General features: G+C 49.0%; 1 protein-coding gene across 4 annotated transcripts; it reads left to right on the top strand.

Annotated features, from left to right (window-relative positions):
- Positions 1 to 57,420: 57,420 nt before the first annotated feature.
- On the top strand, positions 57,421 to 130,818 carry NETO1 (neuropilin and tolloid like 1). 4 transcript variants are annotated; one of them, XM_045850057.1, is made up of 11 exons: positions 57,421 to 57,730; positions 59,912 to 59,965; positions 60,198 to 60,335; positions 66,850 to 67,098; positions 104,841 to 104,882; positions 104,999 to 105,126; positions 112,565 to 112,793; positions 125,003 to 125,116; positions 126,887 to 127,445; positions 128,434 to 128,508; positions 129,747 to 130,818. In XM_045850057.1, exons 1-10 carry the CDS (start codon positions 57,703 to 57,705, stop codon positions 128,492 to 128,494), a joined length of 1,602 nt encoding a protein of 533 aa, XP_045706013.1. In that variant the 5' UTR covers positions 57,421 to 57,702; the 3' UTR covers positions 128,495 to 128,508; positions 129,747 to 130,818. The 4 variants fall into 4 exon arrangements, with proteins under 4 accessions (XP_045706013.1, XP_045706014.1, XP_045706015.1 ...); XM_045850058.1 differs by having other exon boundaries at positions 129,327 to 130,818; XM_045850059.1 differs by lacking the exons at positions 128,434 to 128,508; positions 129,747 to 130,818 and having other exon boundaries at positions 126,997 to 127,149.
- Positions 130,819 to 143,873: the final 13,055 nt, after the last annotated feature.

Genomic DNA, 143,873 nt, shown 5'->3' with positions numbered 1-143,873 from the left:
TGTGTTGTCACACCTGCGCAGAGGTTAAAAGCTGCGTCCCGGTGGTTCCTCGCTGTCCTCCTACCTGTTACTCATTCTCCTCTTTCCCGGGGGCTCAGGCGTCAGCGGCACCCCAAAGCGGGGAGTGCTCTCAGGGACCTTACAGCCCATCACCCGATTCCGCACAGAGAAAACCTTGGGCCAGGCCATGAGTGTTTCACTCTTCAACCAGTGGTTCGGAGTCACGTTCGCACAGAGTGTTTGCCGCTTGGTTAAGCGCCGTCTGGGACCAGTGGCCGGGCGCTCCAGAACGTTGTTTTCGTGAGTGGGTTTCCCTGGCTGACACCCTCCTGTTCTCCGGGGGAGAAGGAATTACTCATCCACCAGCTCCTTCGCTGAGTCCCGGGACATAGTGTCACCCCTGTTCCTGCCATCGATCTGGACAATTTGTATTTATCACCTGTGCGGGTCAAGGCACAGCTCTGCGTGATGTGGGGGTCAAGTGCGGGTCAAGGCACAGCTCTGCGTGATGTGAGGGTCAAGTCGGCGCTTGAGTTACTTTCTGTAAATGAGACTCACTAAGCGTGGAGACCTAAGGACACTTTCAACTGAAGCTGCTGCCGGGGGAAGAGGGCCCTTGAGGGAATTCTGCCGCCACCGCTGTGGCCTCAGCTTCCCTTGGCTGCCTACGCACGGCGATCAGCTCAGGGCTCTCCACCGCTGGAAGGGGAGCTCGGCCACCTTCTCCCCCCTCCGCCCGTCTTGTTCGCGAAAACTGGAGACTCGATGTTGACGTGAAGCGCAAGACGGAGGAAATCACCAAGCAATTTGATTGTGATGTTCGGAGGAACCTTGCAGAAAGCCCACAGAAACGGACTCCCCTTGTTCCAAAACTCCAGACGGGCCATTCTCGGGAACAGTTCAGGAAAACATCTCAGTGACCCGCTTCTGAAACAGAAACCATTCATTTTAAATGTTTTGTAGAATTAATATAATTCAATGTTTTAAGAGCCTGTATAGTACTCTTCTTCCAAAACACTCAACTTACCCCATATAAACCATGCAATGTTATTAGATTAAAAGATGTATTTTAAGAGCAGAGTAATGGTACAAATTCTTTATCGAAGACAAGAATAAGACATCTTCCTGTTTATAAACCCTGTCAACACGGATGGCTTTTTTTGTGAATTATAGTAACATGCACCTACCAGGAAACTGAAATTGATCTGGAAGCCAAAATGCCCGAGACTGACTCCAAGGACGCTAACCGTGAAAACCGAACTCACACCCACACCCTTTCGTATCTGCCACTGATGTTTCTAATCTTCTTCTGAGAATAACAGCTCTCCCAGGTGCGAACCCTACAGACAGGGAAAACACAAGTGTGCCTGTTGCGGGTTTTTTTTTCTAACGCCAGGACCAAGTTTACAGCAGTGCAAGGCTGCTTGTCCCCCAGCTGCCATCTGTGTGAGGGTCAGAGGACGGCTCTGGCGTCTGTGCGCAGGCATCCTGATGCAGCTTCATCTGCTGCCCCTGAGCACGGGCTGTGACCGCGCCGCACACCAGCTGCGAATGCGTCACGCCGTCCTGGAGTTTCGGGTGCAGCTCCCGGCACGGCCGGAGGGAGGGGGGTTGTTGCCTAGACGGTGGTGAGGTTCTTCCCTGGAGGGGTCTGCGGCGGCCAGCCTTGAGGAAGGGCAGGAATGCCTGCCGGAAGTCAGCATGCTCAGAGGGACGTGAAGGAGAAGATGTGGATGGCACGTGACATGTCTTGAGAGACACTACCTGCTCCAGATCACAAACACATGTGACAGCCCCAGTCGGAGAGCCTCTCCTGGGACTAAGTCATTGTCCCCGGTCCCTGGGGAGGTCAGAGGCTCATCCGAGAGGCACTGCCAGACTCCCTATCATGTGCTAAGTGTCTGCTAGGTGCCAGGGTGCCCCCCGCATCTGGCCCCGCCTTCCCTGGTTTGCAGTCTGGAGCCGGAGACAGAACGGAGGCACAGGAAGTAATCAGAGGACAATTGCGCCGTACGCAGTGGGGAACTCCCAGTGTAAAGATACACAATGTCCCGCTCCCCCCAGAGTGGCCCGGGGGATGGCTTTCTTAAGCGGTAGGTGGGATTTACACAATCCGAAGAGGCTAAGGGTGGAATTCCAGGAAGAAATAACATGTGCAGAGGAAAAGAATGAAATAAACGCAGATTATACTCGAGAAAGTGAGCAGGTCTGTGTGCTCAGTTTGGTGGCTGAAAACACTGTTTGGAAAACCAGGAGAGAGCAGCCCCGTTCCAAGGGGGGTGCTGGCGCACTCCTCCCAACGCCCGGGCTGAGTTCAGGTCTCCACGCCGGCGTGTTTCGGCGAGTTTGTCCAGCAGGAGCTGGAGGGAGGAATCATCCAGTCCAGGTGAGAAGTTAGACACCTCACGGCGATGCAGGGACACAGATCCGTGTTTTCATCGGAAATCAGAACGATTTGTGCTTCATGATAAGTTCTTAGTAACCTTGACTTTCTTTTGAATTAATGTTGAATGCACGTGCCCTTTCTGACTCTGTGGGCACTTGAAAGAAGCAAACTGAAGATGCTGGCAGACCATAAAGCACCATCCAAATGTGAGGCGCGACCCAATGACTGGCAATGGGGGGGCCAGGCGAGACAGACAAGGGGAAAGGCATCGCCGAGATTCCAGAACTGGGTACAGGAAAAGCAAAAGCCACCTGGTGGGAAGATGAATTATTTTCAGGAGAAGAGTGAGGAGCATATTCAGGAATTTTCTAAATATCCCGTGAAACAAAAACATATCTCAGTGGAGATGCTTTACGGGGCGCGTGAGATCAGAATGCACATGCAGATATCAATAATAACCAGTCATCATTGTCTGAGGTGTGCCCGGCAGCTAGCCCAGTGGATGGTATTACGTTAGTTACCCCATGGAGCTCCACACACACACACACACACGAGCCTCCATGCGGAACAGGTGATGGTGAAAGGTGTGTGTGCATGGGGGGGGGTTCAGCTACCTGAGTCTGTTTGGTGCGGAGCTGCACTCACCCACTATTTCTGTTCCTAGGAGGCAGAAAATCACAAGTTAGAGCAGTGAGCTCAGCCGAGAGGAAGGAAAACAAGAGTCAGGCAATGCCTTGCAAGCCAAAACGTGCTCGTGACCACTAGAGTCTGCCTGTGTGTGAGCTCACTGGCTGATCTGTGGAGCAGCCTGGGGTGGAAAGCAAGGATGGACTGAGGGAACTGGGAGGCCGGACCAGTGGGTGGGTTGTACAGACCAGTGGTTCTCCGTGAGGGCCATCTGGGTATGCAGGAGTATTTGGCGATGCATGGAGATTCACAGCTGAGTCCAGGGAGCTACCTGCAGCTAGCGGATGGAGGCCGGGGATGCTGCTGAGCATCTCACAGGGCCCGGGAGAGCCCCCAGGGTAAAGAGCAATCTGGTCCACTGTCGGGTGCGAAGCCCAATGTGGCTGCATCTGACGCCAGGTCACGGAGCACACGGACAGAGCAGAAGTGGGACAGAGCGCCCCACGTCCCTAGACGCCGAGGAACAGGATGCGGAGCACGAGGATCAGGAATCGCCAAACCTAACGTGGTGTCTTGGGTACCTCCGGAGTGTCCCTTGGCCACAGCTTCTCCCTGGCCCGCGGCCACCTTGCTCAGTCTTGCCGATGCTGAGGGTCACTAACTTGTCCAGCCCCATGTGGCTCCACCGCCTGCAGGTGGCCGGCCTCCATGCCCGGTCCCCAGTCCCCTTCCCCCATCCCGGTCAGAGGAAGGCCCCCCTCACAGGGCGCCGTCTCCCTCCTCAAGGTGCTCCTGACGGTGGTGCAGGTGTGCTTGCTGGGGACACAGCAGGGTGCTCTGTGGCATCTCCTGGTGCTGGGACCAGCCTAGTGACCAAGGACCCTGCGTTGGCTGCCCACCCGCCCTGCCTCATGCCTCTCCGTCTTGCTACCCCGGGGGTTTTGCCCCCCAGTAAAGTCTAGCAGAAAGCCTTGTCTCAAGCTCTACTTTCTAGGGATCCCGGCTAAGAAAACGGTCTTCAAGTTTGCCGAGGAATTTGCGGGCTGTAGAGGATGTTCTGTGTCACAGGGTGTGGCTACGCTGGCGACCGTGAAGTGCATGCTGACCCAGTCTTCCTAGTTCAGTGGTCTGCGAAGGAGAAGAACATAGAACATCCCCAAAATTAATAATTTGAGATTCTACAAAGCCCAGAGATTATATAGACTTGTTGTTTTAGAATTCTTGAAAGGAGTGTTTGGAAGAATGCAGAATAACAGCTGAGCTTATCTATTCCAATGACCGATTAAAGCAGACTCAGAATGTAGTTTGCAGAATAGAGACTTACCCCAAACCCTAGGTATGACTTTTTTAAATATATGTTTGAAACCTCCCAAAGAAAAGTATTTTGCTAACGCTCCTAACTAACTTCCAGGATGGTTACCTGAAATAATAGGACAGTTCTACCATGTAGACTGGCTACAAAAAGGTCTTACTGGAAATACAGAAAACAGCTACATGAAATACTTGTATTTTTTTCTTACACATGAACAGGGATCTCCCAGAGTCCTCAGATGTTATCGATTCATCCGCAGGACCGGCGTCTTTGGCCTTGTTGTCCCTTTTCACACCTCATTTTGCTTCTGCACAAGGGCAGCCACCTCTTAACCTCCAGACGTGGTTATTTTATCCAACTCCACTTGGAGAAGATGTACATAAATCAATTTAGCTCTGACATGAAAGCATACTTCCTGAAATCATCAAAGGAGAACCTATTTCTCAACCATACAAAAATATATACGTATTTTTTCCAAAATTCCGACAAAGACCAGTCTTGCACTGCAAGACTATCTGTTGCTATGAGAAATGTCCTATGCAAATGATTCTGTGTTGAATACTGAATCTTTATTCAAGTCATAGGAGAAAGCGCGCATTTTCCTGAGACATCTATTATTTATCTTAATTGTTTCATCTCACGAAAACAAGACACAGCCACTGAAGTGAGAACAGAAAGAGTGGCTGAGGATGCAACTTCCAAGACAGGTGCGCACATGCAGAAAAAGTGGCTGCTTTCAATGGATTTGGGCCAGTCACTCTGCAGAATTTTAAGTGAAATCTGTATGATACTCCTACCTTGAGAATATCACTGGGTTTCTATACAGAAACATGCAGTGCTACATGAAATATTCTGTTTGACTTCTTTTGTTATCATTTTATTGCCAAGAATATTAGATGACATTGGGTCCCAGAAATGCTTCCTTTCACCCTGGTTGGACTACTGAAAACTCCTAACATGAACTTTTTGTTTGCATTTTAACATTCTCTGCTAATTCAGCTGGAGAGAGCAGCAAGTTCTTAGTGTGAGAGTGGGAAGTGCTTTTCCTCCTATTTGATGGTATGATGTGGATCCATGAACTAATCCAGTTCATCCTTGACCTGAATCCTGACAGATGATGGGAATTAACTTATTCAAACTTTCATGCATTCTGCCCCCAAAGTGTAGTTGCAATAGTAGTATTAATGATAAGAAGAAGAAGAATGCATGCCACTTCTAACATATTGATGAGGATATGACATTTCTCGAAACTTCAGAGCATAAAACAGGACAAACAGAAAATATTACTATTAGGAATTTTTCTTAATGGAATATTTCAGAAGTAGATAGTAGCTTAAGATACTGTTTATTAGATCATTCTCTTATTGTAGGTCTTATGAGGATAAACTGAGAAACAAATGACAGTTATGTATTTTGTTATTTTTTTCCACCCAAATTATCATTAGTCAATGTGGCTTTTGGCCTGCTAGAATTATTCTAAATACTATTTTTAATTTTCTACACTATTTCTAAAATTGATGATGCTCTTATGTGGTTCTTTTCCATCGTAAACAGGTTGAGACATTTGATACAAATTATACAGTTTATTTTTTTCTTTTGATTTTCTATTATTAATAATGATGCTTTAAAATGAGTTAGGAAATACAAACAGCCGTTGGTTTATGAATATATTCCTTTTATTCTGTGTGCAGACTTGTACCCTGTTCCCTGGGACTAATTTCTTTTGTGTAAGCCTCGCCCAGTTCTCTATATTTGCTTTGTACGACTTCCCCTCAAACACGCAGGCGCCGTTCTGCACTTCACATCACATTTGCAGCCCCATTATTTCTCAGAACTCAATCTCCTTTTCCTGGAATAATGCAAAGCAAAAATCTCCCGAGAAAAGAAAAGTTTAACCACATTCTACTCAAGTAATCAAAAGCCAGACTCCAGACTCGCAGGAAGGACCGCACGCAGAGCGGCATCTGTCACTGGGCCCCGAGTTCCCACGGCCGCCTCCTGTATCTCCAGTGACGAGGCCGAAATGTTTGGGACTCGACCCGTTCCTCCCCGCGCACAACTCTGTTCTGACATAGTCACAACCCTCTGGTCTCGCTCTTTCCGCGACCCGCCCTTACAATACGACACAGTGATCCGTGCTACCTGCGTGCGAGGGCCGGCGTCACCCACACCACCGTCTTACGTTCAGGAAAACTTTCCGAAATCGCATGGAAAGAGGAACTATTTGCCTTGTCATGGTTGTTTTCTTATGTTGTTGAATTACAGCTCTCCCGGTTTTTCGAGGCAATCAGATAAACGGACCCTGAATCAATATAAGACTTCATCTGGAGGATTACCTACCTAATTTAAAACAATAATAGTGATTAATCCTGAAAAGTTAAAAAAAATGCAATAAACATGTTCTAGTGTGAGGTATTTAACCAAAAGCAGAAAACCAAAAAAAAATAATAAAATGCAAACCAGCAACAATTCTAATCCATTGGAATACATTTATCTCTAGTTTTCAGTTTTTCTCTCAGGGTTATCTTCCAAGCATGGATTTTCTATTTGTTCAAACAAATAAAACTTTGGGTAGAAAAACAATCTTATAAATGTCTTAAATAAAGTTTAAATGAACCTATTTTTTTAAAAAAAATAAGTACATAATCCACCGTCATTCTTTGCTCTGGAAGCATCATTAAACGTGTGCCAATCGTATTAGGATGACTTATTATTTCAAAAATGAATGCAGAAACCCATATGCATGGGCTCGGAGGGCTGGGCACGTCTGGTCTTCATTGCAGCTGTGTCCCTCTCGACCTCACACGAATTCTACCTCGGTCTCCCGGCTTACGTAGGAAAGCAGCAATATTTTAAAGAGATAGGACAAACATTTACTTTTTGAACGAGACGATTTCGATCGAGCTGGGTTTGCTCGCCATAAAGCTCAGCGTCTGTTTGGCTCTGAAGACAACAACCTGGACAGAGAAAGGGAACGTGTTTTAGTGCGACAAACGATTACTTGTGTTTAAATATCATTCTCACAGGATTCCCGTGGCTATAGATTGAATCTTCTCCCTTACCCCCTTCATATGCTAAACACCAAGTCACCACTGAGTTCTCAGCTGGGGCCCTTGAGAAGGGACAAACACAGGGGATCTCCTGAAAGGGACCCACCCCACCCCTCCTCCATGGCCAGTAAGACCACTGTCTGGGACCCAGAGAGGGGTCTCCCCAGAACTCGACCACGCTGGCCCCCTTCCTGCTCGTGGCCTTGCAGCCTCCAGAGCTGGGGCACATGAATGCCTGTGGTCTGGAAGGCACCAGCTAGTTGATGGCATTTTGTCTGAGCAGCTGGAACAAGATGAGACATCGCTCTTGCTTGAAATTATGCCGTGTCTCTTTGGATTGGGAAAGTCCCAGTTTCCTGGACAAGTTAGTGCAGTGGCTAGAAAGGACTTTGAGGAAGAAAGTGTGTACTTCCTGCTTGCCCTGGGCATACAGAGACTGAACCATCCATTTGAACATGATTGAAAAGAGATATGAATTCACCTGCATCCCATTCTAAAGCATTAGGGCATTCCATCCATATTTATAATTAACTCCAAATAATTGACACTTGAAATGTGCATATTCACCTAAACGCTCTGTCTCTCAGCCACTAAAGGAAGAGTAAGAGCTATGCGCTTCTGCTGAGTCCCCATTTTTTTCCCCACGCCTCGGTGCACTGACACTTTCTTCAATAAGGCGATCATTTATTATGGTACACGGTGTGTAGTAAATACCACGTACAGTACACAGTGTATACGCTGGCGGTCGGAATCAGCTAATGGGTTACAGCAGCTCACGCTGCCTTTTGTCACAGGCACCACTTGAGAGCAGGGCAGAGTGGCGGCCCGCTCCTGGCGATGGTCACGTGGCATTATTGCCATTGGGTAATAGACGGCCATCGGTACTGCTGTCACTGATGATGACAGAACACTTGTCGCCCACCTCGTGTGCTCACGGTGCCGCCGTGGAGCAGCGTGCTCTCGGAGGACGTTGTCGGAGATGCGGGCGGCGGGGGGGTGGGGGGCTTGAAGTATGTGTGTAAGATAGGAGGAGTTAGGCTGGGCTGGGGTTGAGGAGGCTGCGAATTTGTCATTAGAATGAGCCTCAGCAGATGATAATGTTCCTAATAGCACATTTTGGCTCAGTGTTATTTAATCGGTGCCACGGGTGTTAACTCCTGCCCAGCCGCTCACGCGTGCACACCTGTTCCATTTAGTTGCACACGGGCTGCTCCGGGGAAACCAGCCAAGCTGGACATTACTCTCATTTTTTAAAAAACCACGCAAGGGGGACTCCGAAAGCATTTGTCAACACTTCACACGTCCGTTGAATCTGACCATGTGTCTGTTCGTTTGGCTTCCAGACGATTACTTTTCAAATTCTCTTGATCTTATCTGCATTGTTCAAGGTTCACATACTTAAAATGATAACAGTTTCTTGCAATAACCCACTCTGAGCAGAGGGAGGGGTGACTTGGGAAAGACATTGTGAAACCCCTTGCAAGGGAAGAAGGTGCAGCGACCGAAAGTGGTGGAGGTCTTTTGTGCCCTGAACCGACGTGAGGGTCGGGACGTGCGGTGTGTGCAGGTGGTTCGTACGCGTGCCGGGAGAGGCCAGCGTCCGGGCGGCGTCTGCTCGCAAGTCTTTCAGGAGTCCTTTGCATGAGAGGTGAGTGTTTGTGGTAAGCTTCCCACCGAGGCAGGGCGGCCCCGATCTCTCGTTCTTTTGGGGACGTGAGTTAGAGTTTTTCAGAGTGCTCTGGCCTCTGCATTTATTCACGAGTCGGGAACAGACTTTGTTGGAGATTTCGGCAACTTTATAAGGTCGCGTGTATTGAACTTTTGTGTGCGTTGGTGCTTCCGTGACGGAGGTTCCCGAACGAAAACATACCCCTGAAGGCGAGCCCCGTTTGTTCGATAGCGTCCTCCTCTCCCCTCCCTGGCTTACAGCAGACACCTCTCTGCGTATTTGCACTGGGATCCAGAAGCATTTAGGGCTGTCCCCACGTGCACTCTAGCTCAGTGTCTGAACCAGTGTTGACTTAGTAAAAGGTCACCGTCGCCCTGTGTGCTTGCTCATGTGTGTATTTTCTCAAGTCAGGATTATGTCCAAAGTCAGCGGAGCGCGTGGATGAGGCACCGGGGAGCACAGGTGACGGCTGGGTCCTGGTCGGAAGTGCCCGGACGGCCGTGGACAAGGGACAGCTGGGCGTGGTGGCCACTGAGGCTGACCAGTCAGAGGTCCAATGGCACATGGTCCCCAGGGAAGGAGACAGCTGGGTGTTGGCAAGGTCAGATAGATGTGCTGGCCATTTAAACTGATGTTACAAAGCATGTAAGCATGGATGGTGTTTCATAACCTTTAACAGAAATCGTTCTAGAATGACTTTACCACAAGTATGAAGATACAGTTTAATCTTAAAAAAAAGATTCCAATTACAACTTAACTTGGTAGAAATTGAGTTTCTAAAATATCTGGATTGTCATTCTAATTCTGTCTGCCACCATATTTATAGCTAAATATTGAGCTATATTTATATTTACATATGATACTAACATATTTATATTTACATATTATATTTACATATTTATGATCAACATGGACATATTGCTAAAATTTACTTATGAAAAGGGATTATGCTGAATAAAGAACTGTGTTCTTCTTATTATAGGTATAGAGTATTTAAAACCAATTAATATCCCCAAATTAATTAGAAGGCATTTGATAGCTGAGGAATCTCACGAATAAGGTCCTGATGAAAAGAAAGACATAAAGGCATTTTGATGACAAGATAATGAGAGCATGCTGTGTTTGCTTAGCATTTGGTAGCAGGATAACACTTTCATAGCTCAGGAAAGGGTATTTGGGGGTAGGCTTTTCTCACGGAAACCCAAAGGAGAGGCGCTGCTCTGTGGGCGGTACAATGACTGCCCTGCTTTGCTGCGAGTCAGAGCCCTTCGGAGGGAAGTGTATTTTGGGCTCTGAAGGAAACGAGAGGGTCCTTTAGACTGTGACACATGCCTCAGGGGGGAAACTGTACTTCCTCAGAAGGGATTGCGTGGGAAACTGTGGTTCTCAGGTTCTCTGGGGTAGACGGTCTTAAATCATGGCCGGAGATGCCTCCTCTCTGCGTGTGCTGACCCTGGGACTCCGTGGACAAGCACATTACAGCAGAAGTGGCTTTCAGCCCTGACCAGTGTGGCTCAGTGGGTTGGGTGTTGTCCGGCAAAGCGAAGGGTCCCAGGTTCAATTCCCAGTCAGGGCACATGTCGAGGTTGTGGGTTGGGTCCCGGTTGGGACATGCATAAGAAGCAACTGATTGATGCTTCTCTTTCACATTGATGTTTCTCTCCTTCTCTTTCTCCCTCCCTTCCCCTCTCTCTAAAAATAAATAAATCTTAAAAAAAGAAGAAATGGCTTTCAAACATCCCTGACTCCTAGGCTAATGGTGATTGGCAGAAGGTACATCCCTACTCTCAGAAATCCCCTTCTTAGAACGCAGCTCCGTGCTGTGGGGATGTCCCTGCGGAACTCCCACCGGAGACCAGCGCCACCTTGCCGGCGTCTGCAGAGGCGACCCCGGCCCCTGAGCTGTCCCCCGTCAGGGGGCAGGAGGGGGCCTGGCCAGTCCTCACAACTGAGACTCAGTCCGCTGTTGGTCTTCAAAGATGTGCATGTTGGGGGCATTTTTACACATCTGTTGGCAACGAAACAGCTTGTATTGTAAATCATGCTCAGTTTGGGGACAATTATTGCAAATTTTAGTGGTTTTGGTTTGGGGAGGATGTTTGTTTCTTTGCTGTCACTGTTCATTTCTATCCTCTCCGTTGTCAGTGACTGTGCGCTGTGTTGGGGAGTTTGAGAACCTGCACTTGCCTGTGCTCTGAGGAAGAAAGGGTCGCCCAGGTAAGGAGCGAGCTCTCAGAGCCACAGGCTCCCCGAGACAGTGTGTCCTGGGAGTGACGCTGGGGGAGGCCCGTTCAGAGGACAGACAGGCCCGTGGGCGGGTTCGGACCCAGGTCTGGAGTCGGTGGGCCGAGAAGTCCCCGCGTGCTGGGGCGCTGTTTGATAGCTGACTGTCGGGGGCAGGATGCGGACTTGTGAGGCCCAGTCTGGGCGGGACGGAAGAGAGGAGCGGGGCTCGTGGGCCAGGCTGTCTCCCGGGGGGTTCGCTGTGATGTCCCGGCTGCAGCCGATGGACTCGTGGATCCTGTGACCTGCGTGGAAACGTGTCTGGGGTGGGGCAGGACGTGGGGGGCCGCCGCCCAGGCCGCTATCTGCACGTCGCCGGGGCAGGTGCTGCGTCCAGGGGAGGACGCACCGCCCCGTCTGGCCCGGTGATGCGCCCGTGCTGTTTGCAGCGGCATCTGAAAATAAACACTCCAGTACGCGTGTTAAGTTACATTTCTGGGGTTTTCCATTCACGTTAAACGTAAGAAACCCACCATTATTTATCTCATCTTTTTGTTCATATGTTATGCTGAAAAACTTTAAAGAAATTCATTATTTTCTCCTAAAATGAATGAATCACTCTTATAAGTACATAATAGGTGTAGTTTTCAGCACATTTTATATTGGAGAAAAAACTCAATGGTTTGGCCTCTTCACGGTGTGCTTTATTCGCCCTGTGTCGTTATGGGGGCGGAATGGCGTTCTGTCCGGATGAGGTTCATTTACAGCCAAAATACACTGAACTAGAGAGCGCGTTATGTGTCCGTGCTTTTGATTGTGCGCTTGACTCCCTGGGGCACGTAAAATGTTCTCCTTCAATGAAATTTCATAAGACAGTTATTCAGGTCCATGGAGGGCATAAAGGTAAATTTGTAAGAATGAAATAGATACATGGTGACCACACAGTATTTTAGAATGAGTAATTGTCTGAGTTTGGGCATTGTTTCCCAAACAGACATGGCACATTGTCACAGAGGGGTGTGGTGTGCAGTAGAGAGTCACTGAGTGCCTTGAGCAGAATGAGCGCTTCTGTGCTCGCCCTTGACCCGGGACAGCCAGGAACTCGGCCCGAGCGAGGGCTGCAGTGCTCTCGGCCGGCCCCATCCGCCCCCCGGTCGGAACACACGCTCGACGAGGACGTTACTGGCTGAGTCTACGACGGTGTCAGGGCTTCATGACGCAGCTTACCTGCACTCAGCGGCTACAGAGCAAAGAGGAAGAAACAACCGCGGAGCGTGGGCCAGAAAGGTGACATTCAAGAACAAGACTGTTGTCACCGTAAACCACTCATCAGTTCCCACGGCCAACGCACTGCAGATTAGACTACTGTCCTTTCTCAAGGAGTTTATTTTAAGTCAACAAGCTGGACATTATGAAAATATTTAGCTCTACGTATCTGTACGCTTTTTCCATTGTATGTTTTTCTTAATAGAAGCTAAGGACATTTTCAAAGATGTTTTTGATGTTACATCTAAAGACAAGTATTTTGCCTGGAAGAAAAACCTTTTGTTGAGTATGTGAGCAAATAAAACACATTCATTTTAACATCAGATGACAAGCCTGCCTGCATGCCCAGGTGTGAAATGATGAGGTGTTCCTGGTGCTAGGACATACAGACGGTCAGAGGGTACTCCCCGCCTACCAGGAAGACGCCGGCCACCATCTAGGAAGAAAATCAATTACTCTGAATTTTTTTAAATGAAACGATGATAGGAAAGAGAGGATGCAGACGGAGCTGAGAGCCCTTAGGAAGGATGACAGTTCTTTACCGAACTCACACGTCTCCAGGAGGAAGGGCGCAGGGGCCGCACACCTGCCACCAGCACCGCCTGAGGGTGGGAGGCATGGTTTCCCGCGCCCTCACTGAAAAGGAGGGCGCCACCCAAGCTGGGGGGGGGGGTCGGACTGACGGTCTCTGCTCACTTTCAGGACAAAACCTTGACTACACTAGTCAGGTCCTTCGCACTCGTGTCAGGCATCAGTCCGAACCCCGAAAGGAGCTGTTTAAAGGGGCACCTCATGAACATGACCAGAGGAGGTGTAAGAACGAGTGAGCCCCGCTTTATAAAGGGTTTGGTAAGGACTCCGGAGGGAGGGTGAGGTCAGTTCACCTGGTAGCTGTACCTGGATCACTGTGCCCCGCTGCCTTGGAAGCAGCGATGGAGACAAGGTCACGATCAACATCGGTAGGCGTGGCGGAGCGGGAAGGGCCAGAGCTTCGCACTTGGCTTCTCCGAGGTTGGGGATTCTTCAGGTGCTGGGCCTTCCCGTGCTCCATCTCAGTGCCGCATCTGCCACACTCACTGGACAGCGACTCTGAGGACATGTCATCGTGTCTGTGCCGGGAGATCCGGGGCAATGACTGGGTGTGAATCTGAGAGACACTGAAAGACCGGTCCCTTCCAAAGGCTGGGTCAGGAAACCGACGCTCTCCGAGATCCGTGAGGACAGAGTTTCCCGTGGTGAAAGTCACGTGAGGGATCTTGCGTCCGTGCAGACGGGCTGGAGAATCACGGCCTACACACGTGATTTATCAAAATGGAAGAAATTCTGTTAAGAAACATTCCCTTCTAATTCTGTGTGGTTGGCCCCAGAACACTTTTCTCCTAAACAGCTGATAACAAAGAAGCTGTGAATTTTACAAAGCACAGCTGGCAGAGTTGCAAAGGGGAGAGAATTTGGGTCAGACGAATAACAATTTGTGTATATCCATGCATGGATCAAGAGGAACGCTTGGTTGGTTGCTTGGTCAGTTGTGTTTTTAGGCTGGTTCTGAGTGATTTCCACCTTTTGTTCCAATGATCTTTCCTTTGATTATCCCAACCATGTTTAAATCTAACTTTCCTCGCACACTCCAGCCACCGGGGCCAGCGAGAATGACCACCATGCTAAACAGCCCCCCCTCACATTCCCAGACCCCAGCCTCAAGCAGAACCTTGTGGCTGCCTGGCAACCTCCCAACACGCCTCTCCTCCCCACTAAACTGGACAAACAGTTCACATCTCCCTGCACACCTCGGACAGTCCTGCCCCCTGCAACTCCTCTTCACTCTCAACCGAGAAAGAAGGAGGAGTCAAAGGAGAATTTCCAATATGCCCTCCGGCCGTCCCGCCACCCTCCCTGCCGCCGGACCTGTCTGTCCCCCTCCGCCAGCTCCCACCGGGCGCCCTCTCTCCCACCACTGCGGACTGCCAGGTGACTTTGACCCTGACATCATCCTGTCTCTCAGCAGCACCCACGCGCTTTCTCCTTTATGTCATTTTCATTAACGTGAAATCGTGACAGGGATCTCACACCATTAAAACGAAAATCTCCTTGACCTCTTCTTCTTCTTCTGCAGTTGCCACTCAGCTGACTCCTGTTTGCATGAGACCCGTGAAAGGGTTGACTATTCTCGCTGCTTCCTAGAAGGGCGCACCTTGACCTGACACCTTGTGAGATGCTAAGCAGGGCACCCGGCTGAGTCCGCCTGGGCGTCTGACCTACAGACCTGTGAGATCATACACGGGTGTTGTCTTAAGCCGCTACATGTAGGATAACGTGTGACACAGCATCAAAAACCAGCACAGATGGGGATGGGTTACAGTTTTCACAGGTGTGGCCGGGGCAGGGCTTATTAAGAAGGCGGTGTTGGAACAAGGATGTACACAGGTGAAGGGATCGGGCGCGTGGACACTGGGGGTGAGAGTGTTGCAGGCAAAGGCGCAGCCCATGCGAGGGCACAAGGCAAGGCCCTGGAGCCAGGGGGCGGGGCTCGGAGGCCCAGGAGGCTGGAGCGCAGGGAGAGAGGAGGAACGTGGGAGGGGAGAGAGCGAGCACGGAGCAGGTCGCACAGGCTCTGCGGGGTCCTGGTGAGGGCTGGGCGTTTTCCCTGACGTGGGAAACCAACGCAGGAGTCTTAAGCAGAGCGACTTCATGTTTAATGTTGCATTTCTACCGTATTGAGAGAAGACCACACAGGAGCAATAGTAGAAGCAGGAAGCAGAGGTTTATGCTTCCTGCAGGTGGAGAGAAGAGGTTAGATTTTGGAGAATCTATCATTGCTCTTTGAAAGTCAACCCCGAAACAAGTGTCTCGGTACAGTCAAGGTCTGAGTGGCGATGCTTTGACCCTTGGGGCCATGGCTGCAGTCTTGTCATGGTTAATATTAGAGGTCAAGTGGGCTAGGTCATCCTACCCAGATATTTTGTCAAACATTATTCTAGATGTTTCTGTGAAGGCATTTGTTTTAAACGATTAACATTTAATCAGTAAGCTTTGAGAAAAGCTGACAACCCTCTAGAACATGGTGGGCCTCACTGAGTGAGCTGACAGAAGTAGGACAGACCCGTCAGGAAGCAGGTGCTGGCAGGTGGCCTTTGGTTGTGCACAGCGGCTGCTCCCTGGGTCTCCAGGCTGCTGGCAGACCCTGCGGATGTGGGACTTCCCATCGCCCACAACCGCGTGCACCCATTCCTCAGCATGACTCTCTCGCTGTGTGTGTGTGTGTGTGTGTGTGTGTGTGTGTGTGGTCCAGTCACTCTGTTTCTCTGGGCAACCCGGACTAACAGAAGGGGCACCTGGACAGGTGAGTGCAGAAAGCTGACCCTCAATCTCGTTCCTCTATTGCTGAGCGGCTACCACGGGCAGACCCCGGTGAGGCTTCCCGGGGGGCACGACACGGGGGGGAGGGAGGAAGACGGGCCCCTGCCCAACTTTGCCAGGGCTCCGAACTCGGGAAAACACTGCTTAGCAATGCTAGGTTTCAGGCTCTTCACTTCCACGTGGGCACAGGAAGACAGAGAAGACAATCACTGTATGATTTTACATATATGTGGGATGTAAGAAAAAAAACAAAAACGAATGAATAAACAGAACAAAACAGTAACCGACCCCATAGCTACAGAGAACAAGCTGATGTTTGCCAAAGGGGACAAGGGGTGGGAGACGGGGACACAGAAGAAAGGGAAAAGGGGCAGCCTCACCCTGCTGCACAATGGACATCCGACAAACCTCACGCAATTGCTGAGAATATTAACTGCCGTTCTGCACCTACAGTGTTCAGAGTAAACCAGGCTCTAAGTGGGCCCCTAATAAAGGACAGTGCCGTTATTACTGCCTCCCATTCACGCGGCATTTTGTGCCCGTAATTACTGTTAACAGTATAAGTGGTAATAACAGAAGCGATAATAATGCCTTGCACAGATCTGACTCATGTAACATTTTAAAGAACTTGCGTATATGATTTCATTATCATCCCACTGATGATGTGTGCATCACTGTGTTTTTAACTTCTAGGGGACTTGGGAGGATGTTTCATGGGTGTGTCCCCAGTCAGGGACAGGGAGGAGGCCCGCGGACGCAAAGAGGCCGTTCCGCAGACCACAGACGGCCGTGTGGGCCACTGCGGGGAGTGACCCCGGAGGGAATACGGCACCCCGGGTCAGCGAGGTGGAGATGGAGCATATTCAGGAGGCACACAAACTTCCTACAAGACTACGTGAAGGAACACCTGCACAATTTTTTGAAAATTTGTTTAAAAGTAAACTTCGTGGACAGAAGTTTTGCGCATCTCACCGGCCAGTGGTGCCCGTGTGGCATCTTTCACGGAGGGTCACAGAATCGCATTAGAAACACCATCAGCTGATACTGAGTGATTTCCGAAGAGTGTCGCACTGGGCGTTATTTCATTATATTTTCATGGTTTGCTCAGAGAATGAACTGACTTTCTTTAGCGTTTACTTCAATCGTAAATGCCACCAAAAGAGGGTTCAGAGTAACGGCTGCATTTGTTGAGCATGCGCTAGGTAGCAGGCAACACGGCCAAGGCTCCCCAGGCCCCACGCACGCAAACATCGCCGAGGCGCTGGGCGAGAGGGGCCCTCTCCCCTGTTCCCAGTCGGCACACTGGGCCCCAGGGAGGTCAGGGGTTTTTCCTGAGCTTCCGCAGGGAGCGTGGCAGAGCCGGTATCTGTGTTTTGTTGTTGAATCCACGCGTGAAGACGGCAAAGCGAGGTCAGTACTTCTGCAATCTCCTGCACGAAAGGTAGGACCAGTGTTGCTGTTGTGATGCAGGTGGCTCCTGGGTCAGACCTCAGCGGGCGGGGCTCAGGGACCTGCGTCTCTCACAGGCGACTTGGGTGACACCCAGAAGACAGGAGGCCTGGTGGAGATCTGGGATCTGACAAACAGGGCAGGGCTGTGTAAGGAGTTCTTAAGACGTCGTTGAGTGTCATTCTCTGTTGTAGAGGTTTTTATGTTAAATCTTGGCAGCGAGTGTGTCTGAATTTCCGTCCCCGCTAAGGACTTAAATGTGTGTTACTGTTAATTGAGGAAAGGAAACACTGAGCTCACGTGGAAGTGTCTCTCCGTGGCTTCAGCCGAGGTTCATGCTCACTGTTGCGCCGGGCTCTCTCTCCTCAGTTCACCTTGCAGCACCTCGCGGGTGAGCGGGGCCGGCCGACCCCTTCTCTAGAGAGTCAGCGAGACTTGGAGGAGTCCCTCCCAGGACCATTCCTGGGTCCTCGCATTCCAGGCCACCTGCGTCTGAAATGCCACGAACACTTCCAAACATATTTGTGTTGCGTGTGCAGGCATTAGCAGACTTAATACATTACAGCCATGGTTTAAAAAAAAAGAGAATGACGTCAGAGGAAGGACAGAGTGTGGGCTGTTTGAGGGTGAGGCGAGAGGAGTCGGCTGTTTTAACAGTGTGCGAAGGGCTGTGATTGTTCGTGAATCCATTTAAAAATATGCATTTTATCTAAGTGGTTTACTTATCCCCTATCAGTATTACGCCAACGGACGCATTTCACCTGATGGGTCCCTGCTGTAGGAATGACCCGATTACGCTGTCTGACTCTGAGAAATGCATTTGTGTTGCGTCTCTAGCTAGCAATGCCATTGGTGCAAACGGTTGTTTCCCGAGAGCCTGAAGACATTTTTGTTTTGAATACATACATCGTCATACATTTTGTTTTAAATATATTTTCATCCTGATGAACAATTGGTGAAATTAGTAGGGAAAGTGATTTTTTTTTGAAACAAAGAAATTGATGTTCAGAGGACCTAACGTATCCAAGGTCATGGGAGCAAGAGGTGGGACCTGGAGACATGCAGGTCTGGGGACCTCTTAGGTAAGGGGACGTCCTAATTTGGTCCAACTGTCCTGCTTCGGGGAGGCTGAGCGAGGTGCGCTGAAGGCCACCTCCCTGGCGTATGTTGGAAGGCACTGCGACATTGGCCCACTTGAATCCTTTCTCCGAGGAGTGGGTCTAAAATTCACGCAGCCGTCTCACTGCCGTGTCCTGCTCTCACCGAACAGTCCCTGTGTCTGAGGGAATCCATCTTTGGGGCACAGTTGAGTAGGGGCTTTGCCAGCAGGGGGGTGGATCGGGGTGACTGCGTGTGGGTAGCTCCCAGGCACCAGGAGGACACTAGAACCCTGAGGGGTGAGCACGGGAAGGACACGGGCGGGTGGAGGGCACTCTGCCTCCTGGGCACCGCGGACCAGGGCCACTCTGGCCCCGTGGACCCCAGACTGCTCCGGCCCCGTTCGTCCTCGCAGGATTGTCCAGACGGGCCCTTGTCCTTAAATTACTGAAATTAACTGATGAGTTAATGGTTGCTGTTCATAGCATTCCCTAAGTTTAAATCCCGTGAATGTGTAGATTAACACTCCATTTCTGTTATGTTCAACCTAAAGCTGAAATGTCAATCTGAGGGAGAAAACAAACAGGAGAGCCAATCCTCAAATGACGAGAGAGAGGGAGGGAGAGAGAGAGGGGGGAGAAAGAAAGAAAGAAAGAAAGACAGAAAGAAAGAAAGAAAGAAAGAAAGAAAACAGCTATCTACAGAAGATGATTGTCGGTTCTTTAGTGAGGAGTGCACCTTATGCCCTGAGACAGGGAAACAAGGACGCACAGTTTCCTGGAGAGAGCCAGTCGGTGGCCTTTTCAGTTATAAGGAAAACAACAACAACAACAACAACAACAACACATCGGCTGTTTTGGTAGTAAAGCCTCCTGAGTAAGATTCTCCAACCACTTTCAACTCTGCTACTTTACACGTCTTTGTCAACCTAAGTTATGTTGTCAATAAAGTCACCAAAGCATTACAACTCTAAGCCCTCTGTCACTACTCGTGCTGCTTATGACTTTTTACAACGTCAGAGCTATCCTTGAAAATGATCCAGGCGACGTCTGCATTCTCCCCTGGATCTGCGGAAATCAGGGAGGTTGAAACCTGGGGGTCATGGCCGGACCCCTGTGCCTTGCTTTCCCCACTGTGGGATGGAGGTCATTGTGATAGGGGCCACGTTGGTTTGTTGGGAGGGATCAACGATAATAAAAGTAAGACCCTTGGAACAGCCTTTGCAAACGGTAACCACCACAGAAGGCTCCCCCAGGAAACGGGAGGTGGCGTTTGGGAACAGCGCACGCCTGCGGGGAGGGACACAGGAAGTGACACCCCCGGCGAGCACAGGCCACTCCCCCCCCCCCTTGTTTGCAGGAAGGATGTTCGGAAGGTCCTGGGTTCCGCCGCAACGCCAAGCCCGGGATTGATGCTCTCTGAGCTGCAGACTCCGTCGCCATGCATAATAGAGACGTATTCCCGTAAATAATTTAGCAGCCACTTGATCTCCTGTAAAGAATGTAAAACTGTGTGAAACACTAGGAAACCCGTATAGCCGTTCTGCCTGGAAGTTTAAGATCAGAGACGTGAGCAACGTTCGCTCCCGTTTCCTCTTCCGAGCCTCTGCCTCCAGCTACGTGAGCGCTGTGTCATTTTCAATTCTGTTTTCGTTAGGGAACAAAAGGGCCAGCACACCTCGTAAATACAGAGAGGCACCAGGACCGCCTGTGTGGAATTAGATGCTGGCTCCCTGCAAGAGAGTCTCCCCGGAGGGCAATGAGCTATTATCTGGGTATTAGGTTAAATAATTTGAAATACTTATTCCTGAGAAGGATGTGGGCAGTGAACAGGCTGTGGGGTGAACCTGAGCAGAACAAAACAGAAAATAGTCAAGGCTCTCGGCCCGCCCCACTCCTTACTGCCGTGGGCCAGCCTCCGCCCCACGGGGCCTGGCCCCTCCCTCCAAACTCCTCCCAGACCGCGCATGGGGGGCGGGGGGCTCCGTCCACCCCAGGCCCGAGGCCCCCACCCAAAGCTTCCTTTCCATTTGGTTTCGTGTCTTGGGAACGCGCCAGTCTCGCGGGAACCTCAGCGTCTTTTTACTCGCTCATCTCTCCTTTGGGAAAGTTTTCCTCCTGGACCTTCCCAAGCATTTATTTATTTTTCTTACTGCGTTCAGGTCTTCGGTGAGATTCCCACCAAAGCGCCCGAGCTCTAGCGAGGCACGTGTCTCACTGTCTAGTGAGTCCGGAGAGCCACGCACGCGACGCCGTGAGACGGTGCGCGCAGGCTGCAGCTCGCAGAAGTCCTCCCACCGGGGCCGCGGGTCTCAGAGTCACCACCCTTCTGCAGCGACCTAATACCAGGGCCTTCTCTTAAGTGCTTTGTCTTCAAAACGGCCTAATTGATCACAATTTACTAATAAGCATCCAGCCCTTCATTGATATGAGGTATATAATTCATGTTAGGATTTATTTACAAAGTGATTCTTAATTTTAATTTGCATTTCAAAATCAGTGCAGGGGTGTTGGTATTTTTATCATTGGCCGTGACTAAATACAGTTCCTCTGCTACAGACTTACACGCAGCCTGGACTTATGCATAACACCACCACGAAAATGTATTCAAAGGCCAGGCTCTGTTAGGAGGGTTTTACCTTTGTCTTAAATCCAGACGGCCGGCCTCATCCTCACACCATTCCTGTGCCCTTCACCCACATGCATCTTTTTATATATCGTGCTATTTATAATGCGCCTTGGCAGGGTAGCCTTTCACACGTACAGGAGCCTGTTCAGTAAAGTGAGGAATCGTTCTTGTCCGGAGCACAGAGACCTCAGCAGACGGCGGCTCTGAACTGCACCCCACGCTCCTCCGGGCGCATGACGGACCCTAGAGAGCCGCTCAGCCCGCCCCGAACTCACACCTGTCTGGGAGATCCATCACGCGGGCGCGAAAACTGCATTACTCACAGTGTCTCATTACAGCCAAATATATGCTATAATCTATAAGGGCTATAAAAATGGAAAGGAAAGAAATCCCCTAAGCGACTCCGTGAAGCTTTGGAGAATGAAGCAGAATCTGAGCTTGACCTTGAAGAGTCATTGCAGTCTGCTCTCATTCACCACCTACGCCGAGCTCCGTGCGAGCTGGCACTTACCCCACCCTCAAGGTGCGTTGGCGGTTTCTCCCATCCGTCTCCGAGTTCCTCAAGGGCATGGGTTTTGCCTCGCGTGTCCCCGACTGTCTAGTTTGCTTTCACAAGCATTACCCAAAACTTACACGGTAAGGCACTGGGTCCAGTGTGAGTGTGGGCAGGTCAGGAGCCCCCACCCTTGCTCAGACTCTCACCAGGAAGACAGGCAGGTCGACACAAGGGACAGAGGACTGCTCTCCACGGCAAACCGTCTGCCTGGGCCCCGGAGAGCTGGAACCGCAGGCAGCTGGAACTCTGGAACAGCCAGGCAGGTAGTGGCCGTTACAGACTTGTGCACGGGGTTTCCAGAGTCGTTTCCCCCGAACACCCACCCCTGCAAGGAAAACACTAAACATTCCCATCGCCCCCCGAAGATGCCTCCCGGCTCTTCGCAGTCCGTCCCCCTCTCTGCCCCGGCCCCAGGCAACCACTGTTTGCTCTTCGTGTTTTTACAGCTCAGGCTGCAGTTCGCACCAGTGGACTCACACGGCGTGCACGGTGCGTGTACCTGCACACTCTCGGCGCGCTGTTGGCGACGGCTCCAGCGTGCGGCGGCGTGATGTCGAGTGTTGTCGCGTGTACTCCTAACCAGCTTAGTGCTTGTCGCTCATGCTTCACTCTTGTGAATATTTAGAGTCTCGTTTGGGGCCAAAAGAACGTTTGCTCAGATGTAATATTGCTGGAGAAACCATTGAATTTTTAAGTGCCACCTCAATGTCAACTGCCTGAAAAGAATAATTATAATCAAAGACATCCTGAGTGTGAAGGTCAAGGTATTGTCTCAGAGCAGCCTCTTCTAGTCATTGTTCCAAACGTGTGAGCCCTGGGGAGCAGTGGGGTGCTCAGGGAAGAGGGGGATGGGAAGGCAGATCGCCGAGCACGCGGCAGCAGGCGGGCACGGGGGAGCGAGGTGGTCTTGGCGGCAGTGAGGGGCCGGCTGGCGGGCAGCTGTGGCTGTGAGCTGCAGCTTTGACCCTGAGCCTCCTGGGCTTCATGCCCCCCGCCCCGTACAAGGAGGGTGATGCCACTTCCTCCTCAGGCTGACTGTGAGAATTAAAAGAGGTCAGTCAGCGTGACTGCTGTTGTGTGAAATAATCTGGCCCGGAATCCCTTCGGGAACCAGTCCACGTGAAGCAGAACGCTTTCACTCAGCACTGGGGTTCAGACAGCCTGGCTTGGCAGGTGGAGCCTGTGGCACAGCCGTGCGGTTTTAAGGAAGCACCTCTAAAGGTCACGATCTCTTTCTACAGATCTGTGTTTTTGGAAATAAGGACTGAAATATGCACACCGAGTGCTTACCACAGAACTGACGCGCTATTGGCCAGCGGTGGGGAGTTGTTATCTAATTTGCTTTATACAATGGTCTGTAAAAGGTTTCCAGAGCAACATATATGATATGATTCAGGAACCCATCACTTTTTCCCCCAAAAGGCCATAAAACACACTCAGAATTATGTTATAACAATGGCCCTATTCAACTAGTCTTGACACCAAAAAAAAAAACGTAGTGAGGCGAATGCTAAGAAGAAATCAACTAAGGCCAAGAGCAGGTGGTTTTAGCAGACCACATATTACATAAATACGCATGAAATACTTTGTATGGAAGGTCTCCTCCCTGTGGGGAGAGGGGAAGGAGGCACAAGTTTTCAAGACAAAGTTCCTACGAAGGAGAATAATTTTTAATTATACCATTACAAAACTCATCCATATTCTAAGTTGGAGAATTCAGGCTGGGGAAGACATAAATAAGAGATTGCTTCCTAAGGAAAATCAACCTTGAGCGGAATATTAATGAAGGGCGGCAATTAGCCAAGTGGCAGATGTAGAGGCTGCAGTCAGGTGAGGCTGTGCTAGAAGTCCCGCAATAGCGTTAGTCATACCAACAGCTGAAACCGGCGTGCCTAACCTATAATGTACACCAGGCATTTTAAAAGTTCTTTCCTTAAATTAACTCATATAGCACTCATAACAACCTTATGACCAAAGTACTGCTGTTGTTCCCAAATTGTAGCTAAGGAAGCTAAAGCACAGAGATGTTAATTAACTTGCCTAAAATCGCACAGCTAACAAATGGTGCAGCCAGGTCATCTGTCTCCTGAATCTTAGTATGGCCATTGTCTCCTGGAGGAAACATCTCCGGAGTGCCAGAAAATTTTTAAAAAATGAGTTTAATTTAGATACATGTATATTTCTCCTATCTCATTAGAAGATGTATTTCAAATATATACATCATACATTTGTACCATTTTGATTATCTGTATACCAATAATAATTACATTAATGTGCCAGTTGGGGCTAAAAAAACCAACAGCAATTTAGATTACACTATTTGAAATTTTATTATATAAGATGATATATTATCTACAAGTATATATAAGTATATGTACTGCTAAGAAGTACTATGGGTGTCCAGTTGAATATGTTCAAAAATACAAGTGTATTATACGAGGATGGGAAACTTTGGGAGGGTCAGATGAAAGTAGGAACTCAAAGTCAGAAATGCAACGATGTAAACCCCACGACTGTGAGAGAGGAGACTTTCCTTCTGCAGTTTACACGGACGACGGTGGGTGGTGAATGACGCCGGTGTGTATAGTCCATGGCACGTATCTGAGGGAGAGGCCGTAGTTTCCGTGCATAATGCCAATATGGACAATAGCGCAACTTACATCCTTTCTCTTTTAACTCGTGATAAAAAGCCCAATATGTCCATTTAAATGTGAGAGGAAATACGTAAGTTTCCAAAGAAATTAAGAAAAGATACTTGGAAATAATTGTTCTAGAAAATTAAGAAGTTCAAAGCTTTCTGTGCATCTTAGGAACCTGGGCCGCAGCCTCGGGAAGATGCTGAAGTATTCAGTGCCAGGGCCCGTTTCCCCGCCCAAACCTGGATGGCCATTCTTCCTGCCTCCTTCCCGCCACACTGCAGACAAGGAGAGGACCTCCAGTTTGGCCCCACCCAAGGGCAGGTCACAAATAAGCACCCAGAGGGATTCAGGAAAAGCAGATTGTTCAGGAGCTGCTAAGGAAGTTCTTAAGCTACAAGGTATAATGAACTAACTCATAATGGATAAGTCACAACACGTGGCACATGCCTGTTTCTTTGCTGGACATGAGAGGAGGAGCCTTGCAGACTCTTAGGAATGATGCCGATCCGCTGATGAGACATTCCAGCAAACAATGCTTTAGACAAAAAAAAAAAAAAGACCCAAGAGATCATTCTTTTCATTTTCCCTTGAGTTCAACCGTTGTAAGTCACTCATAAAAAGGATTTGGCAATGTGTCTTCTGAGATGGTGAAGAGCTGTATAATGCCGTGGCCTGGCCAGCTGCCAGGGCGGTATTTCAAGTTCAGATTCAAATAGGTTACATGGAAAGAGCTAACCAAGAGCGACTCTGCGGTGCTAATTATCTGAGACCATTTGCTCATGAGAGTTCAGTGGTCTGCACAAGCCACTGTCGGAGACAGAGCTGCTTCCCTCCCTCAGTGTCGTGACTCTAGAAGCCACTGTTGCTCCCCAACCTTTGTCTTTGCGCCAGGCCAGCCCCCCTCGGGAAGACAGCGCATCTCCAGGGAGTGAAGCTGGTCCCCGAACCCTCTGCCTTGTTTTCCTTTTAGCGCGCTAGGTAGCCCGAGGTAAAGACAAAACCGAAGATGGAAACTTCCATGTTCAAATTGCATGTTAAAAGCAGCCTTGAGCCTCCAGACCAGCACGGAACCAACCCCCTCAAACTAGAGTCCCCACGCTGGCAGCATCAGCCTCATCTGGAACTTGCCAGAAATATGTGAATTCTTGGGCCTCGACCCAAACCTACTGAGCCAGGATCTGGGGTTAGCCAACCCCCAAGGGACGGCCGCACACATTAAATGTGGGGAGCCGCCCTCTTGGAAGGATGTCCGCATACTTGGGAGCGGCCGAGCCCTGAGCTCTGACACTTACAGCCGCTACGACATCTGCTCATTTACTTACGTTGTCTCACTGAGTCGGTCACTTGTAAATCTACACACCAGGACAGTGTTGACCGAGCAGATGTCCTCGCACAGATGATGAGGGTACACCCCTCTGGGAAAGCAGGAGTGCTTCTGAGTCACCCCACCTGGAAGGGCTGTGGGGGGGGATGAGGAGAAGGACGGCACGTCGAGGCTAGGGCAGAAGACACGCTGTCAGCCCAGCCAGAGGCGTGAGTGCCCACGTGCGCTGAGACGGGCAGCTCCTCCTGGTGGCTGCTTTCCACAGAGTTCTGCCAGCCCGCCCACCCACGCTGAAGGGGAGACACGCTTCCTAAAGCTGATTGTGGTGAGCCTTCCCCACCGTGTCAGGTGTGTTCTCTGAAAACAGCCCGGGGTGCCCGTACAAGGTCCCGAGAGTGAAAGGGGGTCTATCCCCTCGGGGGCGGGAGAAGGGCCACTCGGTTTCACTGCTGTCCTCATCCCATCGGGAGCGTGACTTGTGTTCCTGTTTTGGCGTGAGATGGCTGTCGAGTCCGCTTGAACTGGGCTGACCCTTCCCAGGTGATGGCTGTATAAGGCATTAAGAATAAGTGATATTCACAGCGCTTCCCATGGGATCCTTGTAAAGAGCACCAACGCAGCGACGTCAGTGACAGTTTACAGTTTGTGAGTTAGTGCGGGAGCCTAGTGGTCACTTGCACTGCTAATTTTAAGACAAAATGTGCCCTCTGTCTGGAGAGAGCAGGTGACCTTCTCAGACACAAGACTTCCAGAGGTCGGGTCTCCCTTGGCCTGCAGGGAGGGAGTGCTCCCTGAATCAGGCCGCCATCCTGCAGGAGCTGGAGCGGAGGGTCACGTCGGAGAAGCTTGCCCTGTGACTCTGGCTAGCATTTAACCTCCTGCTCCTTCCGTCCCTGTGTCCTTTGCTTGCTTGCTAGTGCCGATCAACACCTGACCTCGTAACCGTCACTGTTGGACACCCATCCTCATTTCTCATTGTTTTTCCTTTACAGTTGGCCCAATTCTCCCCCCTGTGCCCTTCTCCACCTGCCCTGCCCACCCCCTGCTCCCACAGTCCATGCCCAGCCTGCTGTCCACACCCGTGGGTCGTTCATGCATGTTCTTTGACTAGTCCCTTCCCCTTCTTTCCCTTCCTATCCCCCTCCTGCTCCCCCTCTGCTCACTGTCAGTCTGCCCCATGTTTCCATGCCTGTGGTTCTGTTTTATTCGTTACTTTATTTTGTTTATTGGATTCCTCTTATAGGTGAGATCATAGGGTATTTGTCTTTCACTGCCTGGCTTGTTTCACTTAGCATAATGCTCTCCAGCTCCATCCATGCTGTCGCAAAGGGCAGGAGCTCCTTTCTTTCTTTCTGCTGTGTAGTATCCCATTGTGTAAATGTACCATATATTTTTGATCCACTCATTTACTGATGGGCACTAGGCTGTCTCCAACACTTGGCTGCTGTAAATAGTGCTGCTATGAACACAGGGGTGCACAGGTCCTTTTGCATCGGTGTTTTGGCATTCTTAGGGTATATTCCCAGCAGCGGAATCGCTAGGTCAAAAGGCAGTCTCATTTTCAGGTTTCTGAGGGCCTTCCATACTGTTTTCCAAGCGGCCGCGCCAGTCTGCATTCCCACCAACGGCGCACTAGGGCTCCCCTTTCTCCACACCCACGCCAGCACGTGGGGTTGTTCGTGGGTTTCTCGGTGGCGACCACTCTGACAGGCGTGAGGTGCTGTCTCGCTGTGGTTTCGGGGTGCGCCTCTGCCGGCCACTCACCAGCGCACCCCTCTTCCTTCGTACTTGAGGCGGCACTGTCCAGCGTAGCCTAAAGCAGACGCCTCGGCTTCTCCGTCAGCCTTTCCCTTCGCTGTTCCACGCTTTATTCCTTTACTGTTTATTTTTCAATTACAGTTGACATTCCACACTATTTTATAGTAGTTTCAGGTGTACAATTTAAAAATAGAAAATAAAAGTATATGACACTCCATGAAAATACAGGACAGGGCAGTTGTTTAGCTTTTTTGTAATACATCTCTATTTGGGATTTTTTTTGAATGTCCGCAGTCCACAGATCTCACGGAGAAAAGAACGACCACGAGAAACCGCGTGGAGAAGAGAGAGGCACCGCTGCGCTCTCACAGGCTCCCCGAGCATCAGGGAGGAGCCCGACTCCAGGGCGGGAGGGCGGGAGGGCGCTGCGGGCAGCTCCCGGGGACAGGACCCCGCAGGAGGGCCGCGCGCAGCCTGCCGCACCGAGACCCTGGGGGGGGCTTACTCATACGCCGCTTCCTGAAAGATGAGCAAAGCCGGCCTCTGCGCTCAAGCAGTTCGAGGAAGAAGAAAATATAAAGGATTCGATTCCTGGCTCTGCAGGCTAAGAAAAAGTTACAACTATTGCAAAGGGGAAAATTAGAAGAAAAGAAAGGCATGAGCTTTCTGATTTTAGGTCAAGGAAAGGAACAAAAGAAGATTGATCCTCATTTCTTTTTCACATGCATTATGTAGAATTTGGCATTTAAGCAGCCTTATTCTTGGCTTTTATCGTTTTTACAAAAATGTCCTTTGTGTCCGTGACCTCGAGATGATCCACATGCGGAGTCGCAGGCGGAGGGAGGCACGTCCGGGGCCGTGGCCCGCGGACGCCCATGGCAGCGAGAATCCTTCCGCGGAACCTGCAGGGCAGGCGCCCGGGGCAGGGGTCGGGGGAGGGGCCCCCCGGGGTGGAAAGCCAGCCCACTGGCTGCGACGCCAGTTTCACAGATAAGACTCTGTAGTATATGCTGTTGTCTCATATTGTCCTTAGGGAGCCCCGCCGCGTCACTTTGCTGGGACAAAACCTTGTGTTTGATCACAACGGGGCTACATCACCCTATATGGTCCCCTCGCTCCGGAAACCCAATCTGGTCTCCACGGTGTGACCTCTGACCTTCACGGACTACTCCCTTGCCCACAAAAGCCCTGAAGTACACACTCCCCTGCACGGATCGCGTTTTCTTATGGAACGTTTGCACGCCGGTCCCACGGGTGGGTCCCTCCGCTGAATCCGAAGTGTTCTGACTGGCAGGTGCCAGACATGTGGCAAGCTTCATCAGCGATACTATTTATGCTCGGCTCCATCGGGTTTGAGAATCCTTATGTGCCAGGAAGAGAATAATCTGAATGTGATATCACAGCCTTTCGTTCCTGAGCAAATAGCAATCACACTTCATTGATGGGCTGAGCAAAGCACATCCGCACAAGACAAGTTCGCACCGCTCCCGCACACCTGGGGAGGCCCTTCCGGCGGGTGACCGGGGGTGGGCCACCATCTAGGGGCCTCTGGGGGGAACCAGGGCAAACCACCACGTAAACTCCCGCCCATGAGTTTATTTACATCTGAATTTTTGAAATCTGTACCATAGCAGTAGCACATATTTTACATGAAAACTAGTGTTGCATGTACGATGATTTGCATGTGTGTAGTGTTGCAGGCTGGTGTTTCACCGTGAATTCACACTGTGTGATTAATAAACACCGAAGATATAATAATTTTATGTCCTTGTTCACAAAGCAGACATTCAAGGAAACTTTTACGTGTTTGGGAAATATTTACCACAAACGAGGAGAAAAACCAGCGAGACATCAGTCTGCTGCTAACGAGATGCGCTAATGGTTTGGAAGACAGAAACACGCAAGAAACACGAGCAAAGGAGGACACGATCGGAAGCCTTTGCTCACGTCTCCAGGGTCTGTCGCTTCACCGTGACAGTCCCTTGGGTCTGGCAGAACCCGAGAGGTGCCCCCGCGGGTTGTGAAGTTCACGTTGCCTACGTGGAAGAGAGTCATTTGGTCATGACAACACTTTACACTCCGAGTAACTGCCGTGAGTTGATGGGATGGTCTCCAAGGAGCCGTGCTTCCCCAGCCCTCGGAGTGCCGCTTTGCTTATTGTAAGGAATCCGGGACAGGCGCGTACGTCCCGCTCCAGCGTGCTATTGATAAGAAGCCTTGCTAGTAAAAACTGTCACCTTCTTTCCGGAGTATCTGGAGATGGATGTTTGCAAGGAGGTCGGCCTGTTGGCCTCCTGCTGGTCGGGGGAGGCTGAATCGCAGCGTGTCTGCCTGCTTGGTCCTTCCTGTTCCCGTGGTTCACATTCAGATGTTCCCAATTGTCTAAAAAACGCCCTACCGTATTCTTCAATTCGTGACTCAGACGTGGCGCCGGGTTCTCAGGTCTCTTTCTTTTACCCAACTCTCGAGAAGTCCTCTGCATTTTTGTCTTCTATGAGAATAGCATTTTTTGGAGTCCAGGTTACTTGTCTTGCAGAACTCCCCGCATTCGGTATTTCTCTGCTTTGTTTTTGCCCCTAATTTTTAGAACATAAGGGAAACACAGTTGGCAAGAAAACTACATAGGGCTACCTATATTGCTATATACATTTTTATTTTTGCATTCCCAAATTATGTATTATTCTTTGCTATTAATAGAACGCACAGCAAACGCTGCCGGCTGACTGCCGAGCCTACTCACCGAGGCCGTGAAACTGTGCCCCGGTGGGTTATCCCTTAGAACAAAAGGATCTGAGATCCACGGCTTGCATTGGCATCTAAGCACCTCCTCACAAGCACGGTGACTCAGAAGTACAGCTTTTCTCAGAACAAGATTTCTTCTTGCTTCTGCAACTCTGAGCAGGTTGTAGGCTGACTAAACAATGGGAGAGCGGCCTGCTGAGTGCGGGGGTAGCAGGCGCCATTCAAACTTTGACTGGCATCTCTTATCTGTTTCCAAGAAGATCAACAAAGGACTGTTTGCTTATTTTTTATCTATAGAGTTCTTCGGCTCTAAAGTCTATATCAAGGTTCCCGTAACCTTTGCCCAACCATTGTACTGGTTCTGCTTGTTAGCTCCCTTGGCAGTGTCGTGAACTGCTACTTCACCATCTTGTCATTTCGCCAAGCTCCTAGATAATTCCCTTCACGATATCTATATCTTCACCGTTCCTCTAGATGTCAAAGTCATTCCTTTGCCTTTTCATGGGGGTCCCACTGTACACCCCCGAGGCGAGCTGGCTGATTTCCGCCCTTTCCCTCGGGGACGTTGGAGAGAGCTGAAATGTCTTCCTCTGACTGTAGTTCCTGTCTGCTCTGTTGTCTCTGTACATAACACCGGTTGGCATTAACTTAATGTCGAGTGGTTACGTAAATTTGACAATCTCTTTCTACTGAACATTTTTAGCATCTCACACTTGTACTTGAGGAGGGTTCTTATTCTCACTTCCATGAGCCTCCCTAGCTTCACGGGAGCACGTCTCACGTGGCCTTGCAACACCCCATGCTTCTCAATATGAGGCTGACATCGCAAACCATCGTGATACGACGTCAGATCATTTGCAGAGAGTTAAGGACGAGTGAAAAATAGTGTGTACTCTGACGGCATTGCTCATGTTTCATACACATGAGTGACACAGACATTTAATGACAACTAATTCCAGCAATAGTAATTGTTTGTAACCAAGAGCTAGTTTGTGTAGTTGGGATAACGACTGGGTATCTTTCTGTGGAAATGCAGTCTTTAGGAAGAATATATTTCTTTTTTAAGTTATAGAAAATGAAAGGCTACAATATCCTATTCCAATAGTTTTAGGTAGGATGATCTTTATTAGTAGAAGCGACTGTCTTAAAGACAAGTTTTCCTATGATCTTTAAAGAAATTACAATAGAAAGTGATAGGCTGCAAAAACATTTTTAGAAATAAGGGACATTTTTATTATTTGCATGTTAGTATCCACTGGAAAGGACTTCCTTCTTCATTAGTTTATTTTGTTATATTTTTCCATTACCATTTATCTCCCCATACCCTCCTCCACCTCGGCCCCGCCCCCTCCCCCAGAGCTGCCGCCTGCGCTCCATCTACGAGTCTGTCTCTGTCCTGCTCGTTCACGCAGTTTGTTCATTAGATCATATGGTGCTTGTCTTTCTCTGACTGGCTTACCTCACTCGGCACACCGTCCTCCGGGTGTGCACGCAGCTTCCAAGCAGGGTCTACCCAAAGGGGGCGGTTATGAGAGAGTGGGGATGGGACAGCATCAGAGGGATGCGGGTATCACTCGTAACTTCAGAATAATCCACAGAACGAAGAATGACTCTGGCCTCAGAGGTGGAGGGCTTTGGGACCTGAAACCAGAGGGAAAATGCTGACTTGAATCTCACTGTTCCTGACGTAGCCATCATTGCGGGGACCGTCGCAGCCAAATCTGCTAAGCCGACGCGCTCAGGACCACGTCTCAGCACAGACACTCTTCTGGGACCGAGTGACATCCTGCTGCTGACGTATGGCTGCGAGAAAACCACTGACATTTATTCTAGCCCATTTTTTCTTTTCTAAGACTTATTCATCAACACACATTTTGGAGTCTATAATCCAGGTGCTAACAGGAAACTTTATGAGAGAAAGACTATCACAGAAACAGCTTTTTCGGTTTGGTTAGTGTTCAGTTCCATCCCATGTGTCCTTCTCTCGGGATGCGGTCGTGCCAGAGCGAGCCCGTCGAAACAGGTGAAACTCGTTCCGTGCTTTATCTTCCCAATATTCCACAAACTGAGTTTGATTTAATTTCTGCTTTTCGAAATGAAGTAGTTTATGAGAAAGTATGGCTCCAAAGTCCATTCCAGACTTAAAACCATGTGATCTGAGACAAATGCATTAATTTATCACATTAATAGCCTCTTAAATGACACAAGGTTATAATAGCCGATAGAGAGGAGTTAAGTGGCACATTTCAACACAGTATAAATGATGACATCAAAAGGCTGATAAATTAGCGGATTTTGGCAGGTTCAATGAATTTTACTGATAGCTTTCCTTGGGAAGTTAATGCATAAAACAAATAAGTGAAGTCGGTTGGTGAAGTAGGTTGAGAATTCACACCACGTCCTTGTGTGTGATTGAAGTAAAACACCATGTTCAAGTTAGGAGAGAAACATTTCCCCTAAATAACCTGTTATGATTTTCTCCCTATAACTGAATTATGGAGTATCTTTTTTGTGCCCTGGTTGCTAGGAAACCTTAATTTTATGTACTAGCTTTACATATATGTATAATTTTACTAATGTAGCTGACTTATTATGTAACTTTTTAAAAGATTTATTTACTTACATATTTCTCATCCCAACCAAAGATATAAAACAAAGATAGCCAAAGATACAAAGCCTATTAAATCTTGTGCCAGCAAACAAATTGAATAAAAGGCCCATACTACACTCTGAGTCAGATCGATAGTCAAATCCAAGGTCCTGTTTAATTCATTGTTCAGGATAACATGTCATTCCTCGCTCCTAAAATAATCTCAGCCATTTTACCATTATAATTTAGTGATTAAATATCTATAGAATATATAACAGGGAGCCATGGTTTATGAACAAAGGACCATCTTTCAACTCCAGCTCCTTTTAAATGATTCCTAATGAAACAACCTCAAACTTCAAGGTGGTTGGCTTGTTCGGGTGCCGCCTCATTATCACATTGGTCTCTGCTTCTCTGCCAGAGCCACTATTAAAGAGATTACAAGGAGCTCTGACAGTTGTATTTTCCTTTAGACTGCTTTGTCAAAAGTACAGAATGTATGCATTAATATTAAAAATTGGGGACTTGAGTGTGTGTGTGTGTGTGTGTGTGTGTGGAGGGGGGGAGAGAGAGACATGTTGATTTTCCCACAATGTTTTCGGATCGCCAGCATTACTCCGATTTCAGGCGTGAGAGGGAGTCAGCCCTCCCAGTTTCCAAACACTGTGGCTGGAATGAAACCACTGGAAGAGAGCTCAAGGGAAAAGCATCTGAAGAGCTTGAAATGTGGAGGCACCATTCAATGAATGATACATTGGCAAGAGCTATCGTGTATGTTAAACGTTTAATTTCTCATCTGATATCACATTGAGTAGTGATGCCCTAGTCATCTAAAAAGACAATTCTAAAATAGCCCTCTGGGCCCAAGAGCTCTGGTACTGGCTGGGTGTCCACGTCTCGGTAGGGTCGTGCGAGCGCTAGACTACTCCCCACACACGGCCACCAGGTGTGACGGGGTGGTGGCCCCGGGAAACGGAAGAAGTCAGGAAAGGGAGACGTGTTCAGTTTGAAATGGCATCTTTCAATTCTGGATTACCCTGTGGCTCTGGGACAATGTGGCATTGAAGAGAAAATAACTACACCTGAAATACGACATCATAACTTCCCACTGACCAAAGGAGGTTGGTACTTCATTTTGTTTTGGCTGTTTTGTTTTCCATTTTTGCTACAAGGCTGGAGACAAACCGGCAGTCTTTTCTGGGCCCCTGGAGTTCATTATTCTGGAGTCTGGTGAATCACTGAGACGTGTCTCAGCTTTATCTGGTTGCTTCAAGCTTGAAAAGAGTTGCGTCAAAGAATGGCTGGTGCATGCCCAAGGGGACCGGAGGCTGAGAGCTCCCCTGTGAACCCAGGTTTGTGCCGGAATGCCTCCTGGGACTCCGTGAAGGCGGGGATGGTCCTGGACCCACATGCTAGCGGCATTAATGCAGAAAGGCTCAGGGGCGGACTGCTAATAGCTAGTTTAGAGGAAACACATAAAAAAGAAACAGTGGAGCCTTCCAGGACCTGCCCGAGGTGAAAACAGAAAGTCTCCTGCATTCCCTCTCCTTTGAAGTGTAAAGACAACTTAGGTAAGCCTTCCTTTCAAATAGTGTGCCTTTTAGACAATTCTGGAGGGACAGGATAAATGAGGTGACAGACGTGAGCCCTGGAGATAATGTTAACTCCTTCCGTTTTCCACACTTTAAAGGAACGAATGAATAGCAGCAACAGATTGAGGATGTCCTGTGTTTTCTTTGAGGGGAATAAATACAGTTCCTTTCAGATCAATGTAACTCGCCCTTAAATATGCTGTTATGTGCAGAGCGAGGAGTCACTACATAGATCTTAAAAACACACCTATACATACCTCTACCTTTCTGATTTTCTGACAGCTTGACATGGTCCCGCTTTGCAGCAACATTCGTTCTATTCTAAGACCTTAATTTGCACTTGGCTGGCGCTCAGCGAACTGGAGGGTGGGCGTGCAGCAGCGAGGAGAACGCGGTGCCCGCCCACAGGCGACTGCCCCGCCCGCCCCTGGCGGAGGGCCGGCGCCTTTGCACACGCGAACAGGTGCTGCACTCCCGCCTCGGCACCGAACACTCACGCGCTCGTCCAAGACCACGCCGGTCGACTTTGTGCTTCTGTCTTTGGTTGGCCCTTCCCATCCCCCTGGGGAACTAAGAGAACCTCTTAGTTCTAAATTGAGGTGCAATTGTGCACTCGGATTGAATGACGGAGACAAAATGTCTCCTTTTGTATAACATCTTAGTCTGATTTTCTGAAATACAGTCTCCCTACCAGCTTTTTAAAAGTAGAGACAGAGTTTCTATGAAGGTTTTTTAGAACTAAAAAAATAATGCTTAGCTTCAAATACACGCCATGTTTGGAATGTATAACATGAAGAGCAGGGTTTGGGGCTGACCGTCGGCTCTCTGTGAGTATTGTAGCCACAATTAGTGCTTTTCAGCAATAGGCAATGCTTTGTATTAAAGCAATTATATATATTTTCAAAAATAGTTTTTATTTTGTAGATTAAACCACTGAATTTCCCCTGAGTTTCACAGATTTTTCCAAAAATCACTTAGATTGTATATCAAAACACTTAAATATAGTTAAGAAAAAACTACTAAAAAGAAATGTCAAGCACATAAAGGTGATAAAACCTATTCAAAGAAATTTTAAAAATTATTAGAAATTATTGGAAGAATCTTATCCGTTACTATTTTAAACTCAGGCAGCCTAATAGTTCCCTTTCTGTGCTGTTTTATTTAAATTTCTATATAATGCCATCATGTTTTTAGTCGATTTTTATGAAAGCGTATGTGCTTTAAACTTGCTTATGAGAATGTATCCACCAAAACGTCACGCTGTTCTGAGCGCAGTGTGGAGCCCCGGCCTGACTCCTGGGGAGAAGAGAAGAGACTGTCACGGGGGCGGGGCTGAACAGGAGCTACAGTGTGGCCTTGAGTGGCTGAGAGGGACCGATGGGGGTTTCCTAATGGTGATACCTGTGTCATGGCAACGCACGGTGTTACACTAGGGGACCTCGGGTGACAAGCATACAGTGAGTCTCTGGGTTGTCCTTGCAAATTTTCTGTGACTCTAAAACTATTTCAAAGTCAAAATTGTATTTTAAGGATCCTACTCTGTCTGACACATATTTCTCTGTCTCTATAATGGAGATTGCAGCTATTCATGATAATAACATACCCTAAGTTTTAAGAATACATAAGAGACAAAATATTAACTGTAATTGAAATTAGTTTGTAATATTCCTCCTGAAAGTGAGTGTTAATAATTAGAGTTAATTTTTTTCTGGTAAATTGTGCCATCCTGGTGATGAAAATGAAGATGAGTTCATAATTATTTGGAGTCATTCTTATATTTTCATTTGTTTAGCAAATTGCCCTTTTTATTTAATGCATTTTAGAATATTTTGGGGGTCCCTAAGACAGTGTTCCATTGGAAGTCAGAAAATGAGAAAATATTATTCTGCATGAAACTAGACTATCTCATGCCTCAGATTCTAGAACTAGGACCATCAATTTTGACACTTCAGGGCTCTATAAAGTGTCACAGTGACTTTTCCTGAGATCAGATATTCCTACCACAGGGTGGGCTGTTTCTACTTCCATACACCAGACAAAGAAAAGATTAGCAATATTTGTCACAAATAATACACTTTATTTGTCCGATGTTAAAGAGATACCCCCCCGCCCAACTATACAGATTCTAAATTGTTAATGACCATCATGCATTAAACTCACTTGTCGCACCAGAAATAATGGAGAAAGATTCCAAGTTCAGGGACTCGCAGCCCAAACACCTCAGGGCACGTTCACTGTTACTGACTGACCTTACTGTCCGAATTCAAGGGCAACGACCAGACATTGACTTAAGACCAGGACCGCGGGGTAATCAGACATGGGCCGAACACGTGAGGGACGGGAATCTGAATGTTTAAACCTGCCCTGAGCCAAGGAAGAGTGACGTCACTCGCAGAAGGAGAAACAGGTGTGGGATGGAGAGACAGATGGAGTTCAGTTAACATGAGGCTGGCCAGACGCAGTAAGAGCAGAAGAAATGCCAAGAACCCGTGCCCCACCCCATCCTCCCAAGGAAACCAGGCTGTGCAGGGAGGATTCGCATGCAGGGGGCGTGGCGAATGGACGAGGGCGTGGCGAATGGACGAGGGCGTGGCGAATGGACGGGGGCGTGGCGAATGGTGAAGGCGTGGGCATGCGCCGTGGCAGGCCCCTGAGGGCTCGCTGGAGAGTGCCGTCTGGGGGACACTCTGTGTGTCGTTCACAACAGCCATGGTTTGGAAGCCACCCAGGGGCCCATCGGCAGATGGGTGATGCGGTATATCCATGCAGTGGAATATCGTCCAGCTTTTTGGAAAGGGCATTCTGCCGTTTGCGACCCTATGGATGAGCCCAGAGGACGTGAGGCTAAAGCGAAATTAGCCAGACATGGAAAGGCAAACACTGTATGGTCTCTCTTATATGAGGAATGAAAAAAAAAAGAGGCTAACTCATAGAAACAGGGAGCAGAATGGCGGTGGCCAAGAGCTGGGGGTCCAGGGGAAGTGGGGAGGTCAAAGGGCTGCTCAGCTTTATCATGGATAAGCCCTAGGGCTCTGATGCGCAGGGTGGTGACTATAATTAACAGCACTGGACTGTATGCTGGCAACTTAGTAATGTAAATCTTGTGTTCTCCCAGCACACACACACACACACACACACACACGCACACAGGAAGGGAACCGTGAGGTGATGGATATGCTGATTAGTCTGACTGCCATCGACGATTGCAACACATATTTCGCTCAATATGCATTCCTTATTGAGTGATAAATCTTGGTAATTTCTTTTGTTTCTTGAATAATATCCTGCACTTTCATAATCCCCCTAGACTAGTGTTTTATATCCTCTGGGTTTATTAGGTCAATTAATTTACAACAATGATATGCTTTTTAAAATGACTTTCTCACGACCAGGGGAACTCTTACTTAGTAAGTGCACAGCAGTGAACAGCAGTCCATTAATATTCATAATTGTTTTAATTAAAACAGCATTTTATTCTGAATCTCAGATGTAATATGTGTTGCACTGCCCCTCAGTTTCACTAGCATAATGTTTGCTGTGTAAGCAAAGAATAGATAAAACTTAATTTTAGGCACTTTAGATAACTTCAGAATATATTGAGTAAGTCGAATTCTAATTGCTCTGTACAAGAGTATATGCACTTCAACAGAAAAGTCTGAGCCGGAGAATGCTGTACACTTGAGTCTAGAGCAAAGGTGGCTCAGCGAGAATGGGTAGAAAGGTATCTGGCCTCACTTCACATTAATGGTTTCTTGTTGCTAAATTTTACACTGACCAGGGCTTAAAGTATCATCGATTCTTTATTGCCAGTTTGCTTCTCTGGCACTAAGGGTGTTTCATCTTCCAACAAGTGTCCTCTGTGTTGCAAAGAATTTATAGTTCAGAGCCAAATAAATGCCTTCTAGTCTACCTTAAGAAAAATGTGGTTTCCTCACCTTTGCAAGTCCGTATCATAAATATTGTATACACACTCTTCGTTACATTTTGCTGAGTCAGCTGGAAAATAATCCATGCTAACCAAACATTCGGAATGTTTCGTCGAAACTCTGTTCTTTGAAATGTTCAAACCCATCCTGAACAATGTAGACAGAAGTAACTGAATTAGAAGTCTGCCCTACAGAAGACTCCTAGTAGAAGTCTTACCAGCAGGCAGAGTAAACGTACCTAGAACTAAATTTAAGGGAGACGCTATTACATATTCTTGATACATTGTAAAATATTTAAAACAACTCTGTCAATTTCCAGAATTTGCTTCCTGTCAAAACTTGCATTATAATCTTCACGAATGCATGTCAATGTCCCGTGTGCCACATGGCAGAATTCCAGCAACCCGAGGACACTATTGAATGTGATTATCAATATTAATATAGTGGAGTTTTGACAAATGCTCAGAGTTGTGAAGTGGTATTTGTTTAGAGATTGAGAGCATGAGACAGATTCACTTCATATTCTTGCTATTGTTTTTAAGACTATATTGTTTCCATAGTTACAGCATGAAGCTCGAAAATCCTCTTTTCTTTGTAATATGCTAAAGGATAACTGTATAATATTCGAATAGAGCGTAACATTCACTGACTCATGTAAATACAGTTTTTGTTTCACCATCAGACTCCCTCCAGCAAACCTGAAGTTCTGAGCGGGAATGTTCAGTGTTGGGTGTGAATAATAATGCTTACCTTCCTAGCGGCTCTTAGCAGAACAGACTGGAGGAAGAGGAGAGAAATAAAATACTTTGAGCTCCGTTGAGCTTGTTACATTATTCTAATTAGGTTGCTTCATTTCCATTCACGCGGCTCTAAGACACCATTTGTTTACCCAAACCGATGCGGGGGAAGATTAGGATACAATTCATCATTCCTGACACCCTGGGGAGTTACAGTGACTTTGAAACTGTGACCATCGGATGGAAGGCCTGTGAAGGGCAGTTCTCTCCCCGCGGTACCACTCACGTCTCAAACCACCGATTCTCTCCGTCACCATTAAGTCGCTTGTCTTCTCGGCCCTGACTCCCTGCACGGAGAAAGCAGGGGCGGCGGCGGGGAAGGACCTGGGAGCTCCCGCAGCAAAGCGGTGGGCCTGGGTAAGGCCGAGGGGAAGGAGAGGGCCCCTGCAGGGGTGGGGGGTGTTGGAGTTTTTCTAAACACAGTGCAGGTCCTCTGTTTCTTTTCATTGCTTCTTCAGTTGGAGGCGAAGGTAAGAGAGAGAAAAAAGACTGTAGCCCCAAGGCCGATTGGATTGCTAAGGATGCGGTCTTGCAGGTTTGGATTTCCAGGGGGCACGAGCAGGTGAGCGCGTCCGCAGCCGCGGAGGGTTTTGTAGAGCAGCCGTGTCACAGCCACATCACAGCCACCTCCGCACAGACCCCCTACTGCCCCTGGCGCCGGCCGTGGCCTCCCTGCGCGGGGCGGGGGCGGGGGCTGACCCGCGGGGCAGCTGGGCGCTGGGCGTCCTGGGGCAGACTCCGCACCATTGTTCTTCAGTGAGCGGCAGTTTCAGCCTTCGTTCACTCCTTTTGTGCTCTTGACGGTGCCGTCATTTTGTTCTCAGATTAATACCAAGTATCATCATCAATATCCCGTGGAAGTGCTACTTAACGAAAGTGCTCTGGTCGTGACATCGGCCACATAAAACCTTGGTTAGGTTTTCCAATCAACTGCATTTCAAATGCAGAATCATAGAATACGGAGTTCGTCCGCGTGTGTACCGTATCCTAATCGAAGAGGTTCTGGTCTGGTTGAAATAAAGAGAACCTCTTAAAAGTGATGGAGAGCAATAGGACCAAATGCTCCTCTTCCCAAACTTGAGTCCCCGTCTGGCTGACACAGCAAAGCCTCGGGCTCTGCTTTCGTGGGCAGTCAGGAGGACACGCGGGGGTCCACGCGACTGACGGGTCCTGCAGCCACGTGGCTGCGGCTCGAACTGCAGGGCGCAGACCGGTGTTACCAGGTCATTCTCATGGCACTGCCTTCAGAAAGCAAAGATGAAGGAAAAAAACTGGCATGTGAGTCCCATGACTTCTGAATTTAATTTTCTTCAGTTCCAAACTGTAAGAGAACCAGCTCCCACTGGGAGATGCACAGGACCCACGCCCACGGATAGGTTCTCCCGTGGGGAATCAGGACTGCAATGTGCCTAGGCCGCTTTGAGTCTTGCTCTTGCTAAAAAAACTCCCTCACCCTGAATTGAGGACATTTACTGCAAAGGAACTTCCTAAAATCCATGCTAAACCTTCCAAGGATGAATGTAACCATTTCAACCACTTTTGCCTTTTCATTTGCAAACATCCTTCTTCTGTGATGTGATTAGCGGCATGGGCTCCTTTGTTTTCTGTAAAAGGGAACCACCTACAGCGAACCTGTGCAGAATAAGTGCGGACCCTCATGGAATGTGCCCAGAGAGAGAAATAAAGGCCTGTTGTGGCGGAGGCCGAGGCTTTTTGCTCCCCTGGAGAGCGAAGCCGCCAGCCCTTTTCCTCCGCTGGACTGGGCAGTCCGTGTGAGTGTCTCTCCCCATCCACGACGTCGAGGTCCCCACGAGCTGGGGTCGTGAAAGAAAAGGTGCGCCCTTAGGGAAACGCCGTGAGCCAGGCCTGTAGTCTGTGCTGCTTCTTGAGGTCATGGTCACTGCTTGCCAGGGTGTTGACCACAGCGACACGGGAACAGCACCCACGTTGGCAGCGTGCTTTCCGTACACACCCATCGGAGACGAAGCACCTGGGAATGAGGGGTGCGCAGTCAGCGCGGACACCCCACGTCTACAGCCACAGATTAACATTCATCAAGTGGCAGCAGGAAGCTTCATGCTCATGAAATCTTGACTTTCAGGGCAAAGAGCTTTGCTGTTCAAACTAAAATGGGAAGGGTAGGAGCGTGCATTTTAGATTTGGAGGCAGGCTGCTGAATCGGGAGGTTTTCCAAGGAAAAGGGTCGCTCAGCTCTACCGAGGTCAGGGTCGGACCTCCGTCAAGGAGAGAGAGCACAGGCGAGGTAACCCACCCCTGAGGAGTGTTTGCCCCTGGGCCTCCCCTGGTGCTTGCCTTTCACTTATTGCTGGTTCTTCTTCCACGGAAGGACTGTGTTTTGAGCCATCGTAGTAATGCGGTGCTAACTGCTGGGCCACAACAGTCGGAATAGAGGTTCCATCACCGCTCACGACTGTCATACGCTGTCTTTTCTGTAAGCACAAGCTGAATAGTCGGGTGTGGCCGGAGGGATGTTATTTGAGATCAGCGACTGCAGGTACCGGAGAGGAAGCAGCGAGACCGTCAGAGGGAAAGGCATGTTGCAGGGCAGGGCCAGCACACCCTCAGCCAACCCCGCAGGGGGACCCGGAGCAGGAGCCGAAATGGCCCTGCCTCTGTCACCTGGCTCTGTTTTTACTGGCTGTGGGCTCCGCAGGTGAGGCAGCCAGGGAGGACCGAGGCCAACTCCGGAGGAGCTGACATCTGCGTGCTGTCAGCTAACAGCATCCTCCTTTCTGGTAAGACGGAAACCAGCATATTCAGCACATCGGTGGTTGTATGGCACGTGACCGAGGCCGTGTTTGTCTGCCCTAGCGCATGGGGTTACCACTGCCCTAGTTCAAGGTCACCCTCCAGGACCCGTCCTCTTTCTACAGGGGCCAGAATGGCCAATGGTCGTTAAAGAGAAGTACCCGGGGGCCGGAGTCATTCAGGTCAGGGCGGCAGTTTCTCCGTGAAGGTTACTTAGCCCCTCCCGTCGGCTCTGTCAGCCGCCTTGGTCTCTGAGGTGTGTTCTTGTTGCTTGTTTCCTTTCAGGATCCCTTTAAAAATACAAAAACATTCTTCAATCCTGGGATCTATAAGAACAGGCCACCATCTGGATGTGACTGATGGGCTGCAGTGTGCTCGTCCCTGAGTTGGATTCCGGAGGGTGGCCCTGAGTTCTGTCACCGCTGCCAGCCCAGTGCCCCCTTGCCGTGCGTCGGCACCTTGGCCCAGGGTGGGGGGGCTGGCGCTTAGCCATCCCCCCGCAGGAGGAGGGGTTTGCTCCCTGGCTCCCGCGTGTTCCTGTCCTAACGGGGGATGCGATCATGCTTCAGATCTTCAGATGATAATGTCACCGTGAACCCTGTGTCCAGTGGCCCTCAAGATACTTTGACTTCGCCCTTTCTTCAGTGTTACGGAGTGAGTTCCGTCCTCCCAGAACTGCTGTGATGAAATCCCAACCGTCAGCACCTCCACTGTAACCTTATTTGTGAAATGCAGCCATTGCGGATGTGATTTGTTAGCACAGGGTCACACCGCAAAGGGTGGGAGGCCGCCAGGACCGGTGCTTTTATAGGAGAGATGAACGGAGCCGGCTCTGAATACACACACACACACACACACACACACACACACACACACAGGATGACCATCATGAGGAGGTGGAGGCAGAGGCTGGCCTTCGTCGTTTGAGGGTCTTGTGGTCCCTGTTGCCATGATTGTGCCCAATTCTGTAACGACCTCTCTTTCCATAAAGTGTGGCATAAACAGTGGGCCACCGACAAGCACTCAGAGGTCCTAGTGCTCCTGACACTCTTCCTTCCCCACGGTGACAGTTAGCAGTATGTTCTTGGGACTTCCTCGGGGAGTGTCGCCGTCTGCAGGCGTCCCGGCCACACACACGTGCCCACCCACCCCAGCATGCTCACGTGCGAGGCCTTTCCCTCTCTTCTTCCTGCACCTGCTCTGCGGTCCTGGCATTTCAACCTCACTCCGTTCTGGAGGTGCAGGGAAAGGAGGGAGGACGGTCCCCGGGGCAGGACAGAGGATAACTGACTGGAAGTCTGCATGTACAGTTGCGCCCTGTCCGACCCATCGTCCAGCACGGAATTCACCTGCTCGGCATCCACTGTGCCCAGGGGCGAGGTCTCAGTTTGCATCCCTCAGGAAATGGAGCTTTCTTCATGGGAGAAAAATCCATACTCTGGAATTTGGTTGTCTCCCGGAACAATTTCACCTAGCTTACTTTTCATTATTCTTAAGTGCATCTGACAAGGGATACATCTTACGAATGTACCACCCAATTGCTCATCATGTTTTCATCACATCATTCTTAGAAACATAAAACAAAGGATGGAGAAACGCACGGGGAGTCTCTCACCTGAAGCACGCACTGAGGTTCCCAGCGAGGTGAACAAGATGAAACCAGCTAAACTCCTCGAGGTGAAAGCTCATAGCATTTCCACAAATCAGGGATAACGAGCATATTCCGAGTGCCCCCCAAAATAAAGACACAGATAAGTGACACAGGAAACAGTCTCATACTTTCTTTTTCACTTCTCATTCTCAGTACCAGACTTCAAATGCTTTCAAAACATGGAGGTAAAACTATATTCAACTGAAAATTTTATACCTCACAAAACTATCAATTAGATAAAAGTTCAGTAGAAGGCTTCCAGTTATGGGGGGCTTCTGAGAACTTTTGCTTCCCTGTGCAAGCCTTTCTTAGATTGCATGACAGTGTGTTATAGCCAAACAGAGAATCAAGCCCCCAGAAGTGTTAGATCTGATGTATGAACCTGATTACTTTTAGCTCTAAATGACTGAAAGCCAATAACAAGTAATATATGATAATAATAATAATAATAACAACAACAACAACAACAATGTGGTGATCTTTACTCCTCTGCGTCATAGTTCAGGGGCATAGCTGGCTGTAGCCTCAATGCCATCCACAGTCGATTCTTTCTGTCTTTTAGGCCAGGCTTCCCCTCGTCGTCTCAGGTCTGTCTCCCTTCTGTCGACTGCAAGTGGACGCGACAGACCCAGACGCAGCATCTTCTTATCCTTGTGTGCGCGGGGGGGGGGCGGGGAAAATAAACAATATTGTCAGGCCTGGCTGCTCTTCTTGGCCGAAACTAGTTCCTGGAGCAAAACCGGGATGTAAGGAGCAAGCTGGAGGAAGTGTTGTAAACTACTCAGGACCCAGCTCCTGCCACAGAAGTCCATCCCAAGAAAATCACGTCATCTAGGGGAGGGGTGGGTGATTCCCCCAGATATATATCCGGGGCACAGTGGCGGGGGCGCGGTGAGCCTGGACACTCAGAGAGCAACGGATGCCAATGTGCACCGCACGTAAGGAACCAGGAAGAGTTGGTCCATTTGAAAAACGAATGGGAGAATGAAAATCTCAGGATTCATAAGATTCAGGTTAGAGATCACTGGCAGGGGAGGTAGGGGTGGGAGGTAGTTCCAGTAGAATTCCTGCTGGACCAACAGTTTTTAGAAAGCATTTCATTATGGAGAGAAAAATAAGAAAATAAAGTCAGAACCTCCACTGAAAATCAAAACTTCTAAGTGAAAGAAATATAATCAGGGTACCCTTTTTGATTTGCAGTGAACACTATGTGGTTACATTGCTGTAAACACTAAATATCCACTTTCATTTACGTACATGTACTATGCAGCTCATCAAATGATGACGCCGGGTGGCATGAAAGGTAGCTAAATCTTTGGATCTCATAACAGAAAGTGAATGACTGTCTAACTTTGAGAACTCAGGATGTACCACTCTAAGTAACTTCAGCTTTTTATTTGGGCAGCTACAGCCATCCCTGTAGAGGGTGGGCAACCTGTACCCTTGGAGGGGAAGGGGCAAAGAAACGAGAAGATGAGGCGTTTGTTTTCCATGAATAATCTCTCAGGATTACTTTACTTTTACCCACATGTATGTATTCTTGGACAAAGCTAGCTTCATTTTTAAAAGGTAAGGTCAAGGCCACACTGTTGGCCCCGTGTCAGCGTCAGTCCACACCGTATTTCCGGTTAGGAATGATCAGGTTGTCAGTAATGAGTGAACCTCTGTTTTCCTTGGATTGGCTTTTTCTGAACAAATGATGGCCAAGAAGTATTTGAAAAGAAAACCATCCTTTTCCTTCTTGCATCCCACTAACGCTAAGTTCTTGTCAATGCGTTGGTATTCCCTCTGGCCCAGAGTTGGTGCGGTCCAGGTTGTGGTGTCGTGGGTCACCAGTCGGAGGGAGGAAAAGGAATGGGTGGGCGGGGGTCCTTCCGCCGCTTCTTCTATCATCTGGGAAATTAATAAATAAATGTCTTAGGATTCACCTTCCCACCCGATATTATAAATTGCCTTTAGATAAATAACAGTGACAGAGAAAGAAAATACAGCAAAATTAGTTTATCTGCTCCCCTTCACTTTTCCACAGTTTAAATACATCTTTGCTGGACAAATCCGACAACCTTGAAGGGGGATACAGGGACGCATTACGTCACAAAAGGAGCACACAGCTCGAGAGTGACTGTGAAATCACAGGAGAGGGAGGGAGCGCCTTGCAGCCTGCTCCCGCCCCACCCGCGTTCCTCGGGAACATGCGTGCACGGGTATTTTGGGCCTGTTCTGGTCTGGACTGGTGGGCTCCACCCCCTTCTCCTCCACCTGCTCCGTTTCTCCAGGCACCTGGTTCCTCCCCCAGAAAGTCCCTGGAGCACACAACCCGAGAGAACAGCTTGACGCAGAACAATAGCTCTGCATTTGAGAATTCTTGAAACTGCTTCGGGCGAGGGGGGTGCAATGAAGGATGCTCTGGTGTTACTAGCTGCAGATCACACACTGGATGTTCCGTCTCTCTAACACCTAATCCTTTTCTCTGTGCGTGTCGTGCGGCACTTCTTCAGGGCACTCGTAGTCCTAAAGTGTCTTTTCATCGTGGAGGTTGGGTGTCACTACAGACAAATCTAAACACAATTTTAAGAGCTGTTTACTCAGAGTGTAAATTTTAGTGTGTACTGGAGAAAACTAGTTTTGCATTTTATTGAAAATAAAGTGACTTAAATGATAGCGGCCTAGCTTATTCACCTACTGAAAGTTCTGAAGGTCAAGTCAACGGCCCGATGACACCACCAACTAGTCTCCTTCGGTCTTGCCATCCCGCCACCTTCCGCGTGGTAGCACTCTCAGCCTGAGCGTGTCCCCCTGTGGTCAGAGTGGCTGTGGACCCGCCCCTTTACACCTCCCCAGGAGGTAAGTCTTCGTGAAGATTTATATGAAAGCACTTACAATGGCTGTGGGTTTGTCCTTAGGCTGATGCAATAAGAAAAAGAATGGATCATATTATTGCTCAATATTGGGTTTTCCTAAAAAAAAAAACACAGCAAATTTTTATTAATAACCAACTAAGACTAAAGAAGATGTTTTATCTCTTAAAATAAGCACATAATAGAACTTCTTTCTTATTTATCTAAGGGGCATTTTGGTTACTTCGATTTTCCAAAGTTACGTCTTCCTCATGAAATACTTCTAAATGGCAACTGTAGTCATTGATTATTTTAAAAGATGAACATCATCTCTCGGTTTTATATTTTATTGTCATGTCAATACTTTTTATTTCTTTAACCATTGATTCATTCACCCAGTAAGACAGCCATTTACTTAATTACGTAAGCAATAACATAGTGGAGGGGCAACGTCGTCTCATGTTGAAACACATGGATTTTGACACAAAATCGTCTGTGTTTGAACCCGCTCCTTGGGATATCATTCGATCTCACTGGGCCCAAGTTTTCCGTCTGAAAAAAGGGATAAAATGCACATGTCTCACAGGGTTATCATTTTTGTGTGAGTTCACATATGCAAATTGCTTAGAAGACTCCATGTCTCCCAATAAGTACTAAATAAATGTTAAATGGAAATAAAGAAATACATATACACTATGGGAGGCAAAGACGGACCATTTTTGTAAGTGCCACCGTGAACTGTTTTTGTCTGATAGAAAAGCACGGGCAGGAGAAGCAAAAACAGAGAAGTGAGCTGACATCACACAGAAAGCTCCCGCGCAGCAAGGAAGCCGTTGACGGGTGGGAAGACCAAGCCGTGGACCGGGAGAAAGTGGTCCTCCAACCCCTGGAGGACCCTGTCATTTCAAAGTCTGAAACCTGTGACTCTGATAAGGATGTGATGTCCAAGACATACAAGGAACTCCTACGACTCAATAGCAAAAAACTTAAATAAATGAATAAATAAATAATCGGATTTTAAACGTGCAAAGAACTCGAATAGACATTTCTTCAAAGAACACAAGCAGGTGGCCAACAGATGTACGAACAAATGCTCGACGCCACTGGTCACCGGGGAAACGTAAACCCAACCCCGACGAGGTGTCACTGCCGCACGCCCGTCGGGGTGGCCGTCGTGGGGAGCGAGGGCAGAGGAGAACCGGTGCTGACGGAGGTGTGGAGGGACCGCAACCCTTACACACGGTCGGTGGGCATACGTCATTGCATAGCCTTTGCGGGGAGCGGTGTGGGGTTTCCCAAAGACTGAACCAAAAATATGTTTAAAAGATGAACACTATTAAGAAGGCAACCTGAAAATAAATAAATAAAAATGTCAAAACAACCGAACTCCCGAAGGGTCCAACAACCCCAGGTTTCAGCGTGTATCCCCCCAAACCGAAATCAAGCTCTTGAGGAAGCACCTGCACTCACGCGGCCGGCGGGCACCCCCGCACCAGCGCAGGGGCTGGAGCAGACGCCACGCCCCTCAGTGGACGAAGAAGGTGTGGTCTGGGCATTCGGGGGACACGAGCTGTGAAGGAGAAGTGAGTCCCACCGTGTGACACCTTACGTGGGCCTCCAGTTTCCCGAGGGTTTCTTTTTTTTTTAATTTTAATCATTGTGCAAGTGCAGTTTTCTTCCTTTTACTCCCATTCCAGCCCACCCTTCCCCACTTCCCGAGGGATTTGCTTATGCGACATGAAATGGACCAGTCCGAGGGGAGCAGACGCTGCACACGTCCACTCGTAGGAGGGAGCGAAATCAGCCAGTCTTGCGGAAGCCGGTGGGATCGTGGTCGCCGGGGGGCCGGGGAGGCGAGAGGTGGGGGTGGGAAGGCGCTGGGCAGTGGGTGTAGCGTCTCGGTCACTCAAGATCAAGGCCAGAGAGACCCGCTCTGCAACAACGTGCACATGCGCGGCAGCCCTGCCCTGCGCACTTTCAACTCAGCGAGGGTGGGTTTCACGCTACGCCTTCATCACCGTCATTAAAAAAGAAACAGTTCAATGAATTCAAACCCAGGAAAACTGGGTGTGCTCTGGGTGCTCCCGCCACGGAATGCAACGGTCGACCGATGACCTGCATTTTCCATTCCCAACTCCTCCTCCTGATGAGACGAACCCCAAAGTCTGGGCCATGTCCCGCTGTGCCTGATCTCCAACCTGACTGGGCAGCATTTCATTAGACAACGTTACTTTGAATTGGGTTACCTCAGTTAGGACTCCTTTTCCGTGCAAACGACAACACATCAGTGCCGACTGACTTTTGCAAAAACTGGACTTATTGACTCATGAAATGGAAAAACCCAGAAACAGTACTTTAGGCACAGTTTGATCCAGAAGCTCACATTATGTGGGGTCACTTGCCTCTGTTCTCTCCTTCTCCCCACTGGCTTTCTCTCTGAGGCTCCCCCCTCCCCCCCCCCACCCCCACCCCTTCGTGTCCGGCAGCGGTCCCACGCTGAAAGTGTGCCCACTTCTCTCCCAGCGTGCCTGTGCTGTCTGTGATACGGACACGTAGTCTATCAGCGTAAACTTGGCCTTCCTGAGTCGTCCAGTGGGTTCAGTAACACTGAACAGACCACTTGGCCGTGTTCGTAAAGCCCTAAAGCAAACCTCCCCTCGCCTCCTGTTCCGTGCGGATACCCGGATTAATGGACTCTACCTGGGTTTTGACAGAAACCATGCCATTTTTTTTTCAGTTGCTTCATTTGGTCACGTATTTACCCCTGCCCGGTTATTTCGGCCTTAGGACTTGGAGTTCGACGTGGCTGACCTTGAATCACCCTGTCACCTGGAAGCAGAAGTGGAGCAATGTAGTTTTATATTTTATGTGATTTAAGCAAAGTGCAGCCTTGTCAGACTTGAATCATCCCTCTAAACCCTGAGGTCCATCTTTCGTTTCCCGTCTCCAAATTCTGCTCGCCATGGTGGGCTTTAATTGTGCGCTCGGTATTCCGGAAACGCGGATCTCCCATTCTCGCACCTCTCTCCATATGTGTGTATGTAGTTACGCATCCTGAGCTGTGTGCCTGAAATAAGAGAATATGAGTCAAAGGTATAGACCGAGAATAAATGACAAAAAATTCTCATTGCTAAGGGTAACAAGAATAATGTGTTCCATCTTTGGAATAATATATAGATTTTTTAAGGAGAGGCACATCCTTTATTTCACAATGATGGATGGGGTGGTGCTTGAAAGTAAGCAATAGAAAGATAAAAATAAGGTATAGAAGTCCAAAATATGAATATTCATTTTTCCGTATGTATCCATCATCTATCTATAAGATCTATTTTAATGGATTGAATGTTTTTCCTCTTGGGGGGGGGGATCAACATTTAACTTTCGTCTCTAAAGTAGTCTTTACCACCGGTGTGGCTGCGTAGTCGCGTTGGCCTCGGTCGTACAAAATGCACCCCGCGGGGCCCGAGAAGCGTTGTTCGAGTTCAGCGCCCGGGACCACCGTGAATCCATCCGACCTTCTTTCACGCCCTGGATCCTCCACTCTGTGTCCATCCCGCGCAGAACCTTCTTGGGAAGGAGAACAAGACCTGGAAGAGAAGAGGCTTCATGCGACAGCTTCGCCCTTCCCCGGAGGACCCTGTCATTTCAAAACTCACTTGGGAGAAACTCCCAGACCGAGCAAACGAAAAAAAGATAAATGTCTCCCCACCACGGTAATTGTCACGACCGCACATTTGCACAAATAATACATTGGGCGTGCACTTGACTGCACCTCCTGGATTCTCTGGGGTGGCCGTCAAAGGAATATTTTCTCATTTTTAGAGTAGCGCCATGAGAAAGGCCCCATTCACATTCGGAAATAACTCTGAGGAGCCGATGGGGCCAGCTGGGCACTCAGCTGAGAGGCTGCACGTCCCCGGGGCGCGCAGGCGGGCCTGGCTCCTCCTCCCTGCGTCCGTCTGTCTGTCCGGACTCCGTCTGTCCCTCCAGCTCGCACACTGGCTCAACGACAGGGAAACGGCTGTCGTCTACACTGAAGAAGGGATCGTGACTGATGATGGAGAACTCAGTCCCCGCCCTCCTTCGCTGACCTTAGACCAATGTCTGGGTCCGGGCTCAGCCTGGCCCAAAGCAGGAGGCCCAGGTGATGTTATGGCGGGGGGGGGGGCATGGAATTGTCGGCAGGACCCGGAGACCCACGAGCAGGAGCCAGCCAGGCTGAGGACAAGACAGGAGCTATCAGTAGGACGACGGTGACATGGGGGAACTTCCCTGTGACTCGGGGTGCGATGGTCTGACAAGAACATCTGAAGCAAGCACTAAAAGTAAACTAACTGTTGAGGTGCCTCCTCGAAGTCTCGAGAAAACAGCGGCTCACAGCAACTCGCGTGGAGACGCTGCTGCGGAGGGCACCTGACAACCTCGACGCCCGGGCTCAGGTCCTGCCCACGATCTCCTTTGTTTCCAGACAGAGACGGGACTTCCCCCGCTGGGCCACGTGGGGACGGGAATCAGTGACGAGGGAGAGGTCAGACCTGAGAGAGCAGGGGTCCTCCCGGGTGGCATCTGCCTCGGGGTGGGGGGCGCAGCGGTGGGCCAGGGGGGCTGCTCCTCTCCAGCAGGTGTGAGGAGACTCTCCCGCTAGCCCCAGGGGGCGAGGGCCATCTGAGGGTTCCGTCAGCCCAGCCCTTGGGGTCTCTCTGCCCAGGTCTCTGGGTCCCCCTGGGTCTTCCCTGCACAGCCTGGCTTCGGTGCAGAGACAGAAGGACGGCGGCATATCCCAGGGCACCCTGCGCTGACTCTCCTCTCTCCCAGCTTTTCCCGGGCAAGCCTTGGTGGCTGGGGCTTTATAACAATCTGGGGCATCGTGGGTCCACTTCTCCCCACCCGTGGAGTACTTGCTGCCCCGGGGCCGGTGCGCAGCAAAGACCCAGACCCCCTGCCACCCTGGGGACTGTGTCCTGGGAGCACCGTGGGACCGCCCCGCTGGTTTCCTTTGCCTTCCCTCAGAAAACAACACGAAACGACCCTTAGGATGAGAATGTGACCCTAAGTAGCTATTGGATAGGCCTTTCCAGGAAATGCTGGTGGGGCGCTGGGAACTGAGACTAGGAAGGAAAGACAGCCAGGCAAGCAAGTGTGCTACCCACAAGCCACCCATGTGGTGGGCGACTGGCCCTCTGCCCTGCTGGGAGGTCTGGGAGCCTGGGGACGGCACCCACTTTGGAGGGACCGACTTGCGGCAGTCACAGCGGGAAGGTGACTTGCACGGTTGCGGGTGTGGGCCTGCTCGGAGCCGCCCCCCCAGCTAGAGGCAGCCCCTGGAGGCACGGTGTGGGCGCCGGCCTCGGAGAGAAGGCGGGTGCTCACTACCCAGGTCGGGCCTGAGGGCTCACCGCTGGGACGCCAGCGCCGGAGCGCGGCGTGTCTGCTTTGGGGACCAAATTTCTGGGAGCTTCATGACATGAGATGTGCACCTTTTCCTCTCCCATAATTTTCTGCAACACCTTGTATAAAACATGGGCTCTCGTGTCCTGAGGGGATCTGGGATTCCCTCCGTTATTATGTGATGGGGAAGGGGACACTAGGGATGTCACCACACTTCTTTCGGTCTGACGTCCCCATCATGACAACGAGAAGGTGGGGTCTGTAAGGGCTGGTTGGTCGTGGGCACAGAGAGTTGAGGCAAATAAGGACCGAGGGTGAGGGGCTGGGGCTGTGACCAGACTCATTCATTATAAGTAGCCCGGGGATAACGGAAATAAACCCTTTGATTTCCCAGAGAAATGTATGGAAACACTAACTACATATGTCAGTTAGAAAACTAGTTTTGAAGACTATTATTTGAAAGGAGGCATTTTGTTAAATGCATTGATGACATTTCCCCTCGATTTTAAAAATACCATCACAACCTCACTGGCAAACATGGCTACTGAGCGAACGTTCTGCTGCAGTACCGCTTCTTTCCGAAGCTCACTGTTTGCGACTGGTCTTCCCTAAAACTGGGGCGGGGGGGGCGGGGGGGGCCGCTTCATGTTCATCTTCTCGTGTTGCAAAAGGAAGTGAAAGCATTTGGGACAGTTCCTTATACACGTCGAGTGTAAGGAAGAACCGACAAAGGAAGAAGAATCGAGAAATGACTTTGCTGTTTTTTAAAAAGCAGTACTTGCATTCAACATGTATGTCTGTGAGCTAAAGTGAGTTTGTCTCTTCAGAAGTATTTCATGAGTCAGATACAAGCCCTGTCCTGTCTTACCATTCAGGGTTGTTTACAAAGAGAAAATCTTGGTTTTTGTTACCTTCTAAATCATCCACAAACCTCCCAGTAAATCATAATAATGTTATAATATGCCCTAACAAGAGAAAGCAAGTAAAATTAGGTAATGGTATTAAGTTATGTAATTAAGGATAAAAATCTGAATCTAACTCATAGGTGACATTCACGTGTCTGATTTAGCAGTTCTAAGTTCAGTTTTATTTGTATTGATGAATGGATGTTTGGAAATGGAATATATAGATTCATCCTTCAGTTTAACTTATATTTTCCGAATATGGTGAAATCTGTTGTTCACCTGGGGCTAGAAACTTGTTTTCTCCCCAGAATGACAGTGAGTAAACATCGTGGCATGGTGCTTAGCACTCAGTACTTGGTACTCTTCACAGAGCAACCCCCTTTCTATCCCAGGATGCACCTTTATTGGTATTCCTTTATGACAGTTTATAGAGTACTAGCTACTAATTAGGCTGGTGGTTATAAAAATATCTTGATTTTTTTAGAAGCCATTGTCAATTATATATTAATCGGAAGTAAAATACAGTCTTTCTAAAAGCTTAGCATAGATTGGTGGATCCTGGAACTATTTTTACGCCCCTCCCATTTCTCTGAGCAAGGCCAGACTACGCTGCCTCTGGGGCACAGACGTCACTCAGCGACAAAGACGGCGCCCGTGGTGGGTGCGTGAGTCCCGGTGGACACAGGTCGAAGAGAGAGGCGCTGGGGTGGCTCATGCCCGCGAGACGCTGATGTTTTTGGAAGAGCGAACGGAACAGAGGCGTCTCTGTCCTTCTCAGAAAACCGTGTTTTATTTCCCCACGCACGTTCACAAACTACTGCATCTGGTTTAACGACAGGACGTCAAAGATGTGAACTCTTCTATGTCAGGAAGACGTTCATTCTACTCTGTCGTAACACATGCGCAGGTTTCGGGAGGGAGATAAATGGCCGCACAAATGTCGCGTAGAGCCGGCGGCGTGTGACAGGGTTGCAGGTCATTTTTAAAGCCATCCCGGTGTTTGCCAGCGAGTGATTCATGCGCACGTTTTTGGTAAACTAATACTGTGACTTGTACATGGTCGAGTTCATAAAACACAGAACAGAGCTTCATGCCTCCCAACTAGGTAAGTACATTAAAACATATTTAGAAATCTTCAAGAAACAAATGCAACGTAGAGTCCATCGGAAGCACTATTTTATTTCAGTCATTCTTTTGGTAGCACCCCGTCTTACAGCCACAGGAAAACGACCTGGAGGAAGCAGCCAGCTCTGGCAGCAGCGTAATGAAAGACCCCCCGGGCACCTGGAGCCGCATCACCTTCTTCAGCGATGCGCGCGTGCAGACAAACACCACGCACCTTTGCATCGGGAGAACGGGCTCCGCCCATTCTTGCTGAGATTTTGGAAATCCTCCTTACCCTTCCCCGTCACGAGGTGCACGCTTAAAGGAAACCAGCGTCCCTTTGACCGGGTTCAAGGAGCGAGTGTTCCGCCCCAGCTTTGGTGAGCAGTCCCCGTGTCCGAGCCGGCCTGGGAGCGCCGTGGCCAAGCGCCTCCTCCTGGACGGTGCACTGAGCTTATGCAAGCTGTTGGCTTACACACTCCCCGTCTCGAAATAATCAGGTCTTGAAATTGGACCGCGTGTGTGCTTAACCTTCCTTTGGACAAGCTGGGCTTTTCCCATATGTTGATTTTTCTCAGGAAGAAAATAAAATACGTGCCCCCCATTCCCGCCCTCCAGGGAGCTAGCAATACTCAGCAAAGCGGTGGTCCCAGCCCCAGAGTTCGAAGGAGGCAGTTTGCAGGGCGAGCAGGACGCGGCGGACGGTCCAAAGTGCCGGCGCGTGTCTGAGAGGGAACACGAGGGGCTTTCGGGGAACAGGCCGCGGCACTAGCCTGGTGGGGCAGCCCCAGCTCCTGCCGGTTCCCGTCCCCTGGTGAGCGGCCGCGGTGCTTGAGAGGGACCCTGGGACGGGCCGGTGGGAGGTCTGCCCACTCGCAACCTCGGCCCTGAGCTTTGAGTGGCGGTATGACCCGCAGGCCGCAGGCACTGCCCGGGATTTGACCTGGGATCTTGGTTTCCGAGGTCAGAGACGCAGTGTGCATGGGACTTGGATTCAACCGCGGGTCTGCTGGCCCCCCGGTTATGGGGGGGACGAGGGCATGAGCAAAAGATGTGGACCCCTGCCCCCTCTTTCCTTCCTCTGGGACTCCCTTTCCGGGCTTCCTGGGTCCCCCCACCCCCTTCACTATTCAGGGGCCCCTTGTCCGGCGCAACTTCCTCCAGCCTGCCGCTCACTTGGCCGGATAAGAACACCTGTGTCCTTGGGCCGCTGACCTGGCCACAGAGGAGGGGAAAGGTCGGACACACGTGAGTGGATGGATTTAGCAGACACCAAATTTCCATCCTGTCGCCAAATTGCACTTGAGAAATGCAGTGATTTTCCTTCAGATAAATGTTAACCTCATCGCTGTTTCATGGAAAGATTTTATCATTTTCGTAAAGCTGTATTTGGGAGGTAAAAATAATCGCCAAGCAATTCTACAGATCTCAGCATTTCACTACTGTCTTGCGGCGTCACTGGCCACCGCTCGTGGACTCTGCGGCACCGATTCGCCCATCTGTCCGGGGTCCCACGTCTTCGGTGCTTTTGCTCCTGTGCGGCTGGGGCATTTCATCAACTCTTCTCCCCCCACGCTCCCCCCGACCGACCCCCGCGCTGCCCCGACCAGCGCACGGGGGTCGCACGACTCCGCGGGACCTTCCGCCTGTTTCCCGTCTGGCAAGTGCGTACGTGGGCAGACACGCGCAGCGTCGGAGGCGCGGCTCCCGGCCCGCGTGGGTCCGCCGCGCACCCCGGCGCCGCTCCCCAGCCTGTGGCTCCTCTCGCTGGCGCCGGGCCCTGGCGGAGCCGGCTCTGCGGGCGGGCGCTCGGCCTCCGTCCCGCTGCCGTTCTTTCGCTCCAGTTCTCCCTTCGCTCCTCTGGACATACCCAGCTTCCCTTAAACGGATGAACACACACACACACACACACACATTCACACACACACACACACACACACGCGCGCGCGCGCGCTCCCGAACGCGCCCCTCTCCACTCGGCGACTTCGCTGCACCGTAGGGGACTTGCAGCTGCTTGGAATCAAGGAACCCAAACCTGGGTAGGGGTCTGGGAGGCTGCGCCTGGGGTTCGTGACCCCTCCGGAACCGGGGTCACCTCATGACCCCTCGCCTCCAGTGATTAGCAGGAGACCCGCACGCTCTCCCGGCGGCGTTGCGGGGGGGCGGGGAAATGAGGGCCCCTGACGCCGCCGCAGCAGCAGCAGGTGCCAGGCTGAGAGGCACGGGCCTGGCTTTGAGTGCCCTCCGGCTCCTTCCGGCGGCCCCTTCCCCGATCCTGGGGCTCTTTGAGGCGACCCCAGTCTTAGCAGCACCGCGTCTCTCGGCTTCCCACCTTGGTCCATCCTCCCCTGTCCCCGCTCCGGCTGAGCCGGAGGCGCGGGGTCTTCGCCTGAGCGCCCATGAGGCCCGGGGTTCCGGGGCCTAAGCGCGGCCCAGGGTCCGGCTGGCGGTGGGTCTGCGCGGCCCCGCTGCAGCGGCGGGGGAGCCGGGCCGCCGGGCCCGGAGGGACGCTCCGCACGAGCCCTCGCTCTCCGGCCCTCTGCGCAGTCCAGCCACGGTTCCTTCCTAGTCGTTTATTCTCATGTATGACCCGGGGCTTTTCCAGGGCCGTTTCCCCGGCAACTCCCCCTCCCCACCCCCCGCCGCTCCGCGTGGCAACTCCCCGCGCGAGCCCGACCCTGTTGGGGTGGGCAGGCGGCGCCTGTGTGTGTCCTGGGGGTGTGAAGTTCCGCGGAAGGTGGAGAGGGTTGCGAGAACCCCGAGTCTCGGCTGGAGCAGTTTGGTGGGGGCGACCCCGGCCTCAGGCCGGGAGATAAACTGCGAAAGCGCGAAACTTTTCCAGCCGCCGCGGCCTCCTGCGGGCGCGCCCCTGCTCGGTTTCCCCGCGCGAGACCCGAGTTCCCCGCAAAGCCGCCACCCCCGAGGACGCGGCGAAACCGCTCGCTCTCCAGATGGAGTGAAGGGGGTGGGGGAGAGGCCGGCGGCAACTTCTCGTCCTTCCAAAGTGAGAAATCAGCCCCCGGAGGGGTTTCACATGATGGCCCCTCCCCCTCGCCCGTCCTCCCCCCGGCGCGCGGATCCGGCTCAGGCCCCCCTCCGGCCCCTGGGCCCCGCGGCGGCCCGGCCTCACTCCTCCCCCTTCCCCCCCCCCCGGGATCCGGCGGGTGTGCTGCCCTTGCCGGCCGCGCCCCACTCCGCCATGCACCAGCCCCGGGGGCGCCGGCCCCGCGCAGCCGCTCCTGCCCACCCCGGCCCCGGGCGTCCCGGAGGGTCGCGCAGCCCCGGGCTATGACTCAGGCGCCCACCTGGCAACTCTGCCATCTTCCCGCTCCCTCCCCGCCCCGCTTCCCCGCCTTCCACGCCGCCCCCGCGCCCCTCCGCCACCCTCAGCCCTCCTCCCTGACGCCCACCGCCCTCTCCTCTCCGCGCGAGATCGCAGAGGTGGCGCGCAGCCCGGCCGGCCGCTGACGGACCCTTCCCTCCTGTCTCCAATGCCTCAGCGGAGGACCCCCCAGCGCCGGACGGAGGAGGGCTGCTGCTGGACATCCTCCGGGAGAGGCTGCCCCGACCTGCTGCTCCCGGTGGATGAGCCCGGGGACTGAGCGCCCCCGCTGCCTCCGGCGCCGCGCCGCCACCGCCGCCGCCGTCGGTCCCCGGTCCCCGGTCCCCGGCTCGGGGCGCCCCGGGGCTCTCCGCCCGCGCCCACGGCCCGCGCCCTCCTGACAGCTGCGGCGGCGGCGGTGATGCAAAGGAGGAGGGCGCTGCCGCCGGCGGCGCGGAGGGTGGCGAGAGGCGCCCGGGTGTGATGCCAGCGTCATGGTGGGGATGCTGGCTTCCCGGCGGTGACGGCGAGGGAGCGCCGGGGCGGAGGACGCGCGGACTCGGGTCCTCTGCGGTGTGGGCTCGGGTCTCGTCCCGCCCCTCTCTCGCTCCCCCTGCGTTTTGGTCTGGGTCTGCCTGTTCCACGTCTCTCGACTCCGTCCTCTCCCCGCCACTGGACGCCTTCCCGTCTCTAAATGGAATTAGTGGAGCTCGGAGCCTCTGGTGTAACGCACAGACATGATCTATGGACGCAGCGTGTTCCACAGTGAGTACGGCTCCCGCCACGCCGGGCTGCTCCCCGGCGGCCGCCGCGCTCCCGCGACCCCGCAGTCCCGGCGAGTCTGGGGCAGGTGTAAACTTTCTGTTTTGCAGCAGAATAGGCACGGGGCGTGGGGGGCGGCGGGGTGGGGTGGGGGGCGCAGCCAGTCCTCCCTGGGTCTCGGCATCCGCCGGGGGGAGCAACCCTTCGGTGCGCAGGATAATCCCGGGGCCGAGGACAGAGAGGAGTTCCAGGATGCGCACGTGTGGCGGCCGCTGGGGAGTGGGCCGGAGGGAGGGCGCGGGCGGAGCGGGGACCGTGGGGCCGTCAGTTTGCGGGCTGCTGGGGAACAGTCCTCCTTCGGGGGCTGCAGGAGCTCAGCGGGCCCACGTCTCCCCAGAGGGTAGTTGAGGGTGCACCTGAACGCAGCGCCGGAGAAGAGGGTGGGGGGCCGGCCCCTCAACTCTGTGGCACAACAGACCACACGCCTCTGGCTTTGGGGAGTGTGAGGTTTGCGTGCGGCGATGGGGGAGGAACCGGAGGAAAACAGCATCGAAAGTCACCGAGTAGAAAGCAACAGAAGGCAGGTGTGGTGGAGATTTCACGCGAGGAAGCAGGGATCGGAGAGTGGATCCTGGGCCACGCAGTTGAAAGGCCAGCTCTGCTGATGTGTTGGCCGTAGTAACCATAGTGCGCGCTCCACAGTGCGAGGCCGTGGACACGGTGGGGGGGGGGTGGTGGTGGAACTGGAGGGAGCAAAACCCCAACATCTGTCCTGACGCCGGTGGCCGTGCACCTGGGTGCCTGTGTGTGTGTGTGTGTGTGTGTGTGTGCACAGTCACAGCAAGTTAAAACAAGGCTTTGTTCTGTGTAAACACACACAACAACAGTAACTAATGTTTCCTTCTTAAAGCGGATGAGCAGGCTGGAGGACAGACTCTTGTACCTGGTGCGGTTCTCAAACACGAAAACCAAGGCCCACATACTTGCCCCTGGAAGAGTCGGTCAGCATACAGTTATAAGCTCCCGGGGTCAGCCTGGCTTAGGGCATCGTTGTGAATTCCGTCCCCAGCTCCCCAAAGGCATTTTAAATAGAAACATGAGTACACATGCCATGGAACTCTGAGATTTGAGGGGACTGGGCAAACAAAATGAAAATAAAGCAGAAGAGGAAAACTCCGAAATGGTAAAGACCACGTTACTCTCACACGTTTCTAGTGTCAGGTTTTGCAAAGGTGTGGGGTGGGTCCGGGCTGTTGGGAGACACAGGGAAGTTCAGGTTGCGGTGGTCTTTGTCAAGGACAGACCAGGGCCTCTTTGAGACTGGAACACTGACTCTGTGACATGCTTGTGGCAATCACCTTTTTCGAATTAGTCATCTGTTTCTGGAAAACACTACATCCGAAGTCAAAGTCCAGGTTCGGAGAGATGGGTTTGGTAGCTCAGAAACTGCTGAGGGTGGCGCTTACCTGGTAGTGCAGTACAGTCTTACAAGGAGCATTCCTATGATCCTGCTGAATGCCTCCAATCCACAGTCATTTGTCTCCCTCCGCTCCCCTCCCCCTCCCACCCCAGAATCTGCCTGAGTGTTTGTTTTCTAAAGTACAAGGCACTGGCAGTGCCTCAGGGTCAGGCCCGGAGTCTGGTCCTTGCTCCCTGTTTGCTTCTCCTTTGTACCCTCTCACCTGCGGCCACGCTCCCTCCCTCCTCCCCGTGGAGAGGCTCACGAGCACAGCTACTCACAGAGGGCAGCTCAGGGACAGCGTGGGCCCCGGAGTCCCGCTGTAATGAGACGTCAGTAGGTCATCAGTACTAGTGCCTCGCATTGTTGAAGCCGTCCCTGGCCGGAGGCGTTGGGTCCTCATTGGTGCCTCGCTGGCATTACTTCCAGAAGGGATTCCTAAGTTTCCCTGATGCATGCATTTTGAGTCAGTTTGCGCAAGTTCTGCGTCAACTTGGAACCATGAACAATAATAATATTCGTCTGCCTTGATCTTTGGTTGCTGTAGACACTTATTACTGCATATTGATGCTATCTGGTCAGTCTGTGCACGTTCTGAGTCAATTTGGAACAGTGAACAATTGTAAAATTAATCTGCTTTGGTGCTTTATCATTAAGTTAGGCTATAGATTTTGGTCATTTTGGTGGATATGAATACTGTCTCTAATGCTTCTTTCCTGTTTCAGTTGTAGCAAGTTTAATCATCCTCCATTCGTCTGGGGCAACCAAGAAAGGGACAGGTACGTTTCTCGAGAGGACTGTGGGTGGGAGACCCCATGTTCTTTACATTTCCCCATTTTCCTCTTGTTCTTAATATTTTGGAACATCTGGCCACTTAGTCAAAACCAACAGATTGGTTTTGACTAAGACAACACGTAGACATTAATTTACTAATGGATATTATAAGAATGTCCTCTCTATTTTTAGTTCTGTAGAAAATTGGATGACGGCTCTCTTAAACATTTCTTGCAGAAAAGCAAACCACCTCAGAAACCCAGAAGTCGGTGCAGTGTGGAACTTGGACAAAACATGCGGAGGGAGGTGTGTTCACCTCTCCCAACTACCCCAGCAAGTACCCCCCCGACCGGGAGTGCATCTACATCATAGAAGGTGAGGCGCGGGGTGGACAGGCCCCTCGGGGCTGCGGGCAGGCGGGCGGGAGTGAGCGCACGTCACATCACCGTGACATCTGGGATTAAACTCATTATTGACATGAGCAGGGGTGAATTAGAAACAAGTACACTCCGGGAATTAAAAACACACGAACAACTTAGTTTACCTGGTGGTTGATTTACTTAATTCGGAATTCTAAATTAATAGGACGGACGCATTGTTGGCCTAATATTACCTAACATGTCACTAGTACTTTACTAGTTTAACACTTAGGAGAATAACCTGGACAGTTGTTACTTTTCTCTTTAATGCTACGAAGCACAAAACACATATGACTGTCAGAAGTAAATCTCTAATCACATTTTCCAGACGTCAGTCTGAATGACAGTCGCCTTCGTTCATGCTAATAGGTGACATTATCATAACTTTACACCAGAGTCAGATTCCAAATCATGATGGCTATTTCCATCATTTTTTTTTTCCCAGCTGGAAAGATAAATAGTGGTGAAAAAGAGGCTAGTTTCTCTCTGAACATTTTATTGCCATCAGTCTTATAGACACATCCCTTTTAAGGAAGATTTTAAAAAATGTAGACGAGCATTTTATCTAGCTGTAGTTTTCAATATAAGGGTTAGTAACTCATAACCCCAAACTGGCAGCCTCATCCCCTTCCTGGTACAGACAGCCGGCAGACATGGGCAGGGCGGCCTTGATGAAAATATGTGTATGCTCAGCATTTACTTATAAATAGGAACACATTTATTGGATTGATCTTTTATTTTTTAAGAGTTTATTTTATTTACTTTTAGAGAGGGAAGGGAGGGAGAAAGAGAGAGAGAGAGAGAAACATCAATGTGCAGTTGCTGGGGGCTGTGACCTGCAACCCAGGCATGTGCCCTGACTGGGAATCGAACCTGCGATGCTTTGGTTTGCAGCCCGTGCTCAATCCACCTAGCTACGCCAGCCAGGGCTATTGGATTGATCTTTTAAAGAAAACGTCTTTATGTTTGGCTAATTTTGAGAATTTCTATTTAGGAGTGATTCTTTTTCTTTTTGTCATTTCTGGGCCAGAATCTTTCCTCTCTCCTTGTTGTACTTGAGGTTGAACTTTCAGCAAAGAGGCACCCTCTACAAGAGGAAAGAGGAAGGCTTAGCTGAGAGCACTCTTATGAGGGATTGAAAAGGGGGTTGAATTGTGGAAATTCTGGGTTAAAATTGGTGGTTCTTTTCATTAAGTCAATAGTACAAATCTATTCAATAGATGCGTGTTAGGAACTTGCAAATAATGTAGATTAAAACATTTAGTCATAGGAAATAGGTATGTTTGTCATGCCTATTTCACAGATAAGGAAGCTGAGGCTTAAATTCACATAATTCGTGTATTGAAACGACAGTCTCAAACTTCAAAGTATTAAAAATATAATGAACTCATTCTCTCATTTAAAGAATTCATTCAGAAGCAAATTCGTACAAGTCAATGAGCTTTTGTGTCTATTGTTATTTAGAATTAGAAAGCAATGCTCACATGGGGTTTTAATATCACTCACATATTTGCATTCATTCCTAGCGACGGGAAGGACAAAGGTTACAGCTGGGAACTAGAACCTCCTGTTACTATTAGTCATACTTCTTCTGTAGCCTTTTTGACATACTTAACACTAGTCATTTTTCTTCATACATTAATCTAACAAATATTTATTGAAATGACTACTAAGAAGCAACCTCTGTTCTAGGTAGAGTCTAGAGAGTGCTGAGCAGAACAGACATGACGCATGCCTCGTGGAACTTTCCGGACGGCCTGGGGACTACGCCCCTCCCAGGGGACAGTCCGAAGTCCCCATGTTAGTACAGTGTGTGGAAGAGGGGGAAAAGAGAAGGCTCTAAGGAGGGGAAGATGCTCACAAGTCACTTTTGAAGAACATGTAGGAGATGGTCATTCTCTCTACAGGACAGCACGCGCATCCGTTGAGATGCGGTGTGCTCAGGACCCAGGTGTAGCGTCACGAGGCTGCTGCAGCAGGTGAGGACAGGAGCCAGGGTGGGGGCTGAAGAGGCAGGCTGTCTCAGGCAGCGCAGAACAGGGCATTCGCTCTGTTCTCCCAGGAGGGTTTGAACTGCAGACAATGGGTTGCCACGGAACTGATTTAGAGACATAAAAGGGCGAGATTTTGATGACGTGACTAAAGGAAAAGAACATAAGTTGAAACTTACTGTGAGAGACCAAGTAAATGCTGAGTTGGCCAAAAAGTTTTGTTTTTCCTGTAAGATGTCTCTAGTGCACTTAGTGGTCTTGAACATCACTTGAAACAATTCTGTCTGATTGCATCCCGACAGCTGCACCATCAGAGTGCATTTAAAAAAACTTATCAAAATTGGCGTATTTTTTGTGTAGCCATTTTAATATTGAAGAAGGAAGACAATAAGCAAAAAATTTGGTACATTGGGCTTTATTATTTCAAGAAAGGTATAAATGCACTGAAATACAAAAAAAAAAGATTTGTGCAGTGTATGGAAAAAGTGCTATGACTGATCAAATGTGTCAAAAGTGGTTTGCGAAGTTTTGTGCTTGGAGATTTCTCACTGGATGATGTTCCTTAGTCGGGTAGACCAGTTGATGCTGTAGTGATCTAATTGAGACATTAATTAAGAACAATCAACATTATACCATGCGGGAGACAACCAACCTAATCAAAATATCCAAATCAGTAAAGTTATTGGTGAAAATGAAAAAAGAAGTGTCTTTTGTTTTGTGGAAAAAAACTAACTGGACTTTTTGGCCAACCCAATATGAGTCACAGTAAAAGCTTGGACCATGGAAGTAACGATGATGATGGATCAGAGGAAGAAATGAGTGGTGTTCAGGAAGCGGAACCCTGAGTGGCCGGATATAGGAATGGGGGAAGAGGAACCCCCGGGAATACCCTCACGTTTTTGGCTCGGTGACTTGTTGGACGGAATTGTTGGGCCAGGCGAGGAAGAGGTAGAGAGAAAGAGGGTTTGAAGGAAAAACAATGTGTTCAATTTGGGTGTTTATACGGACATCTGGTAAAGAAACTGGATAGATGAATCTTTAACTCAGTGGAGGGTTCTGGGCTGAAGATATATATTTGTAGGTTGTAAATACAGAGATGGTTGTTGAGGATATTAGTATGCGGAATATTATCCGGAGAGAGTTTTTGGAGCACTGTTTTGAAACTCTTTCAAAAGATAGACACCTGGGTCCCTCCCCAGAGCTTTTGATTTCATTGGTCTCAGAGCTGCGGGCATCCTTGTATTACAATAGCTCTGCGTGGGGACGGCAGTGGCACTCAGGGCTTGGTCCCCAGAGGGAGGAAAGAAGACATGGGACAGCTAGAAAACAGCGGGGAAGGGCTGGGCATTGTAAGAGAAGGAAAAGCCGGAGAGGGGGCCTAGAGAGGCAGCCAGAAGGCCACGAGCAGCCGGAGTGGACGAAGTTTCCGGAAGCAGGGAAGGGCCCGGGAAGCACCTGCTGCAGCACGGAGACGCAGTCTCAGCGCGCCCGTTCTCACCGAGAGTGGGGGCGGGAGCCCGCTGGCGTGGGCGGGACGCTTGGGACTGCCGATGCGCCCGCCGTGGAAATGCAGTTTCTGTTTTCCTTTGCCGTCTCTTCTTTTAATGGAGCAAATTGTCATGCTTCATTCTGAAAAGGATTGCCTGTTCCATAGAGAAAGGCGAATTTAAAAGACAAGACAGCCCCGGCTGGTGTGGCTCAGGGGACTGAGGGCCGTCCTGCGAACAAGAGGCGGCTGGCTCGATCCCCGGTCAGGGCCCGTGCCTGGGCCGTGGGCCCGGTCCCCAGTTGGGGGCGAGCGAGAGGCAACAGATCCATGTCTCTTTCGCACACTACTGTCTCTCTCCCTTTCTTTCTCCCTACTCTCCCCTTTCTCTAAAAGTAAATACATAAAATCTTTTTTTAAAAAAGAAAATAAAATACATGACAAAGAAGGATAAAGACTCGGTCAGGTTTCTCAAGGTAAGAAGATGAGCTGTGTCGGGCACGGGCGGAGCCCCAGTCACCAGGGACGGGATGTCCTCCGACTCCCTCCAGCAGGGGGCAGTGTGGCTGTGACTGCGCGGCGCTTAGGCGGAAGCGCTCAGAGTTCTCAGCGTGTCTGAGGATGGTCCCAGGGGTCAGGAGCCCTTGAAAAGGGGGCTGTGAGGTGGTGGACAGAAAGCGTTCCAGAGAGAGGCAGCTGTGAGGGAGAGATCTGAAGGGGGAGGAAACGGAAGTTTAGGGAGTTGGCTCTAGAGAGCTCCCAATGGTTGACACGCACCGTCGTCACTTTTGCGTCTGGGACAAAAACTACACGACACGCTTATGCACTACTTTCTCAACTTCAGTTGGCGTTTCAGGTGCAGGTGGGCGCAGTTAATGTCACCACTCTGGATCAAATGAGCCGCCCACGTGCAACGTGGCCCGCCCAGAGCCACGGTGACGGCTCGTGTCCTGGAGGAACCATGATGCACGGGTGCATCATCCACCTTGGGCAGCACTTAGGTGACGATGAAAACGAAGGTGCAAATACATGAATCCGTGTTAGGTGGCCATGTATTTTCCTAACATCTCCGTGATGCTTCAGAGGTAGCTGTGTGTTGATCGATAGAGTTTTAGCTAAATTAGCTTTACCTTTCCCTAAATATACACTATGTACTTCTAAAAAATCCTCTATTCTGACAATTTGCTTCCTCATGAAACTTATAGTGGCTTATCAAGGAGAGATAAAATCAGGTCCAGGATAATAATACATGCAAATGATACTTTGATGCTAATACATAAATAGATCTAGTTTCTTAAACATTTGCCTTTTTGTTATTATACTTTGTGGGGGGGCAGGCTTTTCTAGATAATTTCTTAAGATATTTTCCAATTTGCAGATTTAAAGACAATCATTGATACCTTCTCAAGTCGATGATTATGGTATTGACCTTCATGAGACACGTTAGTGGTAGACAGAACTCTTCCGGGTTTCACTTGTAAGGGTAATAAATGTCTCTTTTCAATGTCCAAAGAGTCAGACATGCATTGACCTTTAACCCACTGAGCTTCAGTTTTATCTTCCGAAAGCATCAGGATTACATTCTTATTCTGTAAGCCTCTAATTTCAAAGTCATCATCTACCTCAATTCCACATACATTGTCGACACCCACACCGGCAAAGCTTTCCTTGTAAAGCCACCGAGGGTGATATTCGGCGCGGAGCTCAGGCGCCGTGCGGTGCGGACAGCAGTCGGGCGGCACGATTACCGACCACGTGTGGGGGGCGGGGCAGGCCCGGCTGCCCCAGGACTTCCCTCTCGGGGGTCTGCAGGGGTGGCCCCTGGAGGGGGCCAGGTGGCTGAGAAGCACGCAGAGGGCTCAAGTCAACAGCTGTTTGCAAACTGAGAGAAATGTGTGTGGCCATGTCAACAACTATTCTGCCTGTTCCGGGATATCCTGCCCGGGGGTCCTTCCAGAGTGCCTGCATTTTGAACTGTGTAGACAGACGTCACGAGGGCAGAATAAGGGGGCGCTAGCAAACGGACCCACGCGGAGCTTTCTGGAGCTGCCCCAGACGGCTCCTCCGCGATGCTTCAGAGAGCTGTGGAGACATTTAGGGAGGCAGCAAGCTACAATTCCCTCAACAGAGGCCGTTTTGACAGGTCCTTACTAACAAGCACCGTGCTGAGCGCTGGGAAAAGGTGAACAGATCCAGTCCCGTCTTCACTGAGTAGATTTAGGGAGGTCCCTCTTAAGCGAGATTCGCCTGTACAAACGGGAGTTAGCAGAGTCGGAGGTATTTAGATGCTCAGGAGAGCGGGACAACGCGGGAAGGCCCCAAAGAGCGTGTTAGCTCAGAAAAGACAGTCTCTCTGCAGTGACTTGAGCTTGGGCTGCGGGCAGAGCTAGGGGGGCCTGGCAGTAGGGGTGGAGGGGCCCTGAAGGGTCTCAGGTGTCGAGGGCTTGGATCAGCCTCCCGGAACTGATAAGAGGGGTGCTGAGGAGGTTTGCACCTGCGAGGGACGTGATAAGATTTGTGTTCGAAGAAACATTGCTCTCAATGACCTGTACGGGCAGTTTCCCCTTATCGGGGCCATCTGGATGGGATTATTCGAATGGTTGTTTAACTTCCGCCACCCGGTTCTCGGGGGGTACCTGACCTTTCCACTAGGTAGCCCAGGAAAGGCGGAAAACACAATAGAGAGATGCCTCCTACTTCCTCAGCCTGAGCGGGCAGTCTTTCATGAAAATACTGTGATTTTTCAGTTCCGTGTTAGACATTGAAATGGCCACTTTGTATCGGAAGAATAGCTTTTCCCAAGCCTGAGGCTCGGCCCTTAGACAGCTTCATGGAAGCATTAATCCTCAAAGAGCTAATAACGGCGCACTTGCTTTGTGTGTCCGACAGCTCGCGCTCCGAGTGTGATGGGTGTGCAGGTAAAATGTGCAGGGGAATCAGAAAACTTAAAGACTTCCGAAGGACCTTCTAGACATGCTTTCTCTATTTTTCAGCGGCCCCGAGACAGTGCATTGAACTTCACTTTGACGAAAAGTACTCGATTGAACCATCTTGGGAATGTAAATTTGATCATATTGAAGTTCGCGATGGACCTTTTGGGTTTTCGCCAATAATTGGACGTTTTTGTGGACAACAAAACCCACCTACAATAAAATCCAGTGGAAGATTTCTATGGATTAAATTTTTTGCCGATGGAGAGCTGGAATCGATGGGATTTTCAGCTCGATACAACTTCACACCCGGTAAGTAAGATCTTGTTTTTTCCTTTCATTTTGTTCTTTGTTGGTTGAATATCTTTCTAGTATAAGAACTTTTGTCAGACAGCTTTATCATTTTTCAAAGAATTTCCCAGCTCTATCAGAAAGCAAACCTGTCGTGCCGTCTTGTTCACCTCACCAGTTCTGAAGGGGAAGTAAGTTTCCATGCAGCCCGCAGGAGAGGTTAAGTGCAGTGACTCGGGGCCTGGCCGGCCAAGAGAAGGACAGTTAATTACACGGACTTCCATTGTTCTGCAATGTGTCATTTCGGAGACCGTCTGCAATAAAGAAACTAATTACACATGAAATCCCAATAAACTGGAAAAGGCCATTGCAGCTTTGTAAAATGTATCCATCAAAATGATCTTTGGGGATGTTGAATGAAAAGTCCGTTTGTTCTGAAAAATCATAATTTTTAAAGCGAATGGATCTTAGGACAAAGCAGTCTAATCTCTTTATAGAAATGCAGATCACTGGGGGGTTGGGATGAAAGGAGAGCCGAGACCCAGAGCAGTCAAATGTTCATTTGCGAGGCCTGGCGGTGATTATCTGCAATTATATAATTGCACATTCCATGTCAGCTCTCCTTTTAACCTGCGGATGTTGAAAAGGGTCTGTGATGTGGACGGGCTCACTTGATGATGAGTTATCATCGAACACAAGAAAAATCGGTTATCACGGTTTTGAACTGCGAGAATGTCAGGCTAGAGCGATTTGACACTTGATGAAGAGAAGTCCTTTTTTTTAATGGAAAAATAAATCCGATTACATAAAGCACATCATTTATATACAATTGCATGTTTTTTTTTCCAGTTTGTACATCCTGTTTTACTTATTACAGGTGATGGATGAAGTTAGAAGGTTTGTAAGGTTTGTCGAAGTTTCCATTCTATGTTAGAGAGGCAAGCTCAGAGCGGGGCTAGGGTGCTCAGTTCCAGCACTGAGATTGTGAAAATGATACAAAATTAATGATGACATTCACTATGAGAGTATGCTTTATGTTGACTAAGTTAGAAGGTAACTGTATCATGCATACTCAACTGGAACGTTAGGGACATTTTTATAATACCACTGGGAGATTGTGGCTTTAATTGTGCTTTGCTAATACTGTGTAGTTTACAGAAATCATGGGTATCGAACCCATGGCGCTTGAGCTCACTGGATGTATTCCCAAAAGGTGCGGAGATTCGGGTGACTTTATTGGCGCCAGAGCTGCAAACGGAAGTAGATGTATTTTTTACTTAACTGATCATTTTGAGTAGAACCAGGGCCTAACGAGAAGTCTAAGCTTTTGGAAGTTACATTTTCATCCTGGAGTTGGGGACGGAGGGATTCGTGTCCAGGATTAAAAACCGTGGTTTTATAAAGGAGCGAGGGTCAACTAGCCCCATGTATCAGCATACGCATGGGGGGGGCAGGGGGGAGGAGCCCTTGGGGCTCTGCCTGAGACCCCCGAAGGGTACAGGGCCCCGCCCCCCCAGTTGGGAATGGCCACGCCGGCCCCTGACCGGGGCTCCTCACCCCCCCTTCCTTTGCAGGGTGTCCATCCCATGGCCCAGGATGGCTGCGAATGCAGCCCAACACAAAATCATGCATTTAACTTAAAATCTTTTTTTTTTTTTGCTCATCAGCCTTTGTGAGGGTTTGTGTATGTAACGGGTGGCCCAAGACAACTCTTCTTCTTCCCGTGTGGCCAGAAGGCTGGACGCCCCTGCTTTAGGGGCACCTCGGGTTGTCTAGAGAAGGAGGCGTCCTTACCAGGCGCGGCTGAGTCGGGGGGCGGGGGAAACACGAGGAGACGATTCCGTGAAACTGAGGACGCGTGGGGGATTGACCGAGGCTTCCACGTTGACCCCCACAGAGGGGAGTGGACTCCGGGCCCAGGAGGCAACAGCGGGGCCCTCGGGAGGAGATTTGCAAACCTCCGTGGCAGCGGAGGTCGGTGCTCCGCGGCCCCAGGCCGCTGCCCGGGGGCCCCGCCGTCTGCACCGGGTTCTGTCCAGAAGGCCGCGGGGCCCAGGGAGCCCAGTAGGCAGTGCGTGGGAGTGGGGGGGGTGGGGGAGGTGTGGGGGTGAGGGGGCAGGGGGTGGTGACGGAGGCCGCAGCTGGGGAACAAGGAGTCGGGCAGGGCCGGTTCCCCCTGGCTACGTTTTTACTGGGTAGGAGGCTCCGGGCAGGAGTTTGGGGAAGCTCCCCGGGGAGGACACTCTGGAGTCAACGTCACGACGTAAGTTATAGGAACGTCGTGACGTAAGTTACAGGGCGTGGCCGAAGTCACGGGGGTTGGGGGGCAGCTGCGTGGCCTGGCCTGGCCTGGCTGGGAGGCGTGGACCCAGATGCGGCTGCCAGTCCTTGACTTTCTTGTTTCTCCCTCGCTGCAGAGTTTGCACATAATCCTTAACACTCTCTGCCTCAGTATTTTACTCGCAAAATTTTTACTTGTGCAATCGGGATAATATTGACCGTCGCAGGAGGGTGCGTTGATTGCCAACCAATGCATAATGATGAGTTTATTCACGTCCTCTGTGATCTGAACTGTGGGTCACCGTTACTTTCACTCATTGGACCACCGGCCCTTTAAAAGCAGAGGAGGCCTGGTCCGTACAGGTTATTAGGTGGACCAGTGCCCCTGATTTCTGCAGTTACAGCAGCTCTTGCCCTGATAGGCAAAACTCCTGTGGCCACGATGCCACCCTTTCTCGGTAGGTTTGTCTAAGTGGATCTAGGACTCTGCGTGGGGGTTCCAGTGGCTTCCGACGGCAGTCACAAGATGTGTCAGCTCAGACACGGCCGTGGGAAGGCCAGGTGGTCTTCATTATCTTTGTGAATTAATCACAGGCTGCAATCCGGATCTTCATCCCCCGGTCTCGGAAAATGCACCTATCCGTAGGAGTGATTCACACCAGTTATCCAAGCTAAAAAGACTGAGTATACGTGTGTGCATGTATACACTGATACGTATACATACATGCACACACATAAACAAGTACACGTTTCAGTGAGGATTCTTAGAATTGCGTAGCTCCATTCTTCTTACGAGCAGCCACACGTAGGTGTGCAGAGGATAACCAGGAGGTCGATGGCAGGGGTGGAACGCAGTCACCGAAGCTCAGATGACGAAGCTTAGGTGACGGCAGGCAGCCACGGTGCCCGGGGCTCCTCCAGGGCGTGGGTCCGTTTGTCAGTGGCGCCCTGGGCCTCGGCCTGGGAGGTCAGCCCCTTCCCAGGCTCCAGCTTCTTCCTGGCCTGACCAGGACGCACATTCGTTCGTGTCAGCTCTTACCGTAAAACATGTTTCGGATTCTTGGTATTTTAGTGACATCAGAGAATGTCTCTTTGACTTTCTTTTCTACTCAACTTAAAAACAAAACAAAACTAATGCCCGTCCCTCCCTGGCTCCTGGGTCGCCAGTAGCTCTGCTTCCCAGCGGCTGGCCAGGGGAGCCAGCCAGCTGGGCCTGGACGGAGGAGGGCGGAGCCAGGGAAGGTGTTGCGGAAACACGGGGCTTTTCCTGCATCTCCTGACTCACCCCGATGATGCCTCGCTGAGCGCAGGAATTGCGCTGGGTTTTGGATACCATGTGATCACCCAGGTCCACCGGGCAGTGATGAATCACCAGACGACAGAAGCAGAGTGAGGCTGAGCAGTAGGCAGCAGCCAGCTGGTCAGTCCTGGGGTCTGAAGAGCTGAAGGGTCGGGTGAGGCTTAGAGGAGGGTGGGGGGCCCAGAGCCCCGGTGGGGAGGAACCTCTCTTCTTTCCTTGTGAACAGAGTCGTGCGGAGACGACTACTCAACAGTACGCTCTCCCAGTCTTGAGAGGAGACGTGATTTCAGGATCACTGGCAATGTTAGAAGTTAGATGACGGAAAATTTGATAACCCACAGGTAATTTAATGAGAAAATGTCTAAAAGGGCTCAGAGTAGCAGAATGATATTGTTTTTTTTTCCTCTTAGGACAATTTTGTTTTCTTAAAAAAGATTTAAACCAAATTTATTATATAAAAAGGAATAATGAGAAAATATTTGTGCCCTGGCTGGTGTGGTTCAGTGGATTGATCGCTGGCCTGCGAGGCCTGTGAACCAAAGGGTCGCCAGTTCAATTCCTAGTCAGGGCACATGCCTGGCTTGCAGGCTAGGTCCCCGGTAGGGGGCGCACGAGAGACATCCACACATTGATGTTTCTCTCCCTCTCTTTCTCTTCCCCTTTCCCTCTCTCTAAAAGTAAATAAATAAAATCTTAAAAAATAGAAAATATTTGTGATGAAAGTATTTCAGTAATACTAGAAGAACAGTCACCAAATATGAGTGCCCAGGCAGCAGCCATGAAGGAATGAGGAGGACCTGCAGGGACCGAGACCGAGAAACACTGAACATCTATCGGCATCATCAGCGATGCCTTCATGTTTGAGAAATGACACCATGGTACTTGTGTCAGTAAAGTTACTTAGGATAAAATATCTAAAAAGCAAAAATACTAGAATAGGTACTTTTTAAAGGAATTTTTAGAAGGGAGAATACCATTTCTCCATATTCTGCCGTTTTTTTTAATACTCGAAGAACAACTTTTGAGTAGAAAATAACTTCCCTTGCCAGCCAGCAGCCTCCATGCCTCACCGTTCTCCGCCAGGGGAAAATACAAAGTGGAGAAAAAACGTGTGGCAGTGTCTGTCCCTCTCCATCCCAGTGACACAACCAGGGACTTGGTTCCATATGAAGAAAGAGAAACACCCAGGACACTGCCCGCTCTGGGGGAGAGTAACCTGTTCAGCGTCTTTAGGGACAAACGTCATTTGTTCACCCCATCTCCTACTCCCTAATGGACAGACTTTCTGCTGTGCGCGGGCAGACACAGCATGAGGTGCCCCGGGACCTTCCTCTGTGGACGATACGTTTTCTGAACGCGTTTTGTGAAACAAAGTTATGCATAGCCTGTTGGGGAGCTGTGATGTAAAGCACCAAGTAGGTGAGGTGGAGTTAGATGCGGCGTGGAAGTGAATGAAGCTGTTAAATAAGTTGAATTTCTGATGTTACTTTGTACTTAAATAGCACCTTTCATCTGAGGAGCTCAAAGTGTGTTAGGGGCATTCTCCCCGGTTCCTCGCCTCTCCGACTCGGTTCTGACCAACTTCAAAGCGATGGAAATACACTGCAGTGCAGTGATTTCAACTGAGAGTCTTAAAGAGGTTTCTATGCATGTTAAATCAAATATATTATTTAGTAAAATATTGTCATGGGTTCGACGCAGGTTTAATTATTCAGGGCAATACTTTTCCTTTCTTTAAAAAAAATCCAAAATGTAAATGCATGTGTGAGTGTTAACTGTGCTGAAAGTGCCTACATTTTCTTGTCAAGAAATCAGACTTCTGATCTATGTCCTGGTAAAGAGGAAAAAAAAATAGACATACGTCTGCATCATTTTTTAACAACTGGAGTTTCATTTGGGTTTTGCTCTAAAAAAAGGAAAGACTAAAAGTTTGAGAGGCTAAGGTTAACAGAAGGCCTTTATTCGGTGACTTTGTTTTTCACAGAGAAATACAGTATCGACTACATTTGGGTCAGGTAGTTGGTATTGTCTTTCTATCAGACATTTGCTGTAGACCCAACATGTTTTCATTTCAGCTCCAGCAAAGGATGACAAAAGGGAAATGTATGGTGCAAAGTCACATGTCTTCTTGAGGCAGATGTTTCAGGAAACGCAGTTAAAAATTTCAGAGTCCCTGGCTGGCGTAGCTCAGTGGATTGAGCGCGGGCTGCGAACCAAAGCATCACAGGTTCAATTCCCAGTCGGGGCACATGCCTGAGTTGCAGGCCACAGCCCCCAGCAACTGCACATTGATGTTTCTCTCTGTCTCTCTTTCTCCCTCCCTTCCCTCTCTAAAAATAAATAAATAAAATCTTAAGAAAATTTCAGAGTGACAGAGGGACAAATTTATCAACATCTGATTGGTACCACACGAGGACAGCTTCATCCAGCCAGCCCCCGACTTGGTGGATCTGATGTATCCAATATAGGATGCAGGCAGAGGGATGAGAGAGAGAGAGAGAGAGAGAGAGGGGGAGAGGGAGGGGGAGAGACAGAGAGAGGGAGAGAGAGAGGGAGAGAGAGAGATGCTTTGGTCTAGGTGGGTGTTCAGGAGAGAAGTTGAGAGTGGGAGAGAAAATTTCCCGGATTAGCTTCCATCTGTGCAGAGAATGTTGAAAGCAGCCACGAAGGAGAAGGACGGTGTTTAAGAAGTTCCCTGCACAGAGCGCGTGCCTTCCCCGTCCCGTCGTGCCCTGCGGAGGTGGAGGAACGTGTCGTGCGTGCTCCTGTTGATTTAGCGGCTCGTGGCTGGACGGCGTGTGTCTGAGAATGGTGCCCCCGGGACCAGACCGCACAGGGTCTCGGGTCTATTTGTCTTGTAGACGTGCATTTTCCTTAGAGCCAAAACAGACCTTGAAGTTCATCTCCTCTGACCTTTCCATCGTAAAGGTGAAGCCACCAAGGTCTAGAGAAGAAGTGTCGGCCAGGTGCGTCAACCCCGTGTAGTAGAAGTTCAGCTCCTGCTTGTACCTCGGTGGTTATGCAACCCCGGGCTGACACACTTTCCATACAGGGGAGAGATCAGGACTCTAATTACACCACAGATTGCAAGTACTGTTAGTACAGTTATATTGGGAAGTTTAATTAAGGGGTAGTACTAGCTCACTCACATCTCACCGTTAACTGGTGTATGCATTGAGAAACTCACCTCTTCCGTGTTGTCTGCGACGCCTCTCAGGTCACGGTGGCCAATCCGCCCGCCCGCTCCCTCTAACACAGAATTGTGCCTCTGCGGCCCGTGGGGGCCTTCAGGAAGCCCAGGGTCCACTGCCCGTGCTCCTCGAGCATCCGTGCCGCCGACTCGGTCAGCTGCGGGTCCTGGTCCCGTGACCTGAAACCTGTAGCTTGCATGGCGAAGTACTCGAGGGGAAACTCTCATTTCTTTCTCCTAGACGTCTCACAGTGTTTCCTCCTTCGTCACACACGTCTCTGACTTTTTCTTGTGAGGCCAGTTGCTTCCAGTGGCCAGCACCCTCCCTCCCTCCGGGGCTGCTGCACAACAGCACAGCATTGGGGTGCTCTGGGGAGGGGGAGAGAAGGGCCGATCCCGCTCCCCTCGGGAACCCCGGGAGCAGACCACATCCATGCCTGCTGCTGGGGCTGGGCACTGCTTACCAACATGCGTGAAGGGGATGGACGGAAGGGCGTGCCGAGGCCATGACTCAGCCAGAATGTCACCTCTGCACTCGGTCACGTAGTAGCCCCAATGTCAAAGGACCAGAATCCACCACTCTTCACTTACATGGTCCTAAGGAGAAATCACATCATTTGAGCAAGGACAATATCCAAGAAACAAAACAGAGAAATACTGCATGTGCTCTCTCTCCATTTTGCCCGCACTTGCTTTTTTCTGAGTGTCAATAGTTACTGGGCTTCTCAGTCATCTTCCTTTAGAGAACTCTAGCATTTAACTTACTGTATATGCAAGACGAATGCTTTTCAAATTATAAACATTCTCTATATTTTGCTTAATAAAATAGTCTAGCCTCTTCATTTTTAAAAAACATTTTCTTTCAGAACAATTTACAGATAATTGGAGGCTTATTGTTATTTTGTGTATGGGCAAAATAAATCAAGGGATTATCAGGAAAACTACTCACATTGTTTGGTTCTTGACCAAAAGCATTTTCTTATTTTAGAATTTGCATTCCATTGTAGCGATGTGAGTACAGCTCACGTTGCTATTCTTAAAGTGAATGCACAGAGCAACTTAATTTCCATGAGGGTATATTTGAGGCTTACATTTGTTCAACAAATATTTATTGATCTGCTATGCTAGCACAGTAGAAATACAGTACACACAAGACCCATCTTGCCCACGCAGACTTCATAAAGTATAAGAAAGAAGAAACCAGATGTAGAAGACACCCCCCCCAAAAAAATGTTTATGTCCTATGTCCTGGAATTTGAGCAGATTCGGTTACATGGCCGTGGAAAATTAAGATCGTAGGTTGGATTAAGGCTGCCAACCAGCTGACTCTCACACGGGAGGATTAGCTTGGGTTGCCTGGGAGGGCCCCATGGAACCACACAGCCCTCCGGTCTGGAGAAGCGAGGCAGAAGGTCCTCGTCAGATCCTGTGATGGAAGGAAGACTCCAGCGGCTATTTCTGGCTCTGAAGGTGGGGGGAGGACCCGCAAGCCAAGGAATGTGAGAACCCTCTAGACGCCGGAAGAGGCGAGGAGTGGATTCTCTCCGAGAGCCTGCAGGAAAAAACACAACCCTGACAAGTCTGGGTCTGAACTCGGACCCAGCTCAGACTTGACATCCAGAACCGAGAACACCTGTGTTCCAAATGCAGGACAGGCACTTTGCTTAGCTGGATTTTCCCACGCAGAAATGGATTCTGTATTTATATCTATATCTATATCTGTATCTATATCTATATCTGGTTTTGTGTGAGCATCTTTATGTATACAGACGTCCACACACACCACAAAATAACCACGTGCCGTTCTGCCCGGAGGTGCGCGTGGATCGGTGGTGCTTTTGTTTGTGGCGGTGGCAGCTGTTTGTGGAACCTGGCACCCTTGAAGCCTCCGTCTCCTCACGGCACGGCTGCCTGGTGTCCCGGCTTCAGAACAGCTGAGCTGTGTGTCCTTGCTTGCTCAGTCGGCTGGCTTCCCACCCGCCCGCAGCGAAGCCGACTTGCTTGAAATTCTGCTTCCGTCCGCCCCTTTGCAACAGCTTGCAGACGCCCCCCCTCGCCCGGACGGCCGGGAGAATCAGGGTGAGGACGAGATCTCCGAGCTCTTCGCCGTCAGCGGGGCAGTTACCCGCAAAACTTGGACTTGACTTGTTTAAGCAGGAGTGCATGTTAGTCATAAATATGCCACTTCTGTTTTGTTCCCCATCAATCATGCGCCAGATCAGAAGGCTTCCATTCCCTGGAAACGTTTCTTCTGGAATTTGCACTTCAAAGCCCCGAGGAGTTTCTCCAAGAGACTCCGGGAGAAATCAGGGCCACTTGAAAGCGTCCCAGGCTCGAGGACTCGCGCCAGCGCTGTCGGGAAGGAAGGAGAGTCCCCCCGCAGACGCGGGGGCAAGCAGGAGGGCGGGTGGGGAGCGGTCCGCGCCGCGCCGATGAAAGAGCAGGGAGCACGGGGTTGTCATGGCAATGACAAGTGAAGTCTGACACGGAGGGTGTCCGTGGGCTTCACGCGAGTCAGCCTCGCGGAGACCTGCGGCTGTGGATAATTGGTTAACGGGTAAGAACGTTGCTGCTCTCTCTTTTGCATGTGCGGGTGACTTTCTTTTAATCATCACCCTTCTTGCTGAGTTGGGGAGGTGACATCGGCTCGCAGGAGCGTTGACATAGAGGTTTCAGGTGTGTGCTTCTGTGATGCGCCTTCTGGGGATTGTGTTGTGTGTTCGCCACCCGGAGTCCGGTCTCCTTCCGTCACCGTTTATCCCCCTTTCCCTGATCCTTCCTCATCTGGAAATAATACTTGCAGCTCACTTTTAGATGAAAAAGAAGAGGTCATTTAAAAACATGTACCACCATGCTGATTTTTCTTTGAACTGTTTTCCTTTTGGTATTATTTCCATCCTGTCTATTCTGTTCTCTGTCTTCCTGGGCGCTGGCCCTGCTCACCGCCCGCCGCCCTCCCCTCCCCAGCTGCTTCCAGCGCCCCCCTCCCCCCCCAGCAGGGCTGCGCACCTCAGTCCTCCAAGCGCCCAGGTGGTGGGGGCCTGGCGGTCCTGCCGCTGCGGGCTGCCGGAGCTCCAGGCCGTGCGCTGTGCCTGCGGGCTCTGCCGGCCTCTTCTCTCGTTGGTTTGTTCTGCTCCCCCAGTTTCTAGAAAAAAACACAGATGCCATTCCCATCTGAACTGTTTATGAACCCTTAATACAGGAGTGTAGCCCTTGAATGAATAAATAGGGTATTCCGTTTCCTGCACAAAGTGTTGGCGTTGGCATGTACGTCCTTGGGCTGCGCTTCTTGAGCTTGAATCGGATGTATGTTTTCTTCTAGCAACAACTCACGTGTTCTATTCTGGATCATAAGGCTCAGCTTTCTGTTAACCTGCCGTACAAATAGTTCTAAGCATGTGATCTGATAGGGTCTTCTCATTACCTGGGGATGAGATGTTCTTTTATGCCTAGAAAAGTTCTTCAGTGGTTCCAAGGTATGTTCAATGTGACCTGTGTATCGTCATCGGGGAAAAGAATCACTCATCACCCGAGGCCCTAATTCGTAATGCACGCGCCACTAGAGAGAGTCTACTCAGGCCTTTCCTCTGAAGTGCCCTGGAGGACTCCCAGGCCTCTCAGAGGGCACTGGCAACGTGCTCAGTGGTTGCTGTGGTGTCTTCGGATAGGTCTTTGGTTTTGTTTTGTTTTCTACATAAACCAGTTCTTCTCAGCGCTTCATAGTTTCCTCGTAGTTTCATACAAGGGGGGCAGCGTGGGAAAATGCATAGTTTCCTGAAATGTGATGAGCATGGACCACAGTGCCAGGTTGCCTGAATTCAGGTCCTGGCTTTGAGACACTCTTATTATGTGACTTTTGGCAACGGAGGTTTACATAATCTCTCAGAGTTTCCGTTTACTCATGAGACCAGCGCTGGGCACAGTGTCATTATGAATTTGCTACAGGAGCATACGGTCAAAACACTGACATCACTTCGCAGGTGACGCAATACTCCCTGAGATCAAGCCTAGCTATGATTCATGGTTTCGTGGGCTCACTCAACGCCCGTAAACAGCCTGTGGCCCTCAGTCGTTCCAGACTCCACGCTGCAGGCTGAGCTGCGGGAAGGGTGGAGACGCAGCGTGTACACCTGCGGTGCGTCCCGTGTGTGGGATTCCTGCTTTCTACCGCCTCATCATGAGATGCTCACCTCATTAAAAACAGTGAATTACTGCGTTCTTATTATCGCACATGCAGGCACCGTTCTGAGCATGTGCCTATTGCTCTAAGCACGTGTGTGCATGATCTAATTTGATGTTACAGCTCGCACGAGTTGTAACATGTCGTTGCCAATCTTGTTTTGGATTTTAAAAAATAAATTTAAACTGTTTAAAGGCGCTCAAGGTCATCGCCCTAGCCGAGCTTGGACTTGAACACAGGAAGGATGGATATTTAGGGCCATGCCCCGCTCTCAACAACTAAACACATGTTTGCTTGAGGGTGTTTTTCGCCCTTTGTGGTTTTACTGTTGAGCTTTAAGATGTTCTTAGTGATGCTGGAATTTAACCATTTTGATGCCGTAACATCTGTTATACAATGCGCTATTGGTCTCTATATCATAATTAAGCAAACAATTTCCTCTGGATTTTTAATATTAATTCAATATTTTACTTTCATCATTGGCATCATCAACATCATATTAGTCATCAGTATTAGTAATCGATAATAATGATGATAATGACATTGCTTATATTTTATATATTATGAATCAATTTCAAACCTATAAAATAATATTCATATTTTAAGTGCCCTATTATATTCATTTGCCGTAGAAAAATAATTGATTTACTTAATCTGTGGTTGCCAACAAGTTAACAAAAAGTCAATGGCAAGTTCAAATGCTGAAATCATAGTGGACTTCGGCATCTTCCTTTTGAGTATTTTGTCCTACAGGCGCTACTTGATGTTTCTGTGGACTTGTTAAAAAATTAATTTCAAAACAATTTCACACTCAGAGCAAATTGACAAGTACGACGAAAATATCTTCCCTCTGACCTCTGAGACTTTGCTGTACACATTTTATTTCATTGTTTTATTGCATTGTAAGCATACAAAGAAAGTAAGACAGGCTTACCTTTTTATTAAATTTCGAAAGAACTCAGTATCTTTTCTGGGACCCACTTGTTCTTGCCCATGCCTGTCCAAGGGGTACAGCCCCTCGCTGGAGCTGGTGGTGACAGGCGAGCCAGCCAGGTGGCCCTGTGGAGTGAAGTCGGCTGTGGAGCCAGCCAGCGGCAGCCAAGCCTTTAGGTTTGGGAAGTCTGGGAAAATCTGGGCTGCAAGAACCCAGATTTGGAAAGTAAGGCCAGCTTGTCTCCCAGCTGCATTGCTAGGACGAGCCCTTTCCCTATCTGAGTTCTAGATTTCTGGTCCGCCGAGTGCTCGTTGTGTGGACTGCCCAGCCCGCTGTGCCGGGGTGGGGGAAGATGCTCTGTGCATAGTGGAACCTGTCCCGTAGGGTCCTGCGCTGCGTCTTCTCCCACTCTGGGTCTGAGTGGGGACTGATCCGGGGAACCATTCCGTCCCCCCACGCCAAACACGCGAACGTCATGGCAGTGTCATGGATGCAAATACAGGTTTGCTGATGGTTTCAAGGAGCTGGATTAGGGAATTATGTCAAGTTTCCAAAAGCAAATTTCCAACCTATTTCATTTCAATATTTGCTTTCCCTCCAAATATTTTTTTCTTCTCCCATTTCCTCAAACTCTTCTGCATCCTCCTGTGAGCCTGGCTTCAGCCTCTGCCTCCCAAACCTTCTTCCCCATCCCCTCAATGACCAGCGGGTCGAGTTGTCACCAATGCAGAAGCTTGCCCACAGTTCCGTGACAAACAGCAGTCGCTTCCCCAATTTACAGGTGGGGAAGGGGCTCCATCCTTTGGAGAGTTCTTGGTGCCCTAGAGAGGTGGCCAACAGACTTCTACCCCGTTTGGCTGTCGTCCTGCATCTGCTTGACTTAGTGTCCACGTAGCTGGTCAGTGCGATGCTTTCGTGACCCTCCCTAGTGTTTGTCATCTGCCTCAAATCCCCAAACACACAGTAACCTCACCAGGGGGGTCCCCGTCCTTTAAACTTAAATTAGCCCTGTTCTTCTGTCTGTTTCATTGGCTTAATGCCAGAGCATGCTTTTAAGAAGATTTTGTTTGTTCGCTTGTCTGTTTTTTCCCCCTTTACCTCTGAATTTGCTGTTGAGACAAACTCAAATAGATCATTAGATGATATAATGCATATTAGCGAAAAATTTCTCTAGGCCACTCGAAGACTTTCTGAGATGGTTATAAATCATTCTGAATAATTATGCCCCTATTGCTCAGACCCTCGCAAGACTGATTGTTGTAATACGACGTGCTGGACTGGCGCCCAACGCTTTGCGTGGCTGGGGCGTCTGTGGGCCTTTCGTTGGCCCTCTGCCGGTACGTGGGGTGGCTTCCACGTCCAGGTCCAATAGCCACCCACGTGTAGCCACTGAGTGTTGTTCAACCCAGAATGCACACGAGAGAGTAAAAGGCAAGCTGGTCCAGGAAGACGTGGAGGGGGGGTGTGGGTAGCCCACGAGTGCCGTCAGTGTTTGCCCTTCCACCCTCTCCCCTGCCGCGCTGTGTCCGCCTCCCAGGCTCCCCTCGGAACCGCCCCCCCGCCCCCCTGCAGGTGTCTCTTCTGAGCCAGTGTCGTGCCTGGAGAGGGGTCCTGATAACCCAGTCTCTGCTGAGGAGGAGTTTAAGGGGACCAGGACTATCATTCCCCACCGGCCAGGGCGATCTAGGGGTTTAATGATGACTCTCAAGACCTGAAAAGCCCGCCGTGTCCAAAAGAATCAGATAACGGGGTGACACGCCCAGGCGGCGGCACGAGCCGCGCAGAGACGGAGACTCCTCGCTGGCAGAGGCCGGTGCAACCTGCGCTCGCCGGCTCCGGGCCCTCCTCGGCCAGGCGGTCCTGGACACCTGTTAGGTGTCAGCCTCCGGAAATGACAGCCAGAGGCTGTCCCTGTCCTCCAGGTGGCGGTCCTCCAGGAGCAGAAGACAAAAAGACGAATAAAATCACCGCGGTAAATACCGAGGACTCTGGCTGAATTAAAGACAACAGAGTTAGTAATACCTCTCTTGGCCATGCTCAGATGCCGGGGCCTCGGAGGCAGCTGACCTTTCCCCCCGCCCTCTGCGCCTCTGGTGTGGTGTCTTCATAGTTCTGCTCTCTGGCCCCGAGGGGGAGTCTATCCTTTTCTGTGACAAGACATAAAAATAGGCATTGTCACAGCATTTGAGGCAAGGAACGTTCTCTCACCTTGAAGGCACTTGCAGAACACCGGGGTCCTATGGGCCCTCAATTAAAAGCTGGCCGTGTGACCTTGGGTAAGTCCTTCGCCCACGTGGACCGCACAGAGCCTGGTGGCTCCAGACACGAAAATTGTAGAATCACTTACTATGCCATTAAAACAAAAAAAATGCATTAAAAACAGGGATCCCTTGACCTTTCGAAACCAAACTGCATTGTTTCCCCTGCTCCCTGGTTTTGTAGAAGAGCAACGTGAACTTTGGACCACGCTGCAGTCTGCTCAGGCTACTGTAACAACACGCCGCAGACTCAGTGGCTTCTTAACGACGGGAGCTCACCCCCCCCCCCAGTTCTGGGGGAGCAGTGGCCCCAGGTCAAGGCGCCGGCAGAGCCAGCGTCTGGCGAGGCCTGTCCCCCTGGATCCTAGACAGTGTCTCCTCCCTGGGCCCGCCCACGGGGGAGGGGGAGGCCACTCTCCGGGGCTTCCTTCTCAGGGCGCCAGTCCCACTCTCGAGGGCTCTGCCCCTCGTGGTCTGATCACCCCCCAAAAGGCTGCACCTCCAAATACTGTTGTCTTGGGGATTAGGTTGTGAACTGACGAATTTTGGCGGCGGGGGCGGGGCACGTTCAGTCCACAGCAGAGCAGCTGGCTTCTCCTTCTCTCACCTGTTCTTCAACCAGGTGGTTTCAACAATGGGGCGGAGGAGTGGCCCGGGAAGGAGACAAAGGTGCGTCTCCCCTTTCCCTCCTGGGGTCCCCTGGAGGCACTGACTGCATGGGGGGCGGCGGGGGCGGGCGTTTGGTGCTGTGCAACTGCGGCATTTCGAACAGCTGAGACAGCTGGAAGTGAGTCTCAGTGGCTGTAACGAGAAGTTTCTTCGGAATTGAAGAGCTGCAGGACTCTCCAAAGCTCTCAGTCAAGGTCAAGAAAGAGAAAACTCTCCAGTCCAAGCTGATAGTTGGAAGTAAAGTGAGATTATTCCTGTTCGAACCCCATAGAGACACACCTGGCGAACCATTTGGATAGAAAACTGCTTTCCTATATTAGAAAGGAGTAAAAAAAAGCTTAGAAAAGTTAAAAACTTACCCAAGGTCACCCAGTTTGCAAATTACAGCAGAAAAATTAAAATCCCATGCAGTCTGACCCTAAGCTCTTGCTCTTCCCCCCTAGGCAATAATTTCCGTGAAAATTAAAATGATAAATTTAGTCACAGATACCTTCACAGTGAGGAGGAGCCACACTCCGACTCGGTTTTTACTCCGCTGGGTCGTGAAACAGTCGTTCGCTCTGGACCTCAGGCCGCTGGGGGTTGTCCCGTCCATCTCACTCTGCTCTCTCGGGGGCGCGGTGCTGCGCTCAGACTCACGGGGACTCCCCAAGATGTGCTCCAGACCTTACGTTTATGACGCCGACCTTGAACTCACTGGCGCCACATCCCCAGATGGACACCGCATCCTGAGATTTTCCCCAAGCCTAACTCTTCTCCTAGGTTCTGTTTGTTGTTGATCCACAGCACCATGGTTCACCCAGAAACTCAAGTCCAAATCACGTGTTTCATCGTCTCTTTCCGACTCACTGTGTCTTCATCAGGCACTGAGGCACTGTGAACTCACATCCTCCCAAAGTTCCCCTGTTCTTTTTTCTTTTCTCCATTTCTACTCCCACTCTGCTGGTTCTGCTCCCTCAGTAAGTCTCGTCTGGTCAAGTGTAAACGCCGATCTCCTCCATTCAGACACGTTTCCCCATTTACCTGACACATGATGGCCGGAAGTCGAATTGTATCCATCCCCCAATTGTAAGTGTTCAGCAGCTTAGCCTACTGTTTGGTGTCCTGGCAATGAGGGGCCCCACCTGCCTGCTTCCTGTCTGTACACTCCGCTGTCCTCCGCCACTCTCCTTCCGACAGAAGTCTTCCCTTCCTGCAGAGCTGTCTGCGGTTACGATCTTCTGAGCGTCTGCACACGTTTCTCCTGCCCGGGATGTCCTTATCGATGCATCCATTTATTTGAGGCTTTACTAATGAAGTCAGTCTCGTGTACTGGCTCTGAGGTTCTACCGTGCCGGGCACGGGGGAGCCAGCGACGATCCAGACAAACGCGGGCCTTGGAGGTAAAGACCTTACCTGTCTAGGGACGGGGTTGAACTGACGCCTTGCGAGTGACTGATGGGCGGCAACAGGTCAGCGGGGGAAAGGAGAAGAGAATGTTAGAAAAAGTGCCTGGCAAGCGGACCTGACCTAGTTTATGAAAGGACTCTCCCGAGAAAGAAACCGTGAGTTGAGGCTGAAGAAAGGTCAGCTACGCAAAGCAAGGGCGGACCCTGTCTGGCAGCCAAGTAGGGAACCTTCTAGAAAACGAAGTGGCCTGGGCAGGGGGGCAGAGGGGCAGAGGTGCAAGGCGGCGGGACACCGTGGGAGCCGGGCGCAGCCGGAGACGGGGGGCGGGGACTATATCCGCGTGGCTGTGCAGGGCGAGAACAGCTTTCGCTCAGATCTTCACAAAATGGAAATGCGTTGAAAGGTTGGGGATACGGGAGGGCCACACTCGTATTCTGGTATTTACAGAGATCATTCTGGCTCCCTGGTCTATTTGACACACTTCATTTATTTATCTATTAATTGTGTTGAGATATGTGACATTGTGTAAGTTTCAGATGTGCAACGCATTGATTTAATCCACATGTACGGAGAAGCTGTTGCCCCCGGAAGGTTAGCTGACACCTTCCCCCTCACGTAACTGCTGTTTCTCCATTCCTAAATACTGCCCGTGGGCCGTTTCTTCCCTCTCGGACCTTCCCTCCTCTGCTCTCAAGGCAAATAAAATAGGAACCCTGTTCTCTCGGTGCTGTCGGTGTGGGGGGTGTGCGTGTGTGTGTGCGCACTCTCCCTCGTTGCACCGTGACCGTCTGTTCACGTCACCTGCTCTCCCACTGAACCTGAGACTCCCGAGGAAGTACCTGTGAGTCATGTCTGTGCTCCAGACGCCTGGCACGGCGCCGGCGTATGGAAGCATGTACTCCCCGTATCACCTCCTTCTCACCGTTTATTTCTCAGCCTACCGCTGTTTTTGCTTGCGTGTCCCATTTCCTCCTCAAGTTCAAGGAGTATCAATATTTCCTTCCCCCGAAATCCCCTTTCCTTCTGTGTTTCCTGTCTGGGGCATTGGCACACCACCGGTGTCCCCAAGCAATGAACTGCACAGTCACCCGCCATTCCTCTCTCTCCCTGAACCCCCACGTCCTCCAGAAACGCTTTCGATGACTTCTGGAATCTCTGCCTTAACCTTGTACGTCAGCGCTAACTCCAGGCCTCCCTGATTTCTTACCCGAATTATCGGAACAGACCTTTGACTTGTGTTCCTGCTTCAGAACTGCCCCGCCACAGCGGCCAGCTGTCCGCCAGCACGGGCTCCCTGGCATTCTCAGCTGGCGATGATGCCGGCCTGGGTGATCTCCCTCGCCGGTGGCCCCTTGCCTGCGGAATAAAGTCTGAGCTCTTCAGCGGGACATGCAGAGCATTGTGGGGTCTCCCTTCTCCGGGCTCATGGGGCACGCTCCAGTGCCTGGAACTTCAATCTCAAGCGTTGCAATACCCAAGGCGCCAGCCACCACTGGTGTCACTGGAGATGCTGCTTCCTCCATCTCCAAAGCTCTCTTCCACTTAGCAGATTCCTGCTCCCGGCTTAAAACCCAGATGAAGACACCCCTCTTCTGTGGGGTGCTTCTTGTGTGCGTCCCTACTCCGGCATCACGGTCTCTCTCCTATAATCCCAGTGGTCACTGCACCCCCACCCCCACCCAGCATGTCGTGAGTTCTTCAGCCCAGAAATGATGCCCCATTTTTTTTATGACCAGTGTCTGGGAATTACAATATATTTATCATATTTTTGCCCAAACAATTACCAGTAAAAATGCAAGATAGTATCTTATTTCTCCAATAAATGACAAAGTTTGGAGGTAATTTCAGGACCAAACACAGATATGTCAGTTAATGAATGACCAAACATCAATTTTCTGTAGCTCCAACTTCATTATGATCTGAAAATAATGTTGTGAAGTTGAAGACGGCAATATTTGTATTACTTCCATGTTCTAAAGAAATGAATGCTCAGAGTAGTTGGTCGACATATAACGTAAAAGGGAAATTGAGCTTGGACCCCAATATTTTTTTTCCGTATTACATTATACAGCATTGACCGTGTTTATGTGGGCGTGGTTAGTATCAAATGCCAGGGAAGGGGCGTGATGTTCCACTTATTCAGACCCTTTTAGCTGGTATTCTAAAAGGGTGTGGCTCCGACAGAAAGTACCCTGGAGTCCAGAGGAATGTGTCTGACCCCAGAGAGCTGGGCTGCAGTCCCGCTCCGTCCCTCTGTCCTCGCGTGGCTTCCTGTGACCGTCAGATTGCTCGTCTAGAAAGCGGGGACAATGGGATCAAACTCATTGGGTTACTGCAACAACTTAAAATGTTAGACGTGGAACATGTAGGGGTGCATGATTCATTGCAATCCTTATTCTGCCCTAGACGCAGTGTAAATATTCAACCCTTGAGTCTTCAGTGAACACTTCAGCAACCAGCCTCGGGAGACCTGTCTCCAGGGTAGGAAAATATTTTTAGACCCAGACTAAATGCAACCTGCAAATTCCCCATTTGGATTGAACTGGTCGTTCCATTAGATAGTTATTTTGCCTTACTTTATCCTCTCTTGACTGCATACATCAAAATTGACTTGGTGGTTGGCGCAGCCTTCAAAGAGGCAAAACGAGGGGAGGGAAGTGACAAAATAGTAACCTTTTCCCCCCTGGCAAGCTCTTCACCACTCTTCGCCGTAATTTTGTCAGATGTCTCATCAGTAACCATCAGAAGGGCAGCTCTCCCTGCATTCCCTCCTGTTGAGAGAAAATGTTCTACTTTAGTTATAAGATTGTTCTTCCTCAAATCCTCCCACTCTGGGACTTCGCTGGAAACTCCTATAGCACCCCCTCCAGGCCGCACCCGCCCGTTCGGCAGCAGCTGTTAGCAGCACATTTTGTTGGGTAGGGTCTCCTGTCCATGCGCTCAATGTCCCCTCCCGGGCAGGCTTGACGCTCCCTGATCTGAGTCTGCATCCCACATAGTGTCTGCCCCCGGGGTCTGGAAGAATCAACATATTCATTAACGAGGGTAGGTTGATGATCGGAGGAACTAAGGCAGAACAAAGATTTTTAAAATCTTTAAATTAGTAACAATTTTTTTTCCGTTAAAGAATATTCAGACGACCCAGAAGCATTGGTAACTTTCGCTCATCTTATGTGTTTCAAGTTACTAGCATTATACATCACACATAAAAAAATAGGATAAAGTAGCATCCCTGGCTAGTAAAAATACAGCCATAGTGAGAACAGCTTTTTATTACGCTGCTCTATGAGTAAAACTATGTATGTGGCACCCAAACCCTGCATCTTTAAATAGAAAACAGAGTTGCAATAGCCCAGCCTTGGGCCCGTGCGTCACCGTGTAAGCGAGAGCAGCCAGCAGAGTGTATCAGGCTGGCCCAGTCACGCATCCCTCCCTCCGATGACGCCGAGAAGCCAGAAGCGGATGTGAAGTGAGGCTTAGAAGAGAACGAATAAAGAGAGTCAGACCCTGCTCTTTGTCATCTGCCCACGGGGAGCAGAGTAGTGGCAGCTGGAGCCCCTGCGTGCAGAACGGTCTTTCCGGCCCCTTGTCTGGAAAACCAGTGATGTGGAGCCCTGGCTGGCGTAGCTCAGTGGATTGAGCGCGGGCTTTCGAACCAAAGCATCGCAGGTTCGATTCCCAGTCAGGGTACATGCCTGGGTTGCAGGCCATGACCCCCAGCAACCGCACATTGATGTTTCTCTCTCTCTCTCTTTCTCCCTCCCTTCCCTCTCTAAAAATAAATAAATACAATCTTTAAAAAAATACCAGTGATGTGGCGGGGAGCAGAGACAGGGCGGGCGGCACGGTCTGAGGGGCGCTGCAGCATCCAGGCAGGGTTGTTGACGTTGTCGACCACCTGCCGCTTCCGCCAGGCCAGACCTGGTTCCCCAAGGCATCCGACGCCTGGTTTCTACCTGGTGGAACCCCCCTCCCCCCCCCCCCCCATCCTGAAGCCTGTCCCTGGACGATTCCGGCCATCTTCTTTACACACGTCTGCTCGTGGGGAAATGCACGGCAGCCCACAGCCCCTAGGGCCTTCGTGACGGTGGCCGTTTTTCTCCTTGTTGCTTGGGGCCCTTGTTTAGAGGCCCCCGGCCCCCTCCAGTGCCCAGTAACGGTGGTCTTCTGAAGACGCAAGCGGAGCCGCTGCTGGCGCTGCAGTTCACACACGGCTGCCCCCCCACCCCAGCGCCGGTGTGTGGACACCGCCCGGGAGGCCGGACGTGTGGGACTGGACCGATGCAGCCGCAGCAGCAGCTCAGCTCCGTTCACGCTCTCTGCAACCAGCCCCGCCCACCCAGTCCTGCGCTGCCGGTCCTGTCTCCTTGGAGCCTGCTTCCTCACCCGTGGGCAGCCCTGACTCTGTGTGTGACCTCCCCCACCATAGGATGGGATGACAAAGCCACCCACGTTCCAGGACTTTCTCCTGGACGTCTGCCACATGCGTACACCTGGGGGCCGGGCTGGTGCAGTCTCTGAGACGTGCGCCCTGATTGCTTCCAAAGCACCCGTCTCCCTTTGTACAACCAGAAGTCTCCCCTTCCCTGGAGCGACGCTCATTTTTTTCCCCCTGTGGATACACTCCACGTATATTCAGAAATGTCTTCACCTGCCTGGGTCAGTCCTAGCGTAATGCAACTCAGTGTCAGACTAGAGCGGGCCAGTGGTCATCCCCGCACAGGACCACACTGTGTTCAGAGCCGTCGGGGTGTGACGGAGGTCACAGGACAGCAGGGACAGAGCGACTGTACGTGGCCGCCTGCCTGACACGCCAGCACTGTCTTCTCCCCGCACCTCCTGTTCCTTCTTGTGATTCCACTGATTTTCCCGTCTACCCTTTGGCCAAAGAGAAACTCATTTGCTTTCATTCCAAAAGGTGAACCTCTGCGAGGGTGAAACAAACATAGCTCTGCTCACACAGCCAAAGGAGAAGCCGGATGTTAAAATGTACATTTAGGTTTTACATCAGGTATGGCGGGAGTGTGTTAGAACTGTGAAACTTCAACAATAATAAAAATAATCAATGGTAGTATACTAAGATTTTATAACTGGCTGGAGTGTCTTAGGTGTTTTGGCCCCTTGATTCTCCCACACACACAGAGAATCAGCTTTTCACATCCCATTAAAGAAAATCGCTGCTGAGGCTGTGGCTGGCCTGTTGATTGGATTGATGAGGACAGCTTCCATCTCCAACGTGTCGAGCTGGTATTCATGGACACGGTGTGACTGTTCTGCCACTTAGGTCTCGCCACGTGCCTTTCACTGCCCTTCAGTTCTACATCTTTTAAAATTTCTTCTTTGACCCGTTTTCCTTGCAAGGACTGTGGTTTTCAATTTCTACATGAAACAGCTGTGCATTTATGTGCACTTCCGATGTCAGCGGCATCGCAATGGGAAACGTGGGATGTCTTTTGTCGCTGTTTCATTTGCTTGCTGATCTTTCTTGCATTTGAGGCTGTTCTCAGACCATTTTTACTTAAGAACGACATCCTCCCATTTTCCTTTAGAACGGGCCTCCTGCAGATGAAATTCCTCAGTGTTGACTTGCTCTCCAAGTATTTTCGTTTCCCCTTCATCCTTGCAGGAGCCCCTGCTGACTGACCGTTCCGCTGACAGGTCTTTTCTCCCAGGTCTCAGGAGATGCTGTGTGACCGTTGGCTTGTGTCCGTGCCAACGAACTATCTGCGGTCGTCCTGTCCTTTTCTTTCATCGACGTGGCCTCTTTTGGTTGGCCCTTCAAGGTTGCATCTCCATCTTCTGTGCTCAGCATTCCCTCACCTGGGACTTTTGGTGGGGATATTATACTTTCTAGATCAGTGGCTGCATATTTCATAGCAGAGGGCTCTTGAAAAACGTGTGGCTATCGTTTCTGGAAATATTGTGCATTTTCGATTCTGTTCTTTACCAAATTTATGTATGGAAATTCCATTCTAATCTTGTGTTTCTTATACTTTCTTATTGCACATTTATTTTTGCAAACGCCTCGTTTTGAAACAGCGTACATACTCCTACAGGACATCGAGGTGCTGGTTGACAACGCCAAACTCTAGGACCGCTGGTGTGTTGCCCCCGCTGGTTTGTCATGGGGCTACTCCCTCTGCTTTCTGTCAGTGCTCCGCTTGCCCTTTTAACCTCCTGCCATTTGTCCACGCAGTTTTGGGAACATTCCTCCCAAGACGACTGGATGTCCTTTGGCTTGGTTTCTGCCAGTCTCACAGGACGACAGCTGAGCGATGCCCCCCAGCACCCTCCAACGTGTGGCGTGGAAAGGATCCCAGGCCCAGCTTCCCTGTGCCCTTCCCACGTTCAGAATCCCACAGACGCGCTGTCGTGGGAATCACACATGTGAAGACCCTCCCTCCCAGCGTGCCCATCATTCATCCAGTCACACTGATTTCCCGCACCCCTGCCCCCCACACTCCCTCCTGCCCTCAGCCTGTCCTCTTGCCCCCGATCCCAGCTGTTTCTGCCCCAGCCAGCGCAGGCCACTCCAGCCCAGGTCCCGTCAGCACAGAAGGGGCTCAGCCTGTGGTCGTGGGCTGTGTGAGCCTGACAACCGTCCTGTGGCACGGGGACCAGTGGGACCTACGTGAGTGTGAGCATCAAGAGATTAGTGCGCAAATGTGTGTGTACACATGTGTGCATGTGTCTATGTAAGTATGCACTGCATGTATGTGTGTCTTTACATGTGTATCTGTGTGTGCTCTATGTGCACGTGTGTGTCTATGGTGCCTCTCAGAACTCCTCGTCATTCCTGTGACAAGAAACAGAAATCCAAAGAGTTATTTTCAAATGACTATTTTACTATGAATATACTAAACATCTAATGAAATGTGTAGGGGTCTATTAAAAATTCTGCAAACCCACGGCTGAGCCTCACCAATATCGGCAGGTTACCATCGAATAGGTCACTTACACATTTGAGAAGAGCTCTAGACAGATACATGGAAACGCAGGCTGTATTTTCAATGCCATCAAAGAATTCTGGAGGAACACAGGAATGTTAGCAACCACATGGGAGGCAGGGAAACAGGGAAAAGGAAATGGGGATGCGAAGGAGCAGCGAGGAAACACAGAGCATGTTGGTAAAAAGAGCCCCCGCTATGTTACTGGCCAATATAAATGAAAGTAGAGAAACCCACCAGTTGAAGAACCGTGGGCAGAGAGTTAGAGACGAAGGGAAAGAATGCAGCATCATGATGCTTCCAAGGTGCACGCCTTCCGGTGAAACGCGCACGCGCGGGGGGCTGCACGTTGAGGGAGGTAACACGACGGACAGGCGCGGACCGCCGGAGAGCCGCCCGCTGCTGGTCTCTCCCTGCGTCTGCTACAGTTGGCTGTCGAGTCCGGGGCTGGACGTGCCTTACCTTGCCGTCCTAGAATGTCCACAAGAACATTTGACAACTGTTCTTGTCCTGTTACTCTGAAACGAAGCTGTTAACTTTATATTTAACCCCCCTCTCGGGCAGGGCCATGGAAGTAGCTCCTGCAGTCGCAGGAAAGGCAGTCAGTGCTTGGGGAGGCTGCTCCCAGGGTGATGTCCTCAGCAGTGAGCATGTCCCGGAGCACTTATTAGTGGGCAAAACGGACACCCTGTCCGTCTGGACCGAGTGGACAGGGTCAGATAGCCATACTTCCAATCTGAGGTTGTAGCTCTAAGATGGAGGCTCACGGGCATTGCTGAGAAGGAAAATGTATTCATAGCAGAATGCCATGGAAATGCAATTTGAAATGGCATTACCTTCCGCCGAAGTCCCAGCGCATGGTCTGAGTGTGTTCGTTCCCGAACAATTATTTTGTGAGCACCCACTAAATGTTAGGAATCTTGAGAACTTTAGTTACGGAGATGGAAAGAACCCACAAAACGCTACCTGCTTTCAAAGTGTGTGTTGAATCCGTGCGGAGTTTTGGGCGAGGACACACCGTTACGCTGCAGACGTAAAACTGTGTCATAAACTCAAGCCCTTGCTCCCAACAACTGTGTCCCACACAGCGGCCGGAGCGGACGTTTAAAAAGAGTCGGAGTCAGTCCTCGCCACAGCCGCCCACTGGTCCTTCTTTCCCATCGGCCCTCCCGCTGCCCGGCTGCTCCTGGGCCGAGGGTCAGAGCGGGGACACCAGGGCCACCCTGTCTCTGTGGCACCAGCTCAGCGCCTGTAGGGGGGGAAGCAGCCCTCGAATGTGCATCGGTGGGGGGCCTGGGGGGTGTGCTTTCGAATATCTTCTTTTATTTTCTTGAGGGAGGGAGGGAGGTTGGAGAATTTATTACTACTGCTGCTTTTGTTACCCTGTTTTCCTGAAATCTGACTGTATATGCAAACTTAACCCATACAAAGCTTCCGGTGTCTGCCAGGGGTTGGGCCTTCAGCTTCTACTCCTGTGATAGTCGTGTTGTTCTGATAATAGTAGCACTATTATTTATTTCACAGCTACGAGACGCACAAAAGTCTGAAAAATGTCGCTCTCACAACGAAAATAACTTTCTTGACTCTCAGCTCATAGTTTTGCTTGGCAATAGACAGCTACATTTTATCTATTAAATTTCTTTTTTTAAGTCATATTCAAGATGCAACCCAGTTCCATTTGATGCCTTCTCTGCAAACGATTCCTGCTCTCTTCCCACTTGTCAAGCCCCACAAGGGGATGTGGGGACAGTAGTGTCCTCACCCTGATTTCTTTGTGATCTGTGCCACCTCTGGTGACCTTGGCTGTGCCCTGTGCTCCCTCACCAGCATGGCACACTGGACAGTCTGCACTTTCCTGGCACTGCGAGGCCACGGGATCAGGCCCTGCCCCCCGGCACGCCCTCGTGCCTCGCGACCAGCCACCCCTGTGCCGCTCAGCTTTCTCTGTCCCTCTCGTTTCTGAGACCAGAGCCCCGGTCACCCCCCAGGCACCTGTCAGGGTTTCAGTGTCACCAGGCGTGTGTCTGAGTAACCCTCATTTTATTGCTAGAATCGCTCTATTTTATCATTAGTTATGAGTTATTTAACCTGGTATTGTACCTAATTTATACATTACACTTTATCGTAAGTGTGCGGGCTGGTGGGGAGGGAGAGAGTCCCGCCGGTAGTTCGGCAGAGGGAGCACGGGAGAATGCAGGCCGCATGTTCCCTAAGCGGTTCCCTGTCCGGGCCCAGGCCTTCCAACCTGCTAATCACTGCGTTTCATTGCTCCCCATGGACAACCGGGGCAGCGAGCTGAAATTTTAGAAGCAGGAGCTTATAAAATTCCATCCTAACACATTTACTCTTGGTCTTTCCTGGAACATGAAAAGTAAATATCATTTATTTGTCTTTCATTTTCTATATCTAAATTCAATGAACATTCAAGAAGTCTCCCTATTTCAAAAGGCATCTTTAAGGTACCTTATACATTTGATTTTTTCCACCTATGTAGCTTTAAGGTGAAACATACTCTTCATTTCCTTGTAGTATGAAAGCAAAAACAGAGCCCCTCTCATCTCTCCGGGGCCAGAGCAGTGCCATCCACATGCGTGAGCTTCTATTTTATGCGTCTCTCACCAACACGATAAGGTTTAAAATAGAGACCGTGAATGGTTTCTTTAAAATAAGCCAAGAGAAACAGGTCTTGATATATTTAAATGTAACGTCACGAGACTATAGTCTTTTTCACATCAAATATAATTCAAAATCAATTTTTTTATTTTTAAAGAAAAAGCGGGCTGTTTTACTTTCAGTGTATTTTATTTAGAAATGTCTCTACATTTAACATCGCTTTCCATGCTTAATATCATGTACTTTTGCTGCATCTCTCAGGAGGAAGTTTTAGTGGCAGCTGAACATGTAAATTAACAAATGAAATTTCAATTATATTATGCCCCAATTTTTTCATATTTTTTTTTAAAAAAACATTGTTGCAGTTACAGTTGTCCCGCCTTTATCCCCTTTGCTCTCCCCCACCCCATCCCCCACTCCCACAGTCCACCCCCCCCGATGTCCGCGCCCACGAGTCCTCCCTCATGTTCCTCTGCTTGCCCCGTCCCCTGCTTTCCCGTCATTCCATCTGCCTTCCCCCGGCCAGTATCCGTTTTTTCTTTATTTCCACGTCTCTGGTTCTATTTTGCTCATTTGTTTGTTTTGTTGATGAGGTTCCACTTACAGGTGGAGACCACATGGCATTTGTCCCTCCCTGCCTGGCTTGTTTCACTCAGCGTAATGCTCCCCGGATCCATCCGTGCTGTCACGGGGGGGCGGGGGTAGGAGCTCCTTCTTTCCCTCTGCTGAGGAGTATCCCACCGTGTAAATGAACCATTTTTGTTTGATCCACTCGTTCACTGATGGGCACTTAGGCTGCTTCCAGCACTTGGCTACTGGGAATAACGCTGCTATGAACACTGGGGTGCACAGGTTCTTCTGAATCGGGGATTCAGGATTATTAAGGTATCATCCCAGTAGCGGGATCACTGCATCAAAGGCAGCATGTTTTCAAATATTTTAAATTAGTGTCTTTAAATCCAGGTTTCGTGATCTATTTTAGTGTTGGCATGCTTAAGTTTAATTAAAGACTTTATTATAAGGGAAAACTTGTAATAGGAATGCAAATGAATGCATCTCATTTTGAAATAAATCCAATATTGATGTCAAATATTTTTGAAATCAGAGCGTTACTTAGTTGAAAAGTGTTCATCATTTCTCAATATCTCAGCATCTATACAGCTCTTTAGAAGGTCATCAGTTTCTGTCAAGCCAGCGATATCAAACACATAGATAAACTGAGGGTTGTTGTAAGTGTGGGTATGGCATTGGGATGGAACGTGCCCCAGTCTTCCCGTGGCCCCGTCTTATGTGGTGGCCTCTGTGAGTCCCGCTGAGCCGGACACCACGGCTGGGCCTCGCGTCCACGCGCTCCGGAATAACCCTCGCCATCAACTGGAAGGGAGGTTCAGAGACACAGAGAAAAAGAAAGGAAGGAGAAAGAAAGAGGAAAAGGAGGAGGGAGAAAATGGAGCAGTTATTTGGATTCAGCAGGGCCCCATGAGTGCATGGAAAGTAAATACAAAGGAGAAAGGACAGCTCTAGGGAGTTTATCCACATTTCCATCTAAATCAGTGGAAAAATAGAATTTATTAGAGAGGCATGTCTGTGTGTCTTAAGAAAACAATGCCTGTGTATACACACATACACGTATATATGCACTTGTATTTTTATATTTTAGTAATTTTTCATTTTTGTGCCCTTAATACTAGAAAGTTATACATATAATAAAATTGCCATGACTATCATGGGTATTTAAAAATGCATTGTTTGTTTACTTTATTTGACTAATAGATAAACAAGAAATTTTTAAAATAAATTATAATTAGCATAATATTTTATTGTATCATTTCTCCCAAGAAACTATCATAATATAAATAATAATATTGTCACATAAAGTGTTTAGTCACCAAGCTGATCAGAACATCCTGATAAGCAACAGCTCCTCTGGAATAAAAATGCCCCGTGTTAACTTCACCATCTGAATATACGGGGATGAATGAAGTCCTGTTTTTCAAAGAGGGGGCTTGCACTGGGGAGGGAATAAGGGAGTACTCTGCTCTGAAAATGACAATGGTGCGTCTCTATCTTGAGGTGGCAGTCTACGGGTGGTGTCCCGCCTTCCCCCACTGTGCCGGTGCAGACCCTCCCGGGCAGAACTTCCCAAGTGAGTCTCATAGTGTTTCTTAAATTCGGAGAAACATGCAGTCAGAGATTGAGTCCATCGTATACAATGTTGTCAATATATTTTTGTAATATCTTAAAATTGCAAGAGGTGAGTACTTGAGAGAATTTTATATTTTCACTTGAAAATTGTATTGCCTTCAGAAGTCTTCTGAAAGAGAATAAATCTGCCCTGGCTGGCCAGTTCAGGTCCCTGGAGCATCGCTGGATGAGCTGGGGTTGCGGCTTCAGCCCTGGGCCAGGGCACACACGAGGAGCAACCAATGAGTGCATAAATAAGTGGAACAACAAATCGATGTTTCTCTCTCCTTTCCTCTATGTCTAAAAATCAATTGAAAATGTGATTTTAAAAAGGTGACCAGATGGCATGGTCAGACTCATTTTCTGTAGTATTCCTGTTCATTTCCAAACAATCACTGCTAAATGTGCATGTATTCTTCTAGTTTTATTTTTTCATCATTGTAAGATACTTTTGATTAATAGTAACTACTAAGAGTCTGAAAGTACAAGGGATACATTTCTTTAGTGTATGCCAACCACAGGCAACTGTTACTTAAAAAAACCAGAGCTCACTAGCTCAGGGTGCAAGCTCAGTGCAGGCGTCCCAGGGCTCAGCGGGGCGAGGCTGCCCTTCCGGCTCGCTGGCGTCGCCCTGGCCGTGGCCCAGGCGTCCCTGGCTGTCGGGCCCCGGCAATATTCCCTGGCCCCGCGGGATTCTCTGCTGGGTAGTTCGCGGTGTGGGAGCTGACTTTCCTTAGAGCAAATGGGGGAGGGGGGGGAGAGAGAGAGAGAGAGGGAGAGAGAGAGAGAGGGAGAGAGAGAGAGAGGGACAGAATGAACTGAAGTCACTGTCCCTGTAAGAATCTTCACCCTGTCGTCACTGCTGCTGGACATGAGTCACTCTTGTTGGAAGTGAGTCACAGGGCCACACAGCAGCAGGGACACCAGGGCACAGTTTCTAGGAAGGGGACACTGAAGGCCATCTTAGAGGCTCTCTCAGTCTCTGTGTTAGGTGTGTGACTATCATTTGTCTTTTGATATTTGTTGGGTTAAAAGAGACCTAAAATGCCGTGCCTTCAGACAGAAACGCAGCCTATATATGTCATGCCTTTGCTGGCGGGCAGTGCATGTGCTGACCGGCCCAGGGCGGTCCAGCGCCCTCACTCACTCCCCTGGTGGGCCGCTGGCGCTGGCCACACGCCTCTCAGGGAAACTGAGCTCACGGATTAGTTGCAAGGCACTGGCAGAAGGCAGGACGAAGGCAAAGAGGCTGCGTAGATTCTGACGCCCTACGGCGACGAGGCTGGGACTAAGGAGCCTGTAGAAGCCTGGAAAGGAAGGTCAGTAGCAAGATATTCTACAGAGAATAATTGAAAGCCCTTGGTGTGTTTTTGATGAAAGGAAAGTGTGAAGAAGTCAAGCTCCTTTTGATGCTGAAGTGTTCAGCTCAGATCATCAGGGAGCTGACGACAGATACAAACGAAAAGTCTAAGGGAATGTAACTGATGGGTTCCCATCAGCCCTACTCTCTGACTAAGCAGGAGAGAGAGACCTAGCTCTCCCCTTCTGACCTAAAAACGATGACATTGAGTTATACTGCTTCAGGCCAGACCTTTGGGGAAACCTGGGATTATTTTCAGACTTCTCGATGAAATAATTTAGGTGCTCTTATATGGGAATGATAGACAATTAGGCAAAGGAAGTCCAGATTTAACAACTGTCTAATAAATAGCTCGGTCTTCAACTGTAGCCTAAGAGAAGTGAGTCATCCAAGGTTTTTATCATGCAGCACAATTTTTACAATTACAGAAATATTTTGAAAAGCCAATGGAAAGGAATGTGAGTGTAGCACTACTGAAAATTCTCGGACACATGTGAGGGAACCGTTTGAGTTGTATTTGTTGCAGGTGGGAAATGGACTTGGTTCTTCCACTGCTCGCAGGACAGACTCGGGGTCCTTGTGGATGGACCCCGGCGGTCCAGCCCCACCCGGAGCTCCAGCATCTGTCCTTCTCCCCAGCCCACCAAGAGGGACGTCACACTTGCTGAAAAAGAATTCTTCCTCAGAGGCAGAGGGGTTTGAGGAGCCCTGGTGTTTTCTAGCATGTGGTTTAAAACCAGGGGCACCACTGTGGTCACGGAACTCCCACGGAGAGCACTTGGTCCTCAGACACCCCTGACTTCTTCAGAATCACTGCAGTATGGGAGATGTGAGTGCCAGGGCCACCAGCAAGTGGGATGCGTCACATGCAGAGGAGAGGATTTTGAAATATTTTTGGTAAATACTAACTGTCCTGTACTTAAAGTGGGCCAAGGTTACTCGCCAGAGGAGGACACTGATGCGTGATGATTCTTGCATTCCACGGGTTTCTCCAGGATTTGTCAAGAGGCGCCTCCCAGGTGCCTTCCCGCTGACCTATCGGCGGGGCAGCACCTGGCTTTCCACATCTGCATTTACCGCCCCCCCGTCCCTAGGAGACTTCTGTGGCCTCCGTGCACTGCCAGTGCCTGGCACATCCACTCTGGCGTCCTTGCCAAGGCCACCCACAGAGAGCAGTCCCCGCTTTGCCAGCTAAAGGCTGCCTGGCTCTGCTTACAGGGGTGAGGCTCATCCAGCTCAGGAAGCACAAAAGCCCTTGACTTGCAGCTGCCTTTGCACGGCCGATCCAGCTGCCCTGTGTCCGCAGTGCGTTTGTTTAGCTGTGATTTTAGGGTTTTCTCGTGACCCTTGCATTTATATTTCTAAATGAGATTCAGTTCACTGATTTAAAAAACGACAGGCGTAATGCTTTTCGGCGCTGAGCAGGAAGTGGGGGGTCAACGGCGTGAGGGGCTGCAGGGAGGCGAAGGGTGGGACCGGCAAGGGGGCCCCGGCCGGGGCAGTGAGTGCCGACGCGAGGGCTGGGTTCTCAGAGATGCTCCCGCAGACGCCTCAGGCTTCCAGACGTCACTGGAGACGAGAAGCGGAGATGTTATGAAGCTCGTGACGTAACTCGAGATGGGGGAGTATGAAAGTTTGAGAAAAATATTGACTGACTTTCCCTAAGACTAGCTGTCAGGTAGTTGAGTTGGGCATGGCAAACCTATCAGAGGACCCAAGCTGATTCCCGTAATCAGAGGCTTTTGTGAACAGAGTTCCAATGCTGGCCAGGCAGGCGCCTTTCCCCAGAGAGCGCCGCTCGGAGGGTATCCCCGTGCCCTGGGGCGCAGGGGTCCCCTGGAGCTGCCAAAGCCTAAACCAACACCATCCTCGTTAGAGCGAATCCAGTAACGTTTCAGAAATAGGTAGCAGTTTGAGAGCTAGAGAGAACTAATAAGCTATTGAGGTCACAGGTCAAAACAAGTTGCATTTCCCTAAAGCGGTCGAACCCCCATTTTGCTCCTTCGTGCAATGGAGGTGCTCCGGTCGTATTCAGTCCCAGTCTGCGCGGGTGGGCGGGCGGGCGTGTGCGGCCCGTCCCCCCGCGGCACGGCCGGCACTGTGGAGACCTCTCTGAGGTGTGAAATACAGGCGTCGCACCAGCCGGAGTTAGGAAATGGTAACAGAGTTTTGTTGGGAGAAGGCATGGATCTAGATACAAAGATGGGATTGGTTAGGGCAGAAATTCTGAAATATTTGGGTTTCCAAACCCTTATTCTCTTTTAAAAAAATACTGGAGGCCTCAAAGTACTTTGGTTTGTGTAGCTGTATCATTCAACATTTATCATATTATGCAGCTAAATGGAAAAATTTTAAGTAGCTATTAATATATAGAAAAATTTCACCAATTATGTGTTAACATAATCGTATTTTTAAAGCACCGATTAATATGAAAATATCAATTAATGAATGTTACATAATAACTACATAATTACATTGTTTCACATTTCTGTAAATTTAGTTAATGCCTGGCTTATTAGAAGACAACTGGATTCTCACACCTGCTCCCACATTAAATCTGTCGCAGTGTGTCTTTACGGACAGAGTGGATGAAGGAAGCTCAGCCTCACAGAGATAATGTAGTTAGAAAGAAAAACGTGTTTTTGTAGGCTTATCGGATGGGTACTACTTCAAACCTCTGAAAGCAATGGTCTCTTAAAGGTTAGTTGCAATGAAGAATGTGAAACTGTATCAGTGAATTTTTATTTCCTGTTACATTAACATCTATCAGTGTATCAGCCACTCTTAGAGTGAGTCCTTTACCCTCTGGTGGTTAATGTCCTCTATTACTAGCTGACAGTCATTGAACCGCTGTTACACATACCTTCCAAATGTGGACGCAATTCATGATTTAGGATCAAAAATCACAGTTGTTCATAGCAACAGTCACGCTTAAAAATTCCTAAGGATCGAGCAGCTGTCAAACACACGGTGATGGACACGTTCCCCTTTGCCAGAATCTCGGACGTTACCGTTTGCCACCAGAATTGTCACTTGTCTCCCTCAAAGTCAACAGATTCACTACGTTCGGCCTGAAGCAAAGACGTGCGCTCAAAATGTTAAATGTTAGAAGAGGAGTCATTTTTAGGGCTTCATCAGGGGGACTCTTCGGAAAAACGCAGGTTTACACCCTGGCTGGTGCGGCTCAGTGGATTGACCGCTGGACCGCAAACCAAATGGTCATGGTTCGATTCCCAGTCAGGGCACAGGCCTGGGTTGTGGGCCCGGTCCCCAGTAGGGGGCACTAGGGAAGCAACCGCACATTGATGTTTCTCTCCCTCTCTTTCTCCTTCCCTTCCCCTCTCTAAAAATAAATAAATAAAATCTTCAAAAACAAAACAAAACAAAACACGGGTTTACCCTGCGCGTGCACGGGGTAAGTTACACCGGGAACGCTACCGGCGAGGGGTCGCGGCCTCGTCTAGAATCCCGTGAGGCGTCAGCGGGTTCCCTCCCCACGGACCACGCGGCGTCAGCACAGATGTTCCCGCCCGAGTCGTGAGATCCCGGCCGCCCCATGATCCGAGTGTGCCCTCGCTATACCTGCGTGCGCCGCCGAGCACGCACGCGGAGGAGAAGTCTTCGGAGACTGCTCCGTGCTGAGGCCGGAGAACTTGTAGCGAAATGAGCTGGCTCAGCCGGGCCCGTGCATCTGCCTGCTGGTCGGGCGGAGGTTCTGCAGGCGAGACGTGAACTCGGTCTGCTTGCTTCACCTTCGCGTGGCATTCGGAGAGCTGCTGCAAAGTTGCAAAGCAGCAGTGCCCTGGGCTACTTTTTATTTATTTATTCATTTATTTATTTACTCCAGTAGCCATTTAACAATGGGGGCTGTTTATGCGAATGCACTGCCTTACTGGTTCCCTGGGAAACCGCGGGCGTCTCCACCCGCGGCAGCGCACTGACTGACTTTGTAAGAGCTGGCGGTGACTCTGTCATGGTCACTCTGAGAGGTGTGACAGACGATGCTAAGCTTGTATTTATTCATTTTTGTTTTGTTTTGCAATATTATCTTTTTCCAAAAATTTCCTAAACAAAAAAAAGACAGCCTGGCTGGTGTAGCTCAGTGGATGGAGTGTGGGCTATGAATCAAAGGGTCGCCAGTTCGATTCCCAGTCAGGGCACAGGCCTGGGTTGAGAGCCAGGTCCCCAGTAGGGGGCGCATGAGAGGCAACCACACACTGATGGTTCTCTCCCTCTTTTTCTTTCCCTTCCCCTCTCTCTAAAAATAAATAAGGTCTTTAAAAAATATATATAACTATTTTATATAATTATAGAACATGTTATTATATACTTATACAATCATACTGACATTTATTATTTCATTATAAAATAAATGACAAATTATGTATGTACTTTTTTATGTTTAAAGAGTCAGTGCAGGCTTTTGAAAGGAAAATGAAGAGACTTGCTTTCTTAAGCCAACTGCATTGTTTAACATCTAGAAAGGCTGAAAAGAAATTGGCATAGCAGAGTTCTCTGACTCATGGAAGTGAAGAAGCTACTTCAAAGAAAATGACACGATTCTAAATAAGAAATGAAAATATAATAAAATCTATTCTTCTCCGGGCTTTATGGATGTTAACATTTAACTTAATGTGTGTTACGCAACAGAACATTTTTGAATGGTGTTATCACACCAGCTCTAGTTCGGTTGTAGCCTCATTCTGAGATCAATCTTTACAGAAAAAGAACTGAACTTTTCAAACACGGATATAATGAGCTCTTTAAAATTCAAAAAAAGAAAACATTTGTTAGAGCTTCAAACTGGCAGGGAAAAAACTGCAGAAGCATCTTAATGGGCACTTCTCATATTGGCTGGGGCAGCAACCCGGGATGTTTAGCTTGTAAAGAGTTAATTACACCTACATTTAAAATATTCAATATGTTTCCAGATCTGTCTCAAAATAATGTTGCAATCAAACCGTCACTATAAAATTACTAGAAAATATATTTTGTTAAGATTTTATTTATTTTTATTTATTTTTAGAGAGGGAAGGGAGGGAGAGAGAGAGAGAGAGAGAGAGAAACATCGATGTGCGGTTGCTGGGGTTTATGGCCTGCAACCCAGGAATGTACCCTGGCTGGGAATTGAACCTGGGACACTTTGGTTCCCAGCCGCGCTCAATCCACTGAGCTATGCCAGCCAGGAAAATATTTTTTTTTCTGTGCCTAAATCACAGTGAGGCAAATTATTCACATCTATAGAGCAGAAGGAATAAGAGCATTGGTCATTTTTTTGTTTCTCCCCTTTCCCATTTTGTCTGGACTAGACAGATTTCTCCTTTCCGCAAGTAAGTGACCTTTTTGAAATACTCGGGTTCATCCTTCTGTGCAACGTTGGAGGCAGACAGTGTAAGGGTGGCAGAGAAAGGGAGTCTGTTAGTCCAGCGGGAGGACACCATCAATCAAAACGTAAATGAGTAGCAAAATAACCGTCAACTGTGGTCACAGCAGAGGGGTCACAGACCCCTCTGTGGAGAGGGTCGGTCACCCAGGAAGACGTGTCTGAGAATGTCATACGTGACCCAAGAACTGAAGAGTGAGGAAGATGCGGCTGCGCGAGGGCCTGGCGGAACGATGTCGCGGACAGCCAGGCGTCTAAGTTCAAAGTGCGGAGAACGGGCGCGGCATGCACTGCCGCGGCCAGAGAAAGGGCGATGTGGGTGGAGGGGAGACAGCGGAGGGGGTGGAGGCGGGGCGGGGGCGCAGGGAGCAGGTGGTCGGGCGAGGGCGCGCAGGGCATTATGGTCCGTGACAAAGAGCGTTGGTTTTGTTCCAGAGGCAATGGAACGCCAGGTGAGTATCGTGATTAGCTTTGGATTTCTTGTTCATGCATTCAGGTTGCTTAGTGGGGTAGATGTGGTGGCGGGGGGGGTTCCGGAGTGGAAGACGACTTACTCTGTGAACATCATTGTACTTCTGCCTGATAGTTTGTCAGTGACCTTGAACACCCTGGGGTGATGAATCGATCTGAGTATCCTTAAATTCAGTGCAGGCTGTTTTAAAAAATCTCGGTGTTGTTTATTTTGGTTTGTTTCCAAAGATCTCGACCATCTATTGTGGTGACGGTGATAAGACTGGTGGCTAATTCAAATGGAGTTGCAGAAACATTTCTTCCCTAAAGTTTTATTTTTTAAACTCTCAGTGCTCTCACCATTACTACAAAGACAAAGATAAATTTTTGGTGACCAGAACTGGCCTTTCTCTCTACCTTGTCCGGCGTGAGTTATAAAAATGACGCAGGTCAATGTTCAGCTAGAAAACAGAATACCGGCCACATTTCCCCAAGGACGGCAAGCGAGGCTGAAACATTCTGGTTGAAAAGGAGACAGTGACTAATGGCCATGTCTATTAGCAAGCATTATTTAGAGTAGTAGGAAAAGCTATAATGAATTAATAGAGAACCTGGATAGCCACGGTGGCCAAGCTGGATGTGAAAATGAGGAAAGATGTGGATGGTCTTTTCAACACCACACAGCTGCCAGTGGTGACGACCGATCTGAGTGACTCTGTAAAACGTGGTTTCCTTCCTCATGTACAGCAGGAACTACACACACGTTTCTTGAAAGAATAAACAAACGTCTATTGCTTTAGATGATGCGGGGCAGGAAAGGGCGTCCTACTCCTAATGAACTACGTTGCTCTTATTTCTGCTTCTTTCATGGAAATTGCATATAGGTATTTATTCCCCGCCCACCCCAAAAAAAAGACAAAAGAACTGTTTTAAAAAGAGTTTGCAAAGGAATTTGTATCTTGATGCAAAATGTGAGACCACTTTCTAACAGCGCCCTGTAGTGTAACCCGAGTGTGGACAGCAGGCGATGTGAGTGCACTGCTGGCTGCCCAGGCTGTCCCGTGTCCAGTGCGCCGGCCAGTGCGTGTCCCCGTTGGACAGACCCACAGGCAATGGCCTAGGACGAGGACGGCCACTCTGCGGCCACGCGTTCGGCGCGTCCGAGCTCGCAGGCATGCGAAGCAGCACTCTTACGGCCCACGGACATCCACGCAGCCACCGTCTTAATCTCCAGAACTAGTTCCCTCCAGGAAGAGCGCCCTCCTTTCATATCTCAGCCCTGGGCCACGGCTGAGCAGTGCCTTGAAAAATGCAGGTTGGGGCAAGAGTAGGCTCACAGTTGTTCGTATGGAGAGTAATACAAGACTGAGTAAGTACCACAAGAACGAACTCTGTGTTCGTGGACTCGCAGCTGTAAACCTACTTTCGCCCCACCCTGTATTCCTAACTTCATAACATTTTAAATATATAATGAATACCATGGTAGTAAAATAAAATTAAATTTCAGAATCCTCTTTGAAATTGGATACCGTGTGCCTCCAAGATAAATGATAACCTTTGACGCCTTCACCCATAAATAAAAGAGAACCCAATTCACATTCACTGAGACTAGAAAGACGTGTGTTGTCCCAAAAGCAAAAAAAAAAGCCCCCAGAGGGGAGCGACTGCAGAGTCGGTTGCCACCCTTTCCCGGCGACGTAGGTAAGGACTCGCTCGGCCCCAGGTTCCCATTCCGCTCATCGTCAGAGTTCACCTGTCCCCGTCGCAAGGCCACTGCATGCAGTGATCCCACCGCAGGAGCGCCCAGGACAAACAGGACACGCCCTGCGCCCTCCCATGGGCTGAGCCTGCTAGCACACGGGCTGCGCGCCTCTCTCGAAATCCGCCCCGGGAGATGGAAGGGAGCGGCCCCCACGCCGGCTTCTAACAGCCAGAGCTCTGCTGAGACTCAGGAGAAATCAAGCTTCTGCGACACTTATGCGCAGAGCAGACGGGCAGATGCCCGAGCCCGCCGCAGGTGGGGAAGCCGGGGGTTGGCGGGGCTGCTGGGTGGGTGCTGGGTGGACACAGAATTCCAGGGGCCTTGAAGGGCAAAGTCAGGGGGACGAGTTGATGCGGAGAAGATTGTGCGGTCCTCCAAGGGAGAGAAGCCTTAGGTGTCACATGTGAACTTCGTGCTTCCAGTATTTCAGTTGAAGATGACCTTCCAACAATTCACAGAATCTTCTAAATCAGACAAAAGAGTTGCATCTAGAACAGATGGAAGGAAGGTTTGCCCAAACCTTGAACTATCGATGGAGATATTTTACAAAGTCATCTGTGGTCCAATTATGGAGTTAGAGATAATGAGTGAGATGCACATTTGATGATTAGGGGAAAGAGTTGGCATTGGGTGCTTTTAAAAAAACGGCTTATTCTGTATTGATAGAAACTGTAGTGATAACAAAATGTTACCTAAGTTAACATTTCTGTCCTAATATTATCAGGAAGTTTTTATTTAAGCATTTACTTTCCCCTAATGTGGACTTTCAGTCAGATTCCTGAATCATTTAATGGTATCTTACTCAACATCATTGTAACTAATAAATGCAGAATAAGATTAATTGTCTTTTTCTCAATTTTTAAGATCCTGACTTTAAGGACCTTGGCGTTTTGAAACCATTACCAGGTTGGTAAAACAGATATTTAATCACGTTCAGAGGTCTTTATTTTCTGCTGTGAAATATACTTTCGGTGTGTGATTCAAGCTCCGTTTTTGTGTTTGTCTGGCATTCTGTTATCTAGCGTGTGAGTTTGAGACGGGCGGCCCTGAAGGAATTGTGGAGTCTGTGCAGATTGTGAAGGAGGGCAAAGCTTCCGCTGGCGAGGCCGTTGATTGCAAGTGGTACATCCGGGCGCCTCCGCGATCCAAGGTCAGTCTAAAGGTCACACCCAGACTTGACAGCCCACCTGGGGAGTGTCACAGCACGCACAGCTTTCAGCAAGCTGGGCGGGCTCGGGGCCACCGCAAGCTGCCGTTTTATTTGGGTTCTGAAATGCACCTCGTCTCGTCCTGTCCCCGGTCACCTTCACGTCATACGTAACAAGGAGGTGTTGCTGAAGGTCACGGGGTAACCTGAGCAAGAGACTCCACTGTAATTCCAGTCCTCCGAAAAAAATGGATTGAACTGTTATCCTTAAGTGGTGGTTCTAAGTATTATAATTACACTGATGCTTCTCAGCCTGAGATCACATCGAAGAAATAAGCTGACCAGGGCTTGCAAAACAACGCATCTCGGGCACATTAAACAAACCCGTGAGGAGGCCGGGTGCCAGGGGTCAACAGCACCCAGGGGAGTATTGGTGGCACGTGGAAGTGTGTGTGGCAGGACAGTGACGTGATCGGATTCTGGAAGGTCCTTCTCCCCGGGCAGTAAGGACAGAGGGGTCGGCCCGGGGAGCAGCAGAGCCCCGGGAAGCCCGGCGGACACCCCCGGGGGCGAGGCTGGTTTACGCTGGCGGACGGGTGAGGCAAAGGCACCGATGGGTGCACGGAATGTGGTGGCTGGGCGTTCGGGACGAAGGGAAGTAGGAGTCCCCTTTGAGGAAGTTGGTGTTTCAGGAAATATTTTTGTCTTCACAAATATGTTTGCCTGGGGCCTGCATACAATTTGGAAGTGCGGCACACTGTCCCCGAACTTCCCGTGGGGAGAGTCAGAGACGTGGCCCCGTTCCAGGTTTGTCACCTGCAGGTCACCTCAAGTTTGAACAAATCTTTGAAAAAATTAACTGTATCTCAGCCCTGGCTGGCGTAGCTCAGTGGATTGAGCGCAGGCTGTGAACCGAAGTGTCGCAGGTTCAATTCCCAGTCAGGGCACATGCCTGGGTTGCAGGCCACAGCCCCCAGCAACCACACATGGATGTTTCTCTCTCTCTCTCTCTCTCTCTCTCCCTTCTCTCTCTAAAAATAAATAAATAAAAAACTTAAAAAATATATTAAAAAATTAATTGTATCTCAATGAAAGGCAGTAATTTCTCCTTTAAAAAAAATCAAAGGCTGTTGGTACCAACCATAACACTCAACTCACCCCATCAATTCTAAGGGAGCTAGATTGTTCTTTTTTTTAAAGATTTTATTTATTTAATTTTTAGAGAGAGAAGGGAGGGAGAAAGAGAGAGAGAGAGAGAGAGAAACATCAGTGTGCGGTTGCTGGGGGTCATGGCCTGCAACCCAGGCATGTACCCTGACTGGGAATCGAACCTGCGACACTTTGGTTCGCAACCCGAGCTCAATCCACTGAGCTAGGCCAGCCAGGGAGACTGTTCTTTCTTACGCTTTTTCACAACAGGCAAGTGCTCCTCATTTTCCTTAAACTCTATGAATGAAAGGTTTTTAGAACACTTTTTCCGCTGGACACATATGAGTCCCACCTAAGTGTCACAGGCAGCACCTCTGTCACCGTCACTATCACAGAGCGGGTTTTTATGGGAGTGTAAACACACACGGTGTCTGCCAGCTCGTAAGCAGATTGCCTTTTGTACAGAAACAGAACAGCCGTGCCCCGTGTACCTGCCTGTTTCAGAATCGGGCATCCTGTGACTCGAAGGGGAAGCCGCCTGCAGGGGCCGGACAGAGATGGCCCCGTTGTGACAGGCGTCCTCTGTGAAAGGAAAGGTTCCAGGATGGGAAGTGGCTCTGAATAGCTGGCGGAAAGCGCGACCTGGAGCCGCCTGCCCATGAGGGCCTGCTGTTTGGGCGCAGCTCCCCGCGGCTTGGGAGGGCAGCCGGGCGGGGCGCAGGCTGGATCGGAGCGCGAAGCAGCCAACTAGAACTGGCTCCCAGTGAAAATGTGCGTGGCGGTGGCTGACGGAAGCCTCGTGCTTATCGGGGTTACTTAAGGCCAGTACCGATTGCTAGTCAGCCTCTTCACCAGAGAACATACAATATCTGATATCTGCTTAGTGTGAGAGTAGTAATATAGACGACCCCGTGCAGTCCAGTTTTTTAGAACCGCGAATGCCAGAGGCAGGGAGAGCTTTGGAAATCCATTGCTCGTCAGCTCACTGGACAGATGGGTGAGCTGAGTTAGGGCAGTGGAGTGTTATGTGGGTTAGCAGAGGGGTGTGGGGGCATGCCCCTGTGAGCAAGTCTTGGGGGTTCGCACAGACTCCAGAGCAAGGAGGGTGGAAGGACGGCATGCTGTCCGGTTCTGGGTCTGGTCCAGACGCGAATGTTGGGTGATCACATCACGGTCACTGCCTGGGTGTTAATTCCACAAAGTGGGGCTCATTGGTCGGTGCCAAGAAAAGCCTCTGTCATTCAGAGAAATGTCATGGAGAAAAGGAGCCCACGCACCTCTGGAGAAACGGACATGGCATTGATCTTCACACAGTTGAGGGGCTGTGATAGGACCCAGGAAGAAGAGGATACAGCTAAATGCGCCCGGTTTTGAGCACTGCAATTTACTCGAATGCTCGGAACTGGAGCAATACAGCTTTTGATTCAATATAGATAAGGTTTTCGGGTTTTGTTTGAATAAAACCGAGCTGCCCAAAGATCAAATGCAGTTCCGCAGCAGGAATCCAAGAAGAGTCTGGCAGGGATTTTGTATGATAATTAAAAAGTCAAGTAAATTTTTGGCATAGATAATATTAAACCCCTTTCAAGACTGAAACCTGATGAGTCTGTAATAAAGGATTGCCTAAATACTTGGTTAGGAGCAGTGATGAAGCAAGATCTTTATTTCCTGACTCAGTCTAGGGTGATGTCACAAAACCACAGTTTGGGGACATTTTCAGATTTGTTAAGTCAGGAAAATAGGTACACCAAACACTTATACAAATGCACAAATGTAGCTAATTTAATGACTTTACGTCTTGGGAGAATAAAACTCTAGCTTTTAGTAATTACCCATCATTTAAAGCTTGAAATACATTGTGAATATGTTGTTACTTATTTAGAAAATGTTTTGAATAAAATTAGGATCCAATTAAAACATATATAATAAGCCAGTATTTCAAAGTGAAGTCGTGGTACTATATTTCAAAATGAAGTTCATTATATGTTGAACTTCATTGTTGTGGGCAGAGTCTTAAAGATGACCCCTAAGATTTCCAGCCCAGACCCTAGGACTGTGTCTAAGATAAATATCACACAGTTGATTATGTTAAGTTCCTGGCAAAAGGCATTTTGCTGATGCAATTAAGGTTCCCAATCAGTTCACTCTGAGTTAATTAAAAGAGAGTCCATCCAGGTGAGCCTAATCTAATCACATGAGCTTTTTTTTTCTTTTGTAAAAACTCAGCGTTTTCTCTGGCTGTGGGCAAAGGGGAAGCCAGAGAGTCCGAAGAATGAAGACTGTTTTCCAGGACCTGCAAACAAGCCCTGGTAAACAGTCACCAGGAAAATAGAGGTTTCAGAGACCTGGGTTTTCTGTTGCATATACGCACCCTCAGCAGCCTGTATTTCCAACCCACAGAGATGATAAATGGGTATTGTTTCAAGCCGCTCAGCTTGCGGTAATTTGTCACAGAGCGAGGAGAAAACTAATGCAATAGACAAAGGGGTAGTAACTATAATTGATTACAATGATACGTTTTAAGGTTCTGAAGATTGTGTTTGCCCTTATTGTCTTGAAAAAGAAACAAGAAAAAATCGGGTAAACAAAGTGGAAAAATTTAACTGGCAAGGTAACTACCAATGAACACGTTACAGTTCAACTCTGTTTTTCAATGATATCTCCGTTTTGTACTGGCCGATTCTGGAGGGCTACTCGGTGGACTTCTGAAATACTGGGTACTTGTCTGTTTATCAGAAAGTCATGTTAACATTGTTATGTCGGGATTTGCTGGAGGGTGTGCATTTTTTTTCAACATCCCAGAAAAGAAGAGGCTGTCCTGATTTTCTTCGGGGTGCTGCTGCCTTCCGGACGCATGGGGTGTCCCACCTAAAGCGACAAGTCCTGGCATGTCCAGTCACACATCAGACAGCAGCCGTGCGAGCCCTGGGCTCCCCCGTGTTTAGGGTGTGGCTCTGTTGACCCAAGTGGAAAGTTTTGAAACCTCGGACCGTGGTGCACTTCATGTTACCATGGCGAGAGCCGTTCCCGCAAGCCTTCAGGAACCGCCCCACACAGGGTCTGTTTTCTGCGCATCGTCGTGACGTGAAGGGAGGCACCAGGTTGCATGGTCGCCCCTAAATGTCTGTAAATATATCACTTAGTAAGTTGTTAGCTCGACTGACTTCCTGTGAGTATGCAACAGCACCCTTCTCCCCTTATTAGTGCGACTGGAAGACAGATATCACTAGAAATTGCTCATATCTTCCGAAGCTTCCCAAGTCCTGTTTAATAAATCATTTTGTCAGCTCAAACTTCGTGATTGATTCGAAAGAAGAATGCATCCGAATGATCCCGTGAGAGGAGATGGTAATCGGGCCATTTCAGGGGAGTGATAGAGGATTCTGCTGACCCTCTTCTCTCTCCTTCCGCAGAGAGACTGACGCGCTTTCTGCCATTTTCTCCCTTAAGTAGACACGTGGTCAGAAGGCATCCTTCCCCGCAGCGACCTTATGGCACAAGCCTCACGCTGCTGAGATGCTGCTGAAGTCACAAATGTGGGGGACCGGGGGGGGGGCTTCTGTAAGACTGCCACCGGAGCTGGGTCACTTTTCTGGCTAACGACATTTGCGGGGACAGCCCTGCACCCGGGAAAGCGAAATACCCACGGGTGTGCTTTCTTTCTTTTCTTGGATGACGAGAAAGAAGAAGGTGAAAAGCAATTGAATACTTCAGAAGTGAACAATAAAATCTAGCCCTTGCCCTTGCTCGCTTCCTCTGTAACTAGTGTCCTGCCGAATCCAAAGGGCCTTTCAATGTGGAGGGGACTCAGACCTCGGCTGAGCACTTCACGTAAGGGTGCCAATCCGTCTCCCTTCAGGGAGAACGCGGACCCGCTCTAGGGCTGTCCAGCGAGAAAGCACGGGCCAGATATGCAAATTGCCTTTCTAACCACAGCAGTAGCCTTCTCTGCAATCGCTTCATCTTTGGAGAACATTTATTGCAGAGGGACGCATTTATTTTCCAGGAATCTCATTTATATCTCGATCATCAACTTGTTTCCTGGCCCCGTTAGGAAAAGGGAGATGGCTGTGCTCCCTTATTAATTTTGTCGCAGCTCGTTCCCTTTACGATTGTAACGTTCTCTGTGGAATGGAAGCCAGGGAGAATGTTTGACAAGTGCACGTGAGGCCGTGCAGTGTGATACTGAGGGGGGCGGACCTTTCATGATGGTCTAAGTCGGTGCTGATCTTAGGGGCTGTGTCACTTTGAGAAAGTGACTTCGTCTGTCTGAATCTCTGTCCTTTTTCATTTTGAAAAATGGTTATGATAAGTATTCTGTGTAATTCTGCAACATATTGTCTTTTGCTTTTATGTTATAGTTTAGGGTTATAAATACATTGTTTTGAAAGTCATTGCATACAAATAATAAAAATGTCATTTATTCTATGTAACTATCGTTATGTATAGCACTTGAAACAATGGCAGGTAGGTGTCCTATAAGTATGTGATTGGTCCTGAACAAATGAAGTCAATAAAGAAAACAGAGTTTCCAATCAGCCATTGAACTAGACCTTGAAACTTCTTAAGAAGTTGGTAGTTAGAGAATGGGAAATGCTTACTTCATGGAAAACTTATTTATGTACATGAAAATCATTGTGTGATGTTCAGAGATAAGAGGAAGGATATTTTGCCAGTTTGTGGTGTTTAAAGTTTTTTCATTATGACTATTTGGAAGCCAGTTAAAGATTTGAGTATGGTTATTAGGTTTGCTTTTTAGAAATATTAATATAACTTTGACTGGGACAGGCATTGGGGGTGAACTGGAAAAACACCCAGGACATTTGGGAAACTTGGACTATCACCAAAGTGTCGGTGGGGATGGAAAGCCACGAGCCTGAGGGTGAAATTCCCAAGAACTGGTGTCCCATCCAATGAGAACATGGAGGGAAAAGAGAAATTTCTTTCAATTGAAATAATAATACTTTTTAATGCAGGGGCAGGCATACTGGACCTGGGAAACCTTTGTCTTATGAGGTCCACAGATAATAAAATAAATAAGAAAGACAGGAATATGGGGTGATAAAAGAGTTTAATTTTTCATTGAATGCATGTCTTCAGTTTATAGGAGATGCATTCATAAAAGGGCATTTAAGAGGAAATAGCTGATAGGCATTCCTGTTTTTAAAAAATGTAAAAGGCTTAGGAGGCACCTTCTTGATTCCAGAACCTGCCCAGACAGACTTCTTGTGGCACCTGAGTCCTCACCGCTCGCAGCCTGACATGCATCATTGTACCGTGACTCAGTGGACACTCGTGTTCACCCCGGGCCTCAGAGCCCCGAATCTGGTCTGAGACGGAGGAAGAGCCCATGGTCTAGATATTGCCGTATCAGTGGGAAAAGGGGCAGATGACTTCTTTTTAAACTTACCTTTGGTTGAATTAATTGCTCGTCATTTTTTAATGCACATTGACACACAGTCAAATCTGAACTGTGGGTGATAAGAAGAATCGTGAAGCAGCGTGACAGAGTGGAAGGGTTATGGGTCAGGGGTCAGAGGGACCTCATGTCTAATGTCAAATTTACATTGTCTGAGTTTTTCATTTGCCTACGGCAATAAAACTTTATAGAGTTGTCAGGAATCTTTAAAAATACTCTATAAAGTCGTTTGCACAATAGTTTTTACTCATTGAATGTTGATGTAATTGGTATTTATGTGGAGTTAGCTAAGTGGCTTGACTGTATTATGGTGAAAATAATAGCAGGTTAGCTACCTTTTATTTTTTTTAAATATAGTCTATCTCAAAAGCGAAGCAGTCTAGTTATGTGAATCAATTTCATCCAAGTCCAGCCAGCAGCCACCCTTTGATACCCTTCTGCTTCCCTTTGGTGTTAACACAAATTATTCCTACCCGTGCATTTCCGGAAGTGGGGGTCACGAAATGTATTTAACAGGACTGCGTCAGGAGCATCTCTTACACGTTTGTGCTGACCCAAATAAAACAGCAGAACGGGGAGAACTCATAACTCATTCTAGATAAGTGATGAGGAGAAATAGGATCATTTGGGTAAAAATACTCAGCCGTGGAAAATGGTGCATTTACATAAAGAAAGGATAATAACATCTGAAAGAAACGTTCCCCACAATGTGAACTTGCTCATCCGTCCTTCCTTCTTTCCATCCCCGGGGGACAATAATAAGGTTGATTGCAATCAAGACGGGCTTGTGAGGCTGAGCAAGAGGGACTTCCGGCACCGACGGAGCTTTCTTCTTTTGCTCCTGGGAAATGATCACCCCCTTGCTTGTTGCAGATCTACTTGCGGTTCTTGGACTACGAGATGCAGAACTCCAACGAGTGCAAGAGGAACTTCGTGGCCGTGTACGACGGCAGCAGCGCGGTGCAGGACCTGAAGGCCAAGTTCTGCAGCACGGTGGCCAACGACGTCATGCTGCGCACGGGCCTGGGCGTGATCCGCCTGTGGGCCGACGAGGGCAGCCGCAACAGCCGCTTCCAGATGCTCTTCACGTCCTTTCAAGAACGTAAGCCTCCCTTCGGGCTGCCGGGCCTTCCCAGGGCAGGGCCGGGCCAGCCCCCCAGGCGCCCGAGTTGTTTCCTCCTGGTGGTTCGGGCAGCGCAGGCTGTGCCCCCAGTATCATGGGGAGTCCCCTGCCCTCGTTGGGACCAGCGACAGCAGAGAGCTACCTGGAACATTCTATGTATTTCTTTTTTATTGCGTATTGTGTATGCCACTACATTCCTGCTTTCTCTCCCTAGCCCCCCCTCCGCTCAGGCCCACACTGTCCTCTCCCTAAGTCAGTCCCCACTTCGTGGTCGGTCCCTGGGTCACCACTGATGTGCTTTCCTTAATCTCGTCACCATCCTTCATCCAGTGCACCCCAAGCCCCGCCCCTCCTCCGGCAGCTGTCAGTCTGTTCCACGTGCTTCTGTTTCTATTTCCTTCGTTAGTTTATTTTGATCATTAGATCCCACATACACGTGGGATCATGTGGTATTTGTCTTTCTCTGCCTGGCTTATTTCACTTAGCATACTAGTTTCTGGGTCCACCCATGCTGTCACAAAAGGGAGGAGTTCCCTTTTTAGTGCTGCATAGTATTCCATTGTATAAATGTGCCACAGCCCTTTTATCCACTCATCTGCTCTTTGGCACTTGGGCTGCTTCCAGCTCGTGGCTGTTGTGACTAGCGCTGCTATGAACATGGGGGTGCGGAAGTTCTTTTCATATTGGTGTTTCGGGATTCTTCGGATATGTTCCCAGAAGTGGAATAGCTAGGTCGAGACAGAGTTCCATATTGAATTTCTGACTACTCATAGTCCTGCTTAAAACAGTTCCCACTGCTCAGCTGGGACATGATAAGTTCTCTCTCTTGGGCTGAACTCTTACAAAGCTTACAGAATGGATACAGCAGTTTCTGGTGACGTTCGAGTGCAAATATGAACAACCTACAGAGGAACATTTGGTTGGTTCTCTTTAGCATGCTTCTCTTGTAGTTTCTATGAGAGTAGGCAAAAAGAGAGGATGGCTTGGAAAGGGAGTAGATATGTAGAAAAAAGTTTCAGGATATATTTAAAATGGCACAATGGGTGATACCCAGACATAGGTGCAAAACACAGCGATTTTAGAAAATTATGTTCTAACAAATAATGAGTCATATTAGTAGATATATATTTAGAATGTTCTTTAAAAACCATGAATAATTTATATTTAATAAATGTATAGAAATAGAAAACCTGAGAAATTTACCTTTATCAAATTGGCACCTTGTAATTTGAAGCTATACAGTTTTAAATACATCTGAAATTTCAGGAGTTTCTCAGTGATAGGCACAGCAGATAATATTTTTAAATTCATGAATGCTAAATCTATCAGACAGTTCTTTCATAGAGTGAATAAACAGTTTGGGCCTCCAGTTGCTCTCTCGTTACCCGGTTGGAGAATTCTGGAACACCAGATGTCCTGAATGTCACTCCGTCTTTCTAAATCTTGATGCCATCAGGGAGAGTGTTAAATATCTTACTCAGGATTATTGCAGATTTAACAGTGGGCTGCTATCTATGTATTCATTTCATGAGTTGATCAAAATGTTAGAAGTAGTTCATTTTTACTTCAGCAAGGTATTTGGCCAAAAATCAAAAAAATTCTTATCATTTTCTGGAGCAGAATATGAAGATATTCAGGCTATCACAGCACATTTGGTGCTTTTCCTGCTGATTGCTCTACCATCCCCCACAGATGTGCCTGTGATAAGGAGTTCACGTGTATTTCATATTCTTTTTACTCTTAGACAATAATGTATTGAGAACTCATATCCAGTCTAAATGACAAATATAGAAAGGCTCACTAATATTTTAGATGATACCAAGTTTTAAAAATATCAAACAAGTCTGAAATAGTTGTCAAAGCTACACCATACACTACAGTAGAGTGCAATGAAAAGACATACTCTGACAATTCAAATATCAAGTAAATGGAAATAGTGTAGGGGAACCCCAACTCCTAGGACCTCCTAAGTGTTTATTTCATTAAACCCAGTGTAAGCCATTTTACATAATTGAGAAAAAAATCTTATGCAGCATTAGCTTATATTAGAGAAGGGCAATAAACAGCTCAGAAAGGAGAATCCTATGGGAAGCCGTGCCGGTCCAGATGCAGGCTGGGTAGCCTGCTCCTTTCCGGGTGGTACTGATGAGGAGGAGGAGGGGGATTGTGCGAAGAGGCTGGCCAGGATGCAGAAGCATCTGCAACCGTGAGAAAGGGCCAAAAGGAGAAGGAATGTTTTTCTCAGAGATTTGTTTTTGTTCAAAATGTAATAACTATCTTAGACTTGTATCGGATGATATGCATTAATATCTGAGTGGTACGATGGTTTGTTAAATTCATTATAAGAGAATATTTGAGTCCAGTTTTTGGAAAAAAAAGTCTAGCTCATAGGAGCTGTGATCATTCCAAAACTGAGTGCATTCTGATAGAGGCTACGGGCGCGATTCGATCTGAAAACGGATTGTCATCTGCTGGGGACGGTGTAGGGACGTGTCTTTCTTGGACTGGGGAAAGGACTGGCTAACCCCCGAGGTCCCTTCCAACTCTAAGACTGATGAGGATCTGTGGTTCTTTAAATTTCTTTCTTATATAAGAAATGCTGAGTGATATCACACTGTGCATATACCATCATCATCATCCAGTTACACTAAGCTTTGACTGAGACAAAGTCATTCCGCGTCTCTCTGCCTACGTGGTTTGGTTTTCGTACGTGTCCAGTGGAGATGGGCACACATAGGGGCACCCCAAAAGAGACCTCCCCATTTTTACATCTTAAATTTGATGTATATTCTTTAACAAAGATAACTTATTTAATATGTAAATGTACCCTGAAATGAAGACTAGAATGTATTAAACGTGGTAACCACCCAACCTTTGCTTAACTACCATCAGGAGCATCCGAAGATCACAGTGTCAGTGACTAACAGGTCCTTCTGAGAAGTTAAAATGGTCCCTAACCGGCCTGCTCTCAGAGTAGAGGGCTTCCCGGAGAGTTAAAGGCACTGAGCCTGAGCCATCACAGCAGGGGCCCAGGAGAGAGAGAGAGGGATCTCAGACAGATTTATGGGTGTGACTTTTGTGTAAGCAAACAAAACCTAGTGAATTTCAAGCAAGGCCCATGAGGTTCTTGAGAAAATTATTTCAGCAGAAACACCGTCAGCTTGGATGGAAAGGGGCAGAGGGCACCCTGTACAAAGGGGTTGTCAGAAACCCCAGGTCCCAGCGGTGTGGAGCACTCTGGCACAACTACTCAGCCACAAACACCTGTTGCCTTTCCAGGACGGTCCTGAGGGCAGATGCAGGGGCCTGGAGGGCGGAGCCCACCCGCAGCTTCAGAGGGCCAAGTCCTAGAACCCGCAGCACAGCCAGGGCAAATCCAGCAGTCCCCCTGCTGCGTTTCCAAATGGTCGTGGGCCAGCGACTCCGGCGTGCTCTCCGTTCTCTCCGCCCGTGAGCCAGAGTCCCTACGCCTGCTTTCTGTTGCCTGTCCCACCTTTGCGTGCTGGGAGCGGTGGGGCACGTGGCCTGTCTCTTTGGTTTCGTGACTGCATGCATGCGTGGGGAGGAACCACCCTCCAGGGCCGGAAGCCGAGGCTCCTTCGAGGTCTGCTCTCAGGAGGTCCATTTTCGCCATATTTAGGTGACGGAGGTGGTGACGGTTTGGACTTTGATCTGGTTTGACTTCAGAGGAGATTTGGGACTTCAGGTTGATGCTGTAATGAGGTGACGCTCTTTCGAGCCTTGGGGAAGCGTGAGTGCATCTTGCACCTGGGAGGCAGAGAGAGCAAGGGGGGCCAGCAGACGGACGATGACAGGCAGAGATGTGTGACAACCCCAGTATTTTTATTCCCAGCGTACAAGCCTTAATTATACCCGTCCTTGTGTGTGCAAAGTAAGTCTGTGACTGTCATGGGGTGTGGCTCCATGGTCCTGTTACACTATAAGGCAAAAGGGCGGATGTACAAGTAGTCAACACCCCTAGTCACTTGATTTTGAATGAATCAAAAAGGAAACTTCCCTGGTTGGTCTAACTATACACAAAAATATTGATAATAATGTTTATGCCCTTTTAAAAGGTGTAAGTAAAGGTCAGGATGGAGGAAGTCAGAATTCTTCGCTGTAGCAAATACTCCCTTTGGCCTTAAGGGATCACACCACCATGTCGTAAAGAGGGCCACTGGGCAGGGCATGGTGGGTGTCCTTTAGGAGCTGAGAATGTCCCCAGTGGACGGCCAGCAAGAAGGCAGGAACCTCAGTCCTACACCCCCAAGGGACTGAATTCTTTCAATAGCCTGGATGGGCTTGGAAGATGTCTCCGTGCTCCAGATAGGGACCCAGCCCAGGGCTCTGTGCTGCCAGCGCTCCCTTGGTTTTCACCTCCTGAGGCTCCAGAGGCAGAACTCCCCCACCCCAGGCTTCTGACGTGCATAACCGTGAGGTAAGAAATGGGCGTTGTTTTAAGCCAGTAAGTGTGCAATCATGTGTCAATCAACAGTAGAAAACTAGAACGTTCATTTCATGTGATAGACAGTCCAAATGTCCATCTATGTACGTGACAAATCAGTCACTTGGAAAAATTATTTTTAAAACATCTGCAGTGGCATGAAAATATGTGTATGAGTACACGTTTGCTATCAGCCAGTTAATTCTGCCACTTTCTCTGCGCGTGACACCTTGACTTTGAGCCTCCAATCCTTTTCCAGAGAATGGGGGCGTGTCCCGGGGCAGCCGTGAGTGTCAGATGGGTGTGTCTGTAGGAAAGTGCCCGGCCGGGAGGTGGGCTCCCGTCTGCCTGTTCACGGTGTGGCAGCACGCAGACACTTCTGTAGGGAGCGCTTTTCTGCCTTCAGGTGTGATACGGCTTTAGAACAAGAGAAAAGGACATAAAATCATGTAACCTGCCAGGGGCTCCCCGCCCGCCTTGCCTCCCTCCCTCCAGCCCTTCCTCCCTTCTGAACATTCAGTTGGTCCAAAGGGATCGTAAGATATTACCTGTCAAAAATACCTCAGACGTACAAAGTTAGTTTTTGTTGGACACTTGTCACCACCTTGATCATTTAACTCCAGTCACTGAAGGATTTTATGCATACGGGTGTGTAGATTAGGGGAATAGTTTGGATTTAAACTCAATTTTGTCAAGTATGGTTTTTTTTTTAGGCTAAAACAGTCATCTTAATTGAAATAATTTTGGCTGCTATGTGTATTTAGAATGTCTTAGGAAAGTTTGCAACGTTTTCACTGAACGTTTAAAGAAATTATTGATTGATTGATGTAAGAAAGAGGGAGAGAAAGAGAAACTGAAAGACAGATTTGTTGTTCTACTTAACTGTTCATTCATTGGTCGATTCTCATATGTGCCCTGACCAGGGATCGAACCCACAACCTTGGCCTATCAGGACAACACTCTCCCCATGAGCTACCATTTGGTACCAAGCTCCCCAGCCAGGGCTCACCGAACTTTCGAGATCAGCATTATCTTCAGTAAAGCTGGGGTCTGCCAGGGGGCCCGCGCAGAAGACTGAAGGCAGTTCATTCCCTGTAATATGTGGTGGGGTTCTTGGGCATCATTTATATTGATCTTTTGGATTTTGGCTTTTATCGCCTCTGTGCTTTATGTCTGTCACCAAAAATAGGCAGTGTGCGTTTGTTGTAGGAAGATAGAAGACAATTATTCTGAACTGTCAGTCTTTGAACTTGCAGAACTCCAAGCCCGAGGGTGGTCTATTTATGCTGGGCTCTCATCTTTATTTACTGCGAGTCCTCCTCTGGGGCGTTGGCACACTCAACACTGAAACCAAATATGGTACCTTTAGCAGAACAGTGTGTCTGCACTAACAACTGTCGAAGATATGTGTCCACCAGACGCGAAAACAAAGCAAGTTCCAATAAGAAGCAGAGTACAGACCCCAAAGAGATACATTCTCCTCCTCATTGTGAGCCCAGCCACGTCCAGTTGCACACGAGGAATAAATCGTGTAGCTGACCCAAGGCAGACATAATCATAGTATAAAATGTGTAATGATTTCTTGCACTCAAATAGTAACGGTTTAATCATGATGTGGTTCATGCCCCGTGTCGGGAAGGAAGTGGGCTCTACCTATGGAACGTCATTTTCTCACGAAGATGTTGCTCTTTTCTTAGTATGATTTTTTTTGTCATAGTATGAATACACAATTTTTAGCAGAAATATGGGGGGTATCCAATGTGAGTAGTATTAAATTGAAATTTGTGAATAGAATTTCTTATATTAAAAAGAGAGATGGAAATATATCTTACCCGATAATACTGGGTATTTTGACCGATAAGCAAGTCACATTGGAACAGAGAGTTTTAGAGGCAGGTATTGATTTTTTCAAAAAAAATATGAAGATGATAAAGGAGATGAAGAGGAGATGCACAGATCTATTTCTGGCCTCAAATCTGGCTGTCGTTTTTCAAATAAAATGTCATTTCTTCTTATTACATAGCCCAGAGGCCATTTTGAGTTTAAAGTAGAGGGCAGGGGAAATTTTTCCATTTATTTTTGGGAAGAACAAAGCAAAACATTTATTTTGGGGTTATTTCCGATGGCTGAATATGAGTTTTTCACATTTTCTATTTTGGTGATTAGAATACTACTGCTAAAAAGGATGCTTAGCAGCAAGCTATACACACTTGCAATAGTTTTAAGCTTTGCTCCCGTCTCGTCTCTTAGGTGAAGAGAGTGATGGATGCTATGGTGCCTGGAGTATCAGAAAGTTTTAATAAATCAAAGTCTTCAAAGCTGATAGGAGTCGAAGTCCAGAAATGAAGCAAGATTCGGGAACGTTCCCCAGGGCTGCTCTCCCCACGCCCCTCTGACCCCTTCCATTGTAATTCAAGATTGGGAATGAGGAATAGAAACGAGCAGGTGTAGGAGATCGAACATATGTGTGTGTGAGCCTGTGTGTGCATTCACACATACATGTGTGAGTGTATATGTGAGTGTGAGCCTGTGTGCATTTAGACATTCATACATGTGTGTATATGGGTGTGAGGCCATGTGCACTTACACATGCACAAATGCATGCAAATGTGCATGTAAGTGTGCGTCCATGTGCATTTACACTCACACGTGTGTACAGGTGATCCTATATGCATTTACAAATGCACACATGTATGCGATTGTGAGTCTTGTGTGTGCATTTACACACACGCATGTGTGAGTGTGTATATGAGTGTGTGGGCCTTGTGTGCATTATACACATGTTTGTGAGTATGTGTGAGTCTTGTGTGCATTTACACACACGTATGTGAGTGTGGATTGTATGAAAAGTTGTATACACACAGGTCAGCACAGACAAGGGTGAACTTTTTTTTTTTTTTTAGATTTTATTTATTTTTAGAGAGGGAAGGGAGAGAGAGAGAGACAGACACAGACAGACAGACATCAATGTGCGGTTGCTGGGGCCCATGGCCTGCAACCTAGGCATGTGCCCTGACTGGGAATCGAACCTGCGACACTTTGGTTTGCAGCCTGCGCTCAATCCACTGAGCTATGCCAGCCAGGGCTAAGGGTGAACTTTTCACAAATCTGAGTTGAAGAAGTTAAAAGAGAAGGTTTTAAGGAAAGCGAGAGGCAAGGAGAAAGTGTGTAGAGAGGAGATTCGGGATGGGCTGGGGGGCTGCAGGCAAAGCCCTCAGCTGGTGTTTAGATGATGCACCGATTTTTAAAGGAAAACAGGCTCAGGCGTCACTTCTACTTCCAAATTTTCCTGGTGAAGACTCTGTTCTTTGGCTTTGAGCTAATCTACCAATGACAGTTTTATTAACCACAGAGCACAGGAATTTCAACAATCAATATCTCAGAGATAAATCTGCCATTTTATTTTCATTTCGTTTTAATATTTTCTGGATAGAATTTAATAGATTGCTGGATTTAAAATGAAATGGAGAGAGGAAAATGATGAATAGAATGAGCATTAGCACCTTTAGCATTAAAATGACAATTATAAATCAAAAGCCTTTTATTGTACTTACACAATTGGAACACTTATAACCACATGACATGATGCTCAAAAGCGATGATACATCACAATTAAACCTCTAACATCATAGCATATAGGTTGTGTGATACTTTACTGAAGTTTTAAATAAAACTTCTTTGTGTTGAGTGTTGCGGCTGCCTTTCTTACTCTTGTGCTCCCTAACCTAATTCAGATATGCTCAAAATTCCTTTGGTTATCTCCTGCTAAAGTTCTTAGTTCTTAAGAATCAGGAATATAGAGATATGAACGTTGTTTATATGCATTTATGGTTTAATCATCCTGATGGAGTGAAGAGTGAACCACTATTTCCCCAAAACATGGTGCATGCTGCCACCTCGTGGTAAGAGTGGGAACATGTGAGAATTAAAAAAAAAGAAAAAAAATCCTAGAGAAAGCAATGATCATGGAAACTGCCTGTGTGTGTTACTCTGAATTTTGAGGATTGCTCTCTTTGCGTTACTGGTAGACCTGGCTGCCATTTTATTGCAGGTAAACCTTAACTTCTCGTTTCTCCCATGTAACCTTAGGAAATAAGGGGGCTGGTTCTAAAGAGGCAATAGCTTTTGACCTCTGCATCCTGAATTTCTAAGTCGAATTCGTCCTCGGCAAAATGGTAGAGCACGTGCTTTCCAGCAGCAGTGAGAGAAGAGAGACACGAGGCTGCAGTGTGGCTTCCGAGAAGATCTCGGTTGGCGTTGTGTTTGGAAACCAGGGCCATGAAGGTCCCCTCTCCCCCCGGATCACACCAGTCAGGGTGTTCAGCGCTCCGGGATACTCAGGTGTGCAGCGGGGCGGAGTTTAACTCTTCTCCGTGTTATTCATCAGTGCAAACGATCAGTGAACAGTCACAGCAAGCCTGAAAATGTGAAGCCATGCAACAGTTTTTAAAAATGCAAATTTTATTTTTTTTTTAAGATTTTATTTATTTCTTTTAGAGAGGGAAGGGAGGGAGAAAGAGAGAGAGAGAGAGAAACATCAATGTGCGGTTGCTGGGGGTCATGGCCTGCAACCCAGGCATGTGCCCTGACTGGGAATCGAACCTGCGACACTTTGGTTCGCAGCCCACACTCAATCCACTGAGCTACGCCAGCCAGGGCTTAAAAATGCAAATTTTAAAACATCATGCCTCTAGCCTCAGAGAACTTGTGAGGAAGATGGTGAGCATGTATTAAGTGTTGAACACTTTGAAAAATTACAGAGGGTTGGAGGGGAAGATGATTTTCTGTTAGACTGGAATATGTCAAAGCCGTGTTGGTGGCAGAGGTCTGACAGGCCTGGGTAGCCGAGTGCGGAAGGGCGTTCCGGGACAGACGGAGGACAGGAACCGTGTGGGCGGGGAGCCTCCACGAGGGTGCTGGCCGAGGGGCGTGGGCACCGACCTCCCGGCTGGACCAATGAGAACACGGCTTGCTTGGGGAGCCGGGACGCCTTGTTTTTTTTTTAGCACAAGATAGAAACGAGACTCTTTCATAATCCATTGCCTATCTGGATTCATAGGAGGTAAACATTCAGGCAGAAGCAGGAACATTCAGAGTCCAGTAGGTTTTCTTTCTGGTGTCTGTGAAACGAAATTGGCTTTTGTTCAAGGAGCGTAAATCGTCGCACGTTTGTGTCTCAGCCTGGGCAAGATTTGCTCGTTTGTGGTTTTACTGTTGTTTGCACAGCAGTTCGAAACAGGTTAGCAAAGGTAGGGAGGAAAGGGTGGAATGGTGCCTGGGATGGCCCCAGTGGACCGGCACACCTGCGTGGTCCCTGGGGCTAAGGAGGCGGGTCAGGATGTCCCTTGTCCACAGTCCCAGCTCACCTGCCGCCTTCCCATCTGACCACCACCACTTAGGAACCGATGCGGGACACTGGCCGTTTGTGAGACATTGTCACAACTACAGAACAGTCTGGAACGAAGTCACACTTGGAGAATCTGGAATTCAAATCTCAGTACCCTTACCAACACACGATTGTATTTCGCTCAATTGCAGAACGAAAAGTCATCTTTATGTATTCATGTTTATAAACCAACCCGTTCTGTTTAGTACCAATTATAATAATGTGTCCAACTCATTCTGGAAGGCCAATAAGTATTTATGCTCTTTTAAAGGTGTTCTTTACTTGGCGGATAACTGTACTCTCAAAGCGACCACAACGTATTAGGTAATGTGTCTTGTACATATTTTTACTAAGCGTTTCGCAGCCACCCCAGTCGATCCGATGCAGCAAACTTGGGCACATTCTGACAACACGCACCCCCCACTAAACAGACCGCGCCAGCTCTGCGGTAGTCAGTGTGGCTGACTACAGAAATTCAACTGCAGTTTCTTAGGAACAAGCAGATCTGGGCAGTGATATCCTGGGTCATGGAATTTTACATCGTAAAAGGCTAATGATCCGCTTGCTCAATAAAATGCTAAGCAGCAAACGTTTCCAGACGACTATTGAACATTCTCTACTCTTTAATCCTTTTTTCTTTTGCACAATGACGGTTACGTCTTTTTACTCTTTAACCAGGGCCCTAAAGTCCAACCAGGTAGGGAGGAAGAAGAAACTTTGTTCTTCCGGGAAGGGGCAGGGGAGAGGGCCTGGGTTCAGTTTGCTGGCCAGGTCTTTGCTTTACTCTTTGATTTTTCAAGACTTGAGTGTTTGGGTTTTATTTCTCTTTTAAGGACTCCTCTAAGGGTGCTACAATATACTAATTTGCATTATGCAAGGTATTTTCCTGAGAATTTTGATTTATGTAGTAAGTAGAAGACGGGGTGTGTGCCCCCCCCCCACCCCGTTCACCTCCCCCAGGCTTAATTGCCCTCAGCCGGGAGCCCCACTGAAATCATGAACAGTGATGAACACACCTTTTTGTGCTGTATGCACTATATACTCTGTTCCTCTCATAAAGTAAGCTAGAGAAAGGAAAACGTTAAAAAATCATGGGAAAATACATTTACAGTAGTTATTGAAAAAAGAGCATGTATATTTGGCCCCGTGCAGTTCAGAAGTCAGCGTACATTTAAACATGGCAACTTTCTAAAATATCTGCAATATGTAGTGTGAAGGTGGAAAATTCACTGTACCGTGACTCAAGTGTTTGGATAATACTGATCGTTAATACAGCTTTGCTGATTGATTGACCACTCTTAAGTTATGTGTTTGTGTCAGATAGGTGTTGTATCTCGTATTTCTAGAATGCCTAGTCTTGCAAGGGCCACAGAAACATTATTGAAAACAATGAACCCTAAGATTACATTGTACCAGGCCTGCGGGCAATCACAAAGGCCAAAACCAAAGTTAGCTTCCAAGCGCTGCCTCTACACCGGAATCCCTAATGCGGTGCTGCCCGGGCAACGGGTTCTTCTAAGAACCCCGGTGCTCTGGCAACGAAACGAATGCGTTTCTCCTAGGGTTGGTGTCAGGTCTAACGTTTTCTTTCCTACACTAAGCCCTTCACCATTCATCTTGTTTATGCAGCCCAATTTCTCACGTTCATGTGCATCTTGTTGGAGTTGCACGCTGTGACCTGGGAATCGTGGACCAGAGTTACTAGCGTGTGTGAAATCCGTGCCGTGTAGACTCATGTCACATGTATCTCCGCCTCTGCCTCTGCCTCTATCTGTATATGTTGAAAGTCGATGGGGGTAACCCACCTTTTTCTTGGGCTGATCAGGACGAGTTTTCTCCTGTTCTGAATTCGCATAAGCCCCTTTGGGTTTTTTTTTTTCAAATGCTTAAATAGTATTACAGGGTTTGGTCTAAGACCAAACTTTTTCATTAGTGTTTTTAAACATACACTTTTCAAAGTTATTTCAGTATTTCAGTGATGCCCTTTGGCTCAGTGCAGCTAAGGTCATACAGGTAGAACGTGAAACGTAATGTACGAGGTGGGCACTTCGGTTTTGCTAAAGGAGTGCACCGAGTTAGGAAAAAAACAGAAGAACTGCATGCCAGCGGACTTCATTTTCACCATGGACATTCCCCCGCCCGTTTTATCAGCTGAGCAGCTCTAGGGGGACGCCAGCTCTGCTCGCCACACGAGACATAATTCCCACCCCGGCGGCACTTCCGAGCATGGAAGGCCGGCCGTGGGTCTCGAGCTGCCGGCCAGTGGTCACGGCGACCCTTTGCTCGCGGGCGCGCGGGCGGAGCGATTTGCGCTGGGCGCCGGTCGCAGCTCCCCTGTCTCCCTCTGCTTGCTTCCAGCCCCCTGTGAGGGCAGCACCTTCTTCTGCCACAGCAACATGTGCATCAACAGCTCCCTGGTCTGCAACGGCCTCCAGAACTGTGTGTATCCTTGGGACGAGAACCACTGCAAAGGTAAAGACGAGTCCTCGACCCGGGCATGGTCCGCCTGCCCGGAGGCGGCCAGGACACCCCCGCCACTGTTACATGTCTCAGACAGCCTCGGCCCCAGAGAGCCGGGCGGCCTTCACGGTCATTACGCCGTGGGTGCTGCCGAGCCAACCAGGAAGCCGTGTTCCCTGCCCTTTTGGGGGCTGTGGCCAGGGCGTTCTCACGCACCCAGGCCCAGGGGACTCTCAGGGGCCCTCACGAGTGCCCCTTTGTTCCGATTCGGCAGGACCCGGTGTGCGAAGGGCAGGTCAGGCAGGTCACACTTCTGTGCCCCAAGTCCGGCCTCCTGTACTGAAGCGGGTAGGAGCCGGCCCCAGCCCACAGCGGCCGGGTTCGGGCGGTCAGTGAGAGAGGCGGAACCCACGTCCACTTCTGCAAGGTGGGAGGTGGCGACGACCGTTTCCTGTCGGAGGAGCCACTTTGGAGTAGATGCTTGCCCAACTGTTGTGCGAAGACTTGGGCCATTTCCAAGGCTCCAGCACCGCCCACTCTGGTCCCGCGCCGGGGCAGGGCCAGCGACCACCTGTCCTTCTGAGGAACAGGCCCTGGGCAGGGTGGTAACACCTGGGCTTCTCAGCTGGCCTCCCCAGCTGGTCCCCGGCTCCCTGCCTCTGCCCCCACCTGCCGGCGGGGGGTGAACCGGGTCCCCACCTTCTCCACCTCTGCACCTGGAGCGGAGCCCCCACGCTCCGGGTGGCCCTGCTTGGGCGGAGCATCCTCGTGCAGGTGGGGGAGCCGTGCTGGCCGTACTGGCGGCCTGGCTGTCCAGGGGAGGTGCTGTCACTCCGGCTGGGAGCTGGAGGGAGAGGGCCCTGTGCTGTCGTCCAAGCCTCCCTGAGCAGGATGGCTTTGTTCGGGGTGTCCTGGGTGCCGCGGGAGCTCAGAGCCCCGGGCTCCCGCTGACCTAGGGGAGCTGCGAGGTGTTCCGGGCGGAGCCTGCCTCCGGGTGCTGTGTGCCCTTGGGGCCAGTGCTCAGGCTCCACACGGCTGGGCTTTAAACGTCGTTTTCACCAGGTAGGGTTGTTTCACTGGGGCAGTGGCCCACGGGCGCCTTCTTGCCACCGTTCCAGAAGTGTCTGTCTTGGGGTTCAATGACCTCTCGGGGTCAGATTATTGTTAATACCTTGACTTCGGTTATCCATGTCAGACATAAACTCACAAAACTATGGATGCAGCCACGGGTCCAAGGGTTGAGTGTGGAGGTTTTCTCAACCTTTGAGAAAAAAAACAAAAAACAACAACAGTCTCAAATTAAGCAATCATTCTCAAATGTCACCCAGGAAGTCTCAGAGACCTCCTCCAAACATACATTCGCATTTAAAGCAGGGCAGCTGGGCACTGGGAGGGCTGCCCCTGAGCCTGGGACACAGGGTCCTTGTGAAGGTTTACGTTACTTTAAATACTTTTGTCATGATTATTTTTTGATTTTAGGGAGAGAGAGGGGAAGAGAGAGTGAGAGGGAAACATCGATTTGCCGTTCCACTGATTTGTGCGTCCATTGGTTGACCCTTGTATGTGCCCTGACGGGGGACTGAACCCTCGACCTCTGTGTATGGGGACCACGCTCCAACCAGCTGAGCCACCCGGCCAGGGCCCTCCAAACCCGGCCAGTCTTTAAAACCCCCACACTCAGCCTACTTCAGCGTCAGGTCTCGGTGCCCGCTCTGACTCCCGTATTAACGCGCGGTGGGTGTGTCTTGTTTTCTGTGTCCTCCCCCCTCCCCCCACCCGTAGAGAAGAGGAAAGCCAGCCTGCTGGACCAGCTGACCAACACCAGTGGGACTGTCATTGGCGTGACTTCCTGCATTGTCATCATCCTCATTATCATTTCTGTCATTGTGCAGATCAAACAGCCTCGTAAAAAGTATGTGCACAGGAAGTCAGACTTTGACCAGACAGTTTTCCAGGAGGTGTTTGAGTCCCCTCATTACGAGCTGTGCACTCTCAGAGGGGCAGGGGCCACGGCAGACTTTGCCGACGTGGCCGACGACTTCGACAACTACCACAAACTGCGGAGGTCCTCATCCAAGTGCGTCTACGACCACCACTGTGGATCCCAGCTGTCCAGCGCCAAAGGCAGCCGCAGCAACCTCAGCACAAGAGACGCGTCTGTCCTGGCCGAGCTGCCCGCCCCGCCCGCCAAGCCCCTGGCCCCGCCCGCCAGCCGCAGGAACATCCTGGTCATGAAACACAGCTACCCCACGGACGCCGCGGACGCGTGCGACATCGACGAGATCGAGGAGGTGCCCACCACGAGCCACCGGCTGGCGCGCCACGAGAACGCCGTGCAGCGGTCAGTATCATAGGTTCTCGGTGACAGCTACGACCCCGAGGACCGAAAGGCTGCCAGAGTGTTGAGTGGGCTGGTTGTCTTCGTTTCTCTGTTTCTCTTTTGATTAATGATTTACACCCGTGTCTCCACTTGTTCCTCGTTTTTTTTTTAATTTTGCTTTCCACTGACAGCCATATGCCCCCAAACCCCACATCTGTTCATGAGTATATGTGTGAGAACATACAGACCAAAGATACGTTACTTATGTCTACACATATATGACACTCACTGCTACAGTCATTGGGTTGTGATGTATCCTGCACACTTACATTGCTCATTTGCCTCCGCGTGGTCACCAATGTCGCCCCGATTGATATTTATATTTTTTAGTATATGAAATGATATTTGGAAATCATTGCCTTACCAAGATGGGGAACCCATCTTGTTGAATAATTTTAATGCAGAAATAGCGTATTTTGCAATACAATGTATTATATTTTGGGTATGAAAAGGAAAACACTCTTTCCTACACATTACATAATACTTATATTACAAATTGTATAGGATAGCATGGTATGCTAAAATCCTCCAATATAGATATGTAAATGTAGCTAAGATTAGTAGAAACATTTCATTTTCCTTTTACTATAAAGACAGTATGATCTGTGTTGTATCATTAGCCCTAAAATTAATAAAGCTTTGGGGGAAAGAAAATCTAAATTTAGGGAAAAAATTATTTTAAATCCCCAAATCCCATCTACATATGTTTTGTTTTGCATGTTTACCGGTGTTTGGTTTGATTTATAAATGTACATACTTCCCCAATCCACCATGCATTTTCAAAACCTTAACTATTTTAGTTGGTTTAATACTTTTGCATGCTGATGGCCAAGACCTACTCCCATAGTTGTACGAAATTTCGGGAATGCCTTTAAGTAGATATTGGTGTGCATATGTATTTTTCCGTGCAAACAGTACTTTGTTGAATGAAATAGACATCACGTTCCAGGTTCTGCCTCATTGGGTCTCTAAGCAAACATGAATCTGAATACAACACAACTAGGGTCTAGAGAGAAAGCGCAAGGTAAGCGGATGCCCTTGGCCCCTTCTCCCACTTCGTGTACTCTGTTGTCATGTTGTGTTTTGTCGCAGCTGTTCCGTAGTGTCTCAGGGAATGGGCTCCTTGTTCATTGTTTCTCTCATAGAAACAGAATGGGTTCAATGCTGATGGAAGGATGGTTCTTAGTACATGTATCCCTAAAACGAATATCAGTATGCTCACCATCAAGCATTGGGCTGCAATGCTATGGAAAGGGTGTTCGATTAAGATCAGTGTTACATGTTCTGGGGTTATGATGCAAAAATTCATGACCTCCTCTGAGAAATGCCAGAAGAAACCCAAGGTTTTCATAATTAAAGATTTGAGTATTGCCTCGATTATCACCAAAATCAATCTATAAAACTGATAACAATTTTATCCATTTAATTTGGCTATATTTGATTCCAAACTTGTACACTAAGAACTTCGTGGTACTTACACGATTTGTGCACTTGTGTTTTTGCATGAATATATAGCTTATTTCATCAAAATTCAATGCAGCATGTTATGTTGAATGCTTGATGATGTAAAGCGTTTCGTCAGTATCAGCTGTCTCTGTGTGCATCTGATTGGTCGTTGAGGATCGCGGTGCTTTGCTTTTGGCACTTCATGGTCTACATCCATATTAGACTAATTTGCCTCCGATGGAATTGACAGCTAATCTCTTAAGAACTCTTCAGAACTCTCAGCTATTTTTGAATTTGGTGAATACCTTTCCACGCTCTAGATTGCCTTGATAAGTTGGTGTATTTGTGTGCGTTTTTCACTGGGAGAAAATTGTTTTAACTGTGTTTTATTTTCAGAGAAGAACTGTTTATACAAACATGGGGACTGTGCAAAGGAAATTCTGTCTGTAGTGAATTGTGAAAAGTGGACGTATTTCTAAATCCATTCCACTGCCTTTATCCAAACTTAAGAATTCCAGACATTTGTTATTCCTTCAGCAAGACGCCCCCGCGCTGCACAGTGACGTGTCCATTTCGTAATTGGGTTGCTGGCCACCAAGTGCTCCTTAGTATTTAAACATGTTTGAGATGCACCGGAAACTTGAAGAAGCAGCTAGCTCCCGACTCAGACCTCCCCAGCTCTCTCTTTCCTCTCCCTTCCGCTTCGTTTCCGTGTCGCTGCGCGTCTCTGTGCGATGACTGTGCCTTGTGTGACTTGTGAACGAACCCGCCTGGGGTCGAGCTCTGTGTTACCTGTGCGTTGTTTCCATTGTGTAGACGGCCGGGGCGCAGTGCGTTCCTGCGGGACTTGGAGCACGCTCCCGGGAAACGTGGAAACGTGGAAACACAGACCGTGGCCACGCCCGCCGGAGGCCTTGCGGACTGACCGGAACGTCTGTTGTGTTACGGTTCGATGCAGCCAAAAGTCACGAGTACAGTTACTAGATGGCAATAAGAAAAATCTCATGCTTTGGTCTTTTTTTTTCTGTACCCCCAAATTCCTTTTTTAAAAAAAAATATCAAAGGAAAATACCCAGTTTCAGAAATCGGTTTTGAAACCGGGCATTCTACCATTCGCACCCTTCGGTAACGATGTGTTTTGATGAAGCACCTAGCAATACGACGGAACCGGCAGTTACAGAAAACACCCTGCATGTCAGCTCTGGATATTGCGGTTGGAAAGACACGCTCTCTCTCCCGGGCACATTGTAAAAAGCATGCATTCTCCAGTACTGCTGTCTCTTCCATTTCTTTGTGCCATCTGCTTGCTACCTGTCACTTTTTTATATACAGAAGATATATAAAAATGTATAATAATTTCCTACCTGGAGTTAAGAGAAATGTTTTCTTTTATCAGAATGATGAAAAACGGACGTACCCACTTTCTATCGACTCCCCCCACGCCGTAGGCTGCCGGGGGCCCGTCCCCGCGGTGGCTTGCGCCCCCTGTGTTCTACGGGCGCGGGTTCCTTTTAGAAGAGGGAAGTCTTTTTTAAATGCTTTAAAAAACGTCAGGCCATTTTATGACCCAAATTATACCATTCTGAGTTGTTTTTATACTAAGGCACACATATGATGGGATGTGTTTAAATGTAAATAAAATAAAATCATATCATACACGCAGTTGCTGTTGCGTCATATGCATGCTCGGTCAGGTTTGAATTAGTGACTGGGCGCTTTCGCAATATGGAACGTGCATCCTCAGAAAGTCAGTTCTAACAGCCAGAATTACTCTAAATCTGCCTACAAACATGTCTCAAACCCCCGAGTCCTACAGAATTCTGTCCCGCGGACAGCGAAGCAGACAGTTTGTCACAGGCCAGACCCGGCACCTCCAGCAGACCGCACCCACCAGACGAGTCCTCTGCATGTGTCCCTGTTAGGAATTCAATTTTTTATATGTCACAAAGGCAAATAGATGGAAAAGAAAAGAAAACGTTAGTGACAGAAAAGTTTAAAAATTATCCTGACAACTCTGAATAGTCCATATTGAAAAAGTATGGATCTCCAGAAATAGTCACTCTTATGGATTTCATAAGCTGGTAAATTTAAAAAAAAATTCAATGTAATAATAAAGATATTTTTCATTTTGCTACATATTTTTATGCACGTTGCTTATGTTAAAATTTAGACTTTTTCGTTGACTTGAGTGATTTATTTATTATCAAGACTACTTTTATGCCCTTCAGTTCAAAGTATATGCCTGCAGAGATTATTTTTTGAAGTGATTAGCCATATTTTGTATTGCTTTATTTAGAAATTTTCGTAGGGCCCTTTACACTTGGAACAAAAAATCCCAGGAAAGCATGATACACATGCCAAGACCCTTGACAACAGTGAAAAGGCAGGAAAATGCATTAGGTGGACCCTCACCCTCACACTCACCCGTCCGGGAGCGGCCCCAGGCCCTCTGGGTCTTCCCAAATGCACCGGCTTCTTCTGCTCTGCTGGTTCGACACTGGAAGGATGTTTCCGCCAGAAAGCCACCATCGGAGACCTGACACAGACAAGCGAACACCCAGCTACACTGCCTGGAATGGTAAAAACGGGTTGCTTGCATGTATTGAATACACAACAACTCCTTGGAGATACAAAGCTATTTCAAACAATGAACAGGCCCCTTGAGTGATGAGACTCAAAACTATTTGCCATGGAGCATTGACCAATCAGAAAAGACAGCAGGGCAGTGCTGAGACAGGGTCCTGGAGGTGGTCCGCTGGCCCTGGCGTGGCTCTAGACGCTGGACCTTGGGTGGGGGCGATGGGGGATGGTTCTGATAGGAGGCTTTGTGAAAGCCAGTACTGAAATCGATCTGTGTATTAAAGATTCCTGCTTACCGACTCTCTGAGACCATACCACCTGAGTATCAGCCTCTCGTTTTCATTCGCTTGGGCGGATGCAGGTAGGTAAGAAAGGAGATCTTTCAAGCCTTTTGAGATGTTTCCACCTGTTTCAAATCACGTTATTTTAAGAAATAATTATATTTTTGATAAAGTGACTGCCAATAGCACTTACACAAGTGTGTTACTAATTCCATGTTTTCAGTAATGTAATTACACCCTGTGTTAGTTAATTTGAAAATAGCCGCTTTCACTTTATCTCTCTACGTTTGAAGTACTTCCCAAATCCGGGAGGTATAGCATTACGTGAAATACCAGTGAGTGTTCTGCTTCTGTCCCAGCGCTTTTTGGTGGCTAATTCAGACGGGTGTGCTGACTTGGAAACATGATTTTTCTGTACCTGATTTTATACACATGCTGTTTGATGCATCACATTGCAAAACAGACATGTAGTGTTTGACTTGCCATAATGAACTTCCCTTTGATTGGATTATCAAAACGTGGCTATGAACCTAATTGCAGGTCAGTGGCCTTGGACTTTTAAAGAACAATCCCCATTGGGCAGATGCTAGCTTTTCTGTCACGTTCTTTTTTTTTCTACTAAAGTTATGTCAGTGGGCCTGACTCTGCAGACTGTCTTTCTTGCTGTTTAATACAATTAGATCTTTGAGATTACCTGAATATTCGCTTAAGCTATTGCGTCCGATTTTCCTACATTTTTTTTCCCTTAGGAATTTGGGTTTTCCTCAAATTGGATAGCTTTTTAAAAAAATTCCATGAGTGGATTTTTCTCGACCCCAGAGCATCATAATAAATTGCACAATGTGATACTGATCTCTGTTATCTTTCTTAAAGTAACAGCAAGTAATTCCTTGATGTTCTGGTGATAAAATAAACAAGACCATTCTATCTTATTAGGAAATTGGTATATTTCAGTGATGAAAATTCTGTCACAATCCAACTCCGTGGGGGGGTAAGTTTAATATACAAAATCTTTAAAATTACCTGAATCCTAAATGTATATGATCTGAACAGTAGGTGCCAGGTAGGGGCGACCTGGCTGGAGCCGGCCTGTGAGCTGACACTCCCTCCCTGTGCCCGGTCCTGGCTGTTTCACGACACAGAAGTCCCCGCCAAGAAATTGTTCAGCAGTCAAAAAAATGAAAGAAGACTTAAATTAATTATTCATCTCTCATCCACTTAATTGCTATTTCTCACGCCCCTCTGAAAGGTTGAATAAAGTAGCAAAATATATTGTGAAAATAGCCAGAGATGTGTGCCTTATTCTAGTCGTTTTTCAGTAAATCTGAGGCTCTTTGTTAATATAGAACTACCCTGATTAATTTTATTAATGAACTGAAGTTGCATTATGGATTTCCTTCACTGAATAACATTATTCAGATGAATCAAGCAGGGTAACCAACGCAAACCCAGGTGACGCTCCGAGCGTCTGACGTTGTGTCCTGGGCTCTGGTTCTGCACTGCCTCGTGTGCTGCTGAAGAAGCAAGAGCCGTCTGAGTCTGTCTCTGATTCCTCAGAAGTGTGAGTAATAGACCCGACCTGCCTCAGACTCCTGTCAGCAACCAGGGGTGGTTTCCTGAATGTTCTCACTGCTGCTCCTGTGTGATCACAGAGCTAAACCACTTCTTTCTATCCATGAGTGATAATCGCAGCCAGATGCTCTTGCTTGGTTTTGACTCCTACTCTCTGTCCCGACCCTGAGGCACGTTTGACGTTGGCCTCACTCTTTGGAGAGTTATTTGTTTTGTCCTCCTCCTAATAGTCACAGATATAGGCACAGACGTAACAGTGACCAGAAGATGTCATGTGTGCCTTACTTAAAAGAAAACATTCTTATGTTATTGCATGATAAAATGTGTACTCTTCATTCACTTTCTCAGGAGGTAAGTTTGATATGAACACAGCCAACCTTTCTGAGCCTGCACAGTCTGTGGATGAGGCTTCTTTGTAAGTGCTCTGGGCATGAGACCAAGCGGCGGCAGCCTAGAGGGGCCGGGGTCGTGGGCCCTGTAGAGGAACGGCACTCAGAAGCGCTAGGTAAGGCCCATGAAGCCCAAAGCCATCGGCTAAGTTTGCCATCTCGAAAAGCTCATTCATTTCTTCTAATTTTGTATGGAAGATAAAATATAGTCCGCTGTCAGGAGACAAGTATACAGGTCATGCTTTCTAACATAGAAGTCAGTAGCATAAATGCGGGCATAAAATACATTCTCGAGGGGATCAAGAGAGGTTTAGTGGTATAGCTGTCCTTCCTGAGCAGGTCCCGAAGGCTGGAGGCCATCGCTGGACAGTGCGAGGTTTCCCCCCGGGGAGACTGGAGCGGGAGGGCCGTGCGCTGGAGTTGGCTGGAGCCGAGGGGCCGACGGAGGAAGAAACAGTGAATGTAGTTGGAAGAGCAGGCTGACGTTACCCTTCAGGAGCCCCTGGCGTGCGACCCAAAGGGGTTCACACTGTATTCAAAGGAGGATACTTGCATGTCTCTTAGCAAAGTATGTCTTAAAAACTGGACTTTACCCCTGGCTGGCGTAGCTCAGTGGATTGAGCTCGGGGCTGCAAACCAAAGTGTCGCAGGTTCGATTCCCAGTCAGGGCACATGCCTGGGTTGCAGGCCACGGCCCCCAGCAACCGCACATTGATGTTTCTCTTTCTCCTTCCCTTCCCTCTCTAAAAATAAACAAATAAAATCTTTAAAAAAATTGGACTTTCAGTGGAATTCTTGGACAGCAGTGTGTTTAGTTAAATTCAATGAGATTGGACCAAGGAAAGAAAAGAAAACATTACAGAAAAAAAGACCTTTGAAAAGAATAACAGCAATTAAAATTAAAAATGCCAAATCAAAAAAATAAAAAGAATAACTGACGAATTGTTAGATACCTAGATATATCTGTCTTGCTTTTCTTTCTGCCATATTTTATCATTTTAAGAGTACAGTTGGCTAACTAGACAACATATGAAGAATTACACGCTCAGTCCCGTGTGGGTGTTTTACATGTAAATATTCTCTCAGACATTTTAGCAACTCTGATGAATAATGACAAGACTTGTGGTGGTGGTGGTTGTTATTGTTATAATCCCATTGTACACGAGAGAAAACTGCAGAGAGTTTCAGTAACTTAGCTCTAAGACTGCACCTTACGGAGGAAGTCCAGCCCTGAACGCAAGCGGATCAACCCCAGAGCTGGCCAGCGACCCCCAGCACGCGCACTGCGGCCCTTCGGCACCAGCCCAATGTGGTTCGCCGGGAGGGTTGGCACCGACTCATTGTCACCCCGAAGTGTTGTGTCTCCTCGTCTGTAAAAGTACGTGTTGTAGCCCCTTCTCTCTACCCTACTGCGTTTGACCAAAGGACAACGCCCTGGAAGGTGTTTCCATGCTCCAGTGCATCATGGATAAATCGTTTTCCTCAGTCACGTGCCAAGTTCATTTCGAGACCAACACGGTGCAGACGCACCATCTGTAACGAGTGGTCGGGAAGAAGGACGTCCCTCAGGGCATTTGTAGATGCTACGCAGAAATTCTTTGCTGTGCTTTGCTTATGCAACTTTGCCAAGTTAAATTTCACAATATAAAAACACATTTGTTCGAGTTATTCCTGGGAGACCAGTTCTACAGGAGGAGATGCGCAGTTGGCTGTGGTCCCGATCTGTAGGTTTACAATGAGCACATGCTCTGTGTGTGCCCGCGCCTCCCCAGGGGCCCGGGGACCCTGCCCTTGTCTGTTGGCAGCTCCGGCGCATGTCCTGGGAGGGTTAAAAACTCAAGTTCTAACTAATCCGCCGTGGGACTTGGAAAGTTAAAATTCTAAAACTTCAGTTTGTCACAGGGAATGACTTCAAATCCCACCACCCAGTGATAAGAATTTTAATCTTTCTCATGTCAACCACTGTCACATTTCTAGCTCAGAGGAGCGGGCCGCTGAGGGGTGGACTGAGTAATTCTGAGCTACTCGGCAATCTGTTTAAATTGTGGTTTCTTGCCGTTTCTGATTCAATGGGGGGAAAGACTCATTTTTCTGTATTAACCAGATGAAACTAGAACTGGACATGATAAACTCATTTCGTACAAAACATATTCTTGAAATTGCTAAAATAGGGATCTTTCCTAGAACACTCACATGTATATATTCTGCTTTTTAAAAAAGATTTTATTTATTTATTTTCAGAGAGGGAAGGGAGGGGGAAAGAGAGAGAGAGAAACACCAACGCGAGGTTGCTGGGGGCCGTGGCCTACAACCCAGGCATGTGCCCTGACTGGGAATCAAACCTGCGACACTTTGTCTCGCAGCCCGCGCTCAATCCACTGAGCTACGCCGGCCAGGGCTATATTCTGCTTTCTTAGTAAATTTAGAAAGTTTGGCCGCTTCAGAAGACTCATAAAAAAAGGACAGGCTTTATTTCAAAGGAGCGAGAACTAGCAAAACCCTCGCTCTGCACCGAAGTATTAAATATCGGCGCCACTGCCGAGTGCAGGGGGCAGCGTGCTAAGCGCCGTATTTTACGGGTTCTTCCCTGATCAGCCATCACCACCACCCTATGAGGTGTTCCCATCAGCTGCGCTTTGCGGATGAGGCGATGAGGCCCGGAGGAGTTAAAATAAGTCTGGAGAGCATGTAGCCAACACACTGTAAGGCCTGGCCCCCCACTTCCCAGGCATTCCCTTCCTCTCCGGCTCCGGGTGGAGCGTGTCAGCGGCAGGAATCCACGCAGGATTTGTGAGGACTGTGGAGTTGGACATCATTCTTCTCAAGGTCACGGTGGGCAGAGGCCGCAGCCTCCTGGCCACCGCCGCAAGCTCTCTGTTCTCCATCGCCATGACCTCGTGTGGTGGCTCCAGCGTCCCAAGGGCTGTGGCTTCTGTGCAGCCCCCGTGCGTCTGTCGCCGGTCCTGCGAAGGACTCCCCCCCCGCCGCTCCCCGCCCCGGACAGCTGTGTGTCCCCGGGCCCGCACTGCCCACCTCCTCCCACAGCTGCGCCAGGCACGGCTCCCACAGTCTGTTCCTCCTTCGAGACAGCGCGGCGCAGACTCCGTGTCCCTGACCGAGCCCGCCCACCACGGGTGGAGGCCGGTCCTGCGGCCTAATTAACCCAAATCGCGCTGCTGGGCGGGTAGGCAGCAAGGAAAAAGAGCGGTCTTAGGGTGGAACACACTCAAAACATAAAAAAATCGTGTGTGTTGCAGTAAATCCGTTGAATTCTACCCAGTCCGCTCTGGGGGAGAGGGTGGACGGGATCAGAGAAATGTGTGACACGGGCAAAGGGGCCCGTGGAGAGGATGAGGCGAATGCTTCACCCCGGTCGCTGCCCCGGGTCAGGCAGCGCTTGGGGGAGGGGAGCCACGGCCTGCGTTGGCTTGGACACGAGGCGGGTTGCAAACACATGTGCACGCACGGACCTGACCCTCGTAAACAGCCGCAGTGCCGACGCCCTTACCACGGTCCGGGGTCAAGTGAAGGATTTAATCACTGATCGTGATTTTGGCACATATGGACTATATAGTTTTTATTTGTATTCTAGAGAACGTACTCCACTTTTTTAAATTAATATGGACGGTTACTTTCTGTTTAGTGCACTCAGATGTCCAGCCCATCGAGTTAATGAGAAACGGTGCGTTTTTGTAAACACAGCCCAGGAACGGGAGCATGTCGCGTTCAGGTGAGCGTGTGTTTAAAAAGCTGGGGGTTTTCCACCGCAAACGTGAGCTGCTACTCCGGACCAGGTGGTAGCCTATTAAACTCCCTCTGGCGGGAATGGAACAGCTTCTTCTTGTGCGCGGAGTACACCAACCTAAGCCTGTGAAACGACGGTCGCTGCCACTGGTGCTGTCATAAAGATTAATGCGGAGGACGTCCTTTGAAAATAAAACCTGCTATTAAGTGCTCAGTGCAATTAACATTACGAGGCTCAGACCCATCTATCAGCAGCCACTAAATAAAGATTAATGGCCGTGCCTTCCACCACAGGTGTTGCTTTTTCTTACTCTATCTCTGTCTCCGGGGGATAGAAGAATCTTTATGCATCACATTTCTGTGGAGCTATTTTTGAATGGAATTACCATCAAAGTGCTCACACATGTATGAGGATGTGACTCAATAATCTGACCAGTCGTCCACCATGCTGCCAACCTGCAACTAACACAGGTGGTGGGCAATGCTTGGTTAGACGGGAGTAAATGCTGTTGTGAATTCAAAGTAGGATTTATTGAGGATTATATGTTACTCTTAGCATTTACTTATTTATTGATTTTAGAGAGAGGGAGGGAGAGAGAGCTAGAGAGAGAGAGAGAGATCAGTTTCTTATTCCACTTATTGATGCATTCATTGGTTGATTCTAGTATGTGCCCTGACTGGGGATTGAACCTGCAACCTTGACATATCGACATGATGCTCTAACCAACTGCGCTACCCAGCCAGGGCCTTCCCTTAGCAATTTTACCAGGAAGCACCCTAGCTAACTTCTCACCAGCTGGCTGGTGAACATCCGGGGCTTTGTTCTCCATCTCCGGGTCCCACGGCTTCAGATGCCTTCTCTGTGTTCCCACAGTGTTGGGGGTAAATAAGGGAGGACTCTGTGTTTCCCTTGTCACTGCAGGGACCTCCTAGGTCACGGTCATTGCTGCAGTTCTTTCCTGAATCCTTCTTCATGGGGGATGGTATTGAGAAACTCATGTAAGAGTCTCATTGCTAGAAGCGAGAAACTCAACTTTTCAATTTCATTCGAGAAGATTCTCATCTCCTGCTTACCTTCCTTCAAAGCCGTGAAGGGCCTGTATTATCTGTCAACTTGAAATAATGTGACAGATGTCTCCTGAAAAGAATCTAGACTTAAATCAAAATATTAAACGTTAATTAAGCAATCCATACAAGTCCTGCTGTGCACAGAGATTTCCTGGGGCTTCGTGACCATGTGACACCTTTCTGCAGGTCTTCTCAGGCTGCTGGTGAGACACCGAGAATGTTTATTAATTTGACTTTCGACCGGCAAAATAAAAATCTTTACGGTGAATACTGGAAGTGCTTTACAGTAGAATTATATGTAAATGTATAATACATTGTTATATACAAACATATGAACATGAACATATTATATTCATGTAATATATGAATAATACAACCAGATTACATATATATTATATATTATATACCCAATAAAACTTTGCAATAAGGTAGTTTTATTGGGCTCATGTAAAGGCTCTCTCACTTTTTTTTAAAAGATTTTATTTATTTATTTCTAGAGAGGGAAGGGAGGGAGATAGAGAGAGAGAGAGAGACATCCATGTGCGGTTGCTGGGGCTCATGGCCTGCAACCCAGCCATGTGCTCTGACTGGGAATCGAACCTGCGACACTTTGGTTTGCAGGTCCACGCTCCAACCACTGAGCCACACCAGCCAGGACTGAATGCCAGTCTTTGACCGAAAAGAGGAGGACTTGAGTGGCCCATAGCTTTCAGTCATTCTTCTTCCCACTTGGACCGTAGACGTGGTGTCTGAAGTGGAGGAGGCTACTTTGATTTCAGATGAAATCACCGTGATGGCAGTAAAAGTGAAAGAACGATGGACAGAGCGAGAAGCAGCATGGCCGCCTGTGCCCACCCACTGCTCTGGGCTGGCCCGTGTGACTGAAGATCCAAATCCCCTTTCCTCCACCGACACCCCAAGTCTCACGGGTGTCCAAGCCACCCCTGGGGGATGCTTGTCGATTAAGTCCAACACGTCTTGTACCTTACGGGTCACCCCTGCTTGCATGGGACCGTGAGTGCGCCCACTGCCGCGCAACCAGGCGAGACCGCGCAGCCCCTGCTGCCCCTCAGCACACCCACAACCCACTCCTCAGACGCGTCCGTGGGTAAAGCAGACTTGGCTGAAGCACCGAGGACCAGAAGTGTTTTCCACTGCTGAGCTCTGACACGCTCAGAACCACCGGTCCGGGATGTTTAGTTTTGTCTGTCTTCCGGGACTCCGCAGAACAGAGATTTTTCTCGACGATTTTCCATGGGAATACTCTGGTCCTGGGGTTTTCTCTGCACCCCTCAATTCCCACTTCCATGTTTACATACAGCTTCTCTGTGAAAATTTCCGAAGGAGTCCCTCTCCGTGTCTTCTGAGCAACAGCTGGCGTCTTGCTCCTTGAAGCTGCCACACCAACACGCAGCCTGGCTTTGCCCCTCAGCTGGGTCATTAGGTGTTATGGGTTGGTTTATATATATATTTTTAAATGTTTTTGTGTTTTGCTAAGAAGATCATTGGTTTCAGCCGTTAGGAGATATAGTTTCATTTTATTATGAAGGAGTCATTTATGTATACACAGGGACATAAATTTATGTCTAGTTTTTTATTTCTAAAAATTTCTGTGTGGGCCTTAGTAATTAATTAAGTTTCTACTACCGAGAGCAGATAGAGACTACACAAATGGCTCCTGAAATATCAGTAGAACCGCAGAAGACCTTGAGGGGTCGCCTAGCGGGGAACCCCGGTGGTGGGGAAGGTGCTGGGTTGTATCTCGGCATGGCCTTGACCTTGGCTCTGTTAAACGACAGCCTGGGCGTGGCTTCAAAGGTCGATGAGACTATGATATCTCCGGCCCGAGACAACACAGAAATGCTGTAAAATGGTAGCGTTATTGTGGTCGTTGGTTTTCTGTTGAGGAAGATGGCAAATCTTGGTTCTGAGACTTTCAAACTCTAGCTCCCTAACCCAAAGTAGATCTGAATGTTGATCATTGCAGGCTCGCCTTCGATTTCCACTCTCGGGATATGCACGGTGGGGCAGAAGTAGGTTTGCGGGTGTTCCCACGGGAAATAACACAATAACTAATAAATATAATGCAGGAATAAACTCCGTTTGGTGCCCACCCTGCAGCTTAGTACCGGAGCTCGGGGTCCCAGGGCGGGATGACGGCGCCACCCAGCGGCAGCGCGTGGCTGTGCGCCCGTGGCCGCTGAACAGCAGCACGCCCGGGGGCCGGGCCTTGCACACAAACACGCTAACTCCTCCCACACCGCGCGCCCCCAGCGCCCAGCCAGAGGGTGCCGTACTTAAAAGTGCACCCCCACTCGGCCTGCCCCTGCAGGTGAAATCATCTGCAGGTCCTTGCAGTCAGAGCAACAAGAGGAAGGGGGTGATTCAGAGTTTAGGACGCGGCCACGATCCTTGGCCTGCACGGGGCGCAGCGGCCCCCCAGGGCGCGGAGCTGACCCGAGGCCGGAAGGGCGCCCACGGGGGCTTCGGAGCGTGGAGCGGCGTGAATCCTGGTCTCTCGGCCCCCCCGGAAGGGCTGAGCTCTTCTCTTTTAGAACCGGAGTCGGGAGTATGTTTACGGTCCAGGAAAGAGAAAGGCATCCGCTTCATTCTTTTTTGTTCCAGAAATAATAGACGACCAAATAAATAAAGATAAGTGACTGTTTCTCGTGCTTTTGAATGTCTGCGAGGAAGAAAACTCCAATTTCAACCTGAAATTCTTACATATTCCTCTGATTAGGTAAGTGCATTTTTTCCTTTACTACGCAATTTCTTTGGCATGAGATACAGAGTTATCTATATTTAAGGGGAGTATGTTGCTTTAGGAAACAAACTTGGATTGAAAATGTCACTGATGTAAATGGTACACATCTCTGTGGTCATGTCACTGTTCTCACCAGGAAGAATATCTTTTTCTAGGCCTAGTAATACGTGGTGGAGTGACATATAGGGAAAAAAACAGCTTAAAATGTAAAAACCATTTACTATTTCATGACGTAATTCTTTTTTTTTAAGATTTTATTTATTTATTTTTAGAGAGGGAAGGGAGGGAGATAGAGAGAGAGAGAAACATCAATGTGCGGTTGCTGGGGGTGATGGCCTGCAACCCAGGCACGTGCCCTGACTGGGAATCGAACCTGCGACACTTTGGTTCGCATCCGGAGCTCAATCCACTGAGCTACACCAGCCAGGGCATGTGACTTAATTCTTAAAAGATATATTGTATGTTGAGTGCTAGGCAAGAACAAATAGGCCACCACTGTGCAGATGTAATAAACAACCCCTTTTAGAAGCAGGACGTTTTCATGAGAGGAGTTTTACTAAAGGTGCTTGTATAACATACAGAACTTACATCGTACGACACCATAAAAATGCACTGAAAGTCTGCATTGATCCCTTTTAAAAATTAGGTTGAGATTTTCATAGATCTTAGAGACAACTATCGTTTAAAGAGGGTTGAAACTGAGACTTACACATTTTGTTGCTTGGAGACATGAAATAATGATAGCTTCAATATTTTCGAAGAGCTATTATTTACTAAGTGCTTACTGTATGCCAGGAATTATGCTGGGCATTTCCCTGCCTCAGACCCACAGCGACCCTGTGGAATAAGTGTTATGATTTTAAAGATAAAAGTTCTGAGGCTTAGAAAGCGTGAGAATCTTGCCAAAGGTTACTTGCCTGGGCTGAGATTCCCATCAGTTTAACCCCAAAGCTCCCACAATATCCTGCCCATGTTTTGTATTCTTACTTCCTCTTAATACAAGACTTTTATCTCTGCGATTCTGGCGCATGCTCTTCCTTACGATTTGGAAAATGCCCTCCGAACTTGATGTGGTAAGGGGATGGCATTTTAAAGTGCTCGTGGACCAAACGCAGTCATTCTGCAGACGCGCGGCTGACCCTGTCGATAGGACACGCCCCCTGGGAACGCACCGTGGCGATCTGGGGGTGATGCGGCCGCCCGGTGCCTCCACGGCCTGGGCCTTGGGTGGAGGAGCAGGTCTCGCGAGAGCGGCTCCGTCTGTGACCCTGGAGCTCTGCCGCCGAGGCCCCGCGTGTCTTTGTGGGCGCTGAGTCGCGTGGGCGTTGCCTCCGTTTCCAGCTGGGGTTTTCCAGCCTGATTCCACGCGGTGTGGAAGCCTAGGATTGAAGCTGGCCTTGCAAACCACTGCCCCAGGGGGCTGCAGGCTTATTGCAGACTCCGGTTGTCCTTTTAAAAAACAGAAATTACAATGCTTAGGCATGTCACAGTGGGGTGTCATGAGTGACCAGCGCTAAGGATTGGCTCACGAGCACCCCAGGCCGTGGCTAAGCACCCCTCTCCGCCTGGTTCTGCTCTGGGGAGGGAGGGAGGGAGGCCACGAGCCCCAGGCTGCTCCGTTCCAGCCAGCCCCCGTGGGGTCCGCACTGGGCTTTTGACTTTTACAATGGAGAGAAAAATCTCATCCTTTGGGTAAATCTTACCAAGCAATTACAGTTGAGAAAAATCACATTCTGATTTACCACAAAATGTCTGAAAAAAAGGCAACAGAACTATGTCTCGCTGGTCCAGCGTTAGTTTATTAAATACGCTTATTCTGAGACGTCTGATGAAATGACTGACGTATGTCAGGTGCCCCGTATGCGTGAGTTTTCCTCCTTCACAGAGCGAGACGTGTGCATTTTTATGGCCCAGCAAACCAGCAACTGTTCCAAATCTCAGATTTTTCTCCTTTCAGACACCACCCAAGTCTGGATACTTTGCAGACACCTGCTGCTGATGAAGCTTGTTTTTGATAGTTTCCATTTTATTGGTGGCTACTTGACTGCCTCTGTGTGGGGGGGTCTGTCTTACCTGCGGAGCACGGGGGAGACTATTGGGTAATATTTAGGAAGGCTTCACAGCCCTTGTGCATTGTAACCAATTCCACAAATGCAGTATGCTACTGCACCTATAACCAACATCAGTGGGTTTGTTAATTAATCACTGACATCCAGTGGGCATGGGGATAGCGTGCCTGGACTCCATCCGATTCCAACCGATGACCAACAACAGTGTATGCACAATGCTTTCTGCTGTCTCGTCCTCAGTTTTCCAGTAGAAACGTTACTGTGTGCTTAAGCCGTTGGGTTATAGCTATGTTTGCATGTATGCATTCTTTACAGTCGATGGAAGTTAGAGGCATAGATTCTCATTATCCCCAGGTATATTTACTAATTAGTTTATTTTTAATTAAGTACAAATACCACCATGATACTTCAGAGAACTATTGGGTTCAGGTTGGTAACTTAGTTCAACAGCCCACAAGGCAAAAATAAGACTTCTC

The sequence above is a fragment of the Phyllostomus hastatus genome, unplaced genomic scaffold (genome assembly GCF_019186645.2).
Source record: "Phyllostomus hastatus isolate PE091 unplaced genomic scaffold, TTU_PhHast_1.1 phas_contig_80, whole genome shotgun sequence".
NCBI classification, from domain to species: domain Eukaryota; kingdom Metazoa; phylum Chordata; class Mammalia; order Chiroptera; family Phyllostomidae; genus Phyllostomus; species Phyllostomus hastatus.
This window is presented reverse-complemented; position numbering and strand designations above follow the sequence as displayed.

Bases quoted from the DNA above. Each gene is read 5' to 3' on its own strand.
- NETO1 (XM_045850057.1), top strand. From the start codon at position 57,703: ATGATCTATGGACGCAGCGTGTTCCACA. The intron at 67,099-104,840 runs GTAAGTAAGATC...TCAATTTTTAAG, and splicing joins TCGATACAACTTCACACCCG to ATCCTGACTTTAAGGACCTT. The intron at 127,446-128,433 runs GTCAGTATCATA...ATCACGTTCCAG, and splicing joins CACGAGAACGCCGTGCAGCG to GTTCTGCCTCATTGGGTCTC.